General features: G+C 44.4%; 2 protein-coding genes across 3 annotated transcripts; one reads left to right on the forward strand and one right to left on the reverse strand.

Annotated features, from left to right (window-relative positions):
* Positions 1-7,898: 7,898 nt before the first annotated feature.
* On the reverse strand, positions 7,899-80,841 carry LOC112238103 (SH3 domain-binding glutamic acid-rich-like protein). Its single transcript, XM_024406696.2, has 4 exons — positions 80,406-80,841; positions 31,900-32,085; positions 13,424-13,504; positions 7,899-8,734 (listed from the first exon to the last, which is right to left on the reverse strand). The coding sequence occupies exons 1-4, from the start codon at positions 80,448-80,450 to the stop codon at positions 8,699-8,701; spliced, it is 348 nt and encodes a 115-aa protein (XP_024262464.2). The 5' UTR covers positions 80,451-80,841; the 3' UTR covers positions 7,899-8,698.
* A 974-nt stretch (positions 80,842-81,815) lies between these two features.
* On the forward strand, positions 81,816-104,509 carry LOC112238101 (non-histone chromosomal protein HMG-14A-like). 2 transcript variants are annotated; one of them, XM_042326195.1, is made up of 6 exons: positions 81,816-81,971; positions 82,942-82,968; positions 83,123-83,152; positions 95,201-95,254; positions 96,450-96,569; positions 104,240-104,509. In XM_042326195.1, exons 1-6 carry the CDS (start codon positions 81,957-81,959, stop codon positions 104,285-104,287), a joined length of 294 nt encoding a protein of 97 aa, XP_042182129.1. In that variant the 5' UTR covers positions 81,816-81,956; the 3' UTR covers positions 104,288-104,509. The 2 variants fall into 2 exon arrangements, with proteins under 2 accessions (XP_042182129.1, XP_042182128.1); XM_042326194.1 differs by having other exon boundaries at positions 81,819-81,971; positions 82,939-82,968.
* Positions 104,510-140,117: the final 35,608 nt, after the last annotated feature.

Here is a 140,117-nt window from a genome sequence, read left to right on the forward strand (position 1 = left end):
CGTCCGATGAACAGGTCAGGGTTCCATAGCCGCAGGCAGAACAGTTGAAACTGGAGCAGCAGCACAGGTGGACTGGGGACAGCAAGGAGTCATCATGCCAGGTAGTCCTGAGACATGGTCATAGGGCTCAGGTCCTCCGGGAGGGGAGAGGGAGAGAGAGAGAATTAGAGGGAGCATATTTACATTCACACAGGACACAGCTTTGCTCACTCTTGGCATTCTCTCAACCAGTTTCATGAGGTAGTCACCTAGAATGCATTTCAATTAACATGTGTACCTTGTTAAAAGTTAATTTAATAAATTTGAGCCAATCAATTGTGTCGTGACAAGGTAAGGGTGGTAAATGGCACCGAAGGAGATGGCCACCGTTTTACGGTCTCCTAACCAATTGTGCTATCATGTGTTTGTTTTTTTGCGATATTTGTAAATTATTTTGTACATAATGTTTCTGCAACCATATCTTACGGAAGAAAAGAGCTTTTGGATATCAGGACAGCGATCACTCACCTCGGATTAGACAAAGATTTCTTCAACAACAACAACAACAAGCAGGACTCACACGATATTCTCCAAACACCCCACAGGGCAGACATCCCAATTATTCACAAAAGGAAGCGACGCAGAGGACGAAGAGCCGGATGCCTCGTCTGGACCCGCAGAAGACAACTAGGAAAGCTGCCGTTACCATCAATATTACTCACCAACGTGCAGTCATTGGACAATAACTAGACGAGGTAAGATCACGAATATCCTACCAACGGGACATCAAAAACTGTAATATCCTATGTTTCACGGAATCGTGGCTGAATGACGACATGGATATTCAGCTAGCGGGATGCACGCTGCACGGGCAGGATAGAACAGCACACTCAGGTAAGACGAGGGGGGGAGTCTGTGCATATTTGTAAACAACAGCTGGTGAATGAAATCTAAGGAAGTCTCTAGATTTTGCTCACCTGAAGTAGAGTATATTGTGTTAAATTGCAGGCCACACTACGTGCCTAGAGAGTTCTTAGCTATACTTTTAGTGGCTGTTTATTTACCACCACAGACAGATGCTAGCACTAAGACCGCACTCTGACAGCTGTTTTAGGAAATAAGCAAGCAGGAAACCATTCACCCAGAGGTGGTGCTCCTAGTGGCAGAGACTTTAATGCAGGGAAACTTAATTCAGTTCTACCAAATCTCTATCAACATGTTAAATGTGCAACCAGAGGGAAACAAATTCTAGATCACCTGTACTCCACACACAGAGACGCGTACAAAGCTGTCCCTCGCCCTCTATTTGGTAAATCCGACCACAACTCTATCCTCTTGATTCCTGCTTACAAGCAAAAATTAAAGCAGGAAGCACCAGTGACTCGGTCTATAAAAAAAGGGGTCAGATGAAGCAGATGCTAAACTGCAGGACTGTTTTGCTAGCACTGACTGGAACATGTTCTGGGATTTTTCCGATGACATTGAGGACTACACCATATCAGTCCCTGGCTTTATCAATAAGTGCATTGAGGACGTCGTCCCCACAGTGACTGTGCGTACATAACCCAACCAGAAGCCATGGATTTCAGGCAACATTCGCACTGAGATAAAGGGTAGAGCTGCCGCTTTCAAGATGCGGGACTCTAACCCGGAAGCTTACAAGAAATCCCGTTATGCCCTGCGACGAACCATCAAACAGGCAAAGCGTCAATACAGGGCTAAGATTGAATCATACTACACCGGCTCCGACGCTCGTCGGATGTGGCAGGGCTTACAAACTATTACAGAGTACAAAGGGAAGCACAGCCGTGAGCTCCCCAGTGACACGAGCCTACCAGACGAGCTAAATCACTTCTATGCTCGCTTCGAGGCAAGCAACACTGAGGCATGCATGAGAGCATCAGCTGTTCTGGACGACTGTGTGATCACGCTCTCCGTAGCCGACGTGAGTAAGACCTTTAAACAGGTCAACATACACAAGGCTGCGGGGCATGTGCTGACCAACTGGCAGGTGTCTTCACTGACATTTTCAAAATGTCCCTGATTGAGTCTGTAATACCAACATGCTTCAAGCAGACCACCATAGTACCTGTGCCCAAGAACACAAAGACAACCTGCCTAAATGACTACAGACCCATAGCACTCACTTCCGTAGCCATGAAGTGCTTTGAAAGGCTGGTAATGGCACATCAACACCATTATCCCAGAAACCCTAGACCCACTCCAATTTGCATACCGCCCCATCATATCCACAGATGATGCAATCTCTATTGCACTCCACACTGCCCTTTCCCACCTGGACGAAAGGAACACCTATGTGAGAATGCTGTTCATTGACTACAGCTCAGCGTTCAACACCATAGTACCCTCAAAGCTCATCACCAAGCTAAGGATCCTGGGACTAAACACCTCCCTCTGCAACTGGATCCTGGACTTCCTGACAGGCCACCCGCAGGTGGTGAGGGTAGGTAGCAAAACATCTGCCACGCTGATCCTCAACACTGGAGCTCCCCAGGGGTGCATGCTCAGTCCCCTCCTGTACTCCCTGTTCTCCCACGACTGAGGCACGACTCCAGCACCATCATTAAGTTTGCTGACGACACAACAGTGGTAGGCCTGATCACCGACAATGATGAGACAGCCAATAGGGAGGAGATCAGAGACCTGGTCGGGTGGTGCCAGAATAACAACCTATCCCTCAATGTAACCAAGACTAAGGAGCTGATTGTGGACTACAGGAAAAGGAGCACCGAGCACGTCCCCATTCTCATCGACAGGGCTGTGGTGGAGCAGGTTGAGAGCTTCAAATTCCTTGGTGTTCACATCAACAAATCAAATCAAAACCAATTTTATTTGTCACATACACATGGTTAGCAGATGTCAATGCGACTGTAGCGAAATGCTTGTGCTTCTAGTTCCGACAATGCAGTAATAACCAACGAGTAATCTAACCTAACAATTTCACAACAGCTACCTTATACACACAAGTGTAAATGGATGAAGAATATGTACATAAAGATATATGAATGAGTGATGGTACAGAACGGCATAGGCGAGATGCAGTAGATGGTATCGAGTACAGTATATACATATGAGATGAGTAATGTAGGGTATGTAAACATTATATTACTGCAAGTGTCTTTGTTTAAAGTGGCTAGTGATACATTTTTTTTTACATGTATGGCAGCAGCCACTCAATGTTAGTGGTGGCTGTTTAACAGTCTGATGGCCTTGAGATAGAAGCTGTTTTTCAGTCTCTCGGTCCCTGCTTTGATGCACCTGTACTGACCTTACCTTCTGGATGATAGCGGGGTGAACAGGCAGTGGCTCGGGTGGTTGTTGTCCTTGATGATCTTTATGGCCTTCCTGTGACATCGGGTGGTGTAGGTGTCCTGGAGGGCAGGTAATTTGCATTGTGCAGACCTCACTACCCTCTGGAGAGCCTTACGGTTGTGGCCGGAGCAGTTGCCATACCAGGCGGTGATACAGCCCAACAGGATTCTCTCGATTGTGCATCTGTAAAAGTTTGAGTGCTTTTGGTGACGAGCGGAATTTCTTCAGCCTCCGGAGGTTGAAGAGGCGCTGCTGCACCTTCCTCACCACGCTGTCTGTGTGGGTGGACCAATTCAGTTTGTCCGTGATGTGTACGCCGAGGAACTTAAAACTTACTACCCTCTCGACTACTGTCTGGTTGATGTGGATAGGGGGTGTTCCCTCTGCTGTTTCCTGAAGTCCACGATCATCTCCTTTGTTTTGTTGACGTTGAGTGTGAGGTTATTTTCCTGACGCACGTGGCCACGCAGTCGTGGGTGAACCGGGAGTACAGGAGAGGGCTCAGAACGCACCCTTGTGGGGCCCCAGTGTTGAGGATCAGCGGGGTGGAGAGGTTGTTACCTACTCACACCACCTGGGGGCGGCCCGTCAGGAAGTCCAGTACCCAGTTGCACAGGGCGGGGTCGAGACCCAGGGTGGACCTATTAGGGCGGTATGCATATTGGAGTGGGTCTAGGGTGTCAGGTAGGGTGGAGGTGATATAGTCCTTGACTAATCTCTCAAAGCACATCATGATGACGGAAGTGAGTGCTACGGGGCGGTAGTCGTTTTGCTTAGTTATCTTAGCTTTCTTGGGAACAGGAACAATGGTGGCCCTCTTGAAGCATGTTGGAACAGCAGACTGGGATAAGGGTTGATTGAATATATCCGTAAACACACCAGCCAGCTGGTCTGTGCATGCTCTGAGGACGCGGCTGGGGATTTCGTCTGGGCCTGCAGCCTTGCGAGGGTGAACACATTTAAACGTTTTACTCACGTCGGCTGCAGTGAAGGAGAGTCCGCAGGTTTTGGTAGCGGGCTGTGTCAGTGGCACTGTATTGTCCTCAATGCGAGCAAAGAAGTTGTTTAGTCTGTCTGGGATCAAGACATCCTGGTCCGCGACAGGGCTGGTTTTCTTTTTGTAATCCGTGATTGACTGTAGACCCTGCCACATACCTCTTGTGTCTGAGCCGTTGAATTGCGACTCTACTTTGTCTCTATCCTGACGCTTAGCTTGTTTGATTGCCTTGCGGAGGGAATAGCTACACTGTTTGTATTCGCTCATGTTTCCGGTCACCTTGCCCTGGTGAATAGCAGTGGTTTGCGCTTTCAGTGCTGCCATCAGTCCACGGTTTCTGGTTGGGGAATGTTTTAATAGTTACTGTGGGTACGACATCGCCAATGTACTTGCTAATGAACTCGCTCACCGAATCAGCGTATTCGTCAATGTTAATGTTTGACGCAATGCGGAACATATCCCAATCCACGTGATCGAAGCAATCTTGAAGCGTGGAATCAGACTGGTCGGACCAGCGTTGAACAGACCTGAGAGCGGGAGCTTCCTGTTTTAGTTTCTGCCTATAGGCTGGAAGCAACCAAATGGAGTCGTGGTCAGCTTTTCCGAAAGGAGGGTGGGGGAGCTCCTTATATGCATCGCAGAAGTTACAATAACAATGATCCAGGGTTTTACCAGCCCTTGTAGCACAATACTGATAAATTCTATGCTGATAGAATTTAGGGAGTCTTGTTTTTAGATTAGCCTTGTTAAAATCCCCAGCTACAATGAATGCAGCTCAGTATATGTGGTTTCCAGTTTGCATAGAGTCAAATAAATTTTGTTCAGGGCCATCGATGTGTCTGCTTGGGGGGAATATATGCGGCTGTGATTATAATCAAAGAGAATTCTCTTGGTAGATAATGTGGTCGACATTTGATTGTGAGGAATTCTAAGTCAGGTGAACAGAAGGACTGAACAGAATGCGTGAAGAAACCAGCTGGCTGTATCGATTCCGATAGCGTGTCTCGAGTGAGCCATGTTTCCTTGAAGCAAAGAACGTTACAGTCTCTGATGTCTCTCTGGAATGCTACCCGTGCTCGGGTTTCATCAACCTTGTTGTCAAGAGACTGGACATTGGCGAGTAGTATGCTAGGGAGTGGTGCGCGATGTGCCCGTCTCCGGAGCCTGACCAGAAGACTTCGTTTGCCCCTTTTACGGCGATGTTGTTTTGGTTCACCGGCTGGGATCCGATCCATTGTCCTGGGTGGTGGGCAAAACACAGGTTCCGCTTCGGGAAAGTCGTATTCCTGGTCGTAATGATGGTGAGTTGACGTTGCTCCAGTAGTTCCTCCCGACTGTATGTAATAAAGCCTAAGAATACCTGGGGTACCAATGTAATAAATAACACGTAAAAAAAATAAATAAATACTGCATAGTTTCCTAGGAACACAAAGCGATGCGGCCATCTCTGTCGGCGCCGGAAGTAACAACAAACTAGATTGGTCCAAACACACCAAGACAGTCATGAAGAGGGCACGACAAAGCCTATTCCTGAACAGGTAACCAAATGGTTACCTGGACTATTTGCATTGTGTGCCCCCTCCCAACCCCTCTTTTTTACGCTGCTACTACTCTCTGTTTATGTTGTATGCATAGTCACTTTAACTATACATTCATGTACATACTACCTAAATTGGCCCGACCAACCAGTGCTCCCGCACATTGGCCAACCGGGCTATCTGCATTGTGTCCCATCACCCACCAACCCCTCTTTTTACCCTTCTGCTACTCTCTGTTCATCATATATGCATAGTCACTTTAACGATACCTACATGTACATACTACCTCAATAAGCCTGACTAACAGGTGTCTGTATATAGCCTCGCAACTGTTATTTTCAAATGTCTTTTTACTGTTGTTTTATTTCTTTACTTACCTACACACACACACACACACACACACACACACACACACATACCTTTTTTTTGCACCATTGGTTAGAGCCTGTAAGTAAGCATTTCACTGTAAGGTCTACACCTGTTGTATTCGGCGCACGTGACAAATAAACTTTGATTTGGTATATAGAAGATAGCCCTACTTGGTAAAAGATCAAGTCCATATTATGGCAAGAACAGCTCAAATAAGCAAAGAGAAACGACAGTCCATCATTACTTTAAGACATGAAGTCACTCAATCCATGAAGACATGAAGTCACTCAAGAACTTTGGAAGTTTCTTCAAGTGCAGTTGCAAAGCCATCAACCGCTATGATGAAACTGGCTCTCATGAGGACCGCCACAGGAAAGGAAGACCCAGAGTTACCTCTGCTACAGAGGATAAGTTCATTAGAGTTAACTGGCTCTCATGAGGACCGCCACAGGAAAGGAAGACCCAGAGTTACCTCTGCTGCAGAGGATAAGTTCATTAGAGTTAACTGGCTCTCATGAGGACCGCCACAGGAAAGGAAGACCCAGAGTTACCTCTGCTGCAGAGGATAAGTTCATTAGAGTTAACTGGCTCTCATGAGGACCGCCACAGGAAAGGAAGACCCAGAGTTACCTCTGCTGCAGAGGATAAGTTCATTAGAGTTAACTGGCTCTCATGAGGACCGCCACAGGAAAGGAAGACCCAGAGTTACCTCTGCTGCAGAGGATAAGTTCATTAGAGTTACCTGGCTCTCATGAGGACCGCCACAGGAAAGGAAGATCCAGAATTACCTCTGCTGCAGAGGATAAGTTCATTAGAGTTACCAGCCTCAGATTACAGCCCAAATAAATTCTTCACAGAGTTCAAGTAACAGACACATCTCAACATCAACTGTTCAGAGGAGACTGTGTGAATCAGGCCTTCATGGTTGAATTGCTGCAAAGAAACCACTACTATAGGGAAACCATAATTAGAAGAGACTTTCTTGGTCCAAGAATCATAAGCAATGGACATTAGACCAGTGGAAATCTGTCCTTTTGTCTGATGACAAGGCACCACAAACACTGCTAAGGCACCACGAAAACACTGCTAAGGCTGGTCACCAGCCAAACCAGCTCCTATGCTGGACCAGCCTGTATGGACCCCAAAAGGAGCCTTGGCCCCCCAAAAATGTAATTTTGATCTCTGAGCACACTTGTTTTCCTTAGAGATGATTACAATAGCCACTACACCAAAAGACATGTGTAACTGTGTGTATTGTTGTCAGACAGGACCATACAGCACTGAATGAGAGAACATTTGACTTATCTATTAATCAACTACCAAAAAGTAAAACTTAAATTCATCATAAAAATTCATAGTTGATATTTACGCCTTTTGTAAATGTGTTTACAGGTCTATATTTACAAGATGCATTAAAAGTATGTAAGACAGCAGATTACTTGTATTCCACATTTTTGCAATATCAGCACTTGCAATATTGGGTTCCATGAGTTTCTGTCACAACATCATTCAACCATCCATTTGACAAATGGGAGGAGACATTAGAGATGTGAAAAGACATGGTTGTGTTTTGTTCCACCTCGGGTAAGGTTATCTAAAAAAAAATGTGGAGGCCTTGCCACTAGCCTATACAGTTTCTAGACAGTCAATGTGTGATAACATCAATGCACAACGCTGTTATAACCAGTAAAACAACTCTCAGATCTTTATTGTACATAAAAATAAGACTATTATGGTGAGGCAGAGAAGAGAGGAGAGATTATATGGATCATATTATACTATGGCACCAAGCTGAACAAACATTCTGACCAGTATATGTGTGAATCTGAATTGAGTAGTTACCGGTATACAGACATGTTTACAATAATACATCACCTCTCTGCTTCCGTTACAGATGTATATTTTGGCATGTTATATTTGTATTACTTCATGTTATATTTATCACATTTCATCTCTATGAAAACATTAAGTCACAGGGCCTCAGGCATCAAACAACTAGCATCTAGGTGCCGTGTTCTCTGTAGAACAGAAGATGGTCAGATTGCTGAGAATAGTGGAGGGAGACGAAGAAGTAGACAGGAGGACAGCTGGGACATTTGGAGAGAGGAGGAAGGCAACATTGTTGTGTTTAACATAAGAGAGAAGTGCTACTCTGATAGTACATCCTGTCTTCTAGAGGACATGCATTCAGACTGACTGGGACATCATGACATCAGGTGTGGAGACATTCAGACAACAGGCTTTAAGGCCAGCGGAGGGACTCATGGGTACCCAGCATGCTCTGCTTCAGTACCTCCTCACACCCAGCTGATAAGGCACAGCTGAAGCATGATACACAACAACAACAAAACTAAACTAAACATCTAGAAAGAACCCCCTGACCTCTAACAAAGTGAGAAAGATATGGTATGGTCTGCCCAGCAGGCTCTGGCTTGGTCATGGTCTGGTCTGGTCTGTGGTTGGAGGAAGGAGCACTGTGGAACTATTGCTGCTCTCTCTTGGCTAGGGCCTCAGCCTCCTACAGAGAGAAATATGAAGAGAGAGCGGGAGGGAGAGAGAGGTGGGAAAAAGGAGAGGGAGATTTGGGAGAGGGAGGGAGGGGGGAGAGAGAGGTATAGAGAATGGGGAAGGGGAGAGAGCGAGGGAGAGAGGTGGAGAGAGTGGGGAGGGGGAAAGAGGTGTGGTGAATTTTAGTAGTAAGGTCTGTTGGTTTCAGTCAGCTTCAGTGTGACCAAAGAAATCCCCTGTATCTCCATGGTGATAGACACACCTCCCTGAAGTTCCCTGAGTGGCAGAGAGGGGGAGCCAGGGTGCAGAGACAGACAGACAAAGGGGTATGAATATACAGGATGAAGTTGGGTTTGATAATAGGTGTAACTGATAGAAGACAGAATGTGACAGGTGTGGTTATGGTTAAGTGTTAATAAATGTGAGGGGTGTGTGGTTATGGTTAAGTGTGAGGTATTTGCATTTATTATGGATTAGTTAGTTCGTGTCAAGGCAGCAGCTACTCTTCCTGGTCCAGCAACACACATACATTCAGAACAGATTTCACAACACACTAAGTGTGTGCCCTCAGGCCACTACTCTACTACCACATATCTACAACACACTAAGTGTGTGCCCTCAGGCCACTACTCTACAACCACATATCTACAACACACTAAGTGTGTGCCCTCAGGCCACTAGTCTACTACCACATATCTACAACACACTAAGTGTGTGCCCTCAGGCCACTACTCTACAACCACATATCTACAACACACTAAGTGTGTGCCCTCAGGCCACTACTCTACTACCACATATCTACAACACACTAAGTGTGTGCCCTCAGGCCACTAGTCTACTACCACATATCTACAACACACTAAGTGTGTGCCCTCAGGCCACTACTCTACTACCACATATCTACAACACACTAAGTGTGTGCCCTCAGGCCACTACTCTACTACCACATATCTACAACACAAAATCCATGTGTACGTGTGTCTATAGTGCATATGTTCTCGTGTGTGTGTGTATGCATGTGTCTGTGCCTATGTTATCGTGTGTGTGTGTGTATGCATGTGTCTGTGCCTATGTTATTGTGTGTGTGTGTGTGTGTATGCATGTGTCTGTGCCTATGTTATCGTGTGTGTGTGTGTGTCTTTGCATGTGTCTGTGCCTATGTTATCATGTGTGTGTGTGTGTGTATGCATGTGTCTGTGCCTATGTTATCGTGTGTGTGTGTGTCTTTGCATGTGTCTGTGCCTATGTTGTCGTGTGTGTGTGTGTGTATGCATGTGTCTGTGCCTATGTTATTGTGTGTATGCATGTGTCTGTGCCTATGTTATCGTGTGTGTATGCATGTGTCTGTGCCTATGTTATCGTGTGTGTGTGTATGCATGTGTCTGTGCCTATGTTATCGTGTGTGTATGCATGTGTCTGTGCCTATGTTATCGTGTGTGTGTGTAAATGTGTCTGTGCCTATGTTATCGTGTGTGTATGCATGTGTCTGTGCCTATGTTATCGTGTGTGTATGCATGTGTCTGTGCCTATGTTATCGTGTGTGTGTGTATGCATGTGTCTGTGCGTATGTTTGTGTTGCTTCACAGTCCCCGCTTCCATAAGGTGTATTCTTATCTGTTTCTATAAATCTGATTCTCCTGCTGCATCAGTTACTTGATGTGGAATAGAGTTCCATGTAGTCAGGGCTCTATGTAGTACTGTGGAATAGAGTTCCATGTAGTCAGGGCTCTATGTAGTACTGTGGAATAGAGTTCCATGTAGTTATGGCTCTATGTAGTGCTGTGGAATAGAGTTCCATGTAGTCATGTCTCTATGTAGTACTGTGGAATAGAGTTCCATGTAGTCATGTCTCTATGTAGTGCTGTGGAATAGAGTTCCATGTAGTCATGTCTCTATGTAGTACTGTGGAATAGAGTTCCATGTAGTTATGACTCTATGTAGTACTGTGGAATAGAGTTCCATATAGTCATGTCTCTATGTAGTACTGTGGAATAGAGTTCCATGTAGTCATGTCTCTATGTAGTGCTGTGGAATAGAGTTCCATATAGTCATGTCTCTATGTAGTACTGTGGAATAGAGTTCCATGTAGTCATGTCTCTATGTAGTACTGTGGAATAGAGTTCCATGTAGTCATGTCTCTATGTAGTACTGTGGAATAGAGTTCCATGTAGTCATGGCTCTATGTAGTGCTGTGGAATAGAGTTCCATGTAGTTATGGCTCTATGTAGTGCTGTGGAATAGAGTTCCATGTAGTTATGGCTCTATGTAGTACAGTGGAATAGAGTTCCATGTAGTTATGACTCTATGTAGTACTGTGGAATAGAGTTCCATGTAGTCATGTCTCTATGTAGTACTGTGGAATAGAGTTCCATGTAGTCATGTCTCTATGTAGTACTGTGGAATAGAGTTCCATGTAGTTATGACTCTATGTAGTACTGTGGAATAGAGTTCCATATAGTCATGTCTCTATGTAGTACTGTGGAATAGAGTTCCATGTAGTCATGTCTCTATGTAGTGCTGTGGAATAGAGTTCCATATAGTCATGTCTCTATGTAGTACTGTGGAATAGAGTTCCATGTAGTCATGTCTCTATGTAGTACTGTGGAATAGAGTTCCATGTAGTCATGTCTCTATGTAGTACTGTGGAATAGAGTTCCATGTAGTTATGGCTCTATGTAGTGCTGTGGAATAGAGTTCCATGTAGTTATGGCTCTATGTAGTACAGTGGAATAGAGTTCCATGTAGTTATGGCTCTATGTAGTACAGTGGAATAGAGTTCCATGTAGTCATGGCTCTATGTAGTGCTGTGGAATAGAGTTCCATGTAGTCATGTCTCTATGTAGTGCTGTGGAATAGAGTTCCATGTAGTCATGTCTCTATGTAGTACTGTGGAATAGAGTTCCATGTAGTTATGGCTCTATGTAGTGCTGTGGAATAGAGTTCCATGTAGTCATGGCTCTATGTAGTGCTGTGGAATAGAGTTCCATGTAGTCATGTCTCTATGTAGTGCTGTGGAATAGAGTTCCATGTAGTCATGTCTCTATGTAGTACTGTGGAATAGAGTTCCATGTAGTCATGTCTCTATGTAGTACTGTGGAATAGAGTTCCATGTAGTTATGGCTCTATGTAGTGCTGTGGAATAGAGTTCCATGTAGTCATGGCTCTATGTAGTGCTGTGGAATAGAGTTCCATGTAGTCATGTCTCTATGTAGTGCTGTGGAATAGAGTTCCATGTAGTCATGTCTCTATGTAGTACTGTGGAATAGAGTTCCATGTAGTCATGTCTCTATGTAGTGCTGTGGAATAGAGTTCCATGTAGTCATGTCTCTATGTAGTACTGTGGAATAGAGTTCCATGTAGTCATGGCTCTATGTAGTACTGTGGAATAGAGTTCCATGTAGTTATGGCTCTATGTAGTACTGTGGAATAGAGTTCCATGTAGTCATGTCTCTATGTAGTGCTGTTAGCCTCCCAAAGTCTGTTCTGGACTTGGGGATTGTGAAGAGACCCTTTGTGGCATGTATTGTGGGGTATGCATGGGTGTCTGAGCTGTGTGCCAGTATTTTAGACAGACAGCTCGGTGCATTCAACATGTCAATAACTGAGTCAATCTCTCTTCCACTTTGAGCCAGGAGAGATTGACATGCATATTATTAATATTAGCTATCTGTGTACATCCAAGGTAAAAAGAGGCTATTCTTCTAGTACAGTTCACAAACACAGTAAGGCAGTTTGATTACTATGCTGCCCTGTTCTGAGCCAGTTGTGGCACCTCATTGTGGCACTTGACCAGACGACTGAACAGTAGTCCAGGTACGTCAAAACTAGGGCCTGTAGGATCTGCCTTGTTGATAGTGCTGTTAAGAAGGTAGAAACTAGGGCCTGTAGGATCTGCCTTGTTGATAGTGTTGTTAAGAAGGCAGAGCAGTGCTTTATTATGGATAGACTTCTCCCCATCTTAGCTGCTGTTGTATCAGTATGCTTTAACCATGACAGTTTACCATCGAGGGATACTCCAAGCAGTTATGTCACCTCAACTTGCTCAATTTCCACATTATTCATTACAAGATTTAGTTGAGGTTTAGGGTTTAGTGAATGATTTGTCCCAAATACAGTTATTTTAGTTTTAGAAATATTTAGTTCTAACTTATTCCTTGCCACCCACTCTGAAACTAATTGCAGCTCTTTGTTAAGTGTACCTTGGACTAAAGTTGATGACTAAAGTTAGTGTGTTACCTTAGAGCCTGGTGGGGTGCTCATCAGCCTCAGACAGAGGATGTGGGTGGGACTGCCAATCCTCTGAGGTTTTAGCCTACTATAGCATCTGACTGTAGGCCTAGAATGCTCATGTAGCCTAATATAATAAAAATGTCTTGCAGTAAAATGATACAGAATGGCACCGGAGAGGATGACATTTTACAGGCTCCTAACCAATTGCGCTATTTTTTTGTGTTTTTTCGCATTGTTTGTAACTTATTTTGAACATAATGTTGATTATTTCTTTAATGAGTCTGACAAGAAGGATATAACGTTGCTCCCAGACAAGGCCCAAATCCCCATCATTCACATGAAGAACAGAAGGAACTACAGGGGCGCAGATCAGGGTGCCTTGCAAGAATTGGGCGGCGAGTGGGCTATCTGATTCTGCCTCTACCAGACCCAGGAAGAGTTAGGGATTTGGGTGTAGAGGTTAGGGTACCTTAGATCCAGGGGGAGCGGTGAGACCCAGGAACGCGTAGACAATATTGTCTTCTCTGGCATCAAAGAACGCCTCGTAGTTCTGAAGGAGAGAGAGATAAACCCCTTATAAACCCTACAGCCATGTAGTTCTGAAGGAGAGAGAGATAAATCCCTTATAAACCCTACAGCCATGTAGTTCTGAAGGAGAGAGAGATAAACCCCTTATAAACCCTACAGCCATGTAGTTCTGAAGGAGAGAGAGATAAACCCTACAGCCATGTAGTTCTGAAGGAGAGAGAGATAAACCCTACAGCCATGTAGTTCTGAAGGAGAGAGAGATAAACCCCTTATAAACCCTACAGCCATGTAGTTCTGAAGGAGAGAGAGATAAATCCCTTATAAACCCTACAGCCATGTAGTTCTGAAGGAGAGAGAGATAAATCCCTTATAAACCCTACAGCCATGTAGTTCTGAAGGAGAGAGAGATAAACCCTTATAAACCCTACAGCCATGTAGTTCTGAAGGAGAGAGAGATAAACCCTTATAAACCCTACAGCCATGTAGTTCTGAAGGAGAGAGAGATAAACCCTAGTTCTGAAGGAGAGAGAGATAAACCCTACAGCCTTGTAGTTCTGAAGGAGAGAGATAAACCCCTTATAAACCCTAGAGCCATGTAGTTCTGAAGGAGAGAGAGATAAACCCCTTATAAACCCTACAGCCATGTAGTTCTGAAGGAGAGCGAGATAAACCCCTTATAAACCCTACAGCCATGTAGTTCTGAAGGAGAGAGAGATAAACCCTACAGCCATGTAGTTCTGAAGGAGAGAGAGATAAACCCTACAGCCATGTAGTTCTGAAGGAGAGAGATAAACCCCTTATAAACCCTACCGCCATATAGTTCTGAAGGAGAGAGATAAACCCCTTATAAACCCTACAGCCATGTAAATCAAATTTGATTTGATTTGATAAACTCTACAGCAATGTAGTTCTGAAGGAGAGAGAGATAAACCCCTTATAAACCCTACAGCCATGTAGTTCTGAAGGAGAGAGAGATAAACCCTACAGCCATGTCGTTCTGAAGGAGAGAGAGATGAATCCCTTATAAAAGCTACAGCCATGTAGTTCTGAAGGAGAGAGATAAACCCCTTATAAACCCTACAGCCATGTAGTTCTGAAGGAGAGAGAGATAAACCCCTTATAAACCCTAGAGCCATGTAGTTCTGAAGGAGAGAGAGATAAACCCCTTATAAACCCTACAGCCATGTAGTTCTGAAGGAGAGCGAGATAAACCCCTTATAAACCCTACAGCCATGTAGTTCTGAAGGAGAGAGAGATAAACCCTACAGCCATGTAGTTCTGAAGGAGAGAAGATAAACCCTACAGCCATGTAGTTCTGAAGGAGATAAACCCTATAAGAGAGATAAACCCCTTATAAACCCTACAGCCATGTAGTTCTGAAGGAGAGAGATAAACCCCTTATAAACCCTACAGCCATGTAAATCTGAAGGAGAGATTTGACCCCTTATAAACCCTACAGCCATGTAGTTCTGAAGGAGAGAGAGATAAACCCCTTATAAACCCTACAGCCATGTAGTTCTGAAGGAGAGAGAGATAAACCCTACAGCCATGTCGTTCTGAAGGAGAGAGAGATGAATCCCTTATAAAAGCTACAGCCATGTAGTTCTGAAGGAGAGAGATAAACCCCTTATAAACCCTACAGCCATGTAGTTCTGAAGGAGAGAGAGATAAACCCCTTATAAACCCTACAGCCATGTAGTTCTGAAGGAGAGAGAGATAAACCCCTTATAAACCCTACAGCCATGTAGTTCTGAAGGGGAGAGAGATAAACCCCTTATAAACCCTACAGCCATGTAGTTCTGAAGGAGAGAGAGATAAACCCTACAGCCATGTTGTTCTGAAGGAGAGAGAGATAAATCCCTCATAAAACCTACAGCCATGTAGTTCTGAAGGAGAGAGAGATAAACCCCTTATAAACCCTACAGCCATGTAGTTCTGAAGGAGAGAGAGATAAACCCCTTATAAACCCTACAGCCATGTAGTTCTGAAGGAGAGAGATAAACCCCTTATAAACCCTACAGCCATGTAGTTCTGAAGGAGAGAGAGATAAACCCCTTATAAACCCTACAGCCATGTAGTTCTGAAGGAGAGAGAGATAAACCCTACAGCCATGTAGTTCTGAAGGAGAGAGATAAACCCCTTATAAACCCTACAGATGAAAGGAGAGAGAGATAAACCTTATAAACCCTACAGCCATGTAGTTCTGAAGGAGAGAGATAAACCCCTTATAAACCCTACAGCCATGTAGTTCTGAAGGAGAGAGAGATAAACCCCTTATAAACCCTACAGCCATGTAGTTCTGAAGGAGAGAGATAAACCCCTTATAAACCCTACAGCCATGTAGTTCTGAAGGAGAGAGAGATAAACCCCTTATAAACCCTACAGCCATGTAGTTCTGAAGGAGAGAGAGATAAACCCTACAGCCATGTAGTTCTGAAGGAGAGAGAGATAAACAGCCCCTTATAAAACCCTACAGCCATGTAGTTCTGAAGGAGAGAGAGATAAACCCCTTATAAACCCTACAGCCATGTAGTTCTGAAGGAGAGAGAGATAAACCCCTTATAAACCCTACAGCCATGTAGTTCTGAAGGAGAGAGATATGAACCCCTTATAAACCCTACAGCCATGTAGTTCTGAAGGAGAGAGAGATAAACCCTTATAAACCCTACAGCCATGTAGTTCTGAAGGAGAGAGAGATAAACCCCTTATAAACCCTACAGCCATGTAGTTCTGAAGGAGAGAGAGATAAACCCTACAGCCATGTTGTTCTGAAGGAGAGAGAGATAAACCCCTTATAAACCCTACAGCCATGTAGTTCTGAAGGAGAGAGAGATAAACCCTTATAAACCCTACAGCCATGTAGTTCTGAAGGAGAGAGAGATAGATAAAACCCTACAGCCATGTAGTTCTGAAACCCTACAGCCATGTAGTTCTGAAGGAGAGAGATAAACCCCTTATAAACCCTACAGCCATGTAGTTCTGAAGGAGAGAGAGATAAACCCTACAGCCATGTAAAACCCTACAGCCATGTAGTTCTGAAGGAGAGAGATAAACCCCTTATAAACCCTACAGCCATGTAGTTCTGAAGGAGAGAGAGATAAACCCTTATAAACCCTACAGCCATGTAGTTCTGAAGGAGAGAGATAAACCCCTTATAAACCCTACAGCCATGTAGTTCTGAAGGAGAGAGAGATAAACCCCTTATAAACCCTACAGCCATGTAGTTCTGAAGGAGAGAGAGATAAACCCCTTATAAACCCTACAGCCATGTAGTTCTGAAGGAGAGAGAGATAAACCCCTTATAAACCCTACAGCCATGTAGTTCTGAAGGAGAGAGAGATAAACCCCTTATAAACCCTACAGCCATGTAGTTCTGAAGGAGAGAGAGATAAACCCCTTATAAACCCTACAGCCATGTAGTTCTGAAGGAGAGAGAGATAAACCCCTTATAAACCCTACAGCCATGTAGTTCTGAAGGAGAGAGAGATAAACCCCTTATAAACCCTACAGCCATGTAGTTCTGAAGGAGAGAGAGATAAACCCTTATATAAACCCTACAGCCATGTAGTTCTGAAGGAGAGAGAGATAAACCCCTTATAAACCCTACAGCCATGTAGTTCTGAAGGAGAGAGATAAGGAGAGAGAGATAAACCCCTTATAAACCCTACAGCCATGTAGTTCTGAAGGAGAGAGGATAAACCCCTTATAAACCCTACAGCCATGTAGTTCTGAAGGAGAGAGAGTAGTTCTGAAGGAGAGAGAGATAAACCCCTTATAAACCCTACAGCCATGTAGTTCTGAAGGAGAGAGAGATAAACCCCTTATAAACCCTACAGCCATGTAGTTCTGAAGGAGAGAGAGATAAACCCCTTATAAACCCTACAGCCATGTAGTTCTGAAGGAGAGAGATAAACCCCTTATAAACCCTACAGCCATGTAGTTCTGAAGGAGAGAGAGATAAACCCCTTATAAACCCTACAGCCATGTAGTTCTGAAGGAGAGAGAGATAAACCCCTTATAAACCCTACAGCCATGTAGTTCTGAAGGAGAGAGAGATAAACCCCTTATAAACCCTACAGCCATGTAGTTCTGAAGGAGAGATAAGATAAACCCTACAGAAGGAGAGAGAGAGATAAACCCTACAGCCATGTAGTTCTGAAGGAGAGAGAGATAAACCCTTATAAACCCTACAGCCATGTAGTTCTGAAGGAGAGAGAGATAAACCCCAGCCATTATAAACCCTACAGCCATGTAGTTCTGAAGGAGAGAGAGATAAACCCCTTATAAACCCTACAGCCATGTAGTTCTGAAGGAGAGAGATAAACCCCTTATAAACCCTACAGCCATGTAGTTCTGAAGGAGAGAGAGATAAACCCCTTATAAACCCTACAGCCATGTAGTTCTGAAGGAGAGAGAGATAAACCCTACAGCCATAAACCCTATAAACAGCCATGTAGTTCTGAAGGAGAGAGAGATAAACCCCTTATAAACCCTACAGCCATGTAGTTCTGAAGGAGAGAGAGATAAACCCCTTATAAACCCTACAGCCATGTAGTTCTGAAGGAGAGAGAGATAAACCCCTTATAAACCCTACAGCCATGTAGTTCTGAAGGAGAGAGAGATAAACCCTACAGCCATGTAGTTCTGAAGGAGAGAGATAAACCCTTATAAACCCTACAGCCATGTAGTTCTGAAGGAGAGATAAACCCTTATAAACCCTACAGCCAGATAAACCCCTTATAAACCCTACAGCCATGTAGTTCTGAAGGAGAGAGAGATAAACCCCTTATAAACCCTACAGCCATGTAGTTCTGAAGGAGAGAGAGATAAACCCTACAGCCATGTAGTTCTGAAGGAGAGAGATAAACCCCTTATAAACCCTACAGCCATGTAGTTCTGAAGGAGAGAGAGATAAACCCTACAGCCATGTAGTTCTGAAGGAGAGAGAGATAAATCCCTTATAAACCCTACAGCCATGTAGTTCTGAAGGAGAGAGAGATAAACCCCTATAAAACCCTACAGCCATGTAGTTCTGAAGGAGAGAGATAAACCCCTTATAAACCCTACAGCCATGTAGTTCTGAAGGAGAGAGATAAACCCTTATAAACCCTACAGCCATGTAGTTCTGAAGGAGAGAGATAAACCCCTTATAAACCCTACAGCCATGTAGTTCTGAAGGAGAGAGAGATAAACCCCTTATAAACCCTACAGCCATGTAGTTCTGAAGGAGAGAGATAAACCCCTTATAAACCCTACAGCCATGTAGTTCTGAAGGAGAGAGAGATAAACCCCTTATAAACCCTACAGCCATGTAGTTCTGAAGGAGAGAGATAAACCCCTTATAAACCCTACAGCCATGTAGTTCTGAAGGAGAGAGAGATAAACCCCTTATAAACCCTACAGCCATGTAGTTCTGAAGGAGAGAGAGATAACCCTTATAAACCCTACAGCCATGTAGTTCTGAAGGAGAGAGAGATAAACCCCTTATAAACCCTACAGCCATGTAGTTCTGAAGGAGAGAGAGATAAACCCCTATAAACCCTACAGCCATGTAGTTCTGAAGGAGAGAGATAAACCCCTTATAAACCCTACAGCCATGTAGTTCTGAAGGAGAGAGAGATAAACCCCTTATAAACCCTACAGCCATGTAGTTCTGAAGGAGAGAGATAAACCCCTTATAAACCCTACAGCCATGTAGTTCTGAAGGAGAGAGATAAAACCCTACAGCCATGTAGTTCTGTAGTTCTGAAGGAGAGAGAGATAAACCCCTTATAAACCCTACAGCCATGTAGTTCTGAAGGAGAGAGAGATAACCCTTATAAACCCTACAGCCATGTAGTTCTGAAGGAGAGAGAGATAAACCCTTATAAACCCTACAGCCATGTAGTTCTGAAGGAGAGAGAGATAAACCCCTTATAAACCCTACAGCCATGTAGTTCTGAAGGAGAGAGAGATAAACCCTACAGCCATGTAGTTCTGAAGGAGAGAGATAAACCCCTTATAAACCCTACAGCCATGTAGTTCTGAAGGAGAGAGATAAACCCCTTATAAACCCTACAGCCATGTAGTTCTGAAGGAGAGAGAGATAAACCCCTTATAAACCCTACAGCCATGTAGTTCTGAAGGAGAGAGAGATAAACCCCTTATAAACCCTACAGCCATGTAGTTCTGAAGGAGAGAGAGATAAACCCCTTATAAACCCTACAGCCATGTAGTTCTGAAGGAGAGAGAGATAAACCCCTTATAAACCCTACAGCCATGTAGTTCTGAAGGAGAGAGAGATAAACCCCTTATAAACCCTACAGCCATGTAGTTCTGAAGGAGAGAGAGATAAACCCCTTATAAACCCTACAGCCATGTAGTTCTGAAGGAGAGAGAGATAAACCCTTATAAACCCTACAGCCATGTAGTTCTGAAGGAGAGAGAGATAAACCCCTTATAAACCCTACAGCCATGTAGTTCTGAAGGAGAGAGAGATAAACCCCTTATAAACCCTACAGCCATGTAGTTCTGAAGGAGAGAGATAAACCCCTTATAAACCCTACAGCCATGTAGTTCTGAAGGAGAGAGAGATAAACCCCTTATAAACCCTACAGCCATGTAGTTCTGAAGGAGAGAGAGATAAACCCCTTATAAACCCTACAGCCATGTAGTTCTGAAGGAGAGAGAGATAAAAACCCTACAGCCATGTAGTTCTGAAGGAGAGAGAGATAAACCCTTATAAACCCTACAGCCATGTAGTTCTGAAGGAGAGAGAGATAAACCCCTTATAAACCCTACAGCCATGTAGTTCTGAAGGAGAGAGAGATAAACCCCTTATAAACCCTACAGCCATGTAGTTCTGAAGGAGAGAGAGATAAACCCCTTATAAACCCTACAGCCATGTAGTTCTGAAGGAGAGAGATAAACCCCTTATAAACCCTACAGCCATGTAGTTCTGAAGGAGAGAGATAAACCCCTTATAAACCCTACAGCCATGTAGTTCTGAAGGAGAGAGAGATAAACCCCTTATAAACCCTACAGCCATGTAGTTCTGAAGGAGAGAGAGATAAACCCCTTATAAACCCTACAGCCATGTAGTTCTGAAGGAGAGAGAGATAAACCCCTTATAAACCCTACAGCCATGTAGTTCTGAAGGAGAGAGAGATAAACCCCTTATAAACCCTACAGCCATGTAGTTCTGAAGGAGAGAGAGATAAACCCCTTATAAACCCTACAGCCATGTAGTTCTGAAGGAGAGAGAGATAAACCCTAAACCCTAGCCATGTAGTTCTGAAGGAGAGAGATAAACCCCTTATAAACCCTACAGCCATGTAGTTCTGAAGGAGAGAGAGATAAACCCTATAAACCCTACAGCCATGTAGTTCTGAAGGAGAGAGAGATAAACCCCTTATAAACCCTACAGCCATGTAGTTCTGAAGGAGAGAGAGATATAAACCCTACAGCCATGTAGTTCTGAAGGAGAGAGATAAACCCCTTATAAACCCTACAGCCATGTAGTTCTGAAGGAGAGAGAGATAAACCCCTTATAAACCCTACAGCCATGTAGTTCTGAAGGAGAGAGAGATAAACCCCTTATAAACCCTACAGCCATGTAGTTCTGAAGGAGAGAGATAAACCCCTTATAAACCCTACAGCCATGTAGTTCTGAAGGAGAGAGAGATAAACCCCTTATAAACCCTACAGCCATGTAGTTCTGAAGGAGAGAGAGATAAACCCTTATAAACCCTACAGCCATGTAGTTCTGAAGGAGAGAGAGATAAACCCCTTATAAACCCTACAGCCATGTAGTTCTGAAGGAGAGAGAGATAAACCCCTTATAAACCCTACAGCCATGTAGTTCTGAAGGAGAGAGAGATAAACCCCTTATAAACCCTACAGCCATGTAGTTCTGAAGGAGAGAGAGATAAACCCTTATAAACCCTACAGCCATGTAGTTCTGAAGGAGAGAGAGATAAACCCCTTATAAACCCTACAGCCATGTAGTTCTGAAGGAGAGAGAGATAAACCCCTTATAAACCCTACAGCCATGTAGTTCTGAAGGAGAGAGAGATAAACCCCTTATAAACCCTACAGCCATGTAGTTCTGAAGGAGAGAGAGATAAACCCCTTATAAACCCTACAGCCATGTAGTTCTGAAGGAGAGAGAGATAATAAAACCCTACAGCCATGTAGTTCTGAAGGAGAGAGATAAACCCCTTATAAACCCTACAGCCATGTAGTTCTGAAGGAGAGAGATAAACCCCTTATAAACCCTACAGCCATGTAGTTCTGAAGGAGAGAGAGATAAACCCCTTATAAACCCTACAGCCATGTAGTTCTGAAGGAGAGAGAGATAAACCCCTTATAAACCCTACAGCCATGTAGTTCTGAAGGAGAGAGAGATAAACCCCTTATAAACCCTACAGCCATGTAGTTCTGAAGGAGAGAGAGATAAACCCCTTATAAACCCTACAGCCATGTAGTTCTGAAGGAGAGAGAGATAAACCCCTTATAAACCCTACAGCCATGTAGTTCTGAAGGAGAGAGAGATAAACCCCTTATAAACCCTACAGCCATGTAGTTCTGAAGGAGAGAGATAAACCCCTTATAAACCCTACAGCCATGTAGTTCTGAAGGAGAGAGAGATAAACCCCTTATAAACCCTACAGCCATGTAGTTCTGAAGGAGAGAGAGATAAACCCCTTATAAACCCTACAGCCATGTAGTTCTGAAGGAGAGAGAGATAAACCCCTTATAAACCCTACAGCCATGTAGTTCTGAAGGAGAGAGATATAACCCCTTATAAACCCTACAGCCATGTAGTTCTGAAGGAGAGAGAGATAAACCCCTTATAAACCCTACAGCCATGTAGTTCTGAAGGAGAGAGATAAACCCCTTATAAACCCTACAGCCATGTAGTTCTGAAGGAGAGAGATAAACCCCTTATAAACCCTACAGCCATGTAGTTCTGAAGGAGAGAGAGATAAACCCCTTATAAACCCTACAGCCATGTAGTTCTGAAGGAGAGAGAGATAAACCCCTTATAAACCCTACAGCCATGTAGTTCTGAAGGAGAGAAAGATAAACCCTACAGCCATGTTGTTCTGAAGGAGAGAGATAAACCCCTTATAAACCCTACAGCCATGTAGTTCTGAAGGAGAGAGAGAGATAAACCCTACAGCCATGTAATTCTGAAGGAGAGAGAGATAAACCCCTTATAAACCCTACAGCCTTGTAGTTCTGAAGGAGAGAGAGATAAACCCTTATAAACCCTACAGCCATGTAGTTCTGAAGGAGAGAGATAAACCCTTATAAACCCTACAGCCATGTAGTTCTGAAGGAGAGAGAGATAAACCCCTTATAAACCCTACAGCCATGTAGTTCTGAAGGAGAGAGAGATAAACCCTTATAAACCCTACAGCCATGTAGTTCTGAAGGAGAGAGAGATAAACCCCTTATAAACCCTACAGCCATGTAGTTCTGAAGGAGAGAGAGATAAACCCTTATAAACCCTACAGCCATGTAGTTCTGAAGGAGAGAGATAAACCCCTTATAAACCCTACAGCCATGTAGTTCTGAAGGACAGAGAGATAAACCCCTTATAAACCCTACAGCCATGTAGTTCTGAAGGAGAGAGAGATAAACCCCTTATAAACCCTACAGCCATGTAGTTCTGAAGAGAGAGAGATAAACCCCTTATAAACCCTACAGCCATGTAGTTCTGAAGGAGAGAGAGATAAACCCCTTATAAACCCTACAGCCATGTAGTTCTGAAGGAGAGAGAGATAAACCCCATGTAGTTCTTATAAACCCTACAGCCATGTAGTTCTGAAGGAGAGAGATAAACCCCTTATAAACCCTACAGCCATGTAGTTCTGAAGGAGAGAGAGATAAACCCCTTATAAACCCTACAGCCATGTAGTTCTGAAGGAGAGAGAGATAAACCCCTTATAAACCCTACAGCCATGTAGTTCTGAAGGAGAGAGATAAACCCCTTATAAACCCTACAGCCATGTAGTTCTGAAGGAGAGAGAGATATAAACCCTACAGCCATGTAGTTCTGAAGGAGAGAGAGATACCCCTTATAAACCCTACAGCCATGTAGTTCTGAAGGAGAGAGAGATAAACCCTTATAAACCCTACAGCCATGTAGTTCTGAAGGAGAGAGAGATAAACCCCTTATAAACCCTACAGCCATGTAGTTCTGAAGGAGAGAGAGATAAACCCTACAGCCATGTAGTTCTGAAGGAGAGAGATAAACCCCTTATAAACCCTACAGCCATGTAGTTCTGAAGGAGAGAGATAAACCCCTTATAAACCCTACAGCCATGTAGTTCTGAAGGAGAGAGAGATAAACCCCTTATAAACCCTACAGCCATGTAGTTCTGAAGGAGAGAGAGATAAACCCCTTATAAACCCTACAGCCATGTAGTTCTGAAGGAGAGAGAGATAAACCCCTTATAAACCCTACAGCCATGTAGTTCTGAAGGAGAGAGAGATAAACCCCTTATAAACCCTACAGCCATGTAGTTCTGAAGGAGAGAGAGATAAACCCTTATAAACCCTACAGCCATGTAGTTCTGAAGGAGAGAGAGATAAACCCCTTATAAACCCTACAGCCATGTAGTTCTGAAGGAGAGAGAGATAAACCCCTTATAAACCCTACAGCCATGTAGTTCTGAAGGAGAGAGAGATAACCCCTTATAAACCCTACAGCCATGTAGTTCTGAAGGAGAGAGAGATAAACCCCTTATAAACCCTACAGCCATGTAGTTCTGAAGGAGAGAGAGATAAACCCTACAGCCATGTAGTTCTGAAGGAGAGAGATAAACCCCTTATAAACCCTACAGCCATGTAGTTCTGAAGGAGAGAGATAAAACCCCTTATAAACCCTACAGCCATGTAGTTCTGAAGGAGAGAGAGATAAACCCCCCTTATAAACCCTACAGCCATGTAGTTCTGAAGGAGAGAGAGATAAACCCCTTATAAACCCTACAGCCATGTAGTTCTGAAGGAGAGAGAGATAAACCCCTTATAAACCCTACAGCCATGTAGTTCTGAAGGAGAGAGAGATAAACCCCTTATAAACCCTACAGCCATGTAGTTCTGAAGGAGAGAGAGATAAACCCCTTAAACCCTACAGCCATGTAGTTCTGAAGGAGAGAGAGATACACCCCTTATAAACCCTACAGCCATGTAGTTCTGAAGGAGAGAGACATAGACCCCTTATAAACCCTACAGCCATATAGTTCTGAAGGAGAGAGATAAACCCCTTATAAACCCTACAGCCATGTAGTTCTGAAGGAGAGAGAGATAAACCCTACAGCCATGTAGTTCTGAAGGAGAGAGATACACCCCTTATAAACCCTACAGCCATGTAGTTCTGAAGGAGAGAGAGATAAACCCCTTATAAACCCTACAGCCATGTAGTTCTGAAGGAGAGAGAGATAAACCCCTTATAAACCCTACAGCCATGTAGTTCTGAAGGAGAGAGAGATAAACCCTACAGCCATGTTGTTCTGAAGGAGAGAGGGATAAACCCCTTATAAACCCTACAGCCATGTAGTTCTGAAGGAGAGAGAGAGATAAACCCTACAGCCATGTAATTCTGAAGGAGAGAGAGATAAATCCCTTATAAACCCTACAGCCTTGTAGTTCTGAAGGAGAGAGAGATAAACCCCTTATAAACCCAACAGCCATGTAGTTCTGAAGGAGAGAGATAAACCCCTTATAAACCCTACAGCCATGTAGTTCTGAAGGAGAGAGAGATAAACCCCTTATAAACCCTACAGCCATGTAGTTCTGAAGGAGAGAGAGATAAACCCCTTATAAACCCTACAGCCATGTAGTTCTGAAGGAGAGAGAGATAAACCCCTTATAAACCCTACAGCCATGTAGTTCTGAAGGAGAGAGAGATAAACCCTTATAAACCCTACAGCCATGTAGTTCTGAAGGAGACAGAGATAAACCCCTTATAAACCCTACAGCCATGTAGTTCTGAAGGAGAGAGAGATAAACCCCTTATAAACCCTACAGCCATGTAGTTCTGAAGGAGAGAGAGATAAACCCCTTATAAACCCTACAGCCATGTAGTTCTGAAGGAGAGAGAGATAAACCCCTTATAAACCCTACAGCCATGTAGTTCTGAAGGAGAGAGAGATAAACCCCTTATAAACCCTACAGCCATGTAGTTCTGAAGGAGAGAGAGATAAACCCTACAGCCATGTAGTTCTGAAGGAGAGAGAGATAAACCCCTTATAAACCCTACAGCCATGTAGTTCTGAAGGAGACAGAGATAAACCCCTTATAAACCCTACAGCCATGTAGTTCTGAAGGAGAGAGAGATAAACCCCTTATAAACCCTACAGCCATGTAGTTCTGAAGGAGACAGAGATAAACCCCTTATAAACCCTACAGCCATGTAGTTCTGAAGGAGAGAGAGATAAACCCTACAGCCATGTAGTTCTGAAGGAGAGAGATAAACCCCTTATAAACCCTACAGCCATGTAGTTCTGAAGGAGAGAGATAAACCCCTTATAAACCCTACAGCCATGTAGTTCTGAAGGAGACAGAGATAAACCCCTTATAAACCCTACAGCCATGTAGTTCTGAAGGAGAGAGATAAACCCTACAGCCATGTAGTTCTGAAGGAGAGAGATAAACCCCTTATAAACCCTACAGCCATGTAGTTCTGAAGGAGAGAGATAAACCCCTTATAAACCCTACAGCCATGTAGTTCTGAAGGAGAGAGAGATAAACCCTTATAAACCCTACAGCCATGTAGTTCTGAAGGAGAGAGAGATAAACCCCTTATAAACCCTACAGCCATGTAGTTCTGAAGGAGAGAGAGATAAACCCCTTATAAACCCTACAGCCATGTAGTTCTGAAGGACCCTAGAGAGATAAACCCCTTATAAACCCTACAGCCATGTAGTTCTGAAGGAGAGAGAGATAAACCCCTTATAAACCCTACAGCCATGTAGTTCTGAAGGAGAGAGAGATAAACCCCTTATAAACCCTACAGCCATGTAGTTCTGAAGGAGAGAGAGATAAACCCCTTATAAACCCTACAGCCATATAGTTCTGAAGGAGAGAGATAAATCCCTTATAAACCCTACAGCCATGTAGTTCTGAAGGAGAGAGAGATAAACCCCTTATAAACCCTACAGCCATGTAGTTCTGAAGGAGAGAGAGATAAACCCTACAGCCATGTCGTTCTGAAGGAGAGAGAGATAAACCCCTTATAAACCCTACAGCCATGTAGTTCTGAAGGAGAGAGATAAACCCCTTATAAACCCTACAGCCATGTAGTTCTGAAGGAGAGAGAGATAAACCCTTATAAACCCTACAGCCATGTAGTTCTGAAGGAGAGAGAGATAAACCCCTTATAAACCCTACAGCCATGTAGTTCTGAAGGAGAGAGATAAACCCCTTATAAACCCTACAGCCATGTAGTTCTGAAGGAGAGAGATAAACCCCTTATAAACCCTACAGCCATGTAGTTCTGAAGGAGAGAGAGATAAACCCTACAGCCATGTAGTTCTGAAGGAGAGAGATACACCCCTTATAAACCCTACAGCCATGTAGTTCTGAAGGAGAGAGAGATAAACCCCTTATAAACCCTACAGCCATGTAGTTCTGAAGGAGAGAGATAAACCCTACAGCCATGTTGTTCTGAGGGAGAGAGGGATAAACCCCTTATAAACCCTACAGCCATGTAGTTCTGAAGGAGAGAGAGAGATAAACCCTACAGCCATGTAGTTCTGAAGGAGAGAGAGATAAACCCTTATAAACCCTACAGCCATGTAGTTCTGAAGGAGAGAGAGATAAACCCCTTATAAACCCTACAGCCATGTAGTTCTGAAGGAGAGAGATAAACCCCTTATAAACCCTACAGCCATGTAGTTCTGAAGGAGAGAGAGATAAACCCCTTATAAACCCTACAGCCATGTAGTTCTGAAGGAGAGAGAGATAAACCCCTTATAAACCCTACAACCTCGCAGTTCTGTACGGAGAGAGAGAGATAAACCCCTTATAAACCCTACAGCCATGTAGTTCTGAAGGAGAGAGAGATAAATCCCTTATAAACCCTACAGCCATGTAGTTCTGAAGGAGACAGAGATAAACCCCTTATAAACCCTACAGCCATGTAGTTCTGAAGGACAGAGAGATGAACCCCTTATAAACCCTACAGCCATGTAGTTCTGAAGGAGAGAGAGATAAACCCCTTATAAACCCTACAGCCATGTAGTTCTGAAGGAGAGAGAGATAAACCCCTTATAAACCCTACAGCCATGTAGTTCTGAAGGAGAGAGAGATAAACCCCTTATAAACCCTACAGCCATGTAGTTCTGAAGGAGAGAGATAATAAAACCCTACAGCCATGTAGTTCTGAAGGAGAGAGAGATAAACCCTACAGCCATGTAGTTCTGAAGGAGAGAGAGATAAACCCCTTATAAACCCTACAGCCATGTAGTTCTGAAGGAGAGAGAGATAAACCCCTTATAAACCCTACAGCCATGTAGTTCTGAAGGAGAGAGAGATAAACCCCTTATAAACCCTACAGCCATGTAGTTCTGAAGGAGAGAGAGATAAACCCTACAGCCATGTAGTTCTGAAGGAGAGAGATAAACCCCTTATAAACCCTACAGCCATGTAGTTCTGAAGGAGAGAGATAAACCCCTTATAAACCCTACAGCCATGTAGTTCTGAAGGAGAGAGATAAACCCCTTATAAACCCTACAGCCATGTAGTTCTGAAGGAGAGAGAGATAAACCCTTATAAACCCTACAGCCATGTAGTTCTGAAGGAGAGAGATAAACCCCTTATAAACCCTACAGCCATGTAGTTCTGAAGGAGAGAGATAAACCCCTTATAAACCCTACAGCCATGTAGTTCTGAAGGAGAGAGAGATAAACCCCTTATAAGCCCAACAGCCATGTAGTTCTGAAGGAGAGAGAGATAAACCCCTTATAAACCCTACAGCCTCGTAGTTCTGAAGGAGAGAGAGATAAACCCCTTATAAACCCTACAGCGATGTAGTTCTGAAGGACAGAGAGATAAACCCCTTATAAACCCTACAGCCATGTAGTTCTGAAGGAGAGAGAGATAAACCCCTTATAAACCCTACAGCCATGTAGTTCTGAAGGAGAGAGAGATAAACCCCTTATAAACCCACAGCCATGTAGTTCTGAAGGAGAGAGAGAGATAAACCCCTTATAAACCCTACAGCCATGTAGTTCTGAAGGAGAGAGAGATAAACCCCTTATAAACCCTACAGCCATGTAGTTCTGAAGGAGAGAGAGATAAACCCCTTATAAACCCTACAGCCATGTAGTTCTGAAGGAGAGAGAGATAAACCCTACAGCCATGTAGTTCTGAAGGAGAGAGGGATAAACCCCTTATAAACCCTACAGCCATGTAGTTCTGAAGGAGAGAGAGATAAACCCTTATAAACCCTACAGCCATGTAGTTCTGAAGGAGAGAGAGATAAACCCCTTATAAACCCTACAGCCATGTAGTTCTGAAGGAGAGAGAGATAAACCCCTTATAAACCCTACAGCCATGTAGTTCTGAAGGAGAGAGACATAAACCCCTTATAAACCCTACAGCCATGTAGTTCTGAAGGAGAGAGATAAACCCCTTATAAACCCTACAGCCATGTAGTTCTGAAGGAGAGAGATAAACCCTACAGCCATGTAGTTCTGATAAACCCTACAGCCATGTAGTTCTGAAGGAGAGAGATAAACCCCTTATAAACCCTACAGCCATGTAGTTCTGAAGGAGAGAGAGATAAACCCCTTATAAACCCTACAGCCATGTAGTTCTGAAGGAGAGAGATAAACCCTACAGCCATGTTGTTCTGAGGGAGAGAGGGATAAACCCCTTATAAACCCTACAGCCATGTAGTTCTGAAGGAGAGAGAGAGATAAACCCTACAGCCATGTAATTCTGAAGGAGAGAGAGATAAATCCCTTATAAACCCTACAGCCTTGTAGTTCTGAAGGAGAGAGAGATAAACCCCTTATAAGCCCAACAGCCATGTAGTTCTGAAGGAGAGAGATAAACCCATTATAAACCCTACAGCCATGTAGTTCTGAAGGAGAGAGAGATAAACCCCTTATAAACCCTACAGCCTGAAGGAGAGAGAGATAAACCCCAGCCATTATAAACCCTACAGCCATGTAGTTCTGAAGGAGAGAGAGAAACCCTACAGCCATGTAGTTCTGAAGGAGAGAGATAACTCCATTATAAACCCTACAGCCATGTAGTTCTGAAGGAGATAAAACCCTTATAAACCCTACAGCCATGTAGTTCTGAAGGAGAGAGAGATAAACCCCTTATAAACCCTACAGCCATGTAGTTCTGAAGGAGAGAGAGATAAACCCCTTATAAACCCTACAACCTCGTAGTTCTGTACGGAGAGAGAGATAAACCCCTTATAAACCCTACAGCCATGTAGTTCTGAAGGAGAGAGAGATAAACCCCTTATAAACCCTACAGCCATGTAGTTCTGAAGGAGAGAGAGATAAACCCTATAGCCATGTAGTTCTGAAGGAGAGAGAGATAAACCCTACAGCCATGTAGTTCTGAAGGAGAGAGAGATAAACCCTACAGCCATGTAGTTCTGAAGGAGAGAGAGATAAATCCCTTATAAACCCTACAGCCATGTAGTTCTGAAGGAGAGAGAGATAAACCCCTTATAAACCCTACAGCCATGTAGTTCTGGAGGACAGAGAGATAAACCCTACAGCCATGTAGTTCTGTACGGAGAGAGAGATGAACCCCTAATAAACCCTACAGCCATGTAGTTCTGAAGGAGAGAGAGATAAATCCCTTATAAACCCTACAGCCATGTAGTTCTGAAGGAGAGAGAGATAAACCCCTTATAAACCCTACAGCCATGTAGTTCTGAAGGAGAGAGAGAAGGTTAACAGGAGCTATTCAATAATAGCAAGTCCAGCTTATTTTATTATCTCACAGGACAAGCTGGCTTCACACCCAACAGCAAAAACAGTTACGTTACAACACACACACACACACACACACACACACACACACACACACACACACACACACACACACACACACGCTTCATGTCATCTCCTCTGTCTTTGTGTTATTGAACCCTCTACTACAGCCTCTATTAGTCCTTTGTACCATAACCTCATCACCCCTCTACTACAGCCTCTATTAGTCCTTTATACCATAACCTCATCACCCCTCTACTACATCCTCTATTAGTCCTTTATACCATTCATCACCCCTCTACATACAGCCTCTATTAGTCCTTTATACCATAACCTCATCACCCCTCTACTACAGCCTCTATTAGTCCTTTATACCATAACCTCATCACCCCTCTACTACAGCCTCTATTAGTCCTTTATACCATAACCTCATCACCCCTCTACTACAGCCTCTATTAGTCCTTTATACCATAACCTCATCACCCCTCTACTACAGCCTCTATTAGTCCTTTATACCATAACCTCATCACCCCTCTACTACAGCCTCTATTAGTCCTTTATACCATAACCTCATCACCCCTCTACTACAGCCTCTATTAGTCCTTTATACCATAACCTCATCACCCCTCTACTACATCCTCTATTAGTCCTTTATACCATAACCTCATCACCCCTCTACTACATCCTCTATTAGTCCTTTATACCATAACCTCATCACCCCTCTACTACATCCTCTATTAGTCCTTTACACCATAACCTCATCACCCCTCTACTACAGCCTCTATTAGTCCTTTATACCATAACCTCATCACACCTCTACTACAGCCTCTATTAGTCCTTTGTACCATAACCTCATCACCCCTCTACTACATCCTCTATTAGTCCTTTATACCATAACCTCATCACCCCTCTACTACAGCCTCTATTAGTCCTTTGTACCATAACCTCATCACCCCTCTACTACATCCTCTATCAGTCCTTTATACCATAACCTCATCACCCCTCTACTACATCCTCTATTAGTCCTTTACACCATAACCTCATCACCCCTCTACTACAGCCTCTATTAGTCCTTTATACCATAACCTCATCACCCCTCTACTACAGCCTCTATTAGTCCTTTATACCATAACCTCATCACCCCTCTACTATATCCTCTATTAGTCCTTTACACCATAACCTCATCACCCCTCTACTATATCCTCTATTAGTCCTTTACACCATAATCTCATCACCCCTCTACTACATCCTCTATTAGTCAACATGATGCCTGACTGACTGAGCTGAACCCACATTCAACTCTCTAAACCTGGACAGAAAAACTGGGTCAATCTAATGAAAGCTATTCTAGTAGGGCTGTTACAGACTAACCTAGAAACAGAATGATGCTCGTACACCTGCTGAGTGAGTCAATGCATGATACCAATCCATTAGAATTCACTATCGCTCATTATCCTGCACCCACCCCGCAGTATCTGTCCTGGTTGAAGATCTGAGGCGGTAGAGGGTTCCCTGCAGCGGGTCGAGCCTCCTCCGGAACATTCTCTCTCATCCACTTCCTGTTGTCCTCATTGGCAGCGATGTCACACTCCTCAAACTCAATCTTATTGGCTGACAGGAAGCCCATCACATCCTGCTGCTGTTTCTTTATCTGTAAGAAGGGGAGGAGGGATGTGTTCATTTCATATTCATATTGTCTTTATTTTTGTTACCTGTTCTGTGAGTAACTGAAGTCAGCTGTACTGAGAGCTGTGTAGAGTCAGCTGTACTGAGAGCTGTGTAGAGTCAGCTGTACTGAGAGCTGTGTAGAATCAGCTGTACTGAGAGCTGTGTAGAGTCAGCTGTACTGAGAGCTGTGTAGAGTCAGCTGTACTGAGAACTGTGTAGTGGTGTGGGGGCTGTGCTTTGGCAAAGTGGGTGGGGTTATATCCTTCCTGTTTGGCCCTGTCCGGGGGTGTCCTCGGATGGGGCCACAGTGTCTCCTGACCCCTCCTGTCTCAGCCTCCAGTATTTATGCTGCAGTAGTTTATGTGTCGGGGGGCTGGGGTCAGTTTGTTATATCTGGAGTACTTCTCCTGTCCTATTCGGTGTCCTGTGTGAATCTAAGTGTGCGTTCTCTAATTCTCTCCTTCTCTCTTTCTTTCTCTCTCTCGGAGGACCTGAGCCCTAGGACCATGCCCCAGGACTACCTGACATGATGACTCCTTGCTGTCCCCAGTCCACCTGGCCATGCTGCTGTTCCAGTTTCAACTGACCTGAGCCCTAGGACCATGCCCCAGGACTACCTGACATGATGACTCCTTGCTGTCCCCAGTCCACCTGGCCATGCTGCTGCTCCAGTTTCAACTTCCACCTGACTGTGCTGCTGCTCCAGTTTCAACTGTTGTGCCTTATTATTATTCGACCATGCTGGTCATTTATGAACATTTGAACATCTTGGCCATGTTCTGTTATAATCTCTACCCGGCACAGCCAGAAGAGGACTGGCCACCCCACATAGCCTGGTTCCTCTCTAGGTTTCTTCCTAGGTTTTGGCCTTTCTAGGGAGTTTTTCCTAGCCACCGTGCTTCTACACCTGCATTGCTTGCTGTTTGGGGTTTTAGGCTGGGTTTCTATACAGCACTTTGAGATATCAGCTGATGTACGAAGGGCTATATAAATACATTTGATTTGATTTGTAGAGTCAGCTGTACTGAGAGCTGTGTAGAGTCAGCTGTACTGAGAACTGTGTAGAGTCAGCTGTACTGAGAGCTGTGTAGAGTCAGCTGTACTGAGAACTGTGTAGAATCAGCTGTACTGAGAACTGTGTAGAGTCAGCTGTACTGAGAACTGTGTAGAGTCAGCTGTACTGAGAGCTGTGTAGAGTCAGCTGTACTGAGAACTGTGTAGAGTCAGCTGTACTGAGAACTGTGTAGAGTCAGCTGTACTGAGAACTGTGTAGAGTCAGCTGTACTGAGAACTGTGTAGAGTCAGCTGTACTGAGAACTGTGTAGAGTCAGCTGTACTGAGAACTGTGTAGAGTCAGCTGTACTGAGAACTGTGTAGAGTCAGCTGTACTGAGAACTGTGTAGAGTCAGCTGTACTGAGAACTGTGTAGAGTCAGCTGTACTGAGAACTGTGTAGAGTCAGCTGTACTGAGAGCTGTGTGTGTAGAATCAGCTGTACTGAGAACTGTGTAGAGTCAGCTGTACTGAGAGCTGTGTAGAGTCAGCTGTACTGAGAGCTGTGTAGAGTCAGCTGTACTGACAGCTGTGTAGAGTCAGCTGTACTGAGAGCTGTGTAGAGTCAGTTGTACTGAGAACTGTGTAGAGTCAGCTGTACTGAGAGCTGTGTAGAGTCAGCTGTACCGAGAACTGTGTAGAGTCAGCTGTACTGAGAACTGTGTAGAGTCAGCTGTACTGAGAGCTGTGTAGAGTCAGCTGTACTGAGAACTGTGTAGAGTCAGCTGTACTGAGAACTGTGTAGAGTCAGCTGTACTGAGAACTGTGTAGAGTCAGCTGTACTGAGAACAGAAAAAACATATACATGATCAAATACAAATCTTAGAAACAACTATTAAAGAACAGAAACCCACTGGATTCTCCAATTACATTGAATGAACTTCAGGCCAAAATACAAACCCTCCAACCCAAAAAGGCCTGTGGTGTTGATGCCATCCTAAACAAAATGATAAAATATACAGACCACAAATTCAAATGGGCTATTCTTAAACTCTTTAACATCATCCTCAGCTTGGGCATCTTCCCCAATATTTGGAACCAACCCCAATCCACAAAGTGGAGTGAAATTTGACCCCAATAACTACTGTACCATGGCATATGTGTCAACAGCAACCTTGGGAAAATCCTCTGCATTATCATTAACAGCAGACTCAAACATTTCCTCAGTGAAAACAATGTACTGAGCAAATGTCAAATTGGTTTTATACCAAATTACCATACAACAGACCACGTATTCATTTTATTTAACCAGGCAAGTCAGTTAAGAACAAATTCTTATTTACAATGAAGGTCTAGGAACTGCCTTGTTCAGGGGCAGAACGACAGATTTTTACCTTGTCAGCTCAGGGATTCGATCTAGCAACCTGGCCCAACGCTCTAACCACTAGGCTACCTGCCGCCCCACACTGTCACTACATTAAGTAGGTTACTGGCCCAACGCTCTAACCACTAGGCTACCTGCCGCCCCACACTGTCACTACATTAAGTAGGTTACTGGCCCAACGCTCTAACCACTAGGTTACCTTCTGCCCCACACTGTCACTACATTAAGTAGGTTACTGGAATGACTTGCCACGGTGTCAACTGGAGTGACTTGACACGGTGTCAACTGGAGTGACTTGACACGGTGTCAACTGGAGTGACTTGACACGGTGTCAACTGGAGTGACTTGACACGGTGTCAACTGGAGTGACTTGACACGGTGTCAACTGGAGTGACTTGACACAGTGTCAACTGGAGTGACTTGACACGGTGTCAACTGGAGTGACTTGACACAACACTGACCAAACAAGATGTAGCTACAAACAGAACGCCGTTAAATGGTTCCAGTCTGCCGTAAAGTGTTCATCCATGTATATGAGTTAGAGTCCAGCTACATTTTCAGATATACATTTCTAATTTTGTCAGAAATTCATTTTTATTTCAAGTTAAAGCGTACTGTTAGTTAGCTAGCAAATGTTAGCTTGCTGGTTCGCTAGATAACGTCACGTGTATGATCTGTGTAGGATTATTATTCTAATCAGAAACCCATTTGCATTGCGAGTTTTAGCCTAATGTTAGCTAGCTAGCTACATGTCTAAACAAAAGACTTAACTTTGGCCGGATGATTACATGACCCATCAAGTTAGCCAGGTGTGTCTGGGGGTGATTATGTCCATCTATTGTATTTCATGAACATGTGTACATGTCTAGACAATAGAGACTTAGCTAGATGTGTCTGGTGGTTATAGCATTTCCTTCAATTTAGACAAGTGTGTCGGGTAAGCGTAATCTGATAATCATAAAATATAATCATAAAAAATAATATCAAATCTTTTTTATCTGGACACTTTCTGTTTTTGATATTGCTACTATGCAAGTAACCATTTCAGTGTAGCGTTTACACCTTCCGTATCCTGTGCATATGACAAATAAACTTAGATTTGATTTGATATAGTGTGTGTTTACCACATGGCATCACGTCCTTAAAGAGATGGGTTAAACCCTCTCAGGGTGTGAACGATGCGGAATGGGTGTCGACTAAGATATGCTCTCCAACAGCTGTAACAAAATATTCAAGGGCCATTCCCTCCTGGAAGGAGATCTCAGGAAGACGAAGATAATGGTTTCCAGTTGTCAAGACAAAAAATACAAACTCCATCTAGAGACCGTTGCCCTGGACCACACCAAACTATACATACCACGGCCGAAACATCAGCACCACAGGTACCTTCCACAAAGCTGTGAACGGCCTGAGAGACAAGGCAAGAAGGGCCTTCTACGATATAAAAAGGAACATCAAATTCTACATACCAATTAGGATCTGGCTAAAAATACTTGAATCAGTTATAGAACCCATTGACCTTTATGGTTGTGAGGTCTGGGGTCTGCTCACCAACCAATAATTCACAAAATGGGACAAACACCAAATTGCAGAACTCTTTAAAAAATATCCTCCGTGTACAACGTAAAACAATAAATAATACATACAGAGCAGAATTAGGCCGATACCCACTAATTATCAAAATCCAGAAAAGAACCGCCAAATTCTACAATCACCTAAAAAGAAGTGATTCCCAAACCTTCATAACAAAGCCATCACCTACAGAGAGATGAACCTGGAGAAGAGTCCCCTAAGCAAGCTGGTCCTGGGGCTCTGTTCACAAACAGACCCCACAGAGCACCAGGACAGCAACACAATTAGACCCAACCAAATCATGAGAAAACAAAATGATAATTACCTGACACATAAGAAAGAATTAACAAAAAAACTGAGCGAACTAGAATGCTATTTGGCCCTAAACAGAGAGTAAACAGTGGCAGAATACCTGACCACTGTGTCCGACCCAAACTTAAGGAAATCCTTGACTATGTACAGACTCAGTGAGCATAGCCTTGCTATTGAGAAAGGCTGCCATAGGCAGACATGGCTCTCAAGAGAAGACAGGCTGTGTGCACACTGCCCACAAAATGAGGTGGGAACGGACATGCACCTCCTAACCTCCTGACAAATGTATGACCATATGAGAGACACATATTTCCCTCAGATTACACAGATCCACAAAGACTTTGAAAACAAATCCAATTTTGATAAACTCCCATATGTACTGGGTGAAATACCATAGTGTGACATCACAGCAGCAAGATGTGTGACCTGTTCGCACAAGAAAAGGGCAACCAGTGAAGAACAAACACCATTGTAAATACAAACCCATATTTATGTTTACTAAATTTCCCTGGTTATGGTTATAACACTGTATATATACATAATATTACATTTGTTAATTATCTACTTAAAAATCTTTCCCATGCCAATAAAACCTTTTGAATTGAATTGGGAGAGAGAGAATACTCTATTGACTGGGTTAGTACTCTATTGACTGGGTTAGTACTGTATTGACTGGGTTAGTACTGTAATGACTGGGTTAATGCTGTATTGACTGGGTTAGTGTTAGTACTGTATTGACTGGGTTAGTGTTAGTACTGTATTGACTGGGTTAGTGTTAGTACTGTATTGACTGGGTTAGTGTTAGTACTGTATTGACTGGGTTAGTACTGTATTGACTGGGTTAGTGTTAGTACTGTATTGACTGGGTTAGTGTTAGTACTGTATTGACTGGGTTAGTACTGTATTGACTGGGTTAGTGTTAGTACTGTATTGACTGGGTTAGTGTTAGTACTGTATTGCCTGTGTTAGTGTTAGTACTGTTAGTTGACTGGGTTAGTGTTAGTGCTTATTGACTGGGTTAGTGTTAGTGCTGTATTGACTGGGTTAGTGTTAGTACTGTATTGACTGGGTTAGTACTGTATTGTGCTGTATTGACTGGGTTAGTGTTAGTACTGTATTGACTGGGTTAGTGTTAGTGCTGTATTGACTGGGTTAGTGTTAGTGCTGTATTGACTGGGTTAGTGTTAGTACTGTATTGACTGGGTTAGTACTGTATTGACTGGGTTAGTGCTGTATTGACTGGGTTAGTGTTAGTACTGTATTGACTGGGTTAGTGTTAGTGCTGTATTGACTGGGTTAGTGTTATTGCTGTATTGACTGGGTTAGTGTTAGTACTGTATTGACTGGGTTAGTGTTAGTGCTGTATTGACTGGGTTAGTGTTAGTACTGTATTGACTGGGTTAGTGTTAGTACTGTATTGCCTGGGTTAGTGTTAGTACTGTATTGCCTGGGTTAGTGTTAGTACTGTATTGCCTGGGTTAGTGTTAGTACTGTATTGACTGGGTTAGTGTTAGTGCTGTATTGACTGGGTTAGTGTTAGTGCTGTATTGACTGGGTTAGTACTGTATTGCCTGGGTTAGTGTTAGTACTGTATTGCCTGGGTTAGTGTTAGTACTGTATTGCCTGGGTTAGTACTGTATTGACTGGGTTAGTGTTAGTGCTGTATTGACTGGGTTAGTGTTAGTGCTGTATTGACTGGGTTAGTGTTAGTACTGTATTGACTGGGTTAGTACTGTATTGACTGGGTTAGTGCTGTATTGACTGGGTTAGTGTTAGTACTGTATTGACTGGGTTAGTGTTAGTGCTGTATTGATGGGGTTATTACTGTATTGACTGGGTTAGTGCTGTATTGACTGGGTTAGTACTGTATTGACTGGGTTAGTGCTGTATTGACTGGGTTAGTGTTAGTGCTGTATTGACTGGGTTAGTGTTAGTGCTGTATTGACTGGGTTAGTACTGTATTGACTGGGTTAGTGTTAGTGCTGTATTGACTGGGTTAGTGTTAGTGCTGTATTGACTGGGTTAGTGTTAGTGCTGTATTGACTGGGTTAGTGTTAGTACTGTATTGACTGGGTTAGTACTGTATTGACTGGGTTAGTGTTAGTGCTGTATTGACTGGGTTAGTGTTAGTGCTGTATTGACTGGGTTAGTGTTAGTACTGTATTGACTGGGTTAGTGCTGTATTGACTGGGTTAGTGTTAGTGCTGTATTGACTGGGTTAGTGTTAGTGCTGTATTGACTGGGTTAGCGTTAGTGCTGTATTGACTGGGTTAGGGTTAGTGCTGTATTGACTGGGTTAGTGCTGTATTGACTGGGTTAGTACTGTATTGACTGGGTTAGTACTGTATTGACTGGGTTAGTGCTGTATTGACTGGGTTAGTGTTAGTGCTGTATTGACTGGGTTAGTGTTAGTGCTGTATTGACTGGGTTAGTGTTAGTGCTGTATTGACTGGGTTAGTGTTAGTGCTGTATTGACTGGGTTAGTGTTAGTGCTGTATTGACTGGGTTAGCGTTAGTGCTGTATTGACTGGGTTAGGGTTAGTACTGTATTGACTGGGTTAGTGTTAGTGCTGTATTGACGGGGTTATTACTGTATTGACTGGGTTAGTGCTGTATTGACTGGGTTAGTACTGTATTGACTGGGTTAGTGCTGTATTGACTGGGTTAGTGTTAGTGCTGTATTGACTGGGTTAGTGTTAGTGCTGTATTGACTGGGTTAGTACTGTATTGACTGGGTTAGTGTTAGTGCTGTATTGACTGGGTTAGTGTTAGTGCTGTATTGACTGGGTTAGTGTTAGTGCTGTATTGACTGGGTTAGTGTTAGTACTGTATTGACTGGTGTTAGTACTGTATTGACTGGGTTAGTGTTAGTGCTGTATTGACTGGGTTAGTGTTAGTGCTGTATTGTATTGACTGGGTTAGTGTTAGTGCTGTATTGACTGGGTTAGTGTTAGTGCTGTATTGACTGGGTTAGTGCTGTATTGACTGGGTTAGTGTTAGTGCTGTATTGACTGGGTTAGTGTTAGTGCTGTATTGACTGGGTTAGTGTTAGTGCTGTATTGACTGGGTTAGGGTTAGTACTGTATTGACTGGGTTAGTGCTGTATTGACTGGTGTTAGTACTGTATTGACTGGGTTAGTACTTGACTGTATTGATTGACTGGGTTAGTGCTGTATTGACTGGGTTAGTGTTAGTGCTGTATTGACTGGTTAGTGTTAGTACTGTATTGACTGGGTTAGTGCTGTATTGACTGGGTTAGTGTTAGTGTTGTATTGACTGGGTTAGTGCTGTATTGACTGGGTTAGTGTTAGTGCTGTATTGACTGGGTTAGTGTTAGTGCTGTATTGACTGGGTTAGTGCTGTATTGACTGGGTTAGTGTTAGTACTGTATTGACTGGGTTAGTGTTAGTTCTGTATTGACTGGGTTAGTGTTAGTACTGTATTGACTGGGTTAGTGCTGTATTGAGTGGGTTAGTGCTTTATTGACTGGGTTAGTGTTAGTGCTGTATTGACTGGGTTAGTGTTAGTGCTGTATTGACTGGGTTAGTGTTAGTGTATTGACTGGGTTAGTGCTGTATTGACTGGGTTAGTGTTAGTGCTGTATTGACTGGGTTAGTGTTAGTGCTGTATTGACTGGGTTATTACTGTATTGACTGGGTTAGTGCTGTATTGACTGGGTTAGTGTATTGACTGTGTACTGTATTGACTGGGTTAGTACTGTTTGACTGGGTTAGTGTTAGTGCTGTATTGACTGGGTTAGTGTTAGTGCTGTATTGACTGGGTTAGTACTGTATTGACTGGGTTAGTGTTAGTGCTGTATTGACTGGGTTAGTGTTAGTGCTGTATTGACTGGGTTAGTGTTAGTGCTGTATTGACTGGGTTAGTACTGTATTGACTGGGTTAGTGTTAGTGCTGTATTGACTGGGTTAGTGCTGTATTGACTGGGTTAGTGTTAGTACTGTATTGACTGGGTTAGTGTTAGTACTCTATTGACTGGGTTAGTGCTGTATTGACTGGGGTAGTACTGTATTGACTGGGTTAGTACTGTATTGACTGGGTTAGTACTGTATTGACTGGGTTAGTGTTAGTGTTGTATTGACTGGGTTAGTACTGTATTGACTGGGGTAGTACTGTATTGATTGGGTTAGTACTGTATTGACTGGGTTAGTACTGTATTGACTGGGTTAGTGTTAGTGCTGTATTGATTGGGTTAGTACTGTATTGAATGGGTTAGTACTGTATTGACTGGGTTAGTGTTAGTGTTGTATTGAATGGGTTAGTGTTGTATTGACTGGGTTAGTGTTAGTACTGTATTGACTGGGTTAGTACTGTATTGACTGGGTTAGTGCTGTATTGACTGGGTTAGTGTTAGTACTGTATTGACTGGGTTAGTGTTAGTGCTGTATTGACTGGGTTATTACTGTATTGACTGGGTTAGTGCTGTATTGACTGGGTTAGTACTGTATTGACTGGGTTAGTGTTAGTGCTGTATTGACTGGGTTAGTGCTGTATTGACTGGGTTAGTGCTGTATTGACTGGGTTAGTACTGTATTGACTGGGTTAGTGTTAGTGCTGTATTGACTGGGTTAGTGTTAGTGCTGTATTGACTGGGTTATTACTGTATTGACTGGGTTAGTGCTGTATTGACTGGGTTAGTGTTCTATTGACTGGGTTAGTACTGTATTGACTAGGTTAGTGTTAGTGCTGTATTGACTGGGTTAGTGTTAGTGCTGTATTGACTGGGTTAGTACTGCATTGACTGGGTTAGTGTTGTATTGACTGGGTTAGTGCTGTATTGACTGGGGTAGTACTGTATTGACTGGGTTAGTACTGTATTGCTGGGTTAGTGTTAGTGCTGTATTGACTGGGTTAGTACTGTATTGACTGGGTTAGTGTTAGTGCTGTATTGACTGGGTTAGTACTGTATTGACTGGGTTAGTGTTAGTGCTGTATTGACTGGGTTAGTACTGTATTGACTGGGTTAGTGTTAGTGCTGTATTGACTGGGTTAGTGTTAGTACTGTATTGACTGGGTTAGTGTTAGTGCTGTATTGACTGGGTGTTAGTACTGTATTGACTGGGTTAGTGCTGTATTGACTGGGTTACTGTTGTATTGACTGGGTTACTGTTGTATTGACTGGGTTAGTACTGTATTGACTGAGTTAGTACTGTATTGACTGGGTTAGTACTGTATTGACTGGGTTAGTGTTGGTACTGTATTGACTGGGTTAGTACTGTATTGACTGGGTTAGTGTTAGTGCTGTATTGATTGGGTTAGTACTGTATTGACTGGGTTAGTACTGTATTGACTGGGTTAGTGTTAGTGTTGTATTGACTGGGTTAGTGTTGTATTGACTGGGTTAGTACTGTATTGACTGGGTTAGTGCTGTATTGACTGGGTTAGTGTTAGTACTGTATTGACTGGGTTAGTACTGTATTGACTGGGTTAGTGCTGTATTGACTGGGTTAGTACTGTATTGAGTGTGTTAGTGTTAGTACTGTATTGAGTGGGTTAGTGCTGTATTGAGTGGGTTAGTGTTAGTGTTTACTGGGTTAGTGCTGTAATGACTGGGTTAGTGTTAGTGCTGTATTGACTGGTTAGTTTAGTGCTGTATTGACTGGGTTAGTGTTAGTGCTGTATTGACTGGGTTAGTGTTAGTGCTGTATTGACTGGGTTAGTGTTAGTGCTGTATTGACTGGGTTAGTGTTAGTACTGTATTGCCTGGGTTAGTGTTAGTACTGTATTGCCTGGGTTAGTGTTAGTACTGTATTGCCTGGGTTAGTACTGTATTGACTGGGTTAGTGTTAGTGCTGTATTGACTGGGTTAGTGTTAGTGCTGTATTGACTGGGTTAGTGTTAGTACTGTATTGACTGGGTTAGTGTTGTATTGACTGGGTTAGTGTTAGTACTGTATTGACTGGGTTAGTACTGTATTGACTGGGTTAGTATTGTATTGACTGGGTTAGTGTTAGTGTTGTATTGACTGGGTTAGTACTGTATTGACTGGGGTAGTACTGTATTGACTGGGTTAGTGCTGTATTGACTGGGTTAGTGTTAGTGCTGTATTGACTGGGTTAGTACTGTATTGACTGGGTTAGTGTTAGTGCTGTATTGACTGGGTTAGTACTGTATTGACTGGGTTAGTGTTAGTGCTGTATTGACTGGGTTAGTACTGTATTGACTGGGTTAGTGTTAGTGCTGTATTGACTGGGTTAGTGTTAGTACTGTATTGACTGGGTTAGTGTTAGTGCTGTATTGACTGGGTTAGTACTCTATTGACTGGGTTAGTGCTGTATTGACTGGGTTACTGTTGTATTGACTGGGTTACTGTTGTATTGACTGGGTTAGTACTGTATTGACTGGGTTAGTACTGTATTGACTGGGTTAGTACTGTATTGACTGGGTTAGTGTTAGTGTTGTATTGACTGGGTTAGTACTGTATTGACTGGGTTAGTACTCTATTGACTGGGATAGTGTTAGTACTGTATTGACTGGGTTAGTGGTAGTGCTGTATTGACTGGGTTAATACTGTATTGACTGGGTTAGTGCTGTATTGACTGGGTTAGTGCTGTATTGACTGGGTTAGTATTAGTACTGTATTGACTGGGTTAGTGTTAGTGCTGTATTGACTGGGTTAGTGTTAGTACTGTATTGACTGGGTTAGTGTTAGTGCTGTATTGACTGGGTTAGTGTTAGTGCTGTATTGACTGGGTTAGTACTGTATTGACTGGGTTAGTGCTGTATTGACTGGGTTATGCTGTATTGACTGGGTTAGTGCTGTATTGACTGGGTTAGTGTTAGTGCTGTATTGTATTGCTGGGTTAGTGCTGTATTGACTGGGTTAGGGTTAGTGCTGTATTGACTGGGTTAGTGCTGTATTGACTGGGTTAGTACTGTATTGACTGGGTTAGTGTTAGTACTGTATTGACTGGGTTAGTACTGTATTGACTGGGTTAGTGTTAGTACTGTATTGACTGGGTTAGTGCTGTATTGACTGGGTTAGTGTTGTATTGACTGGATTAGTGTTAGTACTGTATTGTGGGTTAGTGCTGTATTGACTGGGTTAGTTACTGTATTGACTGGGTTAGTGTTGTATTGACTGGGTTAGTGTTAGTACTGTATTGACTGGGTTAGTACTGTATTGACTGGGTTAGTACTGTATTGACTGGGTTAGTGTTACTGTATATTGACTGGGTTAGTACTGTATTGACTGGGTTAGTACTGTATTGACTGGGTTAGTGTTAGTACTGTATTGACTGGGTTAGTGTTAGTGCTGTATTGACTGGGTTAGTGTTAGTGCTGTATTGACTGGGTTAGTGTTAGTGCTGTATTGACTGGGTTAGTGTTAGTGCTGTATTGACTGGGTTAGTGTTAGTGCTGTATTGACTGGGTTAGTGTTATTGACTGGGTTAGTACTGTATTGACTGGGTTAGTGTTAGTGTTGTATTGACTGGGTTAGTGCTGTATTGACTGGGTTAGTGTTAGTGTTGTATTGACTGGGTTAGTGCCATATTGACTAGGTTAGTGCTGTATTGACTGGGTTAGTGTTAGTGCTGTATTGACTGGGTTAGTACTGCATTGACTGGGTTAGTGTTGTATTGACTGGGTTAGTACTGTATTGACTGGGGTAGTACTGTATTGACTGGGTTAGTGCTGTATTGACTGGGTTAGTACTGTATTGACTGGGTTAGTACTGTATTGACTGGGTTAGTGTTAGTGCTGTATTGACTGGGTTAGTACTGTATTGACTGGGTTAGTGTTAGTGCTGTATTGACTGGGTTAGTGTTAGTACTGTATTGACTGGGTTAGTGTTAGTGCTGTATTGACTGGGTTAGTACTCTATTGACTGGGTTAGTGCTGTATTGACTGGGTTACTGTTGTATTGACTGGGTTACTGTTGTATTGACTGGGTTAGTACTGTATTGACTGAGTTAGTACTGTATTGACTGGGTTAGTACTGTATTGACTGGGTTAGTGTTAGTACTGTATTGACTGGGTTAGTACTGTATTGACTGGGTTAGTGTTAGTGCTGTATTGACTGGGTTAGTGTTGTATTGATTGATGGGTTAGTACTGTATTGTATTGACTGGGTTAGTGTTAGTGTTGTATTGACTGGGTTATTGACTGGGTTAGTACTGTATTGACTGGGTTAGTGCTGTATTGACTGGGTTAGTGCTGTATTGACTGGGTTAGTGTTAGTACTGTATTGACTGGGTTAGTACTGTATTGACTGGGTTAGTGCTGTATTGACTGGGTTAGTACTGTATTGACTGGGTTAGTGTTAGTGCTGTATTGACTGGGTTAGTGTTAGTGCTGTATTGACTGGGTTAGTGCTGTATTGACTGGGTTAGGGTTAGTGCTGTATTGACTGGGTTAGTGCTGTATTGACTGGGTTAGTGTTAGTGCTGTATTGACTGGGTTAGTGTTAGTGCTGTATTGACTGGGTTAGTACTGTATTGCCTGGGTTAGTGTTAGTACTGTATTGCCTGGGTTAGTGTTAGTACTGTATTGCCTGGGTTAGTACTGTATTGACTGGGTTAGTGTTAGTGCTGTATTGACTGGGTTAGTGTTAGTGCTGTATTGACTGGGTTAGTGTTAGTACTGTATTGACTGGGTTAGTGTTGTATTGACTGGGTTAGTGTTAGTACTGTTTGACTGGGTTAGTACTGTATTGACTGGGTTAGTATTGTATTGACTGGGTTAGTGTTAGTGTTGTATTGACTGGGTTAGTACTGTATTGACTGGGGTTAGTACTGTATTGAGTGGGTTAGTGCTGTATTGACTGGGTTAGTGTTAGTGCTGTATTGAGTGGGTTAGTACTGTATTGACTGGGTTAGTGTTAGTGCTGTATTGACTGGGTTAGTGCTGTATTGACTGGGTTAGTGTTAGTGCTGTATTGACTGGGTTAGTACTGTATTGACTGGGTTAGTGTTAGTGCTGTATTGACTGGGTTAGTGTTAGTACTGTATTGACTGGGTTAGTGTTAGTGCTGTATTGACTGGGTTAGTACTCTATTGACTGGGTTAGTGCTGTATTGACTGGGTTACTGTTGTATTGACTGGGTTACTGTTGTATTGACTGGGTTAGTACTGTATTGACTGGGTTAGTACTGTATTGACTGGGTTAGTACTGTATTGACTGGGTTAGTGTTAGTGTTGTACTGACTGGGTTAGTACTGTATTGACTGGGTTAGTACTCTATTGACTGGGATAGTGTTAGTACTGTATTGACTGGGTTAGTGTTAGTGCTGTATTGACTGGGTTAATACTGTATTGACTGGGTTAGAGCTGTATTGACTGGGTTAGTGCAGTATTGACTGGGTTAGTATTAGTACTGTATTGACTGGGTTAGTGTTAGTGCTGTATTGACTGGGTTAGTGTTAGTGCTGTATTGACTGGACTGTATTGACTGGTTAGTGCTGTATTGACTGGGTTAGTGCTGTATTGAGTGGGTTAGTGCTGTATTGACTGGGTTAGTGTTAGTGCTGTATTGAGTGGGTTAGTACTGTATTGACTGGGTTAGTGTTAGTGCTGTATTGACTGGGTTAGTGCTGTATTGACTGGGTTAGTACTGTATTGACTGGGTTAGTGTTAGTACTGTATTGACTGGGTTAGTGTTAGTACTGTATTGACTGGGTTAGTGCTGTATTGACTGGGTTAGTGTTGTATTGACTGGATTAGTGTTAGTGCTGTATTGACTGGGTTAGTTGTATTGACTGGGTTAGTACTGTATTGACTGGGTTAGTGCTGTATTGACTGGGTTAGTACTGTATTGACTGGGTTAGTGTTGTATTGACTGGGTTAGTGTTAGTGCTGTATTGACTGGGTTAGTACTGTATTGACTGGGTTAGTTGTATTGACTGGGTTAGTGTTAGTGTTGTATTGACTGGGTTAGTACTGTATTGACTGGGGTAGTACTGTATTGACTGGGTTAGTGTTAGTGCTGTATTGACTGGGTTAGTGTTAGTGCTGTATTGACTGGGTTAGTGTTAGTGCTGTATTGACTGGGTTAGTGCTAGTGCTGTATTGACTGGGTTAGTGTTAGTGCTGTATTGACTGGGTTAGTGTTAGTGCTGTATTGACTGGGTTAGTACTGTATTGACTGGGTTAGTGTTAGTGTTGTATTGACTGGGTTAGTGCTGTATTGACTGGGTTAGTGTTAGTGTTGTATTGACTGGGTTAGTGCCATATTGACTAGGTTAGTGCTGTATTGACTGGGTTAGTGTTAGTGTTGTATTGACTGGACTGTTAGTGCTGTATTGACTGGGTTAGTGCTGTATTGACTGGGTTAGTGCTGTATTGACTGGGTTAGTGTTAGTGCTGTATTGACTGGGTTAGTGTTAGTACTGTATTGACTGGGTTAGTGTTAGTATTGACTATTGACTGGGTTAGTGCTGTATTGACTGGGTTAGTGTTAGTGCTGTATTGAGTGGGTTAGTGCTGTATTGACTGGGTTAGTGCTGTATTGACTGGCTTAGTGTTGTATTGACTGGGTTAGTGCTGTATTGACTGGGTTAGTGTTAGTGCTGTATTGACTGGGTTAGTGCTGTATTGACTGGCTTAGTGTTGTATTGACTGGGTTAGTGCTGTATTGACTGGGTTAGTGTTAGTGCTGTATTGACTGGGTTAGTGTTAGTGCTGTGTATTGACTGGGTTAGTGTTAGTGCTGTATTGACTGGGTTAGTGTTAGTGCTGTATTGACTGGGTTAGTGTTAGTGCTGTATTGACTGGGTTAGTGTTAGTGCTGTATTGACTGGGTTAGTGTTAGTGCTGTATTGACTGGGTTAGTTAGTGCTGTATTGACTGGGTTAGTGTGTAGTACTGTATTGACTGGGTTTAGTACTGTATTGACTGGGTTAGTGTTAGTACTGTATTGACTGGGTTAGTGCTGTATTGACTGGGTTAGTGTTGTATTGACTGGGTTAGTGTTAGTACTGTATTGACTGGGTTAGTGCTGTATTGACTGGGTTAGTACTGTATTGACTGGGTTAGTGTTGTATTGACTGGGTTAGTGTTAGTACTGTATTGACTGGGTTAGTACTGTATTGACTGGGTTAGTACTGTATTGACTGGGTTAGTACTGTATTGACTGGGTTAGTGTTAGTGTTGTATTGACTGGGTTAGTACTGTATTGACTGGGGTAGTACTGTATTGACTGGGTTAGTGTTAGTGCTGTATTGACTGGGTTAGTGACTAGTGCTGTATTGACTGGGTTAGTGTTAGTGCTGTATTGACTGGGTTAGTGTTAGTGCTGTATTGACTGGGTTAGTGTTAGTGCTGTATTGACTGGGTTAGTGTTAGTGCTGTATTGACTGGGTTAGTACTGTATTGACTGGGTTAGTGTTAGTGTGTATTGACTGGGTTAGTGCTGTATTGACTGGGTTAGTGTTAGTGTTGTATTGACTGGGTTAGTGCTGTATTGACTGGGTTAGGTTAGTGCTGTATTGACTGGGTTAGTGTTAGTGCTGTATTGACTGGGTTAGTACTGCATTGACTGGGTTAGTGTTGTATTGACTGGGTTAGTACTGTATTGACTGGGGTAGTACTGTATTGACTGGGTTAGTGTTAGTACTGTATTGACTGGGTTAGTACTGTATTGACTGGGTTAGTGTTAGTACTGTATTGACTGGGTTAGTATTGTTATTGACTGGGTTAGTGTTAGTGTTGTATTGACTGGGTTAGTACTGTATTGACTGGGGTAGTACTGTATTGACTGGGTTAGTGCTGTATTGACTGGGTTAGTGTTAGTGCTGTATTGACTGGGTTAGTACTGTATTGACTGGGTTAGTGTTAGTGCTGTATTGACTGGGTTAGTACTGTATTGACTGGGTTAGTGTTAGTGCTGTATTGACTGGGTTAGTACTGTATTGACTGGGTTAGTGTTAGTGCTGTATTGACTGGGTTAGTGTTAGTACTGTATTGACTGGGTTAGTGTTAGTGCTGTATTGACTGGGTTAGTACTCTATTGACTGGTTTGTGCTGTATTGACTGGGTTACTGTTGTATTGACTGGGTTACTGTTGTATTGACTGGGTTAGTACTGTATTGACTGGGTTAGTACTGTATTGACTGGGTTAGTACTGTATTGACTGGGTTAGTGTTAGTGTTGTACTGACTGGGTTAGTACTGTATTGACTGGGTTAGTACTCTATTGACTGGGATAGTGTTAGTACTGTATTGACTGGGTTAGTGTTAGTGCTGTATTGACTGGGTTAATACTGTATTGACTGGGTTAGAGCTGTATTGACTGGGTTAGTGCAGTATTGACTGGGTTAGTATTAGTACTGTATTGACTGGGTTAGTGTTAGTGCTGTATTGACTGGGTTAGTGTTAGTACTGTATTGACTGGGTTAGTGTTAGTGCTGTATTGACTGGGTTAGTGTTAGTGCTGTATTGACTGGGTTAGTACTGTATGGACTGGGTTAGTGCTGTATTGACTGGGTTAGTGCTGTATTGACTGGGTTAGTGCTGTATTGACTGGGTTAGTGTTAGTGCTGTATTGGCTGGGTTAGTGCTGTATTGACTGGGTTAGGGTTAGTGCTGTATTGACTGGGTTAGTGCTGTATTGATTGGGTTAGTACTGTATTGACTGGGTTAGTGTTAGTACTGTATTGACTGGGTTAGTGCTGTATTGACTGGGTTAGTGCTGTATTGACTGGGTTAGTACTGTATTGACTGGGTTAGTGTTGTATTGACTGGATTAGTGTTAGTACTGTATTGCCTGGGTTAGTGCTGTATTGACTGGGTTAGTACTGTATTGACTGGGTTAGTGTTGTATTGACTGGGTTAGTGTTAGTACTGTATTGACTGGGTTAGTACTGTATTGACTGGGTTAGTACTGTATTGACTGGGTTAGTGTTAGTGTTGTATTGACTGGGTTAGTACTGTATTGACTGGGGTAGTACTGTATTGACTGGGTTAGTGTTAGTGCTGTATTGACTGGGTTAGTGTTAGTGCTGTATTGACTGGGTTGAGTGTTAGTGCTGTATTGACTGGGTTAGTGCTAGTGCTGTATTGACTGGGTTAGTGTTAGTGCTGTATTGACTGGGTTAGTGTTAGTGCTGTATTGACTGGGTTAGTACTGTATTGACTGGGTTAGTGTTAGTGTTGTATTGACTGGGTTAGTGCTGTATTGACTGGGTTAGTGTTAGTGTTGTATTGACTGGGTTAGTGCCATATTGACTAGGTTAGTGCTGTATTGACTGGGTTAGTGTTAGTGTTGTATTGACTGGGTTAGTGCTGTATCGACTGGGTTAGTGCTGTATTGACTGGCTTAGTGCTGTATTGACTGGGTTAGTGTTAGTGCTGTATTGACTGGGTTAGTGTTAGTGCTGTATTGACTGGGTTAGTGTTAGTACTCTATTGACTGGGTTAGTGCTGTATTGACTGGCTTAGTGTTAGTGCTGTATTGAGTGGGTTAGTGCTGTATTGAGTGGGTTAGTGCTGTATTGACTGGCTTAGTGTTGTATTGAGTGGGTTAGTGTTGCTGTATTGACTGGCTTAGTGTTAGTGCTGTATTGAGTGGGTTAGTGCTGTATTGAGTGGGTTAGTGCTGTATTGACTGGCTTAGTGTTGTATTGAGTGGGTTAGTGCTGTATTGACTGGGTTAGTGTTAGTGCTGTATTGACTGGGTTAGTGTTATTGCTGTATTGACTGGGTTAGTGTTAGTGCTGTATTGACTGGGTTAGTGCTAGTGCTGTATTGACTGGGTTAGGGTTAGTGCTGTATTGACTGGGTTAGTGTTAGTGCTGTATTGACTGGGTTAGTACTGTATTGACTGGGTTAGTGTTAGTGTTGTATTGACTGGGTTAGTGCTGTATTGACTGGGTTAGTGTTAGTGTTGTATTGACTGGGTTAGTGCCATATTGACTGGGTTAGTGCTGTATTGACTGGGTTAGTGTTAGTGCTGTATTGACTGGGTTAGTACTGCATTGACTGGGTTAGTGTTGTATTGACTGGGTTAGTGCTGTATTGACTGGGTTAGTGTTAGTGTTGTATTGACTGGGTTAGTGCCATATTGACTAGGTTAGTGCTGTATTGACTGGGTTAGTGTTAGTGTTGTATTGACTGGGTTAGTGCTGTATGGACTGGGTTAGTGCTGTATTGACTGGCTTAGTGCTGTATTGACTGGGTTAGTGTTAGTGCTGTATTGACTGGGTTAGTGTTAGTACTGTATTGACTGGGTTAGTGTTAGTACTGTATTGACTGGGTTAGTGCTGTATTGACTGGGTTAGTGCTGTATTGAGTGGGTTAGTGCTGTATTGAGTGGGTTAGTGCTGTATTGACTGGGTTAGTGTTGTATTGAGTGGGTTAGTGCTGTATTGAGTGGGTTAGTGCTGTATTGAGTGGGTTAGTGCTGTATTGAGTGGGTTAGTGCTGTATTGACTGGGTTAGTGTTGTATTGAGTGGGTTAGTGCTGTATTGACTGGGTTAGTGTTAGTGCTGTATTGACTGGGTTAGTGCTGTATTGACTGGGTTAGTACTGTATTGACTGGGTTAGTGCTGTATTGACTGGGTTAGTGCTGTATTGACTGGGTTAGTGTTAGTACTGTATTGACTGGGTTAGTGCTGTAATGACTGGGTTAGTGTTAGTACTGTATTGACTGGGTTAGTGTTAGTGCTGTATTGACTGGGTTAGTGTTAGTGCTGTATTGACTGGGTTAGTACTGTATTGACTGGGTTAGTGCTGTATTGACTGGGTTAGTGCTGTATTGACTGCGTTAGTGTTAGTACTGTATTGACTGGGTTAGTGTTAGTACTGTATTGACTGGGTTAGTGTTAGTTCTGTATTGACTGGGTTAGTGCTGTAATGACTGGGTTAGTGTTAGTACTGTATTGACTGGGTTAGTGTTAGTTCTGTATTGACTGGGTTAGTGCTGTAATGACTGGGTTAGTTCTGTATTGACTGGGTTAGTGTTAGTACTGTATTTACAGGTCAATACAGTACTAACACTAACCCAGTCAATACAGCACTAACCCAGTCAATACAGTACTAACCCAGTCAATACAGCACTAACCCAGTCAATACAGCACTAACACTAACCCAGTCAATACAGCACTAACCCAGTCAATACAGTACTAACCCAGTCAATACAGCACTAACACTAACCCAGTCAATACAGTACTAACCCAGTCAATACAGCACTAACCCAGTCAATACAGCAGCACTAACACTAACCCAGTCAATACAGCACTAACCCAGTCAATACAGCACTAACACTAACCCAGTCAATACAGCACTAACCCAGTCAATACAGTCAATAACACTAACCCAGTCAATACAGCACTAACCCAGTCAATACAGTACACTAACCCAGTCAATACAGCACTAACACTAACCCAGTCAATACAGTACTAACCCAGTCAATACAGTACTAACCCAGTCAATACAGCACTAACCCAGTCAATACAGCACTAACACTAACCCAGTCAATACAGTACTAACCCAGTCAATACAGTACTAACCCAGTCAATACAGCACTAACACTAACCCAGTCAATACAGTACTGTATTGACTGGGTTCGTTTTTGTGCTGTATTCCCTGTGTTATAGTGCAACTGACCTCAAGCCACACTTCAACATCCCAGACTGTGAAACACGTGTGTGTTTGGGGGTGTGGTTAGTGGCTGGTCCTGAGGCTGTGGTCCTATCAGAGCAGCCCTGGGCGGTGTCGGTGGGGCTAGGGAGAAAGTATGGCCCTATAAGGAGTCAGGAAGCTAAGGGCTTTAGAGGAACCAGTTTGTCGGTCAGACACACACCATATATGGCCTGGAACAGCTGTTACACACTGATACTCTACTGCAACACACACAAAAAAACAGGCTTGCACACACACCCACATACACACGCAAACAACCCACCAGGAGAATAACAGCTAATGTCCCTCCAGAGGGTGGGAGGGAGGGAGGGAGGGAGAGAGGGAGAGAGGGAGAGAGGGAGAGAGGGAGAGAGGGAGAGAGAGAGAGAGAGAGAGAAGTCATGTGGAACAACCTCCACAACCAGAGAGTATGCTGGGAAAACCTGCACAGCAGTAACAAACTCCCACCCTTTCTTTCTTTCCTCTCCTTCTCCTCTTCCCTCTCTTCTCTCCTCTCAATGTTAACAAAGCTCTATTGTGCAGACGACAAACAAAATTAAGTTAGATGAGATCTCCAGTCTCCATCTGCTCCACTACACTAATTACACAACTACAACTGGAACATTCTCGCTGTAACCAGACTGTAACATAATATATTTATTTATACACAGCGTGCAACAATCTTTTTTTATTGATTTTATAGATTACTGTTTATTTGCCACTAGTCAGCAACTTTACACAAAAGCATGTTCTCTGGGTGTGCTTTTAAATAGACTCTAACCAGACTTTAACAGAAGGGTAATGTCCTGTAACCAGACTTTAACAGAAGGGTAATGTCCTGTAACCAGACTTTAACAGAAGGGTAATGTCCTGTAACCAGACTGTAACAGAAGGGTAATGTATGTCCTGTAACCAGACTGTAATAGAAGGGTAATGTATGTCCTGTCACCAGACTGTAACAGAAGGGTAAGGTCTGGGGTATTGGGTAATGTATGTCCTGTAACCAGACTGTAACAGAAGGGTAATGTATGTCCTGTAACCAGACTGTAATAGAAGGGTAATGTATGTCCTGTCACCAGACTGTAACAGAAGGGTAAGGTCTGGGGTATTTCCTGTTACCAGACTGTAACAGAAGGGTAAGGTCTGGGGTATTTCCTGTCACCAGACTGTAACAGAAGGGTAATGTATGTCCTGTAACCAAAGATCTCAGAGCTACTCTGGACCCTGATTTCTCTTTTGATGAACATATCAAGACTGTTTCAAGGACAGCTTTTTTCCCATCTATGTAACATTGCAAAAATCTGAAGCTTTCTGTCCAAAAATGATGCCGAAAAATGAATCCATGCTTTTGTCACTTCTAGGTTAAAATACTGCAATGCTCTACTTTCCGGCTACCCGGATAAAGCACTAAATAAACTTCAGTTAGTGCTAAATACGGCTGCTAGAATCCTGACTAGAACCAAAAAAATGGTATCATATTGCTCCAGTGCTAGCCTCCCTACACTGGCTTCCTGTTAATTAATAACTAGGGGGCAGTATTGACTAAGGGGCAGTATTTTCATTTTTGGAAAAATAACGTTCCCGTAGTAAACGGGATATTTTGTCAGGACAAGGTGCTAGAATATGCATATAATTGACAGCTTATTATAGAAAACACTCTAAAGTTTCCAAAACTGTAAAAATATTGTCTGTGAGTATAACAGAACTGATATTGCAGGCAAAAGCCTGAGAAAAATCCAATCTGGAAGTGCCTCATGTTTTCAAAGCTCTGCGTTCCAATGCGTCCCTATTGAGCAGTGAATGGGCTATCAACCAGATTACTTTTTCTACGTATTCCCCAAGGTATCTACAGCATTGTGACGTAGTTTTACGCATTTATGTTGAAGAATACCCGTAAGCGGCTACATTGCGCAACTGGTCACCTGATGCTCCCAGAGTGATTCTCGCGTAAAATACAGAGGTAGCCATTATTCCAATTGGTCCTACTGATAACCAATTGTCCCGGTGGATATATTATCGAATAGATATTTGAAAAACACCTTGAGGATTGATTATAAACAACGTTTGCCATGTTTCTGTCGATATTATGGAGCTAATTTGGAATATTTTTCGGAGTTTTCGTGACTGCAATTTCCGGGCGATTTCTCAGCCAAACGTGAAGAACAAACGGAGCTATTTTGCCTACAAAAATGATCTTTTTGGAAAAAAGGAACATTGGCTATCTAATTGGGAATCTCATGAGTGAAAACATCCGAAGCTCATCAAAGGTAAACAATTTAATTTGATTGCTTTTCTGATTTCCGTGACCAAGTTACCTGCTGCTAGCTGGACAAAATGCTATGCTAGGCTATCAATAAACTTACACAAATGCTTGTCTAGCTTTGGCTGTAAAGCATATTTTGAAAATCTGAGATGACAGGGTGATTAACAAAAGGCTAAGCTGTGTCTCAATATATTTCACTTGTGATTTTCATGAATAGGAATATTTTCTAGGAATATTTATGTCCGTTGTGTTATGCTAATTAGTGTCAGTCGATGATTACGCTCCCGCTTGCGGGATGGGGAGTCACTAGAGGTTTTAAGGCAAGGGCTGATTTCAAGGTTTTACTGCTAAACTACAAAGCGTTACATGGGCTTGGTGAACGGAAAGGCTTTGGAGCAACGAACCACCCTTGCTGTCTCTGCCTGGCAGGTTCCCTCTCTCCACTGGCCTCTAAGCCTATTACGGGGGTTGAGTCACTGGCTTACTAGGGCTCTTTCATACCATCCCTAGGAGGGGTGCGTCACTTGAGTGGGTTGAGTCACTGATGTGATCTTCCAGTCCGGGTAGGCGCCCCCCTTGGGTTCGTGCCGTGGCGGAGATCTTTGTGGGCTATACTCAGCCTTGACTCAGGGCACTACGTTGGAGGTTGAAGATATCCCTCTAGTGGTGTGGGGACTTTGCTTTGGCAAAGTGGGTGGGGTTATATCCTGCCTAGTTGGCCTTGTCCGGGGGTATAGTCAGAAGGGGCCACAGTGTCTCCAGACCCCTCCTAATTCTCTCACTTTCTCTCTCTCTTCTCTCAGAGGACCTGAGCCCTCGGACCATGCTTCAGGACTACCTGGCCTGGTGACTCCTTGTCCCCAGTCCACCTGGTCGTGCTGCTGCCCCAGTTTCAACTGTTCTGCCTGCGGCTATGGAACCCTGACCTGTTCACCGGACGTGCTACCTGTCCCAGACCTGCTGTTTTCAACTCTCTAGAGACAGCAGGAGCGGTAGAGATACTCTTAATGATCGGCTATGAAAAGCCAACTGAAATTTACTCCTGAGGTGCTGACTTGCTGCACCCTCGACAACTACTGTGATTATTATTATTTGACCATGCTGGTCATTTATGAACATTTGAACATCTTGGCCATGTTCTGTTATAATCTCCACCAGTACAGCCAGAAGAGGACTGGCCACCCCTCATAGCCTGGTTCCTCTCTAGGTTTCTTCCTAGGTTTTGGCCTTTCTAGGGAGTTTTTCCTAGCCAACGTACTTCTACATCTGCGTTGCTTGCTGTTTGGGGTTTTAGGCTGGGTTTCTGTACAGCACTTTGAGATATCAGCTGATGTAAACAGGGCTTTATAAATACATTAATTCATTTTCTCTGAAGAGCTGTCTTTACTCACACATTTTCTCAGCTCCTGGAGCTGCAGCCTTTGACATGATCATGCTGCTGTAACAGTACTGGGTAGAGGCAAAGGTTTCATGACTCCACAACACTCAACTCTCTCTAGCAGACTGACTCTCTTCATGACTCCTGTGATCAAGGGTTAGGGGAAGGTTGTGGGACTCACCATACTAGTTATTCAAGGGTTAGGGGAAGGTCGTGGGACTCACCATACTAGTTATTCATGGGTTAGGGGAAGGTCGTGGGACTCACCATACTAGTTATTCAAGGGTTAGGGGAAGGTCAAGGGTTAGGGACTCACCATACTAGTTATTCAAGGGTTAGGGAAGGTCGTGGGACTCACCATACTAGTTATTCAAGGGTTAGGGAAGGTCGTGGGACTCACCATACTAGTTATTCAAGGGTTAGGGAAGGTCGTGGGACTCACCATACTAGTTATTCAAGGGTTAGGGAAGGTCGTGGGACTCACCATACTAGTTATTCAAGGGTTAGGGAAGGTCGTGGGACTCACCATACTAGTTATTCATGGGTTAGGGAAGGTCGTGGGACTCACCATACTAGTTATTCATGGGTTAGGGAAGGTCGTGGGACTCACCATACTAGTTATTCAAGGGTTAGGGAAGGTCGTGGGACTCACCATACTAGTTATTCAAGGGTTAGGGGAAGGTTAGGGAAGGTGGGACTCACCATACTAGTTATTCAAGGGTTAGGGAAGGTCGTGGGACTCACCATACTAGTTATTCAAGGGTTAGGGAAGGTCGTGGGACTCACCATACTAGTTATTCATGGGTTAGGGGAAGGTCGTGGGACTCACCATACTAGTTATTCAAGGGTTAGGGAAGGTCGTGGGACTCAACATACTAGTTATTCAAGGGTTAGGGAAGGTCAAGGGGACTCACCATACTAGTTATTCAAGGGTTAGGGAAGGTCGTGGGACTCACCATACTAGTTATTCAAGGGTTAGGGGAAGGTCGTGGGACTCACCATACTAGTTATTCAAGGGTTAGGGAAGGTCGTGGGACTCACCGTACTAGTTTTTCAAGGGTTAGGGAAGGTCGTGGGACTCACCATACTAGTTATTCAAGGGTTAGGGGAAGGTCGTGGGACTCACCATACTAGTTATTCATGGGTTAGGGGAAGGTCGTGGGACTCACCATACTAGTTATTCAAGGGTTAGGGGAAGGTCGTGGGACTCACCATACTAGTTATTCAAGGGTTAGGGGAAGGTCGTGGGACTCACCATACTAGTTATTCAAGGGTTAGGGGAAGGTCGTGGGACTCACCATACTAGTTATTCAAGGGTTAGGGAAGGTCGTGGGACTCACCATACTAGTTATTCAAGGGTTAGGGAAAGGTCGTGGGACTCACCGTCCTTGTTATTCATGGGTTAGGGGAAGGTCGTGGGACTCACCATACTAGTTATTCAAGGGTTAGGGAAGGTCGTGGGACTCACCATACTAGTTATTCATGGGTTAGGGGAAGGTCGTGGGACTCACCGTCCTAGTTATTCATGGGTTAGGGAAGGTCGTGGGACTCACCATACTAGTTATTCAAGGGTTAGGGAAGGTCGTGGGACTCACCATACTAGTTATTCATGGGTTAGGGGAAGGTCGTGGGACTCACCATACTAGTTATTCAAGGGTTAGGGAAGGTCGTGGGACTCACCATACTAGTTATTCAAGGGTTAGGGAAGGTCGTGGGACTCACCATACTAGTTATTCAAGGGTTAGGGAAGGTCGTGGGACTCACCATACTAGTTATTCAAGGGTTAGGGGAAGGTCGTGGGACTCACCGTACTAGTTATTCAAGGGTTAGGGAAGGTCGTGGGACTCACCGTCCTAGTTATTCAAGGGTTAGGGAAGGTCGTGGGACTCACCGTACTAGTTATTCAAGGGTTAGGGAAGGTCGTGGGACTCACCGTACTAGTTATTCAAGGGTTAGGGGAAGGTCGTGGGACTCACCGTACTAGTTATTCAAGGGTTAGGGGAAGGTCGTGGGACTCACCGTACTAGTTATTCAAGGGTTAGGGGAAGGTTGTGGGACTCACCGTACTAGTTATTCAAGGGTTAGGGGAAGGTCGTGGGTTCAATCCGAGTGGTGGACACTTGTTTGTTTTAACCGTATCTCTTAAAACCCATAACACACACAGAGACACACACACGTGGATTGATGGCAGCATTCGTGTGAAACTGAAGGCGCGAACCACTGCTTTTAATCAGGGCAAGGTGTCTGGTAACATGACTGATACAAACAGTGCAGCTATTCCCTCCGCAAGGCTATCAAACAAGCTAAGCGCCAGTACAGAGACAAAGTAGAATCTCAATTCAACGGCTCAGACACAAGAGGCATGTGGCAGGGTCTACAGTCAATCACGGACTACAGGAAGAAACCCAGCCCAGTCACGGACCAGGATGTCTTGCTCCCAGGCAGACTAAATAACTTTTTTGCCCGCTTTGAGGACAATACAGTGCCACTGACATGGCCTGCAACGAAAACATGCGGTCTCTCCTTCACTGCAGCCGAAGTGAGTAAGACCTTTAAAAGTGTTAACCCTCGCAAGGCTGCAGGTCCAGACGGCATCCCCAGCGCGCCCTCAGAGCATGCGCAGACCAGCTGGCCGGTGTGTTTACGGACATATTCAATCAATCCCTATACCAGTCTGCTGTTCCCACATGCTTCAAGAGGGCCACCATTGTTCCTGTTCCCAAGAAAGCTAAGGTAACTGAGCTAAACGACTACCGCCCCGTAGCACTCACATCCGTCATCATGAAGTGCTTTGAGAGACTAGTCAAGGACCATATCACCTCCACCCTACCTGACACCCTAGACCCACTCCAATTTGCTTACCGCCCAAATAGGTCCACAGACGATGCAATCTCAACCACAGTGCACACTACCCTAACCCATCTGGACAAGAGGAATACCTATGTGAGAATGCTGTTCATCGACTACAGCTCGGCATTCAACACCATAGTACCCTCCAAGCTCGTCATCAAGCTCGAGACCCTGGGTCTCGACCCCGCCCTGTGCAACTGGGTACTGGACTTCCTGACGGGCCGCCCCCAGGTGGTGAGGGTAGGCAACAACATCTCCTCCCCGCTGATCCTCAACACTGGGGCCCCACAAGGGTGCATTCTGAGCCCTCTCCTGTACTCCCTGTTCACCCACGACTGCGTGGCCACGCACGCCTCCAACTCAATCATCAAGTTTGCGGACGACACAACAGTGGTAGGCTTGATTACCAACAACGACGAGACGGACTACAGGGAGGAAGTGAGGGCCCTCGGAGTGTGGTGTCAGGAAAATAACCTCACACTCAACGTCAACAAAACTAAGGAGATGATTGTGGACTTCAGGAAACAGCAGAGGGAACACCCCCCCCATCCACATTGATAGAACAGTAGTGGAGAGGGTAGCAAGTTTTAAGTTCCTCGGCATACACATCACAGACAAACTGAATTGGTCCACTCACACAGACAGCATCGTGAGGAAGGCGCAGAAGCGCCTCTTCAACCTCAGGAGGCTGAAGAAATTCGGCTTATCACCAAAAGCACTCACCAACTTCTACAGATGCACAATCGAGAGCATCCTGGCGGGCTGTATCACCGCCTGGTATGGCAACTGCACCGCCCTCAACCGTAAGGCTCTCCAGAGGGTAGTGAGGTCTGCACAATGCATCACCGGGGGCAAACTACCTGCCCTCCAGGATACCTACACCACCCGATGCTACAGGAAGGCCATAAAGATCATCAAGGACATCAACCACCCGAGCCACTGCCTGTTCACCCCGCTGTCATCCAGAAGGCGAGGTCAGTACAGGTGCATCAAAGCTGGGACCGAGAGACTGAAAAACAGCTTCTATCTCAAGGCCATCAGACTGTTAAACAGCCACCACTAACATTGAGTGGCTACTGCCAACACACTGTCAATGACACTGACTCTACTCCAGCCACTTTAATAATGGGAATTGATGGGAAATGATGTAAATATATCACTAGCCACTTTAAACAATGCTACCTTATATAATGTTACTTACCCTACATTATTAATCTCATATGCATACGTAGATACTGTACTCTATATCATCGACTGCATCCTTATGTAATACATGTATCACTAGCCACTTTAACTATGCCACTTGGTTTACATACTCATCTCATATGTATATACTGTACTCGATACCATCTACTGTATCTTGACTATGCTGCTCTGTACCATCACTCATTCATATATCCTTATGTACATATTCTTTATCCCCTTACACTGTGTATAAGACAGTAGTTTTTTGGAATTGTTAGTTAGATTACTTGTTCGTTATTACTGCATTGTCGGAACTAGAAGCACAAGCATTTCGCTACACTCGCATTAACATCTGCTAACCATGTGTATGTGACAAATAAAATTTGATTTGATTTGATGGTCCCTTCTAACACAGGACCAGTATACTGAACAGATTGTCAGACCAAATAGCAGCCTTAGAGCTGACTCAGACAACACATAACCCCTCCCTTAACACAGACACACATTTTATTATAGGTAAATGAGGCAGTAAAGTAGTGATGTTGTGAAGGACTTTGTCCCATATTTTCACAGGCTGGTTGTCGTGGTTACCAAGATGACGTACTCTTTCTCCATAGGTTCATTATTCCATTACCAACCACACCTCCCACTCTCTCTCCATATCCCTCTCTCTCCCTCCATCTCTTGCTTTCCCACTTCCTACCTCTCTCTCGTCCTCTTCCTCTCTCCCTCTCTATCCCTCTCTCTCCCTATTCCTCCCTCTCTCTCTCTTCCTCTTTCTCTCTCTTCCTCTCCTTCCCTTTCACTCTCACTCTCTCCCTATCCCTTCCACTCTCTCTGTCCCTTTCCCCCCTCTCTCCTGCCTCTTTCTCCCTCTTCTTCCCTCTCTTTTTCTCTCTCCCTATTCCTTCCTCTCTCTCTTCCTATCCCTCCCTCTCTAGCTCTTCCTCTTTCTACCTCTCTTTCCCCCTCTTCCTATCCCTCCCTCTCTCTCTGTCCCTCTTCCTCCCTCTCCCTCTTCCTCCCTCCCCATCTCTCTCTTCCTATCCCTCCCTCTCCCTCTTCTTCCCTCTCTTTCTACCTCTTCCTATCCCTCTCTTTCTCCCTCTTCCTTTCCCTCCCTCTTCCTCTCTCCCTCTTCCTCCCTCTCTCTTTCTCCACTCTCTTTTCTGATCTCTCCCTCTTCCTCTCCCTTTCTATCTCCCTCTTCCTCCCTCACTCTCTCTTCCTATTCCCCTCTCTCTCTCCGTCACTCTCCCTGTCCCTGTCTTTCTTCCTCTCTCTCCCTCCTCTCTCCCTTTGTCACGATATTGTGACAAAGGGGAGGAAGAGAGAGAGAGGGAGGAAGAGGATTACCAGGCGGATTTCTTTAATTTTATTTTTTACTGTTATTTTACCAGGTAAGTTGACTGAGAACACACTCATTTACAGCAACGGCCTGGGGAATAGTTACAGGGGAGAGGAGCGGGATGAATGAGCATATTGTAAGCTGGGGATGATTAGGTGACCATGATGGTATGAGGGACAGCTTGGGAATTTAGCCAGGACACTGGGGTTAACACCCCTACTCTTATGATAAGTGCCATGGGATCTTTAATGACCTCAGAGAGTCAGGACACCCGTTTAACGTCCCATCTGAAAGACGGCACCCTGCACAGGGCAGTGTCCCCAATCACTGCCCTGGGGCATTGGAATATTTTTTTAGGCCAGAGGAAAGAGTGCCTCCTACTGGCCCTCCAACACCACTTCCAGCAGCATCTGGTCTCCCATCCAGGGACCAACCAGGACCAACCCTGCTTAGCTTCAGAAGCAAGCACTGGATTACCAGGATGTGTACTGCGAGCATGCGCTGACCAACTGGCAAGTGTCTTCACTGACATTTTCAACCTCTCCCTGACTAAGTCTGTAATACCAACATGTTTCAAGCAGACCACCATAGTCCCTGTGCTCAAGAACAATAAGGTAACCTGCCTAAGTGACTACCGACCGGTAGCATGTCTGTAACCATGAAGCACTTTGAAAGGCTGGTCATGGCTCACATCAACACCATTATCCCAGAAACCCTAGACCCACTCCAATTTGCATACCGCCCCAACAGATCTACAGATGATGCGAACTCTATTGCACTCCACACTGCCGTTTCCTACCTGGACAAAAGGAACACCTATGTGAGAATACTATTCATTGACTACAGCTCAGCATTCAACACCACCATAGTGCGCTCAAAACTCACCAATAAGCTAAGGACTCTGGGACTAAACACCTCCCTCTGCAACTGGATCCTGGACTTCCTGACGGGTCTCCCCCAGGTGGTAAGGGTAGGAAACAACACGTCCGCCACGATGATCCTCAACACGGGGGCCCCTCAGGGGTGCGTGCTCAGTCCCCTCCTGTACCCCCTGTTCACTCATGACTGCACGGCCAGACACGACTCCAACACCATCATTAAGTTTTCCGACGACCCAACAGTGGTAGGCCTGATCACCGACAACGACGAGACAGCCTATAGAGAGGAGGTCAGAGACCTGGCCGGGTGGTGCCAGAAGAACAACTTCTCCCTCAACGTAACCAAGACAAAGGAGATGATTGTGGACTACAGGAAAAGGAGGACTGAGCACACCCCCATTCTCATCGATGTAGTGGAGCAGGTTGAGAGCTTCATGTTCCTTGGCGTCCACATCACCAACAAACTAACATGGTCCAAGCACACCAAGACAGTTGTGAAGAGGGCACGACAAAACCTATGCCCCTCAGGAGACATAAAATTTTGCCATGGGTCCTCAGATCCTCAGCTGCACCATCGAGAGCCTCCTGACGGGTTGCATCACTGCCTGGTATGGCAACTGCTCGGCCTCCGTCCTCAAGGCACTACAGAGTGTAGTGCGAACGGCCCAGTACATCACTGGGGCCAAGCTTCCTGCCGTCCAGGACCTCTATATCAGGCGGTGTCAGAGAAAGGTCCTAAAAATTGTTAAAGACTCCAGCCACCCCAGTCATAAACTGTTCTCTCTGCTAACGCATGGCAAGCAGTACCGGAGCGCCAAGTCTAGGTCCAAGAGGCCTCTAAACAGCTTCTACCTCCCAAGCCATAAGACTCCTGAACATCTAATCAAATGGCTACCCAGACTATTCACATTTCCCCCCTTTTACGCTGCTGCTTCTCTTTGTTGTTACCTATGCATTGTCACTTTAATAACTCTAACTACACTACCGTTCAAAAGTTTGGGGTCACTTAGAAATGTCCTTGTTTTCCATGAAAACATACATGAAATGAATTGCAAAATGAATAGGAAATATAGTCAAGACGTTGACAAGGTTATAAATAATGACTTTTAATTGAAATAATAATTGTGTCCTTCAAACTTTGCATTCGTCAAAGAATCCTCCATTTGCAGCAATTACAGCCTTGTTGACCTTTGGCATTCTAGTTGTCAATTAGTTGTCAATTTGAGGTAATCTGAAGAGATTTCACCCCATGCTTCCTGAAGCACCTCCCACCAGTTGGATTGGCTTGATGGGCACTTCTTACATACCATACGGTCAAGCTGCTCCCACAACAGCTCAATAGGGTTGAGATCCGGTGACTGTGCTGGCCACTCCATTATAGACAGAAAACCAGCTGACTAGTTTGGAGCAGTGCTTTGGGTCATTGTCCTGTATGAGGAAATTGTCTCCAATTAAGGACCGTCCACAGGGTATGGCATGACGTTACAAAATGGAGTATTAGCCTTTCATCTTCAAGATCCCTTTTACCCTGTGCAAATCTCCCACTTTACTACCACCAAAGCACTCCCAGACCATCACATTGCCTCCACCATGCTTGACAGATAGCGTCAAGGACTCCTCCGGCATCTTTTCATTTTTTTCTGCATCTCACAAATGTTCTTCTTTGTGATCCGAACACCTCAAACTTAGATTTGTCTCTCCATAACACTTTTCTCCAATCTTCCTCTGTTCAGTGTCTTTCTTTTGCCCATCTTAATCTTTTCTTTTTATTGGCCATTCTGAGATATGGTGTTTTGCGGGTACTATTTAATGAAGCTGCCAGTTGAGGACTTGTGAGGCGTCTGTTTCTCAAACTAGACACTAATGTACTGGTCCTCTTTCTCAGTTGTGCACCAGGGCCTCCCACTCCTCTTTCTATTCTGGGTAGAGCCAGTTTGCACTGTTCTGTGAAGGGAGTAGTATACAGCGTTGTACGAGATCTTCAGTTTATTGGCAATTTCTCACATGGAATAGCCTTCATTTCTCAGAACAAGTATAGACTGACGAGTTTCAGAAGAAAGTTATTTGTTTCTGGCTATTTTGTTCCTATAATCGAACCTACAAATGCTGATGCTCCAGATACTCAACTAGTCTAAAGAAGGCCCATTGTATTACTTTTGCTGACTGTCTAACACTGCCAGAGTAATCTAATGATGGAAAAGGCAGCAGGAGAATAGAAGCCTGATGAGCTAAAGGTTTGATTCAAAACATTAGACTACAAATCCCATGAGTCTTATACAGCAATCACTTGCTGTATACCTCTGATGATAAAGCTAAATGTGTGCTATTGTTTTACATTGAATAATGGTGTAGGTGTGACTATGCTCTTCTAGAGGTGATGATTCTACAACCAAATAGTTCAGATGTATTTAACAATCAGTTGTCAATGGTTTTAGCGGCGCTGTGGGTCTCGTTGTCTTGTTTATTGAAAACAACCTATAGAACAGTGCCTAACGGGCATAGTGGAAGGTTCATTTTCCTGAGGTGTGTCCCTGTCTGATGACATCATCGTCAGCTGTAGTAGTAGTCAGGTCTCTGGAGACAGAGGAGAGGACACACCAGAACAACACCTAAAGAGACAGATAACATCACTCCACCAGACTGCTCTCTAGCTCCTCTTGAGGTTAGAGGAGAGGGGTCAGAGTTCAGAGGTGAGAGATCAGGGGGTTGAGTGTGAGGTCCTATAGTATCTAGTAGGTTGATATTCCAGCTATAAACCCTGTTGCAACACTGTTCTGTTGTCCTGGTGGGTTGCTGGGTCCGTTGAGTTGACAGTTTCATCTGAAGCAGCACTCCACTGGCCAACTGTCAACAAACTTGTACTTCAATCGGGCATATTTATAAACCCTCTCCCTCCCTCCCTTCCTCTCTCTCGCTCTCCCTCGCCGTTCTCCTTCTGTCCTTTCGCTCCCTTCTCTCTGCCCCTCCTCTCCCACTCTCTCCCTAACACTTGAAGACTTGTGATCACTTCCTGTTCAGAGCCCTGGGGTAAGCTTCCTGTTCAGAGCCCTGGGGAGAGAAGACTGAACATTCACTCTTTTTCTGCTCTATTTTTTTTACCCTCCCCCCCCCTCTCTCTCTGCAGAATGTCATATTATCCAGTAGATTATATTATAGTCCTGGTAGGGTTACGGTTAGGGCAGGTTAGGGTTAGGGCAGGTTGGGTTACGGTTAGGGCAGGTTAGGGTTAGGGCAGGTTAGGGCAGGTTGGGTTAGGGCAGGTTAGGGCAGGTTGGGTTACGGTTAGGGTAGGTTAGGTTAGGGCAGGTTAGGGCAGGTTGGGTTACGGTTAGGGTAGGTTATGGTTAGGGCAGGTTAGGGCAGGTTGGGTTAGGATAGGTTAGGGTTAGGGCAGGTTGGGTTACGGTTAGGGTAGGTTACGGTTAGGGCAGGTTGGGTTACGGTTAGGGTAGGTTAGGTTAGGGTTAGGGCAGGTTAGGGCAGGTTGGGTTAGGTTAGGGTAGGTTAGGTTAGGGCAGGTTAGGGCAGGTTGGGTTACGGTTAGGGTAGGTTATGGTTAGGGCAGGTTAGGGCAGGTTGGGTTAGGATAGGTTAGGGTTAGGGCAGGTTGGGTTACGGTTAGGGTAGGTTACGGTTAGGGCAGGTTGGGTTACGGTTAGGGTAGGTTAGGTTAGGGTTAGGGCAGGTTAGGGCAGGTTGGGGCAGGTTAGGGTTAAGGCAGGTTAGGGTTAGGGCAGGTTGGGTTACGGTTAGGGCAGGTTAGGGTTAGGGCAGGTTAGGGTAGGTTAGGTTATGGTTAGGGCAGGTTAGGGTTAGGGCAGGTTGGGTTACGGTTAGGGCAGGTTAGGGTTAGGGTTAGAGCAGGTTAGGGTTAGGGCAGGTTAGGGTTAGGGCAGGTTAGGGTTAGGGCAGGTTGGGTTACGGTTAGGGCAGGTTAGGTTAGGGTTAGGGCAGGTTAGGGCAGGTTGGGTTAGGGCAGGTTAGGGCAGGTTGGGTTACGGTTAGGGTAGGTTAGGTTAGGGCAGGTTAGGGCAGGTTGGGTTACGGTTAGGGTAGGTTATGGTTAGGGCAGGTTAGGGCAGGTTGGGTTAGGATAGGTTAGGGTTAGGGCAGGTTGGGTTACGGTTAGGGTAGGTTACGGTTAGGGCAGGTTAGGGCAGGTTGGGTTACGGTTAGGGTAGGTTAGGTTAGGGTTAGCCTCCAGTATTTATGCTGCAGTAGTTTATGTGTCGGGGGGCTGGGGTCAGTTTGTTATATCTGGAGTACCACTCCTGTCCTATTCGGTGTCCTGTGTGAATCTAAGTGTGCGTTCTCTAATTCTCTCCTTCTCTCTTTCTTTCTCTCTCTCGGAGGACCTGAGCCCTAGGACCATGCCCCAGGACTACCTGACATGATGACTCCTTGCTGTCCCCAGTCCACCTGGCCATGCTGCTGTTCCAGTTTCAACTGACCTGAGCCCTAGGACCATGCCCCAGGACTACCTGACATGATGACTCGTTGCTGTCCCCAGTCCACCTGGCCATGCTGCTGCTCCAGTTTCAACTTCCACCTGACTGTGCTGCTGCTCCAGTTTCAACTGTTCTGCATTATTATTATTCGACCATGCTGGTCATTTATGAACATTTGAACATCTTGGCCATGTTCTGTTATAATCTCCACCCGGCACAGCCAGAAGAGGACTGGCCACCCCACATAGCCTGGTTCCTCTCTAGGTTTCTTCCTAGGTTTCGGCCTTTCTAGGGAGTTTTTCCTAGCCACCGTGCTTCTACACCTGCATTGCTTGCTGTTTGGGGTTTTAGGCTGGGTTTCTGTACAGCACTTTGAGATATCAGCTGATGTACGAAGGGCTACATAAATACATTTGATTTGATTTGGTTAGGGAAGGTTAGGGCAGGTTAGGGTTAGGGCAGGTTAGGGTTAGGGCAGGTTGGGTTAAGGTTAGGGCAGGTTAAGGGTTAGGGCAGGTTGGGTTACGGTTAGGGCAGGTGAGGGATAGGGTTAGGGAAGGTTAGGGTTAGGGCGGGTTAGGGCAGGTTGGGGCAGGTTAGGGTTAGGGCAGGTTAGGGTTAGGGCAGGTTGGGTTACAGTTAGGGCAGGTTAGGGTTAGGGCAGGTTAGGGTTAGGGCAAGTTGGGTTACGGTTAGGGCAGGTTAGGGTTAGGGCAGGTTAGGGTTAGGGCAGGTTGGGTTACAGGTAGGGCAGGTTAGGGCAGGTTGGGTTACGGTTAGGGCAGGTGAGGGATAGGGTTAGGGAAGGTTAGGGTTAGGGCAGGTTAGGGCAGGTTAGGGTTAGGGCAGGTTAGGGTTAGGGCAGGTTGGGTTAAGGTTACGGCAGGTTAAGGGTTAGGGCAGGTTGGGTTACGGTTAGGGCAGGTGAGGGATAGGGTTAGGGAAGGTTAGGGTTAGGGCGGGTTAGGGTAGGTTAGGGTTACGGTTAGGGCAGGTTAGGGTTAGGGCAGGTTGGGTTAGGGTTAGGGCAGGTTAGGGTTAGGGCAGGTTAGGGTTATGGCAGGTTGGATTACGGTTAGGGCAGGTTAGGGTTAGGGCAGGTTAGGGCAGGTTGGGTTACGGTTAGGGTAGATTACGGTTAGGGCAGGTTAGGGCAGGTTGGGTTACGGTTAGGGTAGATTACGGTTCGGGCAGGTTTGGGCAGGTTGGGTTACGGTTCGGGTAGGTTGGGTTACGGTTAGGGTAGGTTAGGTTAGGTTAGGGCAGGTTAGGGCAGGTTGGGGCAGGTTAGGGTTAGGGCAGGTTAGGATTAGGGCAGGTTGGGTTACGGTTAGGGCAGGTTAGGGTTAGGGCAGGTTAGGGTAGGTTAGGTTATGGTTAGGGCAGGTTGGGTTACGGTTAGGGCAGGTTAGAGTTAGAGCAGGTTAGGGCAGGTTAGCGTTAGGGCAGGTTAGGATTAGGGCAGGTTAGGGTTAGGGCAGGTTGGGTTACGGTTAGGGCAGGTTAGGGTTAGGGCAGGTTAGGGCAGGTTAGGGTTAGGGCAAGTTGGGTTATGGTTAGGGCAGGTTAGGATTAGGGCAGGTTAGGGTTAGGGCAGGTTGGGTTACGGTTAGGGCAGGTTAGGGTTAGGGCAGGTTAGGGCAGGTTAGGGTTAGGGCAAGTTGGGTTATGGTTAGGGCAGGTTAGGGTTAGGGCAAGTTGGGTTATGGTTAGGGCAGGTTGGGTTACAGTTAGGGCAGGTTAGGGTTAGGGCAGGTTGGGTTACGGTTAGGGCAGGGGAGGGATGGGGTTAGGGAAGGTTAGGGTAGATTACGGTTAGGGCAGGTTAGGGCAGGTTGGGTTACGGTTAGGGTAGATTACGGTTAGGGCAGGTTAGGGCAGGTTGGGTTACGGTTAGGGCAGGTTAGGGCAGGTTGGGTTACGGTTAGGGTAGGTTAGGTTAGGGCAGGTTGGGGCAGGTTAGGGTTAGGGCAGGTTAGGATTAGGGCAGGTTGGGTTACGGTTAGGGCAGGTTAGGGTTAGGGCAGGTTAGGGTAGGTTAGGTTATGGTTAAGGCAGGTTAGGGTTAGGGCAGGTTGGGTTACGGTTAGGGCAGGGGAGGGATGGGGTTAGGGAAGGTTGGGGCAGGTTAGGGTTAGGGCAGGTTAGGGTTAGGGCAGGTTGGGTTAGGGCAGGTTAGGGTTAGGGCAGGTTGGGTTACGGTTAGGGCAGGTTAGGGTTAGGGCAGGTTGGGTTACGGTTAGGGCAGGTTAGGGTTAGGGCAGGTTGGGTTACGGTTAGGGCAGGTTAGGGTTAGAGCAGGTTAGGGCAGGTTAGGGTTAGGGCAGGTTAGGGTTAGGGCAGGTTGGGTTACGGTTAGGGCAGGTTAGGGTTAGGGCAGGTTAGGGCAGGTTAGGGTTAGGGCAGGTTAGGGTTAGGGCAGGTTGGGTTAAGGTTAGGGCAGGTTAAGGGTTAGGGCAGGTTGGGTTACGGTTAGGGCAGGTGAGGGATAGGGTTAGGGAAGGTTAGGGTTAGGGCAGGTTAGGGTAGGTTAGGGTTACGGTTAGGGCAGGTTAGGGTTAGGGCAGGTTGGGTTAGGGTTAGGGCAGGTTAGGGTTAGGACAGGTTAGGGTTATGGTTAGTGCAGGTTAGGGTTAGGGCAGGTTAGGGTTAGGGCAGGTTAGGGTTACGGTTAGGGCAGGTTAGGGTTAGGGCAGGATAGGGCAGGTTGGGTTAGAGTTGGTTAGGTTTAGGGCAGGTTAGGGCAGGTTGGGTTCCGGTTAGGGTAGGTTACGTTTAGGGCAGGTTAATGCAGGTTGGGTTACGGTTAGGGCAGGTTAGGGCAGGTTGGTTACGGTTAGGGTAGGTTAGGTTAGGGTTAGGGCAGGTTTGGGCAGGTTAGGGTTAGGGCAGGTTAGGGTTAGGGCAGGTTGGGTTACGGTTAGGGCAGGTTAGGGTTAGGGCAGGTTAGGGTAGGTTAGGTTATGGCTAGGGCAGGTTAGGGTTAGGGCAGGTTGGGTTACGGTTAGGGCAGGTTAGGGTTAGAACAGGTTAGGGCAGGTTAGGGTTAGGGTAGGTTAGGGTTAGGGCAGGTTAGGGTTAGGGCAGGTTAGGGCAGGTTAGGTTTAGGGCAGGTTAGGGCAGGTTGGGGTTAGGGCAGGTTAGGGTTCGGGCAAGTTGGGTTAGGGTTAGGGCAGGTTAGGGTTAGGGCAGGTTGGGTTACGGTTAGGGCAGGTTAGGGTTAGGGCAGGTTGGGTTACGGTTAGGGCAGGTGAGGGATAGTGTTAGGGCGGGTTAGGGCAGTTTAGGGCGGGTTAGGGTAGGTTAGGTTAGGGCAGGTTAGGGTTAGGGCAGGTTAGGGTTAGGGCAAGTTGGGTTACGGTTAGGGCAGGTTAGGGTTAGGGCAGGTTAGGGTTAGGGCAAGTTGGGTTACGGTTAGGGCAGGTTAGGGTTAGGGCAGGTTGGGTTACGGTTAGGGCAGGTGAGGGATAGGGTTAGGGAAGGTTAGGGTTAGGTCGGGTTAGGGTAGGTTAGGGTTACGGTTAGGGCAGGTTAGGTTTAGGGCAGGTTAAGGTTAGGTTAGGGTTAGGGCAGGTTAGGGTTAGGGCAGGTTAGGGTTAGGGCAGGTTAGGGTTAAGGTTAGGGTAGGTTAGGTTAGGGCAGGTTAGGGTTAGGATAGGTTGGGTTAGGGTTAGGGCAGGTTAGGGTTAGGGCAGGTTAGGGTTATGGTTAGGGCAGGTTAGGGTTAGGGCAGGTTAGGGTTAGGGTTACGGTTAGGGCAGGTTAGGTTTAGGGCAGGTTGGGTTAGGGTAGGTTAGGGTTAGGGCAGGTTGGGTTACGGTTAGGGTAGGTTACGGTTAGGGCAGGGCAGGTTAGGGTTAGGGCAGGTTAGGGTTAGGGCAGGTTGGGTTACGGTTAGGGCAAGTTAGGGTTAGGGCAAGTTAGCGTAGGTTAGGTTATGGCTAGGGCAGGTTAGGGTTAGGGCAGGTTGGGTTACGGTTAGGGCAGATTAGGGTTAGAGCAGGTTATGGAAGGGTTGGGTTAGGGCGGGTTAAGTTTAGGGCAGGTTAGGGCAGGTTATGGTTAGGGTAGGTTATGGTTAGGGCAGGTTAGGGTTAGGGCAAGTTGGGTTACTGTTAGGGCAGGTTAGGGTTAGGGCAGGTTAGGGTTAGGGCAGGTTGGGTTACGGTTAGGGCAGGTTAGGGTTAGGGCAGTTTGGGTTACGGTTAGGGCAGGTGAGGGATAGGGTTAGGGAAGGTTAGGGTTAGGGCGGGTTAGGGTAGGTTAGGGTTACGGTTAGGGCAGGTTAGGGTTAGGGCGGGTTAAGGTTAGGGTAGGGTTAGGGCAGGTTAGGGTTAGGGCAGGTTAGGGTTAGGGCAGGTAAAGGATTAGGGCAGGTTAGGGTTAGGGCGGGTTAAGGTTAGGGTAGGTTAGGTTAGGGCAGGTTAGGGTTAGGGCAGGTTGGGTTACGGTTAGGGCAGGTTAGGGTTAGGGCAGGTTAGGGTTATGGTTAGGGCAGGTTAGGGTTAGGGCGGGTTAGGGCAGGTTAGGGTTACGGTTAGGGCAGGTTAGGGTTAGGACAGGTTAGGGTTACGGTTAGGGCAGGTTATGGTTAGGGCAGGTTAGGGTTAGGGCAGGTTAGTGTTATGGTTAGGGCAGGTTAGGGTTAGGGCAGGTAGGGTTAGGGTGGGTTAGGGTTAGGGCAGGTTAGGGTTAGGGTTAGGGCAGGTTAAGTTTAGGTTAGGTTAGGTTAGGGCAGGTTAGGGTTAGGGCAGGTTGGGTTACGGTTAGGGCAGGTTAGGGTTAGGGCCGGTTAGGGTTATGGTTAGGGCAGGTTAGGGTTAGGGCGGGTTAGGGTTAGGGCAGGTTAGGGTTACGGTTAGGGTGGGTTAGGGTTAGGCAGGTTAGGGTTAGGGCAGGTGAGGGTTAGGGCGGGTTAAGGTTAGGGTAGGTTAGGGTTAGGGCAGGTTGGGGTCAGGGTTACAGCAGGTTAGGTTAGGGTTAGGGCAGGTTAAGGTTAGGGAAGGTTAGGGCAGGTTAGATTAGGGTTAGGGCAGGTTAGGGTTAGTGAAGGTTATGGCAGGTTAGGTTAGGGTTAGTTACCAGGTTATCATAGATTACATAATAGTCCTGATAGGGTTAGGGTTAGTTAGGGCAGGTTAGGTTAGGGTTAGGGTTACAGCAGGTTAGGTTATGGGTATCATCAGATTGGGCCACAGTGTCTCCTGATGCCTCCTGTCTCAGCCTCAAGTATTTATGCTGCAGTAGTTTATGTGTCGGGGGGCTAGGGTCAGTTTGTTATATAAGTATGCTCTCTCTAATTCTCTCTTTCTCTCTTTCTTTCTCTCTCTCGGAGGACCTGAGCCCTAGGACCATGCCTCAGGACTATCTGGCTTGATGACTCCTTGCTGTCCCCAGTTCACCTGGCCGTGCTGCTGCTCCAGTTTCAACTGTTCTGCCTGTGATTATTATTATTTGACCATGCTGGTCATTTATGAACATTTGAACATCTTGGCCATGTTCTGTTATAATCTCCACCCGGCACAGCCAGAGGAGGACTGGCCACCCCTCATAGCCTGGTTCCTCTCTAGGTTTATAATCTCCATCTGGCACAGCCAGAAGAGGACTGGCCACCCCACATAGCCTGGTTGCTCTCCAGGTTTATAATCTCCACCCGGCACAGCCAGAGGAGGACTGGCCACCCCTCATAGCCTGGTTCCTCTCTAGGTTTCTTCCTAGGTTTTGTTCTTGTTAGGGAGTTTTTCCTAGCCACCGTGCTTCTACACCTGCATTGCTTGCTGTTTGGGGTTTTAGGCTGGGTTTCTGTACAGCACTTTGAGATATCAGCTGATGTACGAAGGGCTATATAAATAAATTTGATTTGATTTTGATTTGATATTGAAAGCTAGCCACCTATAGCTAGCAAGTTAGCAAACCAAAAGCATAGTGCCTCTTTGGAGCCCTGAGCTGGAGAAAATGTATTTGGCACATTAAATAGTTAATTTATAGTTATAGAATATTTAGCTGGAAAACATTAGTAGTAAATTTCAAGTGTAACTTGATAACCTCTCTTGTGCTGCTCAACAGTAGATCGTCAGGTCACAAATCTTCTGTTTTTAAATAAACTTACCATGTGACTGGATCAATTATATTTTTGTGAATAAATAATAAGTCTGTATTTCAAAATACCCCAGTACACAGTATTTACGGTATACGGCCCAAGCCTAGTCCGTCAGGCAGTCAGTCAGCCGGTCAGCTAAACAGTCATTCAGTCAGTCAGCCAGACGGTCAGCTAAACAGTCAGTCAGCCAGTCAGCCGGTCAGTCAGTCAGCCAGTCAGCCGGTCAGCTAAACAGTCAGTCAGGGTAGAAAAGGGGGGTGGTCTTCCCCAAATAGATGGGAGGAAGGAGAGGTAAGAGTGGACAGGGGAGTGAATTTTTTATTTAGCCTTTATTTAACAAGGCAAGTCAGTTAAGAACAAATTCTTATTTACAATGACGGCCTACTGGGGAACAGTGGGTTAACTGCCTTGTTCAGGGGCAGAACGGCAGATTTTTACCTTGCCACCTCAGGGATTCAATCCAGGATCCTTTCGGTTACTGGCCCAACGCTCTAACCACTAGGCTACCTGCTCAGTGAAGTGGAGAGATGAGAAGACCAGAAGAGTGGAGGAGAGGAGATAGGAGAAGAGTGGAGGGAGGTGAGAGGAGTGGAGCAGCGGAGAGGAGTGGAGGGAGAGGAGTGGAGGAAGGGGAAGAGAGAGGAGAAGAGTAGAGAAAGGAGGGAGAAGAGGAGTGGAGGGAGGGAGGAGAATTATGCAGAGGAGTGGAGGGAGATGTGTGGAGAGGACTGGAGAGGAGTGGAGGGAGTAGAGGTGTGGAGAGGTGTGGAGAGGACTAAAGTGGAGGGTGTGGAGAGAGGAGAGGTGTGGAGAGGAGAGGAGTGGAGGAGAGGTGTGGAGGGAGTGAAGGGGGAGGTGTGGAGAGGACTAGAGTGGAGGGAGTAGAGGTGTGGAGAGGAGTGGAGAGGTGTGGAGAGAGGAGAGGTGTGGAGAGGACTAGAGCGGCGGGAGTAGAGGTGTGGAGAGGTGTGGAGAGGAGTGGAGAGGACTAGAGTGGCGGGAGTAGAGGTGTGGAGAGGTGGAGAGGACTAGAGTGGAGGGTGTGGAGAGGTGTGGAGAGAGGAGAGGTGTGGAGAGGAGAGGACTGGAGGAGAGGTGTGGAGGGACTGAAGGGGAAGAGGTGTGGAGAGGACTAGAGTGGAGGGAGTAGAGGTGTGGAGAGGAGTGGAGAGGTGTGGAAAGAGGAGAGGGGAGGAGAGGTGTGGAGAGAGGAGAGGGGAGGAGAGGTGTGGAGAGAGGAGAGGGGAGGAGAGGAGTGGAGGGAGGTGAGGTGTGGAGGGAGAGAAGGAGGGAGGGAGGAGATAGGGGAGGTGTGGAGAGGGAGGGGGGAGGAGAGGTGTGGAGAGAGGGAGAGGGGGAGGAGAGGAGTGGAGGGGGAGGTGAGGTGTGGAGTGGAGAGAGGGAGGGAGGGAGGAGATAGGGGAGGTGTGGAGTGGAGAGAGGGAGGGAGGGAGGAGATAGGGGAGGTGTGGAGTGGAGAGAGGGAGGGAGAGAGGAGAGGGAGGAGAGGGAGGGAGGGAGGTGAGGTGGGAGTGGAGAGAAGGAGGGAGGGAGGAGATAGGGGAGGTGTGGAGTGGAGAGAGGGGAGGAGAGGTGGGAGAGAGGAGAGGGGAGGGAGAGAGGAGTGGAGGGAGGTGAGGTGTGGAGTGGAGAGAGGGAGGGAGGGAGGAGATAGGGGGAGGTGGGGAGAGGGGAGAGAAGGAGGGAGGGAGGAGATAGGGGAGGTGTGGAGTGGAGAGAGGGAGGGAGGGAGGAGATAGGGGAGGTGTGGAGTGGAGAGAGGGAGGGAGGGAGGAGATAGGGGAGGTGTGTGGACTGTATACATTACAGAAAAGAGAACAAACATCTAATGTGGGTCTCTAATCTATTCAGTCCATTAGTCTTATAACTCCATAATGTAACTGTGAGCACCCCCCCCTCTCAGTATTATACCAGTCAGTTATAGAAAGAGGAACCGTACTAGAGGAGGTAACTCTAAATATGGGGGTCAGTCTGTTCTCTGTTCCCTCTCTTTCTCAGTCGCTCTCTGTTCTCTCTCGCTCTCAAATTAATTCAATTAAATTCAAATTAAACTCTACTAAAGCTTTATTGGCATGGGAAACATATGTTTAGATTGTCAAAGCAAGTGAATAAGATAAAAAAAATTTTTTAAATAAACAAAAAAATAACAGTAAAGATTACACTCACAAAAGTTCCAAAGGAATAGAGGCATTTCAAATGTTGTATTATGGCTATATACAGTGTTGTAACAATGTGCAAATAGTTAAAGTACAAAAGGGAAAATAAATCAACATAAAAATATATGGGTTGTATTTACAATAGTGTTCTCTCTCTGACTCTTGCCAGATAGTTCTCATGGTTCCTGCATGCTGCAGTGACTCTGTCAGTTCCTCTCAGGCTCTCCTCCTCTCTTCAGTCAGTCAGTAGTATAGGGACACTGTTAACAACACTGCTTTGAGACTCAGCTAACACTAAACTGACACAACAAACACTCCACTGACACTCTGCTGACACTCTACTGACACTAAACCGACACTCTCCTGGCACTCTGCTGACACTCTACTGACACTATACTAACACTATTAAAACTCTACTAACACTCTACTGACTCTACTGATACCATTAAAACTCTACTGACACTCTCCTGTCACTCTGCTGACACTCTACTGACACTCTGCTGACACTAAACTGACACTCTGCTGACACTAAACTGACACTCTCCTGGCACTCTGCTGACACTAAACTGACACTATACTAACACTATTAAAACTCTACTAACACTCTACTGACTCTACTGATACCATTAAAACTCTACTGACACTCTACTGACACTGCTGATACTGCTGACACTGCTGACACTACTAAAACTCAACTAAAACTCTACTGACACTCTGCTGACACTCTACTAACAGTCTACTGACACTCTACTGACACTCTACGAAAACTCTACTTACTGACACTCTACTGACACTCTACTAAAACTCTACTTACTGACACTCTACTGACACTCTACCGACAGTCTACTGACACTCTGCCGACACTGTACTGACACTCTACTAAAACTCTACTTATATAACTGTCTGGTATAGCCTACATATAACTGTCTGGTATGGCCTACATATAACTGTCTGCTATGGCCTACATATAGCTGTCTGGTATGGCCTACATATAACTGTCTGGTATAGCCTACATATAACTGTCTGGTATAGCCTACATATAACTGTCTGGTATAGCCTACATATAACTGTCTGGTATAGCCTACATATAGCCTACATATAACTGTCTGGTATGGCCTACATATAACTGTCTGGTAGAGCCTACATATAGCCTACTAACTGTCTGGTATAGCCTACATATAACTGTCTGTATGGCCTACATATAGCCTACATATAACTGTCTGGTATGGCCTACATATAACTGTCTGGTACATAGCCTACATATAACTGTCTGGTACAGCCTACATATAACTGTCTGGTATAGCCTACATATAACTGTCTGGTATAGCCTACATATAACTGTCTGGTATGGCCTACATATAACTGTCTGGTATAGCCTACATATAACTGTCTGGTACAGCCTACATATAACTGTCTGGTACAGCCTACATATAACTGTCTGGTATGGCCTACATATAGCCTACATATAACTGTCTGGTATAGCCTACATATAACTGTCTGGTATAGCCTACATATAACTGTCTGGTATAGCCTACATATAACTGTCTGGTACAGCCTACATATAACTGTCTGGTACAGCCTACATATAACTGTCTGGTATGGCCTACATATAGCCTACATATAACTGTCTGGTATAGCCTACATATAACTGTCTGGTACAGCCTACATATAACTGTCTGGTACAGCCTACATATAACTGTCTGGTATGGCCTGGTATAGCCTACATATAACTGTCTGGTATGGCCTACATATAACTGTCTGGTAGAGCCTACATATAGCCTACATATAACTGTCTGGTATAGCCTACATATAACTGTCTGCTATGGCCTACATATAGCCTACATATAACTGTCTGGTATGGCCTACATATAACTGTCTGGTATGGCCTACATATAGCCTACATATAACTGTCTGGTATAGCCTACATATAACTGTCTGGTACAGCCTACATATAACTGTCTGGTATAGCCTACATATAACTGTCTGGTATAGCCTACATATAACTGTCTGGTATGGCCTACATATAACTGTCTGGTATAGCCTACATATAACTGTCTGGTACAGCCTACATATAACTGTCTGGTACAGCCTACATATAACTGTCTGGTACAGCCTACATATAACTGTCTGGTATGGCCTACATATAGCCTACATATAACTGTCTGGTATAGCCTACATATAACTGTCTGGTATAGCCTACATATAACTGTCTGGTACAGCCTACATATAACTGTCTGGTACAGCCTACATATAACTGTCTGGTATGGCCTACATATAGCCTACATATAACTGTCTGGTATAGCCTACATATAACTGTCTGGTACAGCCTACATATAACTGTCTGGTACAGCCTACATATAACTGTCTGGTATAGCCTACATATAGCCTACATATAACTGTCTGGTATGGCCTACATATAACTGTCTGGTATGGCCTACATATAACTGTCTGGTATAGCCTACATATAACTGTCTGGTATAGCCTACATATAACTGTCTGGTATGGCAGCCTACATATAACTGTCTGGTATAGCCTACATATAACTGTCTGGTATAGCCTACATATAACTGTCTGGTATAGCCTACATATAACTGTCTGGTACAGCCTACATATAACTGTCTGGTATAGCCTACATATAACTGTCTGGTATAGCCTACATATAACTGTCTGGTATAGCCTACATATAACTGTCTGGTATAGCCTACATATAACTGTCTGGTATAGCCTACATATAACTGTCTGGTATAGCCTACATATAGCCTACATATAACTGTCTGGTACAGCCTACATATAACTGTCTGGTACAGCCTACATATAACTGTCTGGTATGGCCTACATATAGCCTACATATAACTGTCTGGTATGGCCTACATATAGCCTACATATAACTGTCTGGTACAGCCTACATATAACTTTCTGGTATGGCCTACATATAGCCTACATATAACTGTCTGGTATGGCCTACATATAGCTGTCTGGTATAGCCTACATATAGCCTACATATAACTGTCTGGTATGGCCTACATATAGCCTACATATAACTGTCTGGTATGGCCTACATATAGCCTACATATAACTGTCTGGTATGGCCTACATATAGCCTACATATAACTGTCTGGTATAGCCTACATATAACTGTCTGGTATAGCCTACATATAACTGTCTGGTGTAGCCTACATATAACTGTCTGCTATGGCCTACATATAACTGTCTGGTATGTACTACATATAACTGTCTGGTATGGCCTACATATAACTGTCTGGTATGTACTACATATAACTGTCTGGTATGGCCTACATATAACTGTCTGCTATGGCCTACATATAGCCTACATATAACTGTCTGGTATAGCCTACATATAGCCTACATATAACTGTCTGGTATAGCCTACATATAACTGTCTGGTATAGCCTACATATAACTGTCTGGTATGTACTACATATAACTGTCTGCTATGGCCTACATATAGCCTACATATAACTGTCTGGTATGTACTACATATAACTGTCTGGTATGGCCTACATATAACTGTCTGCTATGGCCTACATATAGCCTACATATAACTGTCTGCTATGGCCTACATATAGCCTACATATAACTGTCTGCTATGGCCTACAGCCTACATATAACTGTCTGGTATGTACTACATATAACTGTCTGGTATGGCCTACATATATACTGTCTGGTACGGCCTACATATAACTGTCTGGTATGCCTACATATAACTGTCTGGTATGGCCTACATATAACTGTCTGGTATGGCCTACATATAACTGTCTGGTACAGCCTACATATAACTGTCTGGTATAGCCTACATATAGCCTACATATAACTGTCTGGTACAGCCTACATATAACTGTCTGCTATGGCCTACATATAGCCTACATATAACTGTCTGGTATAGCCTACATATAACTGTCTGGTATAGCCTACATATAGCCTACATATAACTGTCTGGTATGGCCTACATATAACTGTCTGGTATGGCCTACATATAACTGTCTGGTATGGCCTACATATAACTGTCTGGTATGTACTACATATAACTGTCTGGTATAGCCTACATATAACTGTCTGGTATGGCCTACATATAGCTGTCTGGTATGGCCTACATATAGCCTACATATAGCTGTCTGGTATGTACTACATATAACTGTCTGGTACAGCCTACATATAACTGTCTGGTATAGCCTACATATAGCCTACATATAACTGTTTGGTATGGCCTACATATAGCTGTCTGGTATGGCCTACATATAGCCTACATATAGCTGTCTGGTATGTACTACATATAACTGTCTGGTACAGCCTACATATAACTGTCTGGTACAGCCTACATATAACTGTCTGGTACAGCCTACATATAACTGTCTGGTACAGCCTACATATAACTGTCTGGTACAGCCTACATATAACTGTCTGGTACAGCCTACATATAACTGTCTGGTACAGCCTACATATAACTGTCTGGTATGTACTACATATAACTGTCTGGTATGGCCTACATATAACTGTCTGGTACAGCCTACATATAACTGTCTGGTATGGCCTACATATAACTGTCTGGTACAGCCTACATATAACTGTCTGGTACAGCCTACATATAACTGTCTGGTACAGCCTACATATAACTGTCTGGTACAGTACTACATATAACTGTCTGGTATGGCCTACATATAACTGTCTGGTACAGCCTACATATAGCCTACATATAACTGTCTGGTATGGCCTACATATAGCCTACATATAACTGTCTGGTACAGCCTACATATAACTGTCTGGTATGGCCTACATATAGCCTACATATAACTGTCTGGTACAGCCTACATATAACTGTCTGGTACAGCCTACATATAACTGTCTGGTATGTACTACATATAACTGTCTGGTACAGCCTACATATAACTGTCTGGTACAGCCTACATATAACTGTCTGGTATGGCCTACATATAACTGTCTGGTACAGCCTACATATAACTGTCTGGTACAGCCTACATATAACTGTCTGGTACAGCCTACATATAACTATAACTGTCTGGTACAGCCTACATATAACTGTCTGGTATGGCCTAGCCTACATATAACTGTCTGGTACAGCCTACATATAACTGTCTGGTACAGCCTACATATAACTGTCTGGTACAGCCTACATATAACTGTCTGGTACAGCCTACATATAACTGTCTGGTACAGCCTACATATAACTGTCTGGTATGGCCTACATATAACTGTCTGGTACAGCCTACATATAACTGTCTGGTACAGCCTACATATAACTGTCTGGTACAGCCTACATATAACTGTCTGGTACAGCCTACATATAACTGTCTGGTACAGCCTACATATAACTGTCTGGTATGGCCTACATATAACTGTCTGGTACAGCCTACATATAACTGTCTGGTATGGCCTACATATAACTGTCTGGTACAGCCTACATATAACTGTCTGGTATGGCCTACATATAGCCTACATATAACTGTCTGGTATGGCCTACATCCTTCTACTGTACTGGCTGCTATTGGCTAAAACACATTTCTGATACAGTATGAATGGAGTCATGTCTCCAGCTCTCCAGTGTGTCAGTTCAAACTGGGTGACCAACTGAGGCTCGTCAGAGAATATTGTCTTATTGCTGATTAGAAATACATACTGTATCTGCACATCGTTATTATATACAGTAGCTCCGCCTGGTAAAGAAACAGCCCAGCTAGAGTCTACAGCTGTGGCAGCCTACCTTCTCTATACCAGACCCCCCACATGTAGTAAACCATCATCACCAGAACCCCCGACCCCTACAAATCGTATGAAAAGTGTAAAAGTCGTTTGTTCAGTTCTTACCGAGGTGGAACCGGAAGAGGTTGCTATATAGACCTTGATCACCATGTTAGAGTGCGTTGTCGCCGAGGCTCCAGTCAGGCAGATTGATGCTTTGCTCTGCTCTGTTCCAATAGTAATAATGTGAGTTTCACAGCGATGACTCACAAAACAACTTCCTCCAGTCCTGGTCTGAACGATCCGCCCCTCTTCTCTTTACTCCCTCTCTCGTTCTCTTTCTATTCTTTCACACCGTCCGTTTCTCGTTGAAACATGTCACCGTCACTTGATCAGTGGCAAAAAGTCGACCACAGACTCAACAGCCTAAATGCGTGGACGTAAAGAGTCAGGAATTGTAACTTTCAAGAAAAAATATAACCTTCTAGTTCTAGTCTGTCCAGTCAATGTTATGTCTATTTTCACCTTCTGATTGAATTCCCTCATTAGCTCCACTTTGTGTTTAAATGCAACAATGTTTCGAGAAGTAGCATCCATTAGAATGACGTCATAATCGAACCCAGTTACAGTTGGTTACAATGTCGCACCAGGTGGCGGTTAAAGAGCGTCTCAGAGCGCCCCCCAGTGGCATACATGAAACACTGCATCCCCACTACAATACCGGTACATCCGGCCTTTTTGGGGATGTTAGTCCAGTAAATTTATGGCTATGAATTACAATAGCTAATAGAAGTACGCAGTGCAAGGCTAGTTGGTCACATTTGAAGGTGATCATTCATATTCCGCCCTTTCTATCTCTATTCGGTGTCTGACTAGATAAGAGAGGAAGACTGAGGATGTTTTAGTGAGGTGTGCCGTCTGTCCTCGGCCGCCAGGAGTGCAGGGAGAACTGCTCATTCATTCACACTGGGTTTTGGAGCTGAAGCCACCTACAGGCGCCCGGACGATGCGACGTAAACGTTCCCTCTCCTCAGATTCATTTAGAAAAGCCGACAAACAAAAATGTGTCGAGCAAGAAGGGCGCCATGTTGGCCACAAGCACGAAGCCAAATGTTGATGTATTTTTCGTCTTATTTTGGGCAGAAGTTAAAATGGTGTAGTAGATGGTGACTTGCCTAGTTAAATAAAGGTTAAAATAAAATATATAAAAAAGACAGTCGTTCTATGATGCTTGGAATAGAGAGAGATTATTTTATTTGAGTTCCATTGAAATAAGACATAAATTAAACACAACCTCTATCAAATCATGTTCTCTGTTCGCAGGGGCACGTACTAATCATGCGCTCTCTATTATTTTATGGAGATGTTCTTGATTTTAGCAAGGCTTTTCTTCCCTCGCTTTGCTAGAAGCACTTCGCGCGTAAAGAACATCACCGGTTCCCAAATTCTCCGTGTTCTGCAGCTGCGAATAGCGCTCCGTAATTGGCGGAGAGCACATCAATCCTGCGTTTAGCCCCACCCCTCCCCCCATTCAGCCAGTCTGGTGGCTGTTCCTGTGTGTTTACTACACGGACCAGGCAGCAGCAGACACTTGGCTTCACATGCACCTAACTCACAACAGCTAGCTAGCTAAACACTTTATAGTTCCATCTGAAAGAGAATCTCCAAGAATCCAACATGCCCAAGAGAAAGGTACGTAGTTTGGTGACTATTTAGAGAGGATTGTGAAATAAGAAAAGCAGGTAGCTATTGAAAGCGTGCAAATGAATGTAGAGAGCCATCGCTTCTCCAACGATTAGTTAATTATAAACCTATTTCTTTTGAGAATTTATGGTATTTATTTGGAGGAAATTTTCTAAAAATAATATGTATTTTTTTGTGTGTTTTAAATGAATATTTTTTTCTGATTGCTTGTGGGCTTAAAAGGCTGCTTTCCCCCCGGCAGTCGCTGTCCTTTGGGAAGCCAGAAGTCTGTCTCCATGTAGTTAAAGCACAACCAGCAGCCATGCTTTGCAGCCCAAGTCTTCCTCTCTTCTTCGACCTACCGAACAAAACGCTTCAGTTACAGACATTTTCCCCTCAATCCGCCCAAAATGGCCCCGAGAATATTCGTTCGTATCTCTAGTTTAAATTCGGATCGTTAAAATATGCAATCGTCGTCGTATTTCGATAAAAATGTATATTTTTTGTCTTTGTTCATGGTCCCAGGTGGCTGCAGTGTCGTGTCTCTACCGCCGGGCGGCGCTGCGGAGGCTTAACTCTGCTCCTCCCTCTTGCTTATTCCGTCCCGCGCGAGTTTTCAAATCCTGCCTGAGCTCATAGACAGAAGAGAGAGATGGAGAGAGTGGAGAAAGAGAGACAGATACTTTAGGACCCCAACTTTCAGTGTTACTGGTCCCAAAACATATAAACTGTTAACAAAACTCAAATATTACATTACACTTCCATCTAATGGGTCTAAAAACACCTTTATTTTTACATTATCTATGACATTTTTACTTTTTTCTTGAAATTGAAAAGTTATCTGGGGTGTTCCTTGACAGTGAAGAAATATGTCATTTGAGCCACCGTAGACTGTTGCCTGCTCTTATAAAGGCCAATAAAGTGTTGTTGTTGTGATAAAAGTTGTTTATTTGTCATTGTTTGTGTTTGCCCTCAGCAGGGAGCCGCTGGGGACACCAAGGAGGAGGTAAGACCAAGATCCTCGACTACAACTCATCCCCTATAAATAATATATATAATAATAATATAATAACTCGTATTGTCAGCTCAGTTTCATCATAGTTGATCTCTGACAGCGTGTGTGTTTTTCTGTGGTGACATGTTTTCTCTTCCTGTTGCAGCCCCAGAGGAGATCCGCCCGGTTATCAGCGGTGAGACCAGCTACGATACAGACATTATATACTACCTTATGACGTGTCATATAGCCTGTACACTACCTTATGACGCGTCATATAACCTGTACACTACCTTATGACGCGTCATATAGCCTGTACACTACCTTATGACGCGTCATATAACCTGTACACTACCTTATGACGCGTCATATAGCCTGTACACTACCTTATGACGCGTCATATAGCCTGTACACTACCTTATGACGTGTCATATAACCTGTACACTACCTTATGACGCGTCATATAGCCTGTACACTACCTTATGACGCGTCATATAGCCTGTACACTACCTTATGACGCGTCATATAGCCTGTACACTACCTTATGACGCGTCATATAGCCTGTACACTACCTTATGACGCGTCATATAGCCTGTACACTACCTTATGACGCGTCATATAGCCTGTACACTACCTTATGACGCGTCATATAACCTGTACACTACCTTATGACGCGTCATATAACCTGTACACTACCTTATGACGCGTCATATAACCTGTACACTACCTTATGACGCGTCATATAGCCTGTACACTACCTTATGACGCGTCATATAGCCTGTACACTACCTTATGACGCGTCATATACAGCAGGTAACTACCTTATGTGTTGTCTGTATATATAACGCGTCATATAGGTAATTACACTATGTGTTGTCTGTATATACTACCTTATGACGTAATTACACTACCTTATGACGCGTCATATAGCCTGTACACTACCTTATGACGTCATATAGCCTGTACACTACCTATCATATATACCTGTACACTACCTTATGACGCGTCATATAACCTGTAATACCTTATGACACATAACCTGTACACTGACTGTCATATAACCTGTACACTACCTTATGACGCGTCATATAGCCTGTACACTACCTTATGACTGTACACTACCTATAACGGTAATTACACATATAACCTGTACACTACTTATGACGCGTCATATAACAGGTAATTACACATGTGTTTTCTGTACACTACCTTATGACGCGTCATATAGCCTGTACACTACCTTATGACAGCGTCATATACCTGTACATGTATTGTCTGTACACTACCTTATACGCGTCATATAATGTACACTACCTTATGACGCGTCATATAGCCTGTACACTACCTTATGACGCGTCATATAGCCTGTACACTACCTTATGTCTGTATATAGCCTGTACACTACCTTATGACGTGTCATATAGCTGTACACTACCTTATGACGGTCATATAACCTACACTATGTGACGTCTGTCATATATGTACACTACCAGACGTATATTACACTGTGTGTGTCTGTATATATAACATATAACCTGTAACCTGTACACTACCATATGACGCGTCATATAACCTGTACACTACCATATGACGGTATATAACCTGTACACTACCTGTATGTCTGTATATATAGCCTGTACACTACCTTGACGCGTACACTACCTTATGACGCATATAGCCTGTATAGTCTGTACACTACCATATGACGGTCATATAACATGTGTACACTGTACCTATATACGCAGGTAATTACACATGTGTTACCTTATGATATATAACAGACGTATATTACACATGTGTTGTCTGTATATATACGCAGGTAATTACACTACCTGTGACGTGTCATATAACCTGTACACTACCTTATGACGCTTCTATATCCTCGGCTGCAATCATTTTACACTTTACACATGTATTGTCTGTATATATAACAGGTAATTACACATGTGTTGTCTGTATATATAACAGGTAATTACACATGTGTTGTCTGTATATATAACAGGTAATTACACATGTGTTGTCTGTATATATAACAGGTAATTACACGTGTGTTGTCTGTATATATAACAGGTAATTACACATGTGTTGTCTGTATATATAACAGGTAATTACACATGTGTTGTCTGTATATATAACAGGTAATTACACATGTGTTGTCTGTATATATAACAGGTAATTACACATGTGTTGTCTGTATATATAACAGGTAATTACACATGTGTTGTCTGTATATATAACAGGTAATTACACATGTGTTGTCTGTATATATAACAGGTAATTACACATGTGTTGTCTGTATATATATAACAGGTAATTACACATGTGTTGTCTGTATATATAACAGGTAATTACACATGTGTTGTCTGTATATATAACAGGTAATTACACATGTGTTGTCTGTATATATAACAGGTAATTACACATGTGTTGTCTGTATATATAACAGGTAATTACACATGTGTTGTCTGTATATATAACAGGTAATTACACATGTGTTGTCTGTATATATAACAGGTAATTACACATGTGTTGTCTGTATATATAACAGGTAATTACACATGTGTTGTCTGTATATATAACAGGTAATTACACATGTGTTGTCTGTATATATAACAGGTAATTACACATGTGTTGTCTGTATATATAACAGGTAATTACACATGTGTTGTCTGTATATATAACAGGTAATTACACGTGTGTTGTCTGTATATATAACAGGTAATTACACGTGTGTTGTCTGTATATATAACAGGTAATTACACGTGTGTTGTCTGTATATATAACAGGTAATTACACGTGTGTTGTCTGTATATATAACAGGTAATTACACATGTGTTGTCTGTATATATAACAGGTAATTACACATGTGTTGTCTGTATATATAACAGGTAATTACACGCAGTGTTGTCTGTATATTAAACAGGTAATTACACGTGTGTTGTCTGTATATATAACAGGTAATTACACGTGTGTTGTCTGTATATATAACAGGTAATTACACATGTGTTGTCTGTATATATAACAGGTAATTACACGTGTGTTGTCTGTATATATAACAGGTAATTACACGTGTGTTGTCTGTATATATAACAGGTAATTACACGGTGTTGTCTGTAAATATACATAATTACACTGATGTCTGTTGTCTGTGTTGTGCCCCCAGGATATATAACAGGTAATTACACATGTGTTGTCTGTATATATAACAGGTAATTACACATGTGTTGTCTGTATATATAACAGGTAATTACACATGTGTTGTCTGTATATATAACAGGTAATTACACGTGTGTTGTCTGTATATATAACAGGTAATTACACGTGTATTGTCTGTATATATAACAGGTAATTACACATGTGTTGTCTGTATATATAACAGGTAATTACACATGTGTTGTCTGTATATATAACAGGTAATTACACATGTATTGTCTGTATATATAACAGGTAATTACACATGTATTGTCTGTATATATAACAGGTAATTACACATGTATTGTCTGTATATATAACAGGTAATTACACATGTGTTGTCTGTATATATAACAGGTAATTACACATGTGTTGTCTGTATATATAACAGGTAATTACACATGTGTTGTCTGTATATATAACAGGTAATTACACATGTATTGTCTGTATATATAACAGGTAATTACTGTAATTTCTGGACTATTAAGCGCACCTGAATATATGCCGCTCCCACTGAATTATTCAAAAATATGTATTTTGTACATAAATAAGCCGCACATGTCTATAAGCCACAGGTGCCTACCGGTACATTGAAACAAATGAACTTTACACAGCCTTTAAACGAAACACGGCTTGTAACAAACATTAAACAGCAGCCTACCAGTAAAGTCATTGGTCACTATCTTCCTCCTCCTGTGCACTGAAACCACTGAAGACATCTCCTTCGGTGTCGGAGTTGAATAGCCTCAGAATTGCTTCATCTCGATGTTGGATCGTTTTCATTGTCGCTCTCCTCACTTTCATCCGGAGGCAAATACCCCACTGAGCTCATGCTGCCCCTTCAACACGCAGCAGTCCAGCCTTTCCAAACCCGTTGATGATAGTGGACTTTTTGACAATGCTCCCCGCTGTCAGGACCCACTGGCAGACTTGACCATAAGATGCTCTTCGCATGCGGCCCGTTTTAGTGAAGGATTTCTCCCCACTTGTCATCCAAGCCTCCCACTGAACACGGAGCGCCACCTTAAATGCACGATTTACACTGATGTCGAGTGACTGCAAGTACTTTGTTGTGCCCCCAGGAATCACAGCTGGAATTGAGTTTGTCCTCTTCATAGCTTCTTTCACAGAATCTGTTATGTGGGCCCTCATGCTGTCCAACACGAGCAATGCCTTGTTCTTGTGAAAGAATCCTCCCGGTCGCTTGCCGTAACACTCCGTATACCATTCATGCATTAGGCCTTCCGTCATCCATCCTTGTTGACTTTCACAACAATTCCTCTGGAATTATTCTTTTGATATCGTCATGCGTTTAAAAATCAACATTGGTGGAATCTTTTCTCCCGATGCCGTGCAGCTCAGAACACAGGAAGTGTGTTTTTCTCCTGATGCCGTGCAGCTCAGAACACAGGTGAAGTGTGTTTTTCTCCTGATGCCGTGCAGCTCAGAACACAGGTGAAGTGTGTTTTTCTCCTGATGCCGTGCAGCTCAGAACACAGGAAGTGAAGTGTGTTTTTCTCCTGATGCCGTGCAGCTCAGAACACAGGTGAAGTGTGTTTTCTCCTGATGCCGTGCAGCTCAGAACACAGGTGAAGTGTGTTTTTCTCCTGATGCCGTGCAGCTCAGAACACAGGAAGTGTGTTTTTCTCCTGATGCCGTGCAGCTCAGAACACAGGAAGTGTGTTTTTCTCCTGATGCCGTGCAGCTCAGAACACAGGTGAAGTGTGTTTTTTCATGCCCAGTTGTTTTCAGCGTGACGGATGATTCACCTTTCCTGTTGACAGTCCGAGTGAGAGGCAGGTCAAACGTCAGAGGACCCTCATCCATATTTATGATGTCGTGTGGGCCGATGGAATGCTCCTCTATCTTTGCATCAGTGAATTTGCGGAAGTTTGAAACTTTTTCCTTGTAGTCGGGAGGGAGCTGCTGACACAGACTCGTCCTTACCCTGATGGACAGGCCTTTACGTCTCATAAATCTTAGACACCACGATGGTCCACCTCTAAAATCCTCAAAATTCATTGCGGTGGCGATGGTTTTGGCTTTCAGTCGGATCTGCACAGTTGAAACACCTTGGCCGTCTGCTCTCTGTGTGTTGACCCAGTCTTCAAGCTCATTTTCTAGTTCGGACCATCTGCTTTTCTTCCCTCTGAAAGCTTTTGTTGTCTTTTTGCACTGAGTCAGTTCCTCACGCTGCTGTTTCCAACGTCTTATCATCGAATCATTAAGGCCAAGCTCCCATGCAGGAGCACTATTTCCTTTTCCAAAAGCCAGATCGATCGCTTTCAACTTGAAAGCTGCATCATATGCATTTATCCGTGTCTTGCCATGATGAGGGTGACAAAATGACTACCGTAATCAGAATGATGGGAAGTTTGAGCGCACTCGATTTACGTCACATTATGTGACGGTGCTCAGTTTTTTGGCGGCATGAATCTTGTGAAAGGGGGAAAATCCATAAATTAGCCGCGTCATTGTATCATTGTATAAACCGTGAGGTTCAAAGCCTGGGAAAAAAGTAGCGGCTTATAGTCCGGAAATTACGGTACACATGTGTTGTCTGTATATATACAGCAGGTAATTACACGTGTATGGTCTCTGCCGGGTAATTACACATGTATGGTCTGCCGGGTAATTACACGTGTATGGTCTCTACCGGGTAATTACACGTGTATGGTCTCTACCGGGTAATTACACGTGTATGGTCTCTACCGGGTAATTACACGTGTATGGTCTCTTTATTTAACCAGGTAGTAATTATTTAACCAGGTAGGCGTGTATGGTCTCTACCGGGTAATTACCACGTGTATGGTCTCTACCGGGTAATTACACGTGTATGGTCTCTGCCGGGTAATTACACGTGTTTATGGTCTCACCTCTAGGCTATTGAGAACACCTTTATTTAACCAGGTAGGCTAGTTGAGAACACCTTTATTTAACCAGGTAGGCTATATTTATTTAACCAGGTATATATAGGCTAGTTGATTTATTTAACCAGGTAGGCTAGTTGAGAACACCTTTATTTAACCAGGTAGGCTAGTTGAGAACACCTTTATTTAACCAGGTAGGCAGGTAATTACACATGTATTACAATTTTTTATTTTTATTTATTTCACCTTTATTTAACCAGGTAGGCTCGTTGAGAACACCTTTATTTAACCAGGTAGGCCAGTTGAGAACACCTTCATTTAACCAGGTAGGCTAGTTGAGAACACCTTTATTTAACCAGGTAGGCTAGTTGAGAACACCTTTATTTAACCAGGTAGGCTAGTTGAGAACACCTTCATTTAACCAGGTAGGCTAGTTGAGAACACCTTTATTTAACCAGGTAGGCTAGTTGAGAACACCTTTATTTAACCAGGTAGGCTAGTTGAGAACACCTTCATTTAACCAGGTAGGCTAGTTGAGAACACCTTTATTTAACCAGGTAGGCTAGTTGAGAACACCTTCATTTAACCAGGTAGGCTAGTTGAGAACACCTTCATTTAACCAGGTAGGCTAGTTGAGAACACCTTCATTTAACCAGGTAGGCTAGTTGAGAACACCTTTATTTAACCAGGTAGGCTAGTTGAGAACACCTTTATTTAACCAGGTAGGCTAGTTGAGAACACCTTCATTTAACCAGGTAGGCTAGTTGAGAACAAGTTCTCATTTACAACTGCGACCTGCAACAAGATAAAGCAAAGCAGTGTGACAACAACACAGAGTTACACATGGAATAAACAATAAACAAGCCAATAACACAATAAACAAGTCAATGACACAGTAGAGAAAAGAAAGTCGATATACAGAGTGTGCAAAAGGCATGAGGAGGTAGGCAATAAATAGGCCATAGGAGCGAATGATTACAATTTACCAGATTAACACTGGTGTTATAAATGAGCAGGTGATGTGCAAGTAGAGATACTGGTCTGCAAAAGAGCAGAAAATAAATAAAATAAAGACCGTATGGGGATGAGGTAGGTCAATTGGGTGGGCTCTTTACAGATGGACTATGTACAGCTGCAGCGATCGGTTAGCTGGTCAGATAGTTGATGTTTGAAGTTGGTGAGGGAAATAAGTCCCCAACTTCAGCGATTTTTGCAATTCGTTCCAGTCACAGGCAGCAGAGAACTGGAAGGAAAGGCGGCCAAATGAGGTGTTGGCTTTGGGGATGACCAGTGAGATACACCTGCTGGAGCGTGTGCTACGGGTGGGTGTTGTTATCGTGACCAGTGAACTGATATATTGCGGAGTCCGCATATTCTAGGTCGGAACCATCCAGGGTGGTGATGCTAGATGGGCGGGCGGGTGCGGGCAGCGAACGGTTGAAAAGCATGCATTTGGTTTTACTGGCATTTAAGAGCAGTTGGAGGCCACTATATAGCAGGTAATTGCACATGCTAAATTAAACTCAGCTCCAACAGCATGTACACCTGAATAACATCTGCTACAATAACTAGACCATATTATTAGACATGTTTAATAACTATACCCCAGGGTATTATATACTGATAGATACCTTACTATGCATCTATTTTCCATGTACTAGCTTATAACCTTTATAACCTGATACTATACTACACCCTGGCACTACACATGTATAACATCTATCAATATAAACCAAATTCAGCTACAACCAGCTAATATCCATTTTTATTAAAGTGTAATAATCTATGCTACAATCACTAAACCACATAATGCAGACCTCCTCTACCACTGTAGACCTGCTTCATGATCTGTGTAAGGCGCTCCTAGTGGTCGGGGTCTTTAATACAGGGAAACTCTCTCCTAGTGGTCGGGGTCTTTAATACAGGGAAACTCTCCTAGTGGTCGGGGTTCTTTAATACATGGAAACTCTCCTAGTGGTCGGGGTCTTTAATACAGGGAAACTCTCCTAGTGGTCAGGGTCTTTAATACAGGGAAACTCTCTCCTAGTGGTCAGGGTCTTTAATACAGGGAAACTCTCTCCTAGTGGCCGGGGACTATAATACAGGGAAACTCTCTCCTAGTGGCCGGGGACTTTAATATAGGGAAACTCTCTCCTAGTGGCCGGGGACTATAATACAGGGAAACTCTCTCCTAGTGGCCGGGGACTATAATACAGGGAAACTCTTCTAGTGGCCGGGGACTATAATACAGGGAAACTCTCTCCTCCTAGTGGCCGGGAACTTTAATACAGGGAAACTCTCTCCTAGTGGCCGGGGTCTTTAATACAGGGAAACTCTTCTAGTGGCCGGGGTCTTTAATACAGGGAAACTCTCATCCAGAGGTGGCGCTCCTAGTGGCCGGGGTCTTTAATACACTGAAACTCTCCTAGTGGTCGGGGTCTTTAATACAGGGAAACTCTCCTAGTGGCCGGGGTCTTTAATACAGGGAAACTCTCCTAGTGGTCGGGGTCTTTAATACAGGGAAACTCTCTCCTAGTGGTCAGGGACTATAATACAGGGAAACTCTCTCCTAGTGGTCAGGGTCTTTAATACAGGGAAACTCTCCTAGTGGTCGGGGTCTTTAATACAGGGAAACTCTCTCCTAGTGGCCGGGGTCTTTAATACAGGGAAACTCTCTCCTAGTGGTCGGGGTCTTTAATACAGGGAAACTCTCTCCTAGTGGCCGGGGTCTTTAATACAGGGAAACTCTCTCCTAGTGGCCGGGGTCTTTAATACAGGGAAACTCTCTCCTAGTGGCCGGGGTCTTTAATACAGGGAAACTCTTCTCCGGGGTCTTTAATACAGGGAAACTCTCTCCTAGTGGTCGGGGTCTTTAATACAGGGAAACTCTCTCCTAGTGGTCGGGGTCTTTAATACAGGGAAACTCTCCTAGTGGTCGGGGTCTTTAATACAGGGAAACTCTCTCTAGTGGCCGGGGACTTTAATACAGGGAAACTCTCTCTAGTGGCCGGGGGGGTCTTTAATACAGGGAAACTCTCTCCTAGTGGCCGGGGACTTTAATACAGGGAAACTCTCTCCTAGTGGCCGGGGACTTTAATACAGGGAAACTCTCTCCTAGTGGCCGGGGTCTTTAATACAGGGAAACTCTCTCTAGTGGCCGGGGTCTTTAATACAGGGAAACTCTCTCCTAGTGGCCGGGGACTATAATACAGGGAAACTCTCTCCTAGTGGCCGGGGTCTTTAATACAGGGAAACTCTCTCTAGTGGCCGGGGACTATAATACAGGGAAACTCTCTCCTAGTGGCCGGGGACTTTAATACAGGGAAACTCTCTCTAGTGGTCGGGGTCTTTAATACAGGGAAACTCTCTCCTAGTGGTCCGGGGTCTTTAATACAGGGAAACTCTCTCTAGTGGCCGGGGTCTTTAATACAGGGAAACTCTCATCCAGTGGTGGGGCTTTAATACAGGGAAACTCCTAGTGGCCGGGGACTATAATACAGGGAAACTCTCTCCTAGTGGTCGGGGTCTTTAATACAGGGAAACTCTCTCCTAGTGGCCGGGGTCTTTAATACAGGGAAACTCTCTCCTAGTGGCCGGGGTCTTTAATACAGGGAAACTCTCTCCTAGTGGCCGGGGACTTTAATACAGGGAAACTCTCTCTAGTGGCCGGGGTCTTTAATACAGGGAAACTCTCTCCTAGTGGCCGGGGACTTTAATACAGGGAAACTCTCTCCTAGTGGCCGGGGACTTTAATACAGGGAAACTCTCTCCTAGTGGCCGGGGACTATAATACAGGGAAACTCTCTCCTAGTGGCCGGGGACTATAATACAGGGAAACTCTCTCCTAGTGGCCGGGGACTATAATACAGGGAAACTCTCTCCTAGTGGCCGGGGTCTTTAATACAGGGAAACTCTCTCCTAGTGGCCGGGGTCTTTAATACAGGGAAACTCTCATCCAGAGGTGGCGCTCCTAGTGGCCGGGGACTATAATACACTGAAACACTCTAGTGGCCGGGGTCTTTAATACAGGGAAACTCTCTCCTAGTGGCCGGGGTCTTTAATACAGGGAAACTCTCTCCTAGTGGCCGGGGTCTTTAATACAGGGAAACTCTCTCCTAGTGGCCGGGGACTTTAATACAGGGAAACTCTCCTAGTGGTCGGGGTCTTTAATACAGGGAAACTCTCTCCTAGTGGCCGGGGTCTTTAATACAGGGAAACTCTCTCCTAGTGGTCGGGGTCTTTAATACAGGGAAACTCTCTCCTAGTGGCCGGGGTCTTTAATACAGGGAAACTCTTCTAGTGGCCGGGGACTATAATACAGGGAAACTCTCTCCTTGTGGCCGGGGACTTTAATACAGGGAAACTCTCTCCTAGTGGCCGGGGTCTTTAATACAGGGAAACTCTCTCCTAGTGGTCGGGGTCTTTAATACAGGGAAACTCTCTCCTAGTGGTCGGGGTCTTTAATACAGGGAAACTCTCTCCTAGTGGTCGGGGTCTTTAATACAGGGAAACTCTCTCCTAGTGGCCGGGGTCTTTAATACAGGGAAACTCTCTCCTAGTGGCCGGGGACTTTAATACAGGGAAACTCTCTCCTAGTGGCCGGGGACTATAATACAGGGAAACTCATCCAGAGGTGGTGCTCCTAGTGGCCGGGGACTATAATACAGGGAAACTCTCTCCTAGTGGCCGGGGTCTTTAATACAGGGAAACTCTCTCCTAGTGGCCTGGGTCTTTAATACAGGGAAACTCTCCTAGTGGCCGGGGACTTTAATACAGGGAAACTCTCATCCAGAGGTGGCGCTCCTAGTGGCCGGGGACTATAATACAGGGAAACTCTCATCCAGATGTGGTGCTCCTAGTGGCCGGGGACTTCAATACAGGGAAACTCGGCAGCAACACATCTGCCATGCTGATCCTCAACACAGGGGCCCCTCAGAGGTGTGTGCTCAGTCCCCTCCTGTACTCCCTGTTCACTCATGACTGCATGGCCAGACACGACTCCAACACTATCATTAAGTTTGCCGATGACACAACAGTGGAGGCCTGATCACCGACAATGATGAGACAGCCTATAGGGAGGAGGTCGGAGACCTGATCGTATAGTGCAAGGACTACTTCTCCCTCAATGTGAGCAATACAAAGGAGATGATTGCGGACTACAGGAAAAAGAGTCCACGATGGGGCTGCTGTGGAGCAGATTGAGAGCTTCATTTTCCTTGGTGTCCACATCACCAACTAACTATCATGGTCCAAACACACTAAGACAGTCATGAAGAGGGCACGATAAAGCCTATTCCCCCTCAGGAGACTGAAAATATTTGGCATGGGTCCTCAGATCCTCAATAGGTTCTACAGCTGCACCATCGAGAGCATCCTGACTGGTTGCATCACTGCCTGGTATGGCAACTGCTCGGCCTCCGTCCTCAAGGCACAACAGAGGGTAGTGCGTACGGCCCAGTACATCACTGGGGCCAAGCTTCCTGCCATCCAGGACCTCTATACCAGGCGGTGTCAGAGCCCTAAAACTTTCAAAGGCTCTAGCCACCCCAGTCATAGACTGTTCTCTCTGCTAACGCACGGCAAGCAGTACCGGAGCGCCAAGTCTAGGTCCAAGAGGTTTCTAAACAGCTTCAGGTCACAAGACTCCTGAACAGCTAATCAAAGGGCTACCCAGACCCCTCTTTTAGGCTGCTGCTACTCTCTGTTTATTATCAATGCATAATCACTTGAACTCTACCTACATGTACATATTACCTCAACTAACCTCACTAACGTGTACCCCCGCACATTGACTCTGTACCGGTACCCCCTGTGTATAGGCTCGCTATTGTTATTTTACTGCTGCTGTTTAATTATTTGTTACTTTTTATTTTCTATTTGTTTCTTAACTTCTTAAAGCATTGTTGGTTAGTAAGCATTTCACTGTAAGGTCTACACCTGTTGTATTCGGCGCATGTGACGAATACAATTTGATTTGACATGACTGCTAATTCCACGTGTATTACATATTTAACAGGTTACAGAACTCTGAACCAGTTGATAAATCTCAGTAAAGTCCCACTGAAGCCCTAGCTCCTACTGGTCAGTAGAACTGAAGCCCTAGCGCCTATTGGGCAGTAGAACTAGGAATGATCAGTGGTTGTAGAACACATGAGGCTGATGTTTGTTCTCCCTCTCTCCAGAAACCAGCCCCAGCCAAGACTGAACCCAAGGCCAAGAAGGAGAAACCAGCAAAGGCAAGAGAACAGAACTACAAACCCCAGGGTTGCGCATAATAGAACTACAAACGCTAGAGCAGTCACATTACAGAACTTTAAACTCCAGGGTTGTACATAATGTACTGATCCAAAATATAAACACAACATGCAACAATTTCAAAGATTTTACAGTTCCAGTTCATAGAAGGAAATCAGTCAATTGAAATAAATTCATTATGCCCTAATCTATTGATTTCACATGACTGGGCAGTGGCGCAGCTGTGGGTGGGCCTGGGAGAGCATATGCCCACCCACTTGGGAGCTAGGTCCACCCACTCGGGAGTCAGGCCCAGCCAATCAGAATTAGTTTTTCCCCCAAAAGGTCTTTATTACAGACAGAAATACTCCTTAGTACCCCCTTCCACTCATCCGATGATCCCGCAAGTGACGAAGCCGGATGTGGAGGTCCTGGGCTGATGTGGTTACATGTGGTTGTGAGGCCGGTTGGGCGTACTGCCAAATTCTCTAAAGCGACTTGAGGCGGCTTATGGTAGAGAAATTCTCATTCAATTCTCTGGCAACAACTCTGTTGGACATTCCTGGAGTCAGCATGCCATTTGCACGCTCTCTCAACTTGAGACATCTGTGGCATTGTTGTGTGACCAAAATAAAAAGGTGGCCTTTATTGTCACAAGCACAAGGCTCACCTGTGTAATTATCATGCTGTTTTGAGAGAAAAAAAAAACATTTTGTGCGTATGGTACATTTCTGGGATCTTTTATTTCAGCTCATGAAACATGGGACCAACACTTTACATGTTGTGTTTATATTTTTGTTCAGTATAGAACTCTAGAGCAATCACATTACAGAACTACAAATCCCAGAAGCATCACAAAAAAACAACTATAAGCCCACTCTCTAGAAAGAGCAGGCATGGTATATCTTTTTCACATTTTTAAGTGTAACCTTTGTTTAACTAGGCAAGTCAGTTAAGAACAATTTCTTATTTACAATGACGGCCTACCCCGGCCAAACCTGGACGACGCTGGATCAATTATGCGCCGCCCTGTGGGACTCCCAATCACGGCCAGTTGTGATACAGCCTGGAATCGATCCTGGGTCTGTAGTGACACCTCAAGCACTGAGATACAGTGCCTTAGACCGCTGTGCCACTCGGGAGCCCAGTATAGATGAGGATAATGTGAAGGATAATGTCTGTCATCCCCCCATCCAGAAAGAGAAGGCTGTGAATGACAAGAAGGAGGAGAAGAAAACTAAGAAGGCAGCAGCGAAGGAGAACGCAGAGGCCGCTGAGGAGAACCACTCTGAGAACGGAGATGCCAAGACCAACCAGGTAATATACATTACTGTACTATATACTGCTATACTGTCCACTACTATACTGTACTACATACTACTGTACACTACTGTACTATATACTGTACACTGCCATACTGTACTACATACTACTGTAAATCAAATCAAATCAAATCAAATCAAATTTTATTTGTCACATACACATGGTTAGCAGATGTTAATGCGAGTGTAGCGAAATGCTTGTGCTTCTAGTTCCGACAATGCAGTAATAACGAGCAAGTAATCTAACTAACAATTCAAAAAAAAACTACTGTCATACACAGTGTAAGGGGATAAAGAATATGTACATAAGGATATATGAATGAGTGATGGTACAGAGCAGCATAGGCAAGATACAGTAGATGATATCGAGTACAGTATATACATATGAGATAAGTATGTAAACCAAGTGGCATAGTTAAAGTGGCTAGTGATACATGTATTACATAAGGATGCAGTCGATGATATAGAGTACAGTATCAACGTATGCATATGAGATGAACAATGTAGGGTAAGTAACATTATATAAGGTAGCATTGTTTAAAGTGGCTAGTGATATATTTACATCATTTCCCATCGATTCCCATGATACTATATGTACTATATACTGCTATACTGTCCACTACTATACTGTACTACATACTACTGTACACTACTGTACTATATACTGTACACTGCCATACTGTACTCGATACTACTGTACTATATACTGTACACTGCCATACTGTACTGTACACTAAAGTTTGGACACCTACTCATTCAAGGGTTTTTCTTTATTTTAATTATTTTCTACATTGTAGAATAATAGTAAAGACATAAACTATTAAATAACACATAAGCAATCATGTAGTAACCAAAAGAGTGTTAGAAGAATCTAAAATATATGTTGATTTGTTTAAGTAGCCACCTGCGGTCCAACTCATCCCAAACCATCACATTTGTGTTGAGGTTGGGTGATTGTGGAGGCCAGGTCATGTGATGCAGCACTCCATCACTCTCCTTCATGATCAAATAGCCCTTACACAGCATGGAGGTGTGTTGGGTCATTGTTCTGTTGAATAACAAATGATAGTCCCACTAAACCCAAACCAGATGGGATGGCGTATCACTGCAGAATGCTGTGGTAGCCATGCTGGTTAAGTGTGCCTTGAATTATAAATATATCTCAGACAGTGTCACCAGCAAAGCACTATTACATCTCCATGCTTCATGGTGGGAACCACACATATGGAGATCATCTGTTCACCTCTGCGTCTCACAAAGACACGGCGGCTGGAACCAAAAATCTCAAATTTGGACTCATCAGACCAAAGGACAGATTTCGACCGATCTAATGTCCTTCGCTCGTGTTTCTTGGTCCGAGCAAGTCTCTTCTTCTTATTGGTGTCCTTTAGTAGTGGTTTCTAGCCACAATAAGGAATAGCCACAATAGTGGACTTTGCTGTTCACCTTCAAAATAAAAGTTTCTCTTTGATGTAGAAGGTTACAATTTGGTTCTGTTGAGGGGCACTTCAATCCGTCCCGCTGGCCACTTCAATCCGGGCCGCTGGCCACTTCAATCCGGCCCGCTGGCCACTTCAATATGGCCCGCGAGACATAAAACATTTGTTTTTAAATCTCCCCAATTTCATGGTATCCAATTGGTAGTTAGTCTTGTCGCCTCGCTGCATCTCCCGCACGGACTCGGGAGAGGCGAATGTCAAGAGCCGTGCGTCCTCCGAAACATGACCCAGCCGCACTGCTTCTTGACACAATGCCCACTTAACCAATGTGTCGGTGGAAACACCGTACACCTGGCGACCGTGTCAGTATGCATGCGCCTGGCCCGCCACAGTAGTAGCTAGAGTTCGATGGGACAAGGAAATCTCGGCCTGCCTAACCCGGACGACGTTGGGCCAAGTGTTCGCCGCCTCATGGGTCTCCCAGTCACGGCTAGCTGTAACACAGCCAGAGATCAAACCCGGGTCTGTAGTGACACCTCAAGCACTGCTATGTAGTGCCTTAAACCACTGGAGGCCCAGGCAAATTGATATTAACAAACAATTGGTCCTCCAAAATATGCGTCCCTCCGTTGAATTTCAAAATCCCGACGTGACCCTTGAGCCAAAAAGTTTGCCCGACAATGCAGTAATAACCAACAAGTAATCTAACTAACAATTCCAAAACTACTGTCTTATACACAGTGTAAGGGGATAAAGAATATGTACATGAGGATATATGAATGAGTGATGGTACAGAGCAGCATAGGCAGGATACAGTAGATGGTATTGAGTACAGTATATACATATGAGATGAGTATGTAAACAAAGTGGCATAGTTAAAGTGGCTAGTGATACATGTATTACATAAAGATGCAGTAGATGATATAGAGTACAGTATATACATATACATATGAGATGAATAATGTAGGGTAAGTAACATTATATAAGGTAGCATTGTTTAAAGTGGCTAGTGATATATTTACATCATTTCCCATCAATTCCCATTATTAAAGTGGCTGGAGTTGAGTCAGTGTGTTGGCAGCAGCCACTCAATAGTGGAGCTATGACGCTAATATTTGCGTAAGCTCTTCACAATTGTCTTCTGTGGGTGTGACCGAGTAGACTGATACCCAATTTCATTGCTCCACATTCCAACACCAACCTTGTTTAACATGATCTATTATAAATATGGCATGATTCCACCAATTGTAACCTTCTACATCAAAGAGAAACTTTTATTTTGAAGGTGAACAGCAAAGTCCACTATTGTGGCTATTCCTTATTGTGGCTAGCTTCACAACACATAACGCAGTCGGGTAAAGCCATTGTAGCTGGCCTATAAGAACATCCAATAGTCAAAGGTATATGAAATACAAATGGTAGAGAGAGAAATAGTCCTATAAATACTATATTAACTATAACCTAAAACCTCTTACCTTGGAACATTGAAGTCTCATGTTAAAAGGAACAACCAGCTTTCATATGTTCTCAAGTTCTGAGCAAGGAACTTAAACGTTAGCTTTCTTACATGGCACATATTGCACTTTTACTTTCTTCTCCAACACTTTGTTTTTGCATTATTTAAACCAAATTGAACATGTTTCATTATTTATTTGAGGCTAAATTGATTTTTATTGATTAAGTTAAAATAAGTGTTAATTCAGTATTGTTGTAATTGTCATTATTACAAATTTAAAAAAATAATAATGTAAAAAATATATATATATAAAAAAATCAAAACATTTTTTTTAAATCGGCCGATTAATCAGTACCGGATTTTTTTGGTCCTCCAATAATCGGTTGCCAGATTGAATCCCGAGCTGACAAGGTAAAAATCTGTTGTTCTGCCCCTGAACGAGGCAGTTAACCCACCGTTCGTTCCTAGGCCGTCATTGTAAATAAGAATGTGTTCTTAACTGACTTGCCTAGTTAAATAAAGTTGTAAAAGAAAAACATCCAGATCGGTGTCCAAAAATACCGATTTCCGATTGTTATTAAAACTTGACATCGGCCCTAATTAATCGGCCATTCCGATTAATCGGTCGACCTCTATACTTTACACTACAATAATGTACACTGCTATGCTATACACTTCTATACTGTACACTACTATACACTACTATATTGTACACTACTATACTGTACACTACTATACTGTACACTAATATACACTACTATACTATACACTTCTATACTATACACTACTATACTATACACTACTATACTATGCACTATTATACACTACTATACTATGCACTATTATACACTCCAATACTATACATTACTATACTATACACTCCTATACACTCCTCTACTATACACGACTATACTATACACGACTATACTATACACTACTATAATATACGCTTCTATACTATACACTACTATACTATACACTTCTATACTATACACTACTATACTATACACTACTATACTATGCACTATTATACACTACTATACTATGCACTATTATACACTCCAATACTATACATTACTATACTATACACTCCTATACACTCCTCTACTATACACGACTATACTATACACGACTATACTATACACTACTATAATATACGCTTCTATACTATACACTACTATAATATACGCTTCTATACTATACACTACTATACTATACACTTCTATACTATACACTACTATACTATGCACTATTATACACTCCACTACTATACATTACTATACTATACTACATTCTATACTATATTACTATACTATGCTTCTATACTATATTCTACGGTATACTATACACTACTATATTATACACCCCTATACTATACACTACTATACACTCCTATACACTCATATACTATACACTCCTATACTATACACAACTATACTATACACTCCTATAATATACACGACTATACGATACACTACTATAATATACGCTTCTATACTATACACTACTATACTATGCACTCCTATAATATACACGACTATACGATACACTACTATAATATACGCTTCTATACTATACACTACTATACTATGCACTATTATACTATACACTACTATATTATACACCCCTATACTATACACTACTATACACTTCTATACTATATACTAATATATTATACACTCCTATACTATACACTACTATACACTTCTATACTATACACTACTATATGCCACTGTATGCTATACACTTCTATACTATACACTACTATATTATACACCCCTATACTATACACTACTATACACTTCTATACTATACACTACTATATTATACACTCCTATACTATACACTACTATATTATACACTCCTATACTATACACTTCTATACTATACACTACTATATTATACACTACTATACTATACACTCCTATACTATACACTTCTATACTATACACTCCTATACTATACACTTCTATACTATACACTACTATATTATACACTACTATACTATACACTCCTATACTATACACTTCTATACTATACACTCCTATACTATACACTACTATACTATACACTACTATACTATACACTACTATACTATACACTACTATACTATACACTACTATACTATACACTACTATATTATACACTCCTATACTATACACTTCTATACTATACACTACTATATTATACACTCCTATACTATACACTTCTATACTATACACTACTATATTATACACTCCTATACTATACACTACTATATTATACACTTCTATACTATACACTACTATATTATACACTCCTATACTATACACTTCTATACTATACACTACTATATTATACACTCCTATACTATACACTACTATACTATATGCCACTGTATGCTATACACTCCTATACTATACACTACTATACTATACACTTCTATACTATACACTACTATATTATACACTACTATATTATACACTACTATACTATACACTACTATACTATACACTACTATACTATACACTACTATACTATACACTACTATACTATACACTTCTATACTATACACTACTATATTATACACTACCATACTATACACTTCTATACTATACACTACTATACTATACACTACTATACTATACACTTCTATACTATACACTACTATATTATACACTACCATACTATACACTTCTATACTATACACTACTATACTATACACTACTATACTATACACTACTATATTATACACTACTAAACTATACACTACTATACTATACACTACTATATTATACACTACTATACTATACACTACTATATACACTACTATACTATACACTATACACTACTATATTATACACTACTATATTATACACTACTATACTATACACTACTATATTATACACTACTATATTATACACTACTATATTATACACTACTATATTATACACTACTATATTATACACTACTATACTATACACTACTATATTATACACTACCATACTATACACTTCTATACTATACACTACTATACTATACACTACTATATTATACACTACTATACTATACACTACTATACTATACACTACTATACTATACACTACTATACTATACACTACTATACTATATGCCACTGTATGCTATACACTCCTATACTATACACTTCTATACTATACACTACTATATTATACACTACCATACTATACACTTCTATACTATACACTACTATACTATACACTACTATACTATACACTACTATACTATACACTACTATACTATACACTACTATATTATACACTACTAAACTATACACTATTATACTATACACTCTTATACTATACACTACTATACTATACCATACTATACACTACCGTACTATACCATACTATACACTACCATACTATACACTGCTATACTATACACGACTATACTATGCACTACTGTATACTACACACTACTATACTATACTATATGCTACTGTATACTATACACTCCTATACTATACACTGCTCTAATTTACTATACACTTCTATACTATACACAACTATAGTATACTATACTATACACGACTATACTATACGCTACTGTATACTACACACTACTATACTATACTATATGCTACTGTATACTATACACTCCTATACTATACACTGCTCTAATTTACTATACACTTCTATACTGTACACTTCTATACACTACTAAACTATAAATCTCTATGCTAATCACTACTAAACCATACACTACTAAACTACAAACCTGTATGCTAATCACTACTAAACTACAAACCTCTATGCTAATCACTACTAAACTACACACCTCTATGCTAATCACTACTAAACTACACACCTCTATGCTAATCACTGCTAAACTACACACCTCTATGCTAATCACTACTAAACTACACACCTCTATGCTAATCACTACTAAACTACACACCTCTATGCTAATCACTACTAAACTACACACCTCTATGCTAATCACTACTAAACTACACACCTCTATGCTAATCACTACTAAACTACACACCTCTATGCTAATCACTACTATACACTTCTATTATATGCACTAGTATACTATACTCTGCTGTACTATTCACATCTTTACACTGCTTTACTATACATTACTATACTATACACTACTTTATAAACTGGGTGTTTTGACATTTGAATGCTGATTGGCTGACATCCGTGGTATATTAGACCTATACCATGGGTATGAGAACATTTATTTCTACTCTAATGACGTTGGTAACCAGTTTATAACAGCAATAAGGCACCTCGGGGGTTTGTGATATATGGCCAATATACCACGGCTAAGGGCTGTAGGCACTCAGAGATGCCTTGTGAGTACAAACAGCCCTTAGCTGTGGTATATTGGCCGTATATCACACCCCCTCGGGCCTTATTGCTTATGTACACTACTAGGAGGAACTAGAAAGACATCATGGACTGTAGAGGACCTGATGCTGGTCATAAAGACATCATGGACTGTAGAGGACCTGATGCTGGTCATAAAGACATCATGGACTGTAGAGGACCTGATGCTGGTCATAAAGACATCATGGACTGTTGAGGACCTGATGCTGGTCATAAAGACATCATGGACTGTAGAGGACCTGATGCTGGTCATAAAGACATCATGGACTGTGGAGGACATGAGGCTGGTCATAAAGGGACATTAGAAGACACTGGTCAGCTTGATGGCAGAGATAAGCTCCTGTTTTAGGATGAGAAACTACCAACAGGAATGTCAGGTTGTTCTACTGACCTCTAACCTCTGACCCTGCAGATGGAGGATGCTCCCGAGGCGGAGAAGGAGGAAGCCAAGTCTGAGTAGCAACACTGCCGACCCCAGATGACCTCCGACCCCCTCCGACCCCCCTCCCAGCCTGCCCCAGTGTTCGTGGTCCCCCTCCAAGGCGTATTGTTAACAGAGGAATATTTTTATCAGTGATTTTATAAGTATACTATCTACTATCCGTACAGATTTTTAGCACAAAGCAAAGCTGAGTAATATAATGCAGATCTGCAGTGGTCATATCAACAAAGTGTCTGCAGGCAAGATGAACACACTAAATTTTTTTTAAATTAAACAGCATTTCATGATTGTGTAGGAAGCAAAGCGCGTCCCGTCCCATAGTGAGTTGTGTTCCTGTACCCACCCTCCTCCACAGTTGGTTCTCCTAGGGTTCTACCTTTAGTCCTGGTTTATTAACGGTTCTCCCTGGCGTTCCCTTGCTTTGTCTAAATGTTCCTGTTTTTACATGAAACATGTTCTAAGTGTGTTGTCCAATAAGAAAGAGGAAGAGGATCATGAGAAACATTCTGGACAGAGTGACGTGTGTGTCTCCTAGGCGACCCTGTAACCGTGACATGCATGTGTCTCCTAGGCGACCCTGTAACAGTGACATGCATGTGTCTCCTAGGAGACCCTGTAACAGTGACATGCGTGTCTCCTAGGCGACCCTGTAACAGTGACATGCGTGTCTCCTAGGCAGTAGTGTGTGACAGCTCTCCATCTTGCTGGTTTTTTAAACACATGTTGTTGTTTTTAGATGAGTGGTTCTCTGATGTCTGATGTTCTGGAATTCTCCAATAAAACAAGTCCTGTGAATTTTCCTCAAAACTTTGTTGTCATTATTACATCCCCCGGTCTAGTTGGGTCTTAATTTTAGTTTTTATTATGTGTGAAGGCTGTTGCAGTTATGTTTTAGTTCTATTGTAGTTCTGTTGTGGCTTCAGCTCCTGACCAGTCCAGCAGGAAATACATTAATCCTACTCTTGGATTCTCCATTGATCATGCTGTTTAGTCCTGGACTATGCCCGACAGTGTTAATGTTAACCCCATGTCTCCTCACAGCTGCTCTGTTAGTTACAATGCTCTATGGCAGTGTATAGACACAGAAAGGCCTGGGTCGCAGGCTCAACGCATTTTTAACATGAATACTTTACCTCTGAGATAAATCTACCAAGTGATACTTTTGACAAAATAAATACAAAGAGGGAAGGAAGAAGAAACTGAAGGAAGTATTGCATTGTAAACGATTATTTGAAGAGCAGGCTCCATTTTGTCTCTTGTTTGTGAAGAGTGTAGTTATGTTTATGATCACTAGGTGTCAGCATTGTCCTGTATCAGCTAGCTGTGAGAACAGTGCCAGTCTTCTCTGCAGAGGGCTAAGAATTAGTGTGGCAGCAGGCCAAACAAGCAATGACACCTGATTCAACTAATCATCAAATCCTGTTCATCAATGAGGAATATATTAGTTGTGTGACTGCTTGGCTGGAACAAAATCCTGCACCCACACTGACGCGGGTGAGTTAGAATGAGGAAACCATATACATAGAATTACTAGTTGATAGAGTTGGTGAAGCTACTCTGAAAAGGAAATATTTAGGACTAACGTATTCCTTACTACCAATTCCGAAACTAACTGCAGCTCTTGGTTAACTTCTTATGGCTTGGGGGCAGTATAGAGTAGCTTGGATGAACAAGGTGCCCAGAGTAAACTGCCCCCTACTCAGTCCCAGATGCTAATATATGCATATTATTATTAGTATTGGATAGAAAACACTGAAGTATTTAAACCTGTTTGAATGATGTATGTGAGTATAACAACTCATATGGCAGGCAGAAAACAGAAAAAATCCAAACAGGAAGTGGGAAATCTGAGGTTTGTAGTTTTTGAACTCAGCCCCTATCAAATCCACAGTGGGATGTGTTATTTTGCACTTCCTAAGGCTTCCACTAGATGTCAACTGTCTTTAGAATGTTGTTTCAGGCTTCTCCTGTGAAGGGGGGCCAGATGAGAACTGTTTGACTAAGGGGTCTGCCAGCAGCCTCGTTCTCAGTCAACCGCATTTCACATGAGAGGTATCTCTCGTTCCATTGCTTTGCTACAGACAATGGAATTCTCTGGTTGGAACATTATTGAACATTTATGATAAAAACATCCTAAAGATTGATTCTATACTTAGTTTGACAAGTTTCTTCGACCTGTAATATAACGTTTTGAACTTTTCGTCTCACTGGACTTGAACACACTTTTGGATTTGTTTACCAAACGCACTAACAAAAGAAGCTATTTGGACATAAATGATGGACATTATCAAACAAAAAAACATTTATTGTGGAACTGCGATTCCTGGGAGTGCATTCTGATGAAGATCATCAAAGGTAAGTGAATATTTATAATGCTATTTATGACTAATGTTGACTGCGCAACATGGCGAATATTTATTTTGGCTGGTTTGGGCTCTGAGCGCCGTTCTCAGATTATGCTTTTTCCGTAAAGTTTTTTGAAATCTGACACAGCAGTTGCATTAAGGAGAAGTTTATCTAAAGTTCCATGCATAACACTTGAATTTTCATCAACATTTATAATGAGTATGTCTGTGAATTCATGTGGCTCTCTGCAATATCACGGCATGTTTTAGAACTACTGAACATAACACGCCAATGTAAAATAAGATTTTGGGATATAAATATGAACTTCACCGAACAAAACATACATGTATTGTGTAACATGAAGTCCTATGAGTGTCATCTGATGAAGATCATCAAAGGTTAGTGATTAATTTTTATCTCTATTTGTGCTTTTTGTGACTCCTCTCTTTGGCTGGAAAAATTGCTGGGTTTTTCTGTGAGTTGGTGGTGACCTAACATAATCGTTTGTGGAGCTTTCGCTGTAAAGCATTTTTTTAATCAGACACTGTGGCTGGATGAACGAGAATGTTTTCTTTAAAATCGGGCATAATACTTGTATGTTTGAGAAATTTGATTTATGAGATTTCTGTTGGTTTGTATTTGGCGCCCTGCAATTTCATTGGCTGTTGGCGAGGGGTTACGCTAACCTGTCCTAGACAGGTTAATTGTTGCTGGGTGCTATCACCCTCCATCAGCACTGGCCTGTACCCTACCTGCCCTAAGTTCTCTCCTGGCCCCTTATACTAAGTCTGAATTTGTCCTGCTAGGTGACCCAAACTATTTTTCCAGTATAATATAGTTTCAGCAAATCCTGTTAATGTTTGGGATACCTTTAAATGTACCTTCTGAGGTCATTCAATTCAATATTCATCAATAATTAAAAAGCAGAGAGAAAGAAGACTGACAAGAGAAATACATGAACTAATAGTACAGGTAGATAGCAATAAATATGACACTACAGAGATACAAAATAAGTTAGAGGAAAAAGAACTTGAACTTTCAGTCTGGAAAACCCCCAGGGTTTGATGGCATACCGGTAGAGGTATATGAAGCCTTTTTTTATATACTAAAAGCTCAATTGTTAGATTGTTTTAACTACTCATACAAAAATAAATGGTAGTCTGGCAGGTACTCAGCAGGAAGCTCTGATTTCGCTATTATTAAAACAAGACCCAGATGGCAAATATAAAGACCCAGTCTATGTAAAAAACTAGAGGCCCCTTACACTTCAATGTTGTGATGCAAAAATACAAGCGAAATGCATAGCACTCAGAATTAAAAGAGTTTTACCTGGTGTTGTTCATCCTGCTCAGACAGGTTTTTTACATGGACGATACATTGGAGATGATATACGACAACTACTAGAAATAATAGAACATCATGAAACATCTAAGAAGCCAGGTCTGGTGTAGTGGATTATGAAAAGGCATTTGATAAAGTAAGACTGGATTGTATTTATAAGATAAGATTAATAAGATTTTTTTATTTCGATGAATCTCTTATAAAATGGATAAAAGTAATGTATAGCAACCCCAGGTGTAAAATAGTAAATAGCAGCTACTTCTCAGAGTTTTGAATTGTCAGGAGGAGTTAAACAAGGGTGTCCGCTGTCACCATAGCTATTCGTTATGGCCAACGAAATTTGAGCTATTACAATCAGATCCAATAACAACATTAGAGGATTATAAATCCAAGGCTTAAAAACAAAGGTGTCCATGTATGACGATGACTCAAGTTTTGTATTAAGTCCACAAGCTAGATCCCTGCAATGTTTCATTGAAGATCTAGATAACCTTTCTGTACTCTCTGGACTAAAACCTAATTATGATAAGTGTACACTATTACGTATTGGATCTTTAAAAAAATACAACTTTTACATTACCCTGCAGTTTACCTATAAAATGGGCTGACGGTGAGGTAGACATAATTGGTATTCATGTCATAAAGATATAAATGAGCTCTCCACAATGAATTTCAATGGAAACTTGTAAAAATAGACAAGATCCTGCAAAAGAGGTAAATACCTGTATATTTATGGAAAAATTGCCCTTATTAACTCCTTAGTCATATCTCAGTTTACTCACTTAAGGCGCTGCCTACTCCTGATGATTTGTTTTTCAAATCATATGAGCAAAACATATTTAGCTTTATCTGGGATGCTACACCAGACAAAATAAAGCGTGCTTATCTATATAATGAATTGGGTGGGTTGAGATGATTAAATATAAAACCACTAAACACCTCTAAAATCTTCACTTATTCAAAAGTTTTACTTGAACCCTAAATGGTTCTCAAGTAGATTACTAAGAAAAGCTCATCCATTGTTTAAAAAATGGCCTTTTAGCCTTTTAATGAATTGAAGATTATACTTTTTTCAAAGTATCTCTCTTTTTCAAACAAGCATTACAGAGCTGGCTATAATTTCAATTTCATCCCCCTGAAAAGATAGAACAAATATTACAACACATATTATGGCTGAACTCAAATGTGCTGGTTGATAAAATACCCACAATTTATGGGAAAGATGTTTGAAAATGGTATTTTGTTCTTAAATTATATTGTAAATTGGAATGGTAGAGTTATGTCTTTCATGGAGTTATCAGAATTATACGGGAAGGTCTGCTCAATCCAAGAGAACAACCAATTGATTACAGCATTACCCCAAAATGGAGGAGGCAGGTGGCAGCGGGAGGAACTGGTCTGTCTGCCCAATATAAAGGATCAAAACTAAATATAGCATAAATAGAAAAGTATAGCAGTTTCATTTGAGGACCAGGATGTTGATAACTGTGCCATACAGATTGCAATATAGTTGGGAAGAGATTTTTGATGTACCGATTCCATGGTACAGGGTGAATGAGTTGATACAGATTCAAGACATTGTACTTTTCAGCTAAAATGATTATATAGAATTCTTGTCACCAACAAAATGTTGAATATTTGGGGCATAAAATCAACAAAGCTCTGCAGATTTTGTTGCGAGGATACAGAATCAATAGACCATTTATTTTGGTATTGCCCTCAGGGAGTCTGTTTCTCGTCTCAGGTTCAGGAATAGCTGAAAATGCATAACATTGATCTAAAATTGACAGTGGAAATAGTATTGTTTGGAGATCTGGAGAGACCGGGTCAGCCAATTACTAATATACATACTAATGCTCTTAGTAATAGTATTTATCTTCAACTCGCAATCTGTGAATTCTATTAGATTAGATTGTAACTGTACGTTAAACATTACAGCATAGTTGAAAGATATATGTTGTGTAGAAATCCAAAGAGGTGGCCAGCAGAGATAGATAGGATGGGCTGAAGGAAGCTGAGGGTTGGTATGTGGAATTGGAGACAAGAGGGAGTGGAGTTGCAGGCCGGGGATGGTTGGTCAAAGATGAAAGATAAAAGTATAAAAAAACAAGGTCAAAATAAAGCATAATAAAAAGCAAGTTTGAATGACACTGAGGGTCAGTGTTTTTACAGCTAATTCTTGTTTGTCTGATGCTGATGCCATGCAGGTGTTTGTACACATGCATATACACACACTCTCATTCACATGCACGGACACACACACACATGTAAATAGTGCCAGACTTGCATTCAAACATATACAGTTGGCCTTGTTTTTATGATTTTAGTTGTCCTTTGTTGTTTGCTGTTTTTCTTTGTCTTTTTCTTTTTTATCTTTAGTTCATTTTCTTGGTTGTTGGTGCATTGGGGTGAGATGGGTCTCGGGTGGTTGAGGGACAGCTCTTGGAGAACCGTTGGGGGGTCTTGAATGGTTTGAGTCCCCATTTTTGGCCTTGGTCTGTCGACATGCCCTTGAGTCGACACACCTGTCTACATAAGGTCCCACAGTTGACAATGCATGTCAGAGCAAAATTTGAGCCATGAGGTCGAAGAAATTGTCAGTAGAGCTCCGAGACAGGATTGCGTTGAGGCACAGATCTGGGGAAGGGTACCAAAGAATGTCTGCAGCATTGAAGGTCCCCAAGAACACAATGGCCTCCATCATTCTTAAATGGAAAAAGTTTGGAACCATCAAGACTCTTCCTAGAACTGGCCGCCCTGCCAAACTGAGCAATCAGGGTAGAAGGGCCTTGGTCAGGGAGGTGACCAAGAACCCGATGGTCACTCTGACTGAACTCCAGATTTCCTCTATGGAGATGGGAGAACCTTCCAGAAGGACAACCATTTCTGCAGCACTCCATCAATCAGGCCTTTATGGTAGAGTGGCCAGATAGAAGCCACTCCTCAGTAAAAAGGCACATGCCAGCCTGTCACGTAGAGTAGGCCAGAAGGTTATACTTGAAAACATAACCTCTATCACGTAGAGTAGGCCAGAAGGCTATACTGGAAAACATAACCTCTATCACGTAGAGTAGGCCAGAAGGCTAAACTGGAAAACATAACCTCTATCACGTAGAGTAGGCCAGAAGGCTATACTGGAAAACATAACCTCTATCACGTAGAGTAGGCCAGAACTGGAAAACATAACCTATCACTGGAAAACTAAACTGGAAAACATAACCTCTATCACGTAGAGTAGGCCAGAAGGCTATACTGGAAAACATAACCTCTATCACGTAGAGTAGACCAGAAGGTTATACTGGAAAACATAACCTCTATCACGTAGAGTAGGCCAGAAGGCAAAACTGGAAAACATAACCTCTATCACGTAGAGTAGGCCAGAAGGCTATACTGGAAAACCTAACCTCTATCACGTAGTGTAGGCCAGAAGGCTAAACTGGAAAACCTAACCTCTATCACGTAGATTAGGCCAGACGGCTAAACTGGAAAACCTAACCTCTATCACGTAGAGTAGGCCAGAAGGCTATACTGGAAAACCTAACCTCTATCACGTAGAGTAGGCCAGAAGGCTACACTGGACAACCTAACCTCTATCACGTAGAGTAGGCCAGAAGGCTATCACATAGAGTAGGCCAGAAGGCTAAACTGGAAAACCTAACCTCTATCACGTAGAGTAGGCCAGACGGCTATACTGGAAAACCTAACCTCTATCACGTAGAGTAGGCCAGAAGGCTATACTGGAAAACATAACCTCTATCACGTAGAGGAGGCCAGAAGGTTATACTGGAAAACATAACCTCTATCACGTAGAGTAGGCCAGAAAGCTAAACTGGAAAACCTAACCTCTATCACGTCGAGAAGGCCAGAAGGTGAAACTGGAAAACATAACCTCTATCACATAGAGTAGACCAGAAGACTAAACTGGAAAACATAACCTCTATCACGTATAGGCCAGAAGGTTATACTGGAAAACATAACCTCTATCACGTAGAGTAGGCCAGAAGGTTAAACTGGAAAACCTAACCTCTATCACGTAGAAGGCCAGAAGGCTATACTGGAAAACCTAACCTCTATCACGTAGAGTAGGCCAGAAGACTAAACTGGAAAACCTAACCTCTATCACGTAGAGTAGGCCAGAAGGCTATACTGGAATACCTAACCTCTATCACGTAGAGTAGGCCAGAAGGCTATACTGGAAAACATAACCTCTATCACGTAGAGTAGGCCAGAAGGCTAAACTGGAAAACATAACCTCTATCACGTAGAGTAGGCCAGAAGGCTATACTGGAAAACATAACCTCTATCACGTAGAGTAGACCAGAAGGTTATACTGGAAAACATAACCTCTATCACGTAGAGTAGGCCAGAAGGCAAAACTGGAAAACATAACCTCTATCACGTAGAGTAGGCCAGAAGGCTAAACTGGAAAACATAACCTCTATCACGTAGATTAGGCCAGACGGCTAAACTGGAAAACCTAACCTCTATCACGTAGAGTAGGCCAGAAGGCTATACTGGAAAACCTAACCTCTATCACGTAGAGTAGGCCAGAAGGCTACACTGGACAACCTAACCTCTATCACGTAGAGTAGGCCAGAAGTCTATCACATAGAGTAGGCCAGAAGGCTAAACTGGAAAACCTAACCTCTATCACGTAGAGTAGGCCAGACGGCTATACTGGAAAACCTAACCTCTATCACGTAGAGTAGGCCAGAAGGCTATACTGGAAAACATAACCTCTATCACGTAGAGGAGGCCAGAAGGTTATACTGGAAAACATAACCTCTATCACGTAGAGTAGACCAGAAGGTTATACTGGAAAACATAACCTCTATCACGTAGAGTAGGCCAGAAGGCAAAACTGGAAAACATAACCTCTATCACGTAGATTAGGCCAGGCCAAACTGGAAAACCTAACCTCTATCTGGAAAACTGGAAAACCTAACCTCTATCACGTAGAGTAGGCCAGAAGGCTAAACTGGAAAACCTAACCTCTATCACGTAGAGTAGGCCAGAAGGCTCACATAGAGTAGGCCAGAAGGCTAAACTGGAAAACCTAACCTCTATCACGTAGAGTAGGCCAGACGGCTATACTGGAAAACCTAACCTCTATCACGTAGAGTAGGCCAGAAGGCTATACTGGAAAACATAACCTCTATCACGTAGAGGAGGCCAGAAGGTTATACTGGAAAACATAACCTCTATCACGTAGAGTAGGCCAGAAAGCTAAACTGGAAAACCTAACCTCTATCACGTCGAGAAGGCCAGAAGGTGAAACTGGAAAACATAACCTCTATCACGTAGAGTAGGCCAGAAGGCAAAACTGGAAAACATAACCTCTATCACGTAGAGTAGGCCAGAAGGCTAAACTGGAAAACATAACCTCTATCACGTAGATTAGGCCAGACGGCTAAACTGGAAAACCTAACCTCTATCACGTAGAGTAGGCCAGAAGGCTATACTGGAAAACCTAACCTCTATCACGTAGAGTAGGCCAGAAGGCTACACTGGACAACCTAACCTCTATCACGTAGAGTAGGCCAGAAGGCTATCACATAGAGTAGGCCAGAAGGCTAAACTGGAAAACCTAACCTCTATCACGTAGAGTAGGCCAGACGGCTATACTGGAAAACCTAACCTCTATCACGTAGAGTAGGCCAGAAGGCTATACTGGAAAACATAACCTCTATCACGTAGAGTAGGCCAGAAGGTTATACTGGAAAACATAACCTCTATCACGTAGAGTAGGCCAGAAAGCTAAACTGGAAAACCTAACCTCTATCACGTAGAGTAGGCCAGAAGGCTATACTGGAAAACATAACCTCTATCACGTAGAGTAGGCCAGAAAGCTAAACTGGAAAACATAACCTCTATCACGTAGAGTAGGCCAGAAAGCTAAACTGGAAAACCTAACCTCTATCACGTAGAGTAGGCCAGAAGGCTAAACTGGAAAACATAACCTCTATCACGTAGAGTAGGCCAGAAGGCTATACTGGAAAACATAACCTCTATCACGTAGAGTAGACCAGAAGGTTATACTGGAAAACATAACCTCTATCACGTAGAGTAGGCCAGAAGGCAAACTGGAAAACATAACCTCTATCACGTAGAGTAGGCCAGAAGGCTAAACTGGAAAACATAACCTCTATCACGTAGAGTAGGCCAGAAGGCTAAACTGGAAAACCTAACCTCTATCACGTAGAGTAGGCCAGAAGGCTATACTGGAAAACCTAACCTCTATCACGTAGAGTAGGCCAGAAGGCTACACTGGAAACCTAACCTCTATCACGTAGAGTAGGCCAGAAGGCTATCACATAGAGTAGGCCAGAAGGCTAAACTGGAAAACCTAACCTCTATCACGTAGAGTAGGCCAGACGGCTACACTGGAAAACCTAACCTCTATCACGTAGAGTAGGCCAGAAGGCTATACTGGAAAACATAACCTCTATCACGTAGAGTAGGCCAGAAGGTTATACTGGAAAACATAACCTCTATCACGTAGAGTAGACCAGAAGGTTATACTGGAAAACATAACCTCTATCACGTAGAGTAGGCCAGAAGGCAAAACTGGAAAACATAACCTCTATCACGTAGAGTAGGCCAGAAGGCTATACTGGAAAACCTAACCTCTATCACGTAGTGTAGGCCAGAAGGCTAAACTGGAAAACCTAACCTCTATCACGTAGATTAGGCCAGACGGCTAAACTGGAAAACCTAACCTCTATCACGTAGAGTAGGCCAGAAGGCTATACTGGAAAACCTAACCTCTATCACGTAGAGTAGGCCAGAAGGCTACACTGGACAACCTAACCTCTATCACGTAGAGTAGGCCAGAAGGCTATCACATAGAGTAGGCCAGAAGGCTAAACTGGAAAACCTAACCTCTATCACGTAGAGTAGGCCAGACGGCTATACTGGAAAACCTAACCTCTATCACGTAGAGTAGGCCAGAAGGCTATACTGGAAAACATAACCTCTATCACGTAGAGGAGGCCAGAAGGTTATACTGGAAAACATAACCTCTATCACGTAGAGTAGGCCAGAAAGCTAAACTGGAAAACCTAACCTCTATCACGTCGAGAAGGCCAGAAGGTGAAACTGGAAAACATAACCTCTATCACATAGAGTAGACCAGAAGACTAAACTGGAAAACATAACCTCTATCACGTAGAGTAGGCCAGAAGGTTATACTGGAAAACATAACCTCTATCACGTAGAGTAGGCCAGAAGGTTAAACTGGAAAACCTAACCTCTATCACGTAGAGTAGGCCAGAAGGCTACACTGGAAAACCTAACCTCTATCACGTAGAGTAGGCCAGAAGACTAAACTGGAAAACCTAACCTCTATCACGTAGAGTAGGCCAGAAGGCTATACTGGAAAACCTAACCTCTATCACGTAGAGTAGGCCAGAAGGCTATACTGGAAAACATAACCTCTATCACGTAGAGTAGGCCAGAAGGCTAAACTGGAAAACATAACCTCTATCACGTAGAGTAGGCCAGAAGGCTATACTGGAAAACATAACCTCTATCACGTAGAGTAGGCCAGAAGGTTATACTTGAAAACATAACCTCTATCACGTAGAGTAGGCCAGAAGGCTATACTGGAAAACATAACCTCTATCACGTAGAGTAGGCCAGAAGGCTAAACTGGAAAACATAACCTCTATCACGTAGAGTAGGCCAGACGGCTAAACTGGAAAACCTAACCTCTATCACGTAGAGTAGGCCAGAAGGCTATACTGGAAAACCTAACCTCTATCACGTAGAGTAGGCCAGAAGGCTACACTGGACAACCTAACCTCTATCACGTAGAGTAGGCCAGAAGGCTATCACATAGAGTAGGCCAGAAGGCTAAACTGGAAAACCTAACCTCTATCACGTAGAGTAGGCCAGACGGCTATACTGGAAAACCTAACCTCTATCACGTAGAGTAGGCCAGAAGGCTATACTGGAAAACATAACCTCTATCACGTAGAGTAGGCCAGAAGGTTATACTGGAAAACATAACCTCTATCACGTAGAGTAGGCCAGAAGGCTAAACTGGAAAACCTAACCTCTATCACGTAGAGTAGGCCAGAAGGCTATACTGGAAAACATAACCTCTATCACGTAGAGTAGGCCAGAAAGCTAAACTGGAAAACATAACCTCTATCACGTAGAGTAGGCCAGAAAGCTAAACTGGAAAACCTAACCTCTATCACGTAGAGTAGGCCAGAAGGCTAAACTGGAAAACATAACCTCTATCACGTAGAGTAGGCCAGAAGGCTATACTGGAAAACATAACCTCTATCACGTAGAGTAGACCAGAAGGTTTTACTGGAAAACATAACCTCTATCACGTAGAGTAGGCCAGAAGGCAAAACTGGAAAACATAACCTCTATCACGTAGAGTAAGCCAGAAGGCTAAACTGGAAAACATAACCTCTATCACGTAGAGTAGGCCAGAAGGCTATACTGGAAAACATAACCTCTATCACGTAGAGTAGACCAGAAGGTTATACTGGAAAACATAACCTCTATCACGTAGAGTAGGCCAGAAGGCAAAACTGGAAAACATAACCTCTATCACGTAGAGTAGGCCAGAAGGCTAAACTGGAAAACATAACCTCTATCACGTAGAGTAGGCCAGAAGGCTACACTGGACAACCTAACCTCTATCACGTAGAGTAGGCCAGAAGGCTATCACTGGAAAAGGCTATACTGGAAAACCCTCTATCACGTAGAGTAGGCCAGAAAGCTAAACTGGAAAACATAACCTCTATCACGTAGAGTAGGCCAGAAAGCTAAACTGGAAAACCTAACCTCTATCACGTAGAGTAGGCCAGAAGGCTAAACTGGAAAACATAACCTCTATCACGTAGAGTAGGCCAGAAGGCTATACTGGAAAACATAACCTCTATCACGTAGAGTAGGCCAGAAGGTTTTACTGGAAAACATAACCTCTATCACGTAGAGTAGGCCAGAAGGCAAAACTGGAAAACATAACCTCTATCACGTAGAGTAAGGCCAGAAGGCTAAACTGGAAAACATAACCTCTATCACGTAGAGTAGGCCAGAAGGCTATACTGGAAAACATAACCTCTATCACGTAGAGTAGACCAGAAGGTTATACTGGAAAACATAACCTCTATCACGTAGAGTAGGCCAGAAGGCAAAACTGGAAAACAGAACCTCTATCACGTAGAGTAGGCCAGAAGGCTAAACTGGAAAACATAACCTCTATCACGTAGATTAGGCCAGACGGCTAAACTGGAAAACCTAACCTCTATCACGTAGAGTAGGCCAGAAGGCTATACTGGAAAACCTAACCTCTATCACGTAGAGTAGGCCAGAAGGCTACACTGGACAACCTAACCTCTATCACGTAGAGTAGGCCAGAAGGCTATCACGTAGAGTAGGCCAGAAGGCTATACTGGAAAACATAACCTCTATCACGTAGAGTAGGCCAGAAAGCTAAACTGGAAAACATAACCTCTATCACGTAGAGTAGGCCAGAAAGCTAAACTGGAAAACCTAACCTCTATCACGTAGAGTAGGCCAGAAGGCTAAACTGGAAAACATAACCTCTATCACGTAGAGTAGGCCAGAAGGCTATACTGGAAAACATAACCTCTATCACGTAGAGTAGACCAGAAGGTTATACTGGAAAACATAACCTCTATCACGTAGAGTAGGTCAGAAGGCAAAACTGGAAAACATAACCTCTATCACGTAGAGTAGGCCAGAAGGCTAAACTGGAAAACATAACCTCTATCACGTAGATTAGGCCAGACGGCTAAACTGGAAAACCTAACCTCTATCACGTAGAGTAGGCCAGAAGGCTATACTGGAAAACCTAACCTCTATCACGTAGAGTAGGCCAGAAGGCTACACTGGACAACCTAACCTCTATCACGTAGAGTAGGCCAGAAGGCTATCACATAGAGTAGGCCAGAAGGCTAAACTGGAAAACATAACCTCTATCACGTAGAGTAGGCCAGAAGGCTATACTGGAAAACCTAACCTCTATCACGTAGTGTAGGCCAGAAGGCTAAACTGGAAAACCTAACCTCTATCACGTAGATTAGGCCAGACGGCTAAACTGGAAAACCTAACCTCTATCACGTAGAGTAGGCCAGAAGGCTACACTGGACAACCTAACCTCTATCACGTAGAGTAGGCCAGAAGGCTATCACATAGAGTAGGCCAGAAGGCTAAACTGGAAAACCTAACCTCTATCACGTAGAGTAGGCCAGACGGCTATACTGGAAAACCTAACCTCTATCACGTAGAGTAGGCCAGAAGGCTATACTGGAAAACATAACCTCTATCACGTAGAGTAGGCCAGAAGGTTATACTGGAAAACCTAACCTCTATCACGTAGAGTAGGCCAGAAGGCTATACTGGAAAACCTAACCTCTATCACGTAGAGTAGGCCAGAAGACTAAACTGGAAAACCTAACCTCTATCACGTAGAGTAGGCCAGAAGGCTATACTGGAAAACATAACCTCTATCACGTAGAGTAGGCCAGAAGGCTATACTGGAATACATAACCTCTATCACGTAGAGTAGGCCAGAAGGCTATACTGGAATACCTAACCTCTATCACGTAGAGTAGGCCAGAAGGCTATACTGGAATACATAACCTCTATCAAAATAAGAAGTTGGCGGAGCCGCAAATGTTCTTCTGTGCTTCAGGGTGTTAATTTACATAGTGATTCCTGAACAGGCACTACAAAGTCCGCCCAATTCCCTTTGCTCGGGTCCTTATCCAGCATACCCGGAAGCTACAGAGATGGAGAGAGGAACAGAACAAACAAACAACGCGCTCATCCACAACATCGATAACTATAAAAAATATTGCTTATATTAAATATGAACATTTGTCTGTTTATTTCCTTATACCAAATCAAATCAAATCAAATTTTATTTGTCACATACACATGGTTAGCAGATGTTAATGCGAGTGTAGTGAAATGCTTGTGCTTCTAGTTCCATAACCGGTTACTAACATAAGTGTGAAATGTATGTTCTAAGACAGAGTTAATTTGTGTGTCGACCCACATTGTTATCTTATAACGGAGCAGGGAGGAATGATGAATGTGTGCATGCGTTAAAGTACCAAATGCTGCTCGCGGCCTCACACATGAGAAACAAGGTTCTCTGGTCTGATGAAACCAAGATGGAACACGTTGGCCTGAATGCCTGAATCATTCTCTCATTTGATGGGCGTCATGCTATTTTATTTTACTGGAGTGCTAGTACCTGGATCTAATGGGCGTCGTGCTATTTTATTTTACTGGAGTGCTAGTACCTGGATCTAATGGGCGTCGTGCTATTTTATTTTACTGGAGTGCTAGTACCTGGATCTAATGGGCGTCGTGCTATTTTATTTTACTGGTTTGCTGGTAGCTGGATCTGATGGGCATCATGCTTTCAAGACAGGGACCCTCTAAACAATCACCCACGAAATATCCTTACCTGTCACTCCACAGAGCATTATTACCTGTCACTCCACAGAGCATCATTACCTGTCACTCCACAGAGCATCATTACCTGTCACTCCACAGAGCATCGTTACTTGTCACTCCACAGTGCATTATTGCCTGTCACTCCACAGAGCATCATTACCTGTCACTCCACAGAGCATCATTACCTGTCACTCCACAGAGCCTATTTTCCTGTCAATCCACAGAGCATCGTTACTTGTAACTCCACAGAGTGTCTTTACCTGTCACCCCACAGAGCATTATTACCTGTCACTCCACAGAGCATCGTACTTGTCACTCCACAGAGCATCATTACCTGTCACTCCACAGAGCATCGTTACTTGTCACTCCACAGTGCATTATTGCCTGTCACTCCACAGAGCATCATTACCTGTCACTCCACAGAGCATCATTACCTGTCACTCCACAGAGCCTATTTTCCTGTCAATCCACAGAGCATCGTTACTTGTAACTCCACAGAGTGTCTTTACCTGTCACCCCACAGAGCATTATTACCTGTCACTCCACAGAGCATCGTACTTGTCACTCCACAGAGCATTATTACCTGCCACTCCACAGAGCATTGTTACTTGTCACTCCACAGAGCGCTGTTACCTGTCACTTCACAGAGCATCGTACTTGTCACTCCACAGAGCGCTGTTACCTGTCACTCCACAAAGCATAATTTCCTTTCACTCCATACAGCGTTGTACCTGTCACTCCACAGAGCATTATTACCTGTCACTCCACAGAACTTTATTACCTGTCACTCCACAGAGCATTATTACCTGTCACTCCACAGAGTATCATTGCCAGTCACTCCACATAGCATTGTTACCTGTCACTCCACATAGCATTGTTACCTTTCACTCCACAGAGCATTATTACCTGTCACTCCACAGAGCATCGTTACCTGTCGCTATATAGCATTATTGCCTGTCAATCCACAGAGCCTTGTTACCTGTCACTCCACAGAGCATTGTTACCTATCACTCTACAGAGCATTATAGAGCATTGTTACCAGCCACTCCACAGAGCGTTGTTAGCTGTCACTCCACAAAACATAATTTTCATTCACGTCACAGAGTATCATTGCCAGTCACTCCACAGAGCATTGTTACTTGTCACTCAACAGAGCATCATTACCTATCACTCCACAGAACATTGTTACATGTCACTCCACAGAGCATCGTTACCTATCACTCCACAGAGCATTGTTACCTATCACTCCACAGATTATCATTACCTGTCACTCCACAGAACATTGTTAAATGTCACTCCACAGAGCGTTGTTAGTGTCACTCCACAGAGCATTATTGCCTGTCACTCCACAGAGCATTATTGCCTGTCACTCCACAGAGCATTATTGCCTGTCACTCCACAGAGCATCATTACCTGTCACCTTACAGAGCATTATTACCTGTCACTATATAGCATTGTTACCTATCACTCCACAGAGTATCATTACCTGTCACTACACAGAACATTGTTACATGTCACTCCACAGAGCGTTGTTACTGTCACTCCACAGAGCATTATTACCTGTCACTCCACAGAGCGTTGTTAACTGTGATTGCAGAGCACCTCACCTCAGTGGGTTGATTGCAGAGCACCTCACCTCAGTGAGTTGACAGCAGAGCACCTCACCTCAGTTGGTTGATAACAGAGCACCTCAGTGGGTTGATAGCCGAGCAACTCATCTCAGTGGATTGATAGCAGAGCACCTCACCTCAGTTGGTTGATAACAGGGCCCCTCAGTGGGTTGACAGCAGAGCACCTCAGTGGGTTGATAGCAGAGCACCTCACCTCAGTTGGATGATAGCAGAGCACCTCACCTCAGTTGGTTGATAGCAGAGCACCTCAGTGGATTGACAGCAGAGCACCTCAGTGGGTTGACAGCAGAGCACCTCACCTCAGTTGGTTAATAACAGAGCACCTCAGTGGGTTGATAGCAGAGCACCTCACCTCAGTTGGTTGATAGCAGAGCACCTCACCTAAGTTGGTTGACAGCAGAGCACCTCAGTGGGTTGATAGCAGAGAACCTAATCTCAGCGGGTTGATAGCAGAGAACCTCACCTCAGTGGGTTGATAGCAGAGAACCTCATCTCAGTGGGTTGATAGCAGAGCGCCTCATCTCAGTGGGTAGATGGTAGAGCGCCTCACCTCAGTGGGTAGATAGCAGAGCACATCAGTGGGTTGACAGAGGAGCACCTCACCTCAGTTGGTTGATAACAGAGCACCTCAGTGGGTTGATAGCAGAGCGCCTCACCTCAGTGGGCAGAAAGCAGAGCACCTCAGTGGGTTGACAGCAGAGCGCCTCACCCCAGTGGGAAGATAGCAGAGCACCTCAGTGGGTTGATAGCCGAGCAACTCACCTCAGTGGATTGATAGCAGAGCACCTCACCTCAGTGGGTTGATAGCAGGGTACCTCAGTGGGTTGATAGCAGAGCACCTCACCTCAGTGGGTTGATAGCAGAGCACCTCACCTCAGTCACTCTACCTGTCACTCCACAGAGCGTTGTTACCTGTGATTGCAGAGCACCTCACCTCAGTGGGTTGATAGCAGGGTACCTCAGTGGGTTGATAGCAGAGCACCTCACCTCAGTGGGTTGATAGCAGAGCACCTCACCTCAGTCACTCTACCTGTCACTCCACAGAGCGTTGTTACCTGTGATTGCAGAGCACCTCACCTCAGTGGGTTGATTGCAGAGCACCTCACCTCAGTGGGTTGATAGCAGAGCACCTCACCTCAGTGGGTTGATAGCAGAGCACCTCACCTCAGTCACTCTACCTGTCACTCCACAGAGCGTTGTTACCTGTGATTGCAGAGCACCTCACCTCAGTGGGTTGATTGCAGAGCACCTCACCTCAGTGAGTTGACAGCAGAGGGTGGGTTGATAGCAGAGCACCTCACCTCAGTGGGTTGATAGCAGAGCACCTCACCTCAGTGGGTTGATAGCAGAGCACCTCACGTCAAGGGGTAGACAGCAGAGCACCTCACCTCAGTGGGTTGATAGCAGAGCACCTCACCTCAGTGGGTAGATAGCAGAGCACACCTCACCGCCCCGTAGCACTCACTTCCGTCATCATGAAGTGCTTTGAGAGACTAGTCAAGGACCATATCACCTCCACCCTACCTGACACCCTAGACCCACTCCAATTTGCTTACCGCCCAAATAGGTCCACAGACGATGCAATCTCAACCACACTGCACACTGCCCTAACCCATCTGGACAATAGGAATACCTATGTGAGAATGCTGTTCATCGACTATAGCTCGGCATTCAACACCATAGTACCCTCCAAGCTCGTCATCAAGCTCGAGACCCTGGGTCTCGACCCCGCCCTGTGCAACTGGGTACTGGACTTCCTGAAGTGCCGCCCCCAGGTGGTGAGGGTAGGCAACAACATCTCCTCCCCGCTGATCCTCAACACTGGGGCCCCACAAGGGTGCGTTCTTAGCCCTCTCCTGTACTCCCTGTTCACCCACGACTGCGTGGCCACGCACGCCTCCAACTCAATCATCAAGTTTGCGGACGACACAACAGTGGTAGGCTTGATTACCAACAACGACGAGACGGCCTACAGGGAGGAGGTGAGGGCCCTCGGAGTGTGGTGTCAGGAAAATAACCTCACACTCAACGTCAACAAAACTAAGGAGATGATTGTGGACTTCAGGAAACAGCAGAGGGAACACCCCACTATCCACATCGATGGAACAGTAGTGGAGAGGGTAGCAAGTTTTAAGTTCCTCGGCATACACATCACAGACAAACTGAATTGGTCCACTCACACAGACAGCATCGTGAGCCTCAGGAGGCTGAAGAAATTCGTCTTGTCACCAAAAGCACTCACAAACTTCTACAGATGCACAATCGAGAGCATCCTGGCGGGCTGTATCACCGCCTGGTACGGCAACTGCTCCGCCCTCAACCGTAAGGCTCTCCAGAGGGTAGTGAGGTCTGCACAACGCATCACCGGGGGCAAACTACCTGCCCTCCAGGACACCTACACCACCCGATGTTACAGGAAGGCCATAAAGATCATCAAGGACATCAACCACCCGAGCCACTGCCTGTTCACCCCGCTATCATCCAGAAGGCGAGGTCAGTACAGGTGCATCAAAGCTGGGACCGAGAGACTGAAAAACAGCTTCTATCTCAAGGTCATCAGACTGTTAAACAGCCACCACTAACATTGAGTGGCTGCTGCCAACACACTGACACTGACACTGACTTAACTCCAGCCACTTTAATAATGGGAATTGATGGGAAATGATGTAAATATATCACTAGCCACTTTAAACAATGCTACCTTATATAATGTTACTTACCCTACATTATTCATCTCATATGCATACGTATATACTGTACTCTATATCATCGACTGCATCCTTATGTAATACATGTATCACTAGCCACTTTAACTATGCCACTTTGTTTACATACTCATCTCATATGTATATACTGTACTCGATACCATCTACTGTATCTTGCCTATGCTGCTCTGTACCATCACTCATTCATATATCCTTATGTACATATTCTTTATCCCCTTACACTGTGTATAAGACAGTAGTTTTGGAATTGTTAGTTAGAATACTTGTTGGTTATTACTGCATTGTCGGAACTAGAAGCACAAGCATTTCGCTACACTCGCATTAACATCTGCTAACCATGTGTATGTGACAAATAAAATTTGATTTGATTTGAAGTGGATAGATAGCAGAGCACCTTACCTCAGTGGGTTGATAGCAGAGCACCTCATTGGGTTGATAGCAGAGCACCTCACCTCAGTGTGTTTATAGCAGACTTCCTCACTGCAGTGAGGAGATAGCAGAGCACCTCATCTCAATGGCTTGATAGCAGAGCACCTCACCTCAGTTGGTTGATAGCAGAGCACCTCACCTCAGTGTGTTTATAGCAGAGCACCTCACCTCAGTGGGTTGATAGCAGAGCACCTCACCTCAGTGGGTAGATAGCAGAGCACCTCACCGAAGTGGGTAGATAGCAGAGCACCTTACCTCAGTGGGTTGATAGCAGAGCACCTCACCTCAGTGTGTTTATAGCAGACTTCCTCACCGCAGTGGGGAGATAGCAGAGCACCTCACCTCAGTGGGTTGATAACAGAGCACCGCAGTGGATTGACAGCAGAGCACCTCACCGCAGTGGGTTGACAGCAAAGCACCTCACCTCAGTGGGTTGACAGCAGAGCACCTCACCTCAGTTGGTTTATAGCAGAGCACCTCACCTCAACTGGGTTGATAGCAGAGCACCTAACCTCAGTGGGTTTATAGCAGAGCACCTCACCTCAGTGGGTTGATTGCAGAGAGCCTCATCTCAGTGGGTTGATAGCAGAGAGCCTCATCTCAGTGGGTTGATAGCAGAGCGCCTCACCTCAGTGGGTAGATAGTAGAGTGCCTCACCTCAGTGGGTAGATAGCAGAGCACCTCACCTCAGTTGGTTGATAGCAGAGCACGTCAGTGGGTTGACAGCAGAGCACCTCACCTCAGTTGGATGATAGCAGAGCATCTCACCTCAGTTGGATGATAGCAGAGAACCTCATCTCAGTGGGTTGACAGCAGAGCGCCTCACCTCAGTGGGTAGATAGTAGAGCGCCTCACCTCAATGGGTTGATAGCAGAGCACCTCATTGGGTTGATAGCAGAGCACCTCACCTCAGTGTGTTTATAGCAGACTTCCTCATCGCAGTGGGGAGATAGCAGAGCACCACACCTCAATGGGTTGATATCAGAGCACCTCACCTCAATGGGTTGATAGCAGAGCACCTCACCTCAGTGTGTTTATAGCAGACTTCCTCACCACAGTGGGGAGATAGCAGAGCACCTCACCTCAGTGGGTTGACAGCAGAGCACCTCACCTCAGTTGGTTGATAGCAGAGCACCTCACCTCAGCTGGGTTGATAGCAGAGCACCTCACCTCAGTGGGTTTATAGCAGAGCACCTCACCTCAGTGGGTTGATTGCAGAGCACCTCACCTCAGTGGGTTGATAGCAGAGAGCCTCATCTCAGTGGGTTGATAGCAGAGCGCCTCACCTCAGTGGGTAGATAGTAGAGTGCCTCACCTCAGTGGGTAGATAGCAGAGCACCTCAGTGGGTTGACAGTAGAGCACCTCACCTCAGTTGGTTGATAGCAGAGAACCTCAGTGGGTTGACAGCAGAGCACCTCACCTCAGTTGGTTGATAACAGAGCACGTCAGTGGGTTGATAGCAGAGCACCTCACCTCAGTGGGTTTATAGCAGAGAACCTCAGCTCAATGGGTTGAAAGCAGACCACCTCACCTAAGTGGGTTGACAGCAGAGCACCTCAGTGGGTTGATGGCAGAGAACCTCATCTCAGCGGGTTGATAGCAGAGCACCTCAGTGAGTTGACAGCAGAGCACCTCACCTCAGTTGGTTGATAACAGAGCACCTCAGTGTGTTGATTGCAGAGCGCCTCACCTCAGTGGGTAGACAGCAGAGCACTTCAGTGGGTTGATAGTAGAGCACCTCAGTGGATTGATAGCAGAGCACCTCACCTCAGTTGGTTGATAACAGAGCACCTCAGTGTGTTGATAACAGAGCACCTCGTGGGTTGATAGCAGAGCACCTCACCTCAGTTTGTTGATAGCAGAGCACCTCACCTCAGTGGGTTGATAGCAGAGCACCTCACCTCAGTGGGTTGATAGCAGAGCACCTCACCTCAGTGGGTTGATAGCAGAGCACCTCACCACAGTGGGTTGACAGCAAAGCACCTCACCTCAGTGGGTTGACAGTAGAGCACCTCATCTCAGTTGGTTGATAACAGAGCACCTCACCTCAGTGGGTTTATAGCAGAGAACCTTAGCTCAATGGGGTGAAAGCAAACCACCTCACCTAAGTGGGTTGACAGCAGAGCACCTCAGTGGGTTGATAGCAGAGAACCTCATCTCAGCGGGTTCATAGCAGATAACCTCACCTCAGTGGGTAGATAGTAGAGCGCCTCACCTCAGTGGGTAGATAGTAGAGCGCCTCACCTCAGTGGGTTGATAACAGAGCACCTCAGTGGGTTGATATCAGAGCGCCTCACCTCAGTGGGCAGACAGCAGAGCACCTCACCTCAGTGGGTTGATAGCCAAGCAACTCACCTCAGTGGATTGATAGCAGAGGACCTCACCTCAGTGGGTTGATAGCAGAGTACCTCAGTGGGTTGATAGCAGAGCACCTGAACTCAGTGGGTTGATAGCAGAGCACTTCAACTCAGTGGGTTGATAACAGAGCACCTCAGTGGATTGACAGCAGAGCACCTCACCTCAGTGGGTTGATAGCAGAGCACCTCACCTCAGTGGGTTGATAGCAGAGCATCTCACCTCAGTGGGTTGATAGCAGAGCACCTCACGTCAAGGGGTAGACAGCAGAGCACCTCACCTCAGTGGGTTGATAGCAGAGCACCTCACCTCAGTGGGTAGATAGCAGAGCACCTCACCGAAGTGGGTAGATAGCAGAGCACCTTACCTCAGTGGGTTGATAGCAGAGCACCTCACCTCATTGGGTTGATAGCAGAGTACCTCACCTCAGTGTGTTTATAGCAGACTTCCTCACCTCAGTGGGTTGATAGCAGAGCACCTCACCTCAGTGTGTTGACAGCAAAGCACCTCACCTCAGTGGGTTGACAGCAGAGCATCTCATCTCAGTTGGTTGATAGCAGAGCACCTCACCTCAAATAGGTTGATAGCAGAGCACCTCACCTCAGTGGGTTTACAGCAGAGAACCTCAGCTCAATGGGTTGAAAGCAGACCACCTCAACTAAGTGGGTTGACAGCAGAGCACCTCAGTGAGTTGACAGCAGAGCACCTCACCTCAGTGGGTTGATAGCCGAGCAACTCACCTCAGTGGGTTGATAGCCGAGCAACTCACCTCAGTGGGTTGATAGCCGAGCAACTCACCTCAGTGGGTTGATAGTAGAGCACCTCAGTGGGTTGATAGCAGAGCACCTCACCTCACCTCAGTTGGTTGATAGCAGAGCACATCAGTGGGTTGACAGCAGAGCACCTCAGTGGGTTGACAGCAGAGCACCTCACCTCAGTTGGTTGATAGCAGAGCACCTCACCTCAGTTGGTTGATAGCAGAGCACCTCACCTCAAGTGGGTTGATAGCAGAGAACCTCAGTTCAATTGGTTGAAATCAGACCACCTCACCTAAGTTGGTTGACAGCAGAGCACCTCAGTGGATTGATAGCAGAGCACCTGAACTCAGTGGGTTGATAGCAGAGCACCTCACCGAAGTGGGTAGATAGCAGAGCACCTTACCTCAGTGGGTTGATAGCAGAGAACCTAATCTCAGCGGGTTGATAGCAGAGAACCTCACCTCATTGGGTTGATAGCAGAGCACCTCAGTGGTTTGATAGCAGAGCACCTGAACTCAGTGGGTTGATAGCAGAGCACCTCACCGAAGTGGGTAGATAGCAGAGCACCTTACCTCAGTGGGTTGATAGCAGAGCACCTCACCTCATTGGGTTGATAGCAGAGCACCTCAGCTCAGTGTGTTTATAGCAGACTTCCTCACCGCAGTGGGGAGATAGCAGAGCACCTCACCTCAATGGGTTTATAGCAGAGCACCTCACCTCAGTGGGTTGATAGCAGAGCACCTCACCTCAGTGGGTTGACAGCAACGCATCTCACCTCAGTGGGTTGACAGCAGAGCACCTCATCTCAGTTGGTTGATAGCAGAGCACCTCACCTCAGTGGGTTGATAGCAGAGCACCTCAGGTCAAGGGGTAGACAGCAGAGCAACTCACCTCAGTGGGTTGATAGCAGAGCACCTCACCTCAGTGGGTAGATAGCAGAGCACCTCACCGAAGTGGGTAGATAGCAGAGCACCTTACCTCAATGGGTTGATAGCAGAGCACCTCACCTCAGTGGGTTTACAGCAGAGCACCTCAGTGGGTTGATAGCAGAGAACCTCATCTCAGCGGGTTGATAGCAGAGAACCTCACCTCAGTGGGTAGATAGTAGAGCGCCTCACCTCAATGGGTAGATAGCAGAGCACCTCAGTGGGTTGACAGCAGAGCACCTCACCTCACCTCATTTGGTTGATAGCAGAGCACCTCAGTGGGTTGACAGCAGAGCACCTCAGTGGGTTGACAGCAGAGCACCTCACCTCAGTTGGTTGATAGCAGAGCACCTCACCTCAGTGGGTTGATAGCAGAGCACCTCACCTCAGTTGGTTGATAGCAGAGCACCTCACCTCAAGTGGGTTGATAGCAGAGAACCTCAGCTCAATTGGTTGAAATCAGGCCACCTCACCTAAGTTGGTTGACAGCAGAGCACCTCAGTGGATTGATAGCAGAGAACCTAATCTCAGTGGGTTGATAGCAGAGAACCTAATCTCAGCGGGTTGATAGCAGAGAACCTCACCTCAGTGGGTTGATAACAGAGCACCTCAGTGGGTTGACATCAGAGCAGCTAACATCATTGGGTTGATAGCAGAGCACCTCAGTGGTTTGATAGCAGAGCACCTGAACTCAGTGGGTTGATAGCAGAACACTTCAACTCAGTGGGTTGATAACAGAGCACTTCAGTGGGTTGACATCAGAGCAGCTAACATCATTGGGTTGATAGACCAGCTGGCCGGTGTGTTTACGGAAATATTCAATCAATTCCTATACCAGTCTGCTGTTCCCACATGCTTCAAGAGGGCCACCATTGTTCCTGTTCCCAAGAAAGCTAAGGTAACTGAGCTAAACGACTACCGCCCCGTAGCACTCACATCCGTCATCATGAAGTGCTTTGAGAGACTAGTCAAGGACCATATCACCTCCACCCTACCTGACACCCTTGACCCACTCCAATTTGCTTACCGCCCAAATAGGTCCAGAGACGATGCAATCTCAACCACACTGCACACTGCCCTAACCCATCTGGACAAGAGGAATACCTATGTGAGAATGCTGTTCATCGACTACAGCTCGGCATTCAACACCATAGTACCCTCCAAGCTCGTCATCAAGCTCGAGACCCTGGGTCTCGACCCCGCCCTGTGCAACTGGGTTCTGGACTTCCTGACAGGCCGCCCCCAGGTGGTGAGGGTAGGCAACAACATCTCCTCCCCGCTGATCCTCAACACTCAACACTGTGCGTTCTGAGCCCTCTCCTGTACTCCCTGTTCACCCACGACTGCGTGGCCATGCACGCCTCCAACTCAATCATCAAGTTTGCGGACGACACAACAGTGGTAGGCTTGATTACCAACAACGACGAGACGGCCTACAGGGAGGAGGTGAGGGCCCTCGGAGTGTGGTGTCAGGAAAATAACCTCACACTCAACGTCAACAAAACTAAGGAGATGATTGTGGACTTAAGGAAACAGCAGAGGAACACCCCCATCCACATCGATGGAACAGTAGTGGAGAGGGTAGCAAGTTTTAAGTTCCTCGGCATACACATCACAGACAAACTGAATTGGTCCACTCACACAGACAGCATCGTGAGGAAGGCGCAGCAGCGCCTCTTCAACCTCAGGAGGCTGAAGAAATTCGGCTTGTCACCAAAAGCACTCACAAACTTCTACAGATGCACAATCGAGAGCATCCTGGCGGGCTGTATCACCGCCTGGTATGGCAACTGCACCGCCCTCAACCGTAAGGCTCTCCAGAGGGTAGTGAGGTCTGCACAACGCATCACCGGGGGCAAACTACCTGCCCTCCAGGACACCTACACCACCCGATGCTACAGGAAGGCCATAAAGATCATCAAGGACATCAACCACCCGAGCCACTGCCTGTTCACCCCGCTGTCATCCAGAAGGCGAGGTCAGTACAGGTGCATCAAAGCTGGGACCGAGAGACTGAAAAACAGCTTCTATCTCAAGGCCATCAGACTGTTAAACAGCCACCACTAACATTGAGTGGCTACTGCCAACACACTGTCAATGACACTGACTCTACTCCAGCCACTTTAATAATGGGAATTGATGGGAAATGATGTAAATATATCACTAGCCACTTTAAACAATGCTACCTTATATAATGTTACTTACCCTACATTATTCATCTCATATGCATACGTAGATACTGTACTCTATATCATCGACTGCATCCTTATGTAATACATGTATCACTAGCCACTTTAACTATGCCACTTGGTTTACATACTCATCTCATATGTATATACTGTACTCGATATCATCTACTGTATCTTGCCTATGATGCTCTGTACCATCACTCATTCATATATCCTTATGTACATATTCCTTATCCCCTTACACTGTGTATAAGACAGTAGTTTTTTTGGAATTGTTAGTTAGATTACTTGTTCGTTATTACTGCATTGTCGGAACTAGAAGCACAAGCATTTCGCTACACTCGCATTAACATCTGCTAACCATGTGTATGTGACAAATAAAATTTGATTTGATTTGAGATAGTAGAGCGCCTCACCTCAATGGGTAGATAGCAGAGCACCTCAGTGGGTTGACAGCAGAGCACCTCACCTCAGTTGGTTGATAGCAGAGCAACTCAGTGGGTTGACAGCAGAGCACCTCAGTGGGTTGATAGCAGAGCACCTCACCTCAAGTGGGTTGATAGCAGAGAACCTCAGCTCAATTGGTTGAAATCAGACCACCTCACCTAAGTTGGTTGACAGCAGAGCACCTCAGTGGATTGATAGCAGAGAACCTAATCTCAGCGGGTTGATAGCAGAGAACCTCACCTCAGTGGGTTGATAGCAGAGCGCCTCACCTCAGTGGGTAGATAGCAGAGAACCTCAGTGGGTTGACAGCAGAGCAGCTAACATCAGTGGGTTGATAGCAGAGCACCTCAGTGGGTAGTTTGCAGAGCACCTCAGTGGGTTGATAGCAGAGCACCTCAGTGGTTTGATAGCAGAGCACCTGAACTCAGTGGGTTGATAGCAGAGCACTTCACCTCAGTTGGTTGATAACAGAGCACCTCAATGAGTTGATAGCAGAGCACTTCACCTAAGTTGGTTGATAGCAGAGCACCTCAGTGGGTTGACAGCAGAGCACCTCACCTCAGTTGGTTGAAAACAGAGCACCTCAGTTGGTTGATAGCAGAGCACCTCAATTGGTTGATAGCAGAGCACCTCAGTTGGTTGATAGCAGAGCACCTCACCTCAGTTGGTTGATAGCAGAGAACCTCACATTAGTGGGTTGATATCAGAGCACCTCACCTCAGTGGGTTGACAGCAGAGCTCCTCACCTCAGTTGGTTGATAGCAGAGCACCTCACCTCAAGTGGGTTGATATCAGAGAACCTCACCTCAGCGGGTTGATAGCAGAGAACCTCACCTCAAGTGGGTTGATAGCAGAGAACCTCAGCTCAATTGGTTGAAATCAGACCACCTCACCTAAGTTGGTTGACAGCAGAGCACCTCAGTGGATTGATAGCAGAGAACCTAATCTCAGCGGGTTGATAGCAGAGAACCTCACCTCAGCGGGTTGATAGCAGAGCACCTCAGCGGGTTGATAACAGAGAAACTCAGCTCAATGGGTTGAAAGCAGACCACCTCACCTAAGTGGGTTGACAGCAGAGCATCTCAGCGGGTTGATAGCAGAGAACCTCACCTCAGCGGGTTGATATCAGAGTTCCTCACCTCAGTGGGTTGATAGCAGAGCACCTCAGCCGGTTGATAGCAGAGAACCTCACCTCAGTGGGTTGATAGCAGAGAACCTCACCTCAGCGGGTTGATAGCAGAGAACCTCACCTCAGTGGGTTTATAGCAGAGCACCTCAGTGGATTGATAGCAGAGCAGCTCAGTGGGTTGATAGCAGAGCATCCCAGTGGGTTGATAGCAGAGCACCTCAGTGGGTTGATAGCAGAGCACCTAAGTGGGTTGATAGCAGAGCACCTCAGTGGGTTAATAGCAGAGCACCTCAGTGGGTTAATAGCAGAGCACCTCAGTGGGTTGATAGCAGAGCACCTAAGTGGGTTGATAGCAGAGCACCTCAGTGGGTTGATAGCAGAGCAACTTACCCCAGTGGGTTGATAGCAGAGCCTCTCACCTCAGTGGGTTGATAGCAGACCACCTAACCTCAGTGGGTTGATAGCAGAGCACCTCAGTGGGTTGATAGCAGAGCACCTCAGTGGGTTGATAGCAAAGCACCTCACCTCAGTGGGTTGACAGCAAAGCACCTCACCTCAGTGGGTTGACAGCAGAGCACCTCACCTCAGTTGGTTGATAGTAGAGAACCTCAGCTCAATGGGTTGAAAGCAGACCACCTCACCTCAGTTGGTTGATAACAGAGCACCTCAGTGGGTTGATAGCAGAGCACCTGAACTCAGTGGGTTGATAGCAGAGCACTTCAACTCAGTGGGTTGATAACAGAGCACCTCAGTGGGTAGATAGTAGAGCGCCTCACCTCAATGGGTAGATAGCAGAGCACCTCAGTGGGTTGACAGCAGAGCACCTCACCTCACCTCAGTTGGTTGATAGCAGAGCAACTCAGTGGGTTGACAGCAGAGCACCTCAGTGGGTTGATAGCAGAGCACCTCATCTCAGTGGGTTGATAGCAGAGCGCCTCACCTCAGTGGGTAGATAGCAGAGAACCTCAGTGGGTTGACAGCAGAGCAGCTAACATCAGTGGGTTGATACCAGAGCACCTCAGTGGGTAGTTTGCAGAGCACCTCAGTGGGTTGATAGCAGAGCACCTCAGTGGTTTGATAGCAGAGCACCTGAACTCAGTGGGTTGATAGCAGAGCACTTCACCTCAGTTGGTTGATAACAGAGCACCTCAATGAGTTGATAGCAGAGCACTTCACCTAAGTTGGTTGATAGCAGAGCACCTCAGTGGGTTGACAGCAGAGCACCTCACCTCAGTTGGTTGAAAACAGAGCACCTCAGTTGGTTGATAGCAGAGCACCTCAATTGGTTGATAGCAGAGCACCTCAGTTGGTTGATACCAGAGCACCTCACCTCAGTTGGTTGATAGCAGAGAACCTCACATTAGTGGGTTGATATCAGAGCACCTCACCTCAGTGGGTTGACAGCAGAGCTCCTCACCTCAGTTGGTTGATAGCAGAGCACCTCACCTCAAGTGGGTTGATATCAGAGAACCTCACCTCAGCGGGTTGATAGCAGAGAACCTCACCTCAGTGGGTTGATAGCAGAGAACCTCACCTCAGCGGGTTGATAGCAGAGCACCTCAGCGGGTTTATAACAGAGAAACTCAGCTCAATGGGTTGAAAGCAGACCACCTCACCTAAGTGGGTTGACAGCAGAGCATCTCAGCGGGTTGATAGCAGAGAACCTCACCTCAGCGGGTTGATATCAGAGTTCCTCACCTCAGTGGGTTGATAGCAGAGCACCTCAGCCGGTTGATAGCAGAGAACCTCACCTCAGTGGGTTGATAGCAGAGAACCTCACCTCAGCGGGTTGATAGCAGCGAACCTCACCTCAGTGGGTTTATAGCAGAGCACCTCAGTGGATTGATAGCAGAGCACCTCAGTGGGTTGATAGCAGAGCATCCCAGTGGGTTGATAGCAGAGCACCTCAGTGGGTTGATAGCAGAGCACCTAAGTGGGTTGATAGCAGAGCACCTCAGTGGGTTGATAGCAGAGCACCTCAGTGGGTTGATAGCAGAGCGTGTGCGAGTTCATTAGAACGTGCGTTGAAGATGTCGTTCCCATAGCAACGATTAAAACATTCCCTAACCAGAAACCGTGGATTGATGGCAGCATTCGTGTGAAACTGAAGGCACGAACCACTGCTTTTAATCAGGGCAAGGTGTCTGGTAACATGACTGAATACAAACAGTGCAGCTATTCCCTCCGCAAGGCTATCAAACAAGCTAAGCGCCAGTACAGAGACAAAGTAGAATCTCAATTCAACGGCTCAGACACAAGAGGTATGTGGCAGGGTCTACAATCAATCACGGACTACAGGAAGAAACCCAGCCCAGTCACGGACCAGGATGTCTTGCTCCCAGGCAGACTAAATAACTTTTTTGCCCGCTTTGAGGACAATACAGTGCCACTGACACGGCCTGCAACGGAATCATGCGGTCTCTCCTTCACTGCAGCCGAAGTGAGTAAGACATTTAAACGTGTTAACCCTCGCAAGGCTGCAGGCCCAGACGGCATCCCCAGCCGCGCCCTCAGAGCATGCGCAGACCAGCTGGCCGGTGTGTTTACGGACATATTCAACCAATCCCTATACCAGTCTGCTGTTCCCACATGCTTCAAGAGGGCCACCATTGTTCCTGTTCCCAAGAAAGCTAAGGTAACTGAGCTAAACGACTACCGCCCCGTAGCACTCACATCCGTCATCATGAAGTGCTTTGAGAGACTAGTCAAGGACCATATCACCTCCACCCTACCTGACACCCTTGACCCACTCCAATTTGCTTACCGCCCAAATAGGTCCACAGACGATGCAATCTCAACCACACTGCACACTGCCCTAACCCATCTGGACAAGAGGAATACCTATGTGAGAATGCTGTTCATCGACTACAGCTCGGCATTCAACACCATAGTACCCTCCAAGCTCGTCATCAAGCTCGAGACCCTGGGTCTCGACCCCGCCCTGTGCAACTGGGTACTGGACTTCCTGACGGGCCGCCCCCAGGTGGTGAGGGTAGGCAACAACATCTCCTCCCCGCTGATCCTCAACACTGGGGCCCCACAAGGGTGCGTTCTGAGCCCCCTCCTGTACTCCCTGCTCACCCACGACTGCGTGGCCATGCACGCCTCCAACTCAATCATCAAGTTTGCGGACGACACAACAGTGGTAGGCTTGATTACCAACAACGACGAGACGGCCTACAGGGAGGAGGTGAGGGCCCTCGGAGTGTGGTGTCAGGAAAATAACCTCACACTCAACGTCAACAAAACTAAGGAGATGATTGTGGACTTCAGGAAACAGCAGAGGGAACACCCCCATCCACATCGATGGAACAGTAGTGGAGAGGGTAGCAAGTTTTAAGTTCCTCGGCATACACATCACAGACAAACTGAATTGGTCCACTCACACAGACAGCATCGTGAGGAAGGCGCAGCAGCGCCTCTTCAACCTCAGGAGGCTGAAGAAATTCGGCTTGTCACCAAAAGCACTCACAAACTTCTACAGATGCACAATCGAGAGCATCCTGGCGGGCTGTATCACCGCCTGGTATGGCAACTGCACCGCCCTCAACCGTAAGGCTCTCCAGAGGGTAGTGAGGTCTGCACAACGCATCACCGGGGGCAAACTACCTGCCCTCCAGGACACCTACACCACCCGATGCTACAGGAAGGCCATAAAGATCATCAAGGACATCAACCACCCGAGCCACTGCCTGTTCACCCCGCTGTCATCCAGAAGGCGAGGTCAGTACAGGTGCATCAAAGCTGGGACCCGAGAGACTGAAAAACAGCTTCTATCTCAAGGCCATCAGACTGTTAAACAGCCACCACTAACATTGAGTGGCTACTGCCAACACACTGTCAATGACACTGACTCTACTCCAGCCACTTTAATCATGGGAATTGATGGGAAATGATGTAAATATATCACTAGCCACTTTAAACAATGCTACCTTATATAATGTTACTTACCCTACATTGTTCATCTCATATGCATACGTTGATACTGTACTCTATATCATCGACTGCATCCTTATGTAATACATGTATCACTAGCCACTTTAACTATGCCACTTGGTTTACATACTTATCTCATATGTATATACTGTACTCGATATCATCTACTGTATCTTGCCTATGCTGCTCTGTACCATCACTCATTCATATATCCTTATGTACATATTCTTTATCCCCTTACACTGTGTATAAGACAGTAGTTTTTTTTGGGAATTGTTAGTTAGATTACTTGCTCGTTATTACTGCATTGTCGGAACTAGAAGCACAAGCATTTCGCTACACTCGCATTAACATCTGCTAACCATGTGTATGTGACAAATAAAATTTGATTTGATTTGATTTGAAAAAAAAAGAGCAACTTACCCCAGTGGGTTGATAGCAGAGCCTCTCACCTCAGTGGGTTGATAGCAGACCACCTAACCTCAGTGGGTTGATAGCAGAGCACCTCAGTGGGTTGATAGCAGAGCACCTCAGTGGGTTGATAGCAGAGCACCTCACCTCAGTGGGTTCATAGCAGAGAACCTCAGTGGTTTGATAGCAGAGCACCTCAGTGGTTGATAGCAGAGCACCTTACCTCAGTGGGTTGATAGCAGAGCACCTCACCTCAGTGGGTTGATAGCAGAGCACCTCACCTCAGTGGGTTGATAGCAGAGCACCTCACCTCAGTGGGTTGATAGTAGAGCACCTCAGTGGGTTGATAGCAGAGCACCTCACCTCAGTGGGTTGATAGCAGAGCACCTCAGTGCGTTGATAGCAGAGCACCTCACCTCAGTTGGTTGATAGCAGAGAACCTCACATTAGTGGGTTGATATCAGAGCACCTCACCTCAGTGGGTTGACAGCAGAGCTCCTCACCTCAGTTGGTTGATAGCAGAGCACCTCACCTCAAGTGGGTTGATATCAGAGAACCTCACCTCAGCGGGTTGATAGCAGAGAACCTCACCTCAGTGGGTTGATAGCAGAGAACCTCACCTCAGCAGGTTGATAGCAGAGCACCTCAGCGGGTTTATAACAGAGAAACTCAGCTCAATGGGTTGAAAGCAGACCACCTCACCTAAGTGGGTTGACAGCAGAGCATCTCAGCGGGTTGATAGCAGAGAACCTCACCTCAGCGGGTTGATATCAGAGTTCCTCACCTCAGTGGGTTGATAGCAGAGCACCTCAGCCGGTTGATAGCAGAGAACCTCACCTCAGTGGGTTGATAGCAGAGAACCTCACCTCAGCGGGTTGATAGCAGCGAACCTCACCTCAGTGGGTTGATGGGTTTATAGCAGAGCACCTCAGTGGATTGATAGCAGAGCACCTCAGTGGGTTGATAGCAGAGCATCCCAGTGGGTTGATAGCAGAGCACCTCAGTGGGTTGATAGCAGAGCACCTAAGTGGGTTGATAGCAGAGCACCTCAGTGGGTTGATAGCAGAGCACCTCAGTGGGTTGATAGCAGAGCAACTTACCCCAGTGGGTTGATAGCAGAGCCTCTCACCTCAGTGGGTTGATAGCAGACCACCTAACCTCAGTGGGTTGATAGCAGAGCACCTCAGTGGGTTGATAGCAGAGCACCTCAGTGGGTTGATAGCAGAGCACCTCAGTGGGTTGATAGCAGAGCACCTCAGTGGGTTGATAGCAGAGCACCTCACCTCAGTGGGTTCATAGCAGAGAACCTCAGTGGTTTGATAGCAGAGCACCTCAGTGGTTGATAGCAGAGCACCTTACCTCAGTGGGTTGATAGCAGAGCACCTCACCTCAGTGGGTTGATAGCAGAGCACCTCACCTCAGTGGGTTGATAGCAGAGCACCTCACCTCAGTGGGTTGATAGTAGAGCACCTCAGTGGGTTGATAGCAGAGCACCTCACCTCAGTGGGTTGATAGCAGAGCACCTCAGTGCGTTTATAGCAGAGCACCTCACCTCAGTGGGTTGATAACAGAGAACCTCACCTCAGTGGTTTGATAGCAGATCACCTCAGTGGGTTGATAGCAGAGCACCTCAGTGGGTTGAAAGCAGAGCACCTCACCTGTGAGAACCATGAGCACAGACAAGTCTGATTTGTCTACTGCGGTTTAGTTTTAAATAAAGTTAATTTAGAGATTCCTTAATTTAATGGACTGTTCTTAAAACTTGTTGACGCTACCCATCCCTTAAGCGGGATAATTGTCATCAGCAACTGCTGAATAGCATAGCGCCACAGTCAAATAATATTACTAAAAATATTTATATTCATGAAATCACAAGTGCAATATTGCAAAACACAGCTTAGCCTTTTGTTAATCCATCTGTAGTCTCAGATTTTGAAATGATGCTTTACAGCGAAAGCAATCCAAGCGTTTGTGTAAGTTTATCGATCACATGACAAAACATTAAGTACACTTAGCATCAGGTAGCTTGGTCACGAAAATCAGAAAAGCAATCAAATTAATCGTTTACCTTTGATGATCTTCGGATGTTTTCTCTCACGAGGCTCCCAGTTACACATTAAATGTTCCTTTTGTTCCATAAAGACTATTTTATTTTTATTACATATAATTTTTTTTTAAGTACCTCTGTTTTTTTGGCGTGTTATGTTTAGAAATCCACAGGATAGAACGGTCACGACAAATAATATCTGTAATGTCCACAGAAACATGTAAAACGTTTTTTATAATCAATCCTCAGGTTGTTTTTAAAATATATAATCGATAATACAGCGGGGCAAAGAAGTATTTAGTCAAATCAAATCAAATCAAATTTATTTATATAGCCCTTCGTACATCAGCTGATATCTCAAAGTGCTGTACAGAAACCCAGCCTAAAACCCCAAACAGCAAGCAATGCAGGTGTAGAAGCACGGTGGCTAGGAAAAACTACATAGAAAGGCCAAAACCTAGGAAGAAACCTAGAGAGGAACCAGGCTATGTGGGGTGGCCAGTCCTCTTCTGGCTGTGCCGGGTGGAGATTATAACAGAACATGGCCAAGATGTTCAAATGTTCATAAATGAACAGCATGGTCGTATAATAATAAGGCAGAACAGTTGAAACTGGAGCAGCAGCACGGCCAGGTGGACTGGGGACAGCAAGGAGTCATCATGTCAGGTAGTCCTGGGGCATGGTCCTAGGGCTCAGGTCCTCCGAGAGAGAGAGAGAAAGAGAGAATTAGAGAACGCACACTTAGATTCACACAGGACACCGAATAGGACAGGAGAGGTACTCCAGATATAACAACCTGACCCTAGCCCCCCGACACATTAACTACTGCAGCATAAATACTGGAGGCTGAGACAGGAGGGGTCAGGAGACACTGTGGCCCCATCCGAGGACACCCCCAGACAGGGCCAAACAGGAAGGATATAACCCCACCCACTTTGCCAAAGCACAGCCCCCACACCACAGTCAGCCACCAATTGTGCAAGTTCTCCCACTTAAAAATATGAGAGAGGCCTGTAATTTTCATCATAGGTACACGTCAACTATGACAGACAAATTGAGGAAAAAAAATCCAGAAAATCAATTTATTTGCAAATTATGGTGGAAAATAAGTATTTGGTCAATAACAAAAGTTTATCTCAATACTTTGTTATATACCCTTTGTTGGCAATGACAGAGGTCAAACGTTTTCTGTAACTCTTCACAAGGTTTTCATACACTGTTGCTGGTATTTTGGCCCATTCCTCCATGCAGATCTCCTCTAGAGCAGTGATGTTTTGGGTCTGTTGCTGGGCAACACGGACTTTCAACTCCCTCCAAAGATTTTCTATGGGGTTGTGATCTGGAGACTGGCTAGACCACTCCAGGACCTTGAAATGCTTCTTACGAAGCCACTCCTTCGTTGCCCGGGCGGTGTGTTTGGGATCATCGTCATGCTGAAAGACCCAGCCACGTTTCATCTTCAATGCCTTGCTGATGGAAGGAGGTTTGCCCTCAAAATCTCACGATACATGGCCCCATTCATTCTTTCCTTTATGCGGATCAGTCGTCCTGGTCCCTTTGCAGAAAGACAGCCCCAAAGCATGATGTTTCCACCCCCATGCTTTACAGTAGGTATGGTGTTCTTTGGATGCAACTCAGCATTCTTTGTCCTCCAAACACGACGAGTTGAGTTTTTACCAAAAAGTTATATTTTGGTTTCATCTGACCATATGACATTCTCCC

Source organism: Oncorhynchus tshawytscha, linkage group LG08 (assembly GCF_018296145.1).
Source record: "Oncorhynchus tshawytscha isolate Ot180627B linkage group LG08, Otsh_v2.0, whole genome shotgun sequence".
In the NCBI taxonomy this organism is placed as follows: domain Eukaryota; kingdom Metazoa; phylum Chordata; class Actinopteri; order Salmoniformes; family Salmonidae; genus Oncorhynchus; species Oncorhynchus tshawytscha.

Excerpts from the sequence above, each read along its gene's own strand:
- LOC112238103 (XM_024406696.2), bottom strand. The coding sequence starts at position 80,450 with ATGGTGATCAAGGTCTATATAGCAACCTCTTCCGGTTCCACCTCG. Across the intron at positions 32,086-80,405 it reads CCTCTTCCGGTTCCACCTCG|ATAAAGAAACAGCAGCAGGA; the intron begins GTAAGAACTGAA and ends CCCTTCTTACAG. Across the intron at positions 13,505-31,899 it reads ACCAGGACAGATACTGCGGG|AACTACGAGGCGTTCTTTGA; the intron begins GTGGGTGCAGGA and ends TCTCTCCTTCAG.
- LOC112238101 (XM_042326194.1), top strand. Across the intron at positions 95,255-96,449 it reads AGAAGGAGAAACCAGCAAAG|AAAGAGAAGGCTGTGAATGA; the intron begins GCAAGAGAACAG and ends CCCCCCATCCAG. Across the intron at positions 96,570-104,239 it reads GAGATGCCAAGACCAACCAG|ATGGAGGATGCTCCCGAGGC; the intron begins GTAATATACATT and ends CTGACCCTGCAG.